This window comes from Diadema antillarum, unplaced genomic scaffold (genome assembly GCF_040938485.1).
Source record: "Diadema antillarum isolate AM-2024a unplaced genomic scaffold, OU_Dant_1.0 seq00000190_RagTag, whole genome shotgun sequence".
Classification (NCBI taxonomy): domain Eukaryota; kingdom Metazoa; phylum Echinodermata; class Echinoidea; order Diadematoida; family Diadematidae; genus Diadema; species Diadema antillarum.
Genome location: NW_027271254.1, coordinates 42,686 through 155,951, shown reverse-complemented (window position 1 = coordinate 155,951; position 113,266 = coordinate 42,686). Strand labels below are relative to the sequence as shown.

The 113,266-nt window shown below is 39.4% G+C and overlaps 2 protein-coding genes across 2 annotated transcripts; one reads left to right on the top strand and one right to left on the bottom strand.

Moving 5' to 3' along the window:
- Positions 1-4,733: 4,733 nt before the first annotated feature.
- Positions 4,734-104,365, bottom strand: LOC139728670 (cytoplasmic phosphatidylinositol transfer protein 1-like). Its single transcript, XM_071639606.1, has 10 exons — positions 104,158-104,365; positions 53,086-53,234; positions 49,839-49,936; positions 39,933-39,940; positions 26,947-27,018; positions 12,002-12,100; positions 10,007-10,066; positions 8,079-8,174; positions 6,313-6,376; positions 4,734-4,924 (listed from the first exon to the last, which is right to left on the bottom strand). The coding sequence occupies exons 1-10, from the start codon at positions 104,203-104,205 to the stop codon at positions 4,734-4,736; spliced, it is 885 nt and encodes a 294-aa protein (XP_071495707.1). The 5' UTR covers positions 104,206-104,365.
- Positions 104,366-107,390: 3,025 nt separating this feature from the next.
- LOC139728669 (autophagy protein 12-like) lies at positions 107,391-112,616 on the top strand. The gene is made up of 4 exons (XM_071639605.1): positions 107,391-107,512; positions 110,209-110,345; positions 111,428-111,490; positions 112,034-112,616. The coding sequence occupies exons 1-4, from the start codon at positions 107,398-107,400 to the stop codon at positions 112,091-112,093; spliced, it is 375 nt and encodes a 124-aa protein (XP_071495706.1). The 5' UTR covers positions 107,391-107,397; the 3' UTR covers positions 112,094-112,616.
- Positions 112,617-113,266: the final 650 nt, after the last annotated feature.

Below are 113,266 nucleotides of genomic sequence, written 5' to 3'. Positions count from 1 at the left end.
ACCCCCTCAAATATATATTACAACTGAATTCATGTCGTTGTTTTCAATGAAAAGTATGGAGGTGGAATAATGGACACAAGTCATTACTAAGTCATTGCTGTTTTTATTGTGCACATGGATCTCTTACTACGATGAGAGCACAAATGCTACACAACCATGCACGGCCCTTGAACTTGAAGACAACTTTGTTCCTCACACATTACAATTGGATATTTCAGGGAGGTGTCGATTAAGTCTATTTTCCTGCATTATTCCTACCACGTGGGGGCGCTCTAGCATGTTCAGTCATAGAGTCCCTCTACCTAGTCAGTGTTATTGATAACAAGCTGCCAGATTCATTGTATATGATCAATGTTTTTTGGTCCATGCTAGGTGCCTTTCACCAAGCAGTCTGAACTTGAACTCGATCCTTTCTCACAGCCACCAGAAGCAAACACCAATGCTCCACTCTGATTGGTCAATTTGAAATATCCACTGACCAATGATATATCCAATATCCACTGCTTGAGCATTTGGGGGGGGGGGGGGGTTTGCATCTTATTTTAAAATTTTTTAAATAGGGGTGTAACAAGTACATAAGAGTAAAGTGTCCAACAGTCATATTGACATTAGAGTGATATCATTTCTCAAAAAACTGTCAAAATTCAGACAAGTGTACATCTTTCCTAATTTCATTGGGGCGTGGGGGAGGGGGAGGGGAGACAACCTTTACTCGACATCACTGGCAAAATAGTTCAGTTTCAACATGATGGGGAAAAATGATTCTTTATGAATAAGTTGGCTTGACAAAAAACAACAAGCTGTTTTACAGAATGTGGCTATCTCTATTTTTCTTTTTTGATTAGTCATTCAACTGCAAAAAAAAAGGTGAAAGAATGAGAGCGAGTGTCTTGATTCAATTTCTCTTGACATCAATATCACAGCAAAGTCATGGTACATGTATCACTTTTGATGGATACGAGTATACAAGTATGAAGTTCCAGTTCCAAATAAAATATACACCATTTATCTATAAATACACATTACCTGACCTTCCGAGGTCCACTGTGTATGTTACAATATATGGAAAATGCGCTTGGCTGCAGATAGACTTTGTAAATGTGAGAATATTTATGTGCACTCCCTCCTTTGAACTGTAAAGTACTTACTACGATTGACTGCAAAGTACTATGCCTGAACTTGAAGTAGGCTATTTGTGTCATTGTATATTGTCAAAGTTTACAAAAGAATAGATACCAATCACATCATTTCTTTTTTTAATACCACATTCATTGATGAAATCAAATCTTCATCAATTCAAATCTAAGAGCGATGGCAATGAGTGAGGGAAAGGAGAATTGTTCTGCTATTGATCAACTCTTATTCAAATTTGATGCAGCAAAAACTCGAATAGTCCCCACGTTATTATTGGCAGCATGCAAAACAAATGTGACCTCGCCGCAACAAAAGGATCCAAAAGTCGCTGATGGCTGAGCCGAGAAAATTGAGTTTGAAGTCAGATCATCAAAATTGGTCAAAACCATCAAATTTCTGTTTTTGGCATAATTTTGTAGTCTAACGTTTTGTCTAATTATCATCTGCCGAAACTTTGAAGCTAAATGATCACAGGAAAGGCAAGAAATTTGCATTTTTCTGGGCCACGACTTTCCGACTTTCAACGGAACAGAAACGTGTCCGAAGATTTGGATTTAGCGTGTCAGATAGACTCCGCCCCTAGCAACGAGGAAGTGATCTTATTGGTCAGTGATTGGCATCCTGGTTACTGACAGGTCGTGCGTAGATCGCTGGCGCTAAACTTGAGTGAACATCGCGGACGTTGCTAGGACCATACGTTCTGTTGTCAAGAGGTGAAAACTGTCTTACCTCCCCTTGAACATGATTGCGTCGGAAGGAAAACTTTTCAGGCGGTTATCTCGAAATGCTGATTTCTTAGACCACTCGACATAATTTCATAAAATCATTGATATCTCCCCAACCGAGTACTTTTATGAGTCATGTTATATATGAATATAAAGCAGAAGATTAAGGGAATAATGTCATGTCATTTTCAGAAAATCAACCTCCCCCGACTTTCGGATCTTTTTGTCGTAGCAGGTCACAAATGTACAGTTATTATCACATAGTGCCAGGCTCTGTAAAATCATTAATCACATACCAAATGTAAATGGTTCTGTGACACACGCAAACATTTCAATTCAAAACTGTGAGGAAAAAAGAAAAGCAGGTAGCTATGTGTTTTCTTTAATACTCAATTTCATTTGAATTTCCTGCAGTAACATGTAAAAATATAAGCATGGAGCACAAATGAAATTCATATCAACATGTTGAAATAGATGAGGTGCAAATTTAAAATGCAATGTTATCTCTACACAGTGATGTGAAAATATTTTGGCCTTTGTTTAAAATGAGACAAATATAGACTTTCATCTTCATTATCATTCAAAACTCTATTATGGGTGTAATTCTGCGCCATATTCAAGCAGGCAACTGATGAATATGGTCAAGTGAAATAAAAAGAATGGTATAATTCTATTCTTTGTTGCCAGTTCAAGACAAATACATTACCTACCACTTTCAGGACACAGCTCCTGGCAAATGTAGTGATGTGTATAAAAGCAAACTGCAGGTACAATACATACAGCTCCTCAGACATGAGTATTGTTTGGATATTCTTTTTATATGAAATTCAAATATAAAAACAAGTAGATGTTTAAATCAACTAAATTTTAGGTAACCATGCTAATTGATTTAACTTAATATATTTGTTTGAAATTCAACTCCTACTGGCATTTTATTGAAATATAATGATCAAACTGGTGATGAAACATTCTTGAGGGGAAAGTGAATAAATGAGAGAGAATAATGACTGTTTTACCTAGTAATAAAATAATTTTCTACTTTGCTCTCTCCTACAACGTACAAGCTCCTCTTTCTTTCCTATCTCCCTTCCCCCTCCCTCCATCAAACATATATTCACACACACATACATGAACTCTGTTTCTCTCACACACACACATACACACGCACACACACTACACACACACACACAGACACACATAAATGTACACAAATCTTTCCCTTTGCAGATACAGAATTTCATATTGCTTTGCGAAGAATGCAACAGGTTGCAGACCGTAAATTGATACCATCAATAAATGAGAACGATAAATAGATTTATTTCGGAGACCCTGTCAATCTCGTTTCAATCATTCACCAAAGTCTGCCATCGCCTCGTGAGTGTATTGCCTCGACAGAGATGCAAACGTCCTTTCGAAATACTGTCACTCCTTTCCATGTCACCTTTGACCTCATTGCTTGCTCGCAGTGGTCCTCATTTACGAACTTTCGCGAGTTTCAGCAGAATCTCTTGCAGCTGAGGAGGTATTCTGCCAATTAATTACTGTAAACTGTCAACTACACTGCACAACTCAAACCACCATCACGTTTTGGTAATTTAGCAGTGATGTGAATTCACAGAATTCTCCCAGATTCACCAGTCATCAAAACTTGCTCCAGCACAAGGAGTAAAAGAACAACTATTCTCGTGTGAATGTCAGGACGTTGCCGTCGGTCAAATCCTTTGGTGGCTGTAATGAAATCATCACTGGCAGCACACACTTCTATCTTTTTCCCTGTTGACAACTTCCAACGTTCCAGCTTTCTAGAGCTAATTTTTTAGTCTTGCATGCACCTTGGACCACCAATAGGCATGCCAAAAGCGTCAAAGATTTTGACTTATATTTCTTTTCTTTAACTCCTCAAATACACACAATGATTAAAACTATTTGCAGCACATTTTGTAAGTTTAATTCCTCTGCTGCTCTATATATCATTTGGAACAACTATTAAAAAAAAGAAGAAAATAAATAATCATCTTTCAGCATTATACAGACATTAAGTGCAACTAAAATTTGTACATTAGAACACTTTAAAACCATTAAGTACACATGACACATATATATACTTCCCAAGGATTGTACAGGTAAATATCTTTTTTAAAGGATGGTTTGTACAAATGTCGCCTAGAAGTCAGCAAAGAAATGGAATACTTACATAAGCTGTTATCAAAATAAATGCAACAATGTAGCAAAATTCTCTGTCTTTTTATATAAATGGACATTATCCCTCCAAAACAATTCATATGAACACGGTTGAAATGTACCAGTTGTCTACTATTTTGCTTGTGAAAAACCACAGGGACTTGATTTAGAGGACTGGAATTTGAAACTGGTCAATACAATGTCCAATGTTGGGTTCGAGCAAGTTTTCATTGCATTATAACAACTGCAAATTTACACCATAAAGACCAAGACAGTTGACTGGATTACTGCTCAATAGCTACGTTGGAACATAATGTCCATCCCAACCATCATGGTACAGTGACAATATCAGCGGCTTTCTCTCAGGATTTAAGCACTGGAAAGATTTGAGACCTAAAAATCACTACTGAATGATTATCCCCCCCCCCCCCCCTTGATGATAATGGCAATAGAAATCCTACTCTACAATGTCGCAGTACACGGGACCAAAACTACACCCCTAGTGCACTGCACTGGGGTGTATGCAATCATGCACTGGATGCTCCTCCACTATGACGAATGAAAGATTGGGTGTGGTGGTCTGATGCTTTCTCTAATGGAGGAAATTTGCCCCGTGGCTCGCTCATCATTTATCGTTCGTGTGACAGAGACCAAGCAGCGTCCCCTCGACGTTCCGCCGACGATCCACCTTCATCATGACCCGCCCTTGGCCAGGTCACTCTGGTCTTCCACAGCGTCGGCAAATTCGTCGTCGTCCGCCGCGTCGGAGGCGGAGTCACGGCTCGGGGTGCGGCTCGGGGCGGGGCGCATGCCCTGGTTCACCTTGCGGTTCGTCTCGGCCTGCAAGCGCTCCTCGTATTTCCGCACGTCATCCTCCGTCATGTCTGCAACACAACGGAAATGGAAATATTCCACATGGGAAAGATGATGAAAGTGACAATATGGTTCCCATCAACATCAATCATTAATATCATACCAACATCACGTTGTACGTACTGGCATCATAATCATCATCAACATCATCACGAAAACCAGTGTCACTGCTATTGCTATTATTGCAGAATTATCATTTGTAAAAGTAAATGCACTAGAAGAAGTAAAAACTTGTTACTTATCGAGACACATGCATTCATTTGTGGTGCATGGCATGAAAATTTGACCCAAAACTGAATTTTGGTTTGTGACATCATTTGATAGTGTTTTGAAAGCTCTTTCATATCATGTAATCATATTTTTTCTTGTGATTCTGTGAGGACACAAGCCTTACGCCCTTCTGCCGGGCAGGCATCAATGTCCAAATGTGGTACAAATGAATAACTATTCACACCTACCTTTGCTGTTACTAAACCCACATACTGTAATATGTGTTCTGATGACAACCTTTAAGTATGTTCATGCTTATACTAAGATAATACTAATGTAATCCACTGACAAGAATTGAAATATGAATATGAATATAAACATGAATATGGCAGTCTGTTGGAAAACTTGGTTCTCTAATGTAGTTTATAGTGTACATGTACATTGTATATCCTGACTAGAGGGTCTATAGGTGACCCACTACAACAAAAGGATCCTAAAGTCGCTGACGGCCGAGCCGAGAAAATCGAGTTTGAAGTCGCATCATCAAAATTGGTCAAAACAATCGGATTTCTGTTTTTGGCACATTTTTGTAGTCTAATGTTTTGTCCATCATCTGCTGAATTTTGAAGCTAAATGATCAAAGAAAAGGCAAGAAATTAGCGTTTTTCTGGGCCATGATTTTCTGACTTTCAATGTAAGAGAAACATGTCCGAAGATTTGGATTAAGCGCCGCAGCTAGACTCCGCCCCTAGCAACGAGGGAGTGATCTTATTGGTCAGTGCATGGCATCCTGATTACCGATTGGTCGTGCGTAGACCGCTGGCGCTAAGCTTGACTGAACATGGCGGAGGTCGCTAGGAGCGTGCCTTCTATTGTCAAGCGGTGAAAATTGTCTCGCCTCCCCTTGACCATGACAGCGTTGGAAGGACAACTTTGAAGGCGTTTTTCTCAAAACTCTGATTTCCTAAACCACTTGACATGCGCTGATAAAATCATCGATATCCCCGCAACCGAGTACTTTTATGAGTTGTGTTATGTATGAAATTAAAGTAGAAGAGTACGGGAATAATATCATGCCATTTTCAGAAAATTGTCCTCCCCCGATTTGCGGATCCTTTTGTTGTAGCGGGTCACATAGAGTCACACATCTTGACAAGTGAATACAGCCAAAGGAGGTTTTGATGCTCACCTATCCATTCGTCGATCCAGGCAAAGGCCTGTCTGTGACCGAGCAGCAGAATGTCCTGTATGGCCTGCAATTTTACAAGATAGACAGAGAGAGAGAAAGGGATATATTTCGATAGATAGATATATATGCAGATATATATATATATATAATCATGTACATAGAGAGAGAAAGAGATATATTTATATATATATATATATATATATATATATATATATATATAATATAATCATGTACATAGAGAGAGATAGAGAGAGATAAAGAGAAAGATATATAGAAAGGGAGGGAGAGAAAGAGAGATAAAGAGAAAGATATATAGAGAGAAAGAGAGAAAGACAAACAGACAGACAGAAATGGAGACAGACAGACAGACCAACAGACAAGAGAGAGAAAGAGTGAATGTGTTGCAGTGCGAAATAGAGGAGGAAGTAAAAGACACAGACAGACATTCAGACGGGGGGGGGGGGGGGGGGGGGGGGGTGGGAGAGAAAAAGAGGACGAGAGATAAACATGGAATGATGCGTTTATTCTGACAGGCAGCCAATGATAACTGTTTTTCTAATCAAGCCAAATTAGCTGACTGACATACAAACAGACAGCGCAAACAGACAAACACAAATCTGCCAGCCAGATATTGGAAAACATCTGTCACGATAGCGGTATCACAAGTGCCAATTCAACGATGCTGACTACCGTACTCCAAGTGCCAGACTGATGGATGAGAAACCTAAAAATAACCCCTGATCCTTCATCATCTGATTTTGGAAACAGGAGGAGAGGTTTTGTTCAAGCATGAGAAGTACATTCTATCACTGTGTAGAATACTCCCCCACTATCCACCCCCGTCCTCCACCATCTCTCCTTTTGCTGTCTGTGCAATTATTCACTCGCACTGATTAAGCTGCCACTGCTGCAAACACACACACACACACTGAAAAAATTCTAATTCTTCTGCCATCACGCCTCCATATAACTTGGAGCGTTCTTGGATTCTGGGATTGAACGCTTCTCGGAAGTCATCTTCTAGTCGGGGGCCTGTCGTTCATCAAATTCCCTCCCTCCCCCACCCCTCAAGACATAAACATAGCATCGTTTTCATTAGGAACATGATCAGAGTGTTTATACCGGAGGCAGTGACAAAGATGGCATCATCACCTCCTCCTCCTCCACTTCCTCCTGCTCCAGAGGGGGGTAAAATCGCCCCTCTCTTTAATCTCCCCAAGAAGGTGTTCTACTACTGATCTTAACATCAATGCTCTAAGGGTTGTGTGGGCACACAGGAAGAGAAAATGTGGGTGTTTGATCAGGACTAACCTCTCACACCCTCAGGTTATTATTGTATTTGGGGATTGTCACAAATTCACATTATCATCTTGCCTGCCATGAGGTCAAAATTTTACAAATATTCCATGCCCTTCCATACTTACACAATGCATGCCACTTTTTTCAGTGAATAAACATATAGTACAGTACAATATATATTCCAGCTGGATTTTTGTGCCAAAATTGAATTCATTGACTAACCTTGTCAATATAAAGGTGCTGATTCCAAAAATTTAGGGTACCACTTTTCCCAAGCACATCTTCAGCTGCCAATTTGAATTTTAAAATGGCTACCATTAACAAATAGTTTTTGTACTTAAATCTTGACTTGATATTCTGAACTATTCATAAATTCTGCAGAAAGAGACAGACAGACAGATGCACAGACAGACCGACACACAAACAGACAGACAGATAGAAATAAGAGAGGATGAAAGGACACCCACCTTGTGTGCAAAGTTCTCCACCCTGGTCTGTAGGCCCCAGAGCTCAAACTTGACCCGTACTAGCTTGTAGGAACACATGATGGGATCGCTTGTTTCCTGCATGCGACAAACCAAAGGAGAAAATATACATACTATGTATCTCATTCTGATTTGGAAAAAGAGAAGATTGAGAAAGAAAGATAGGCAGATGGACAGAGAAAGAGGGAAGAACGAGAGAGAGAGAGAGAGTTTACGGATTTACTACTCAGAAATCCTTTCAATCCACAAACTTCCTCGAAACACTCCAGTTCCTATCAACAAACTCTCTACTGCCATTGCATGAACTCACAACAAAAGGTGAACGACCAACTACAATGCATCACTGTGTTCATGCGGGATTTACAAAGAGAAAAATTGTGAAAATATTTGTCCAGTGGTAATGAGAATGATTTAGGGAAATCTTCAGACAGTGCAAATCAAAGCATTTTTGATCAAATATCTCCCTTTTGGGGCAGGAGGACAAGCTATACAGGGTGTTCAGACTCAACAAATTTATACCAAGATAGCACAGCTTTAACAAGATGGTATAGCTATATGACAAATTTATACATCTAAATGCTAATGAAAAAAACGTATAATGCAACGATGGTCAGATCACCGTTTAAACTAGAAGTCAATAATGAATCACCATTCCGTGTACCTCTGAACGTATGGCGACCATAAAATGCTATATCTGGGCAGGGCTTAATGTGAGCATGCATGAAAGGTGAAGGCCATGCAGGGGCTAGCAGCAATGTCATGACCACAAAAACATGCGCAGTGGGAAACTGCACATCTATACCACATTTTCCAAATGGTCGAGATTATGCCCCTGAATGGTCTGTCAGCTACATGATAACTATTTATATGTTGTTTCTTCATCGAATTTTGGTGTTAACTGGTTTGTGTCTGAACAGGATGATAGACACAGAGCCAGGTACCTACTATCACTAAAGGGAAACGGACAAAGGATTCATGAGGGCGCTGCTGCATGGACCCACACTCGTGCATTTGCCATGTTCCACACGTCTGTATAAAAACCACATCCACAACTTTTAGAAAGAAAGGGCTGTATCTAAATTAATACATTCTTGTCAATCAGTAGCAATAAAAACAACTTGACGCGAGAAAGCATTTATTTGAATAAATATGCAGTATCCGCTGCTGTCAAGAATTAGAACCAGCACTGGTTGTCAGGCAAAAGGTTAGTGGTCTGGTGGATACAATGCCTATCTTGTAAACAGAAGATCGTTGATTCAAGTCCAACTCCAGCATGTATGCCTATGAATTTTTATCATGGATACTGCTAGAACACCGACTAATCAATACTCATTGACATCCATGAAGGGCAATTTGTCCATCAGTTGTACAATAGAAAGCGTTGTAGACTTGTAGAGTTAAAGACATGACCTTTTTTTTCTGCACAAACCAATGAGAAAGCTGTGAGTTGATGACATCATTGTCATCATATACACATTTTGTAGATATTTGTAGTAGTGACCAACATCACTCTTTAATTCACACATGGAAAATTTCACGACTTCATGGATTCTTTATCTTATGTCTGATTTTTATGAAATGTTGACCATTCCATTAATATGATATTACTCTATCTTATCGAAGTCAATTCGAATCTTGATTGAAATCACATTTCAAAACACTGCCAAAGTGTTCCCCTGCATCACTCTCATTAGGATTAAATCTTAACCCGTTGAGGACGGACTGATTTTGCTACAACACACATTTCCCATAGACACCTGCCAAGGTATATTCAGGACTCATCCTCAATGGGTTAACTGCCGGACACCTGTTACAGGAAGGAAAGGTTGTTAACAGGTTGTCAACCATGCTGCCAACCTGGGTCAGCATGAGAGAAAATTCAAACAGAGAAACTTTTTGAGATGACTCACCCTCCAGTTTTTCTGCAGATGACCTCTACTCGTCTTTCTTGACTTGAATTTCCTTGGATCCTACAGGAAAGGAAATGACATTAAAGGCATAGTTTTACCATTTGCAGATGAATGTGAGTTAGGGATAGAAACAACCAATGTAAAAATCTGAACCAGTATAATTGATGTTAAGTATTGTTGAATATACAGAATGGGAACAATAGTTACGATAAAAATGTCTCCAGACTAAGCCATCTACAGTTATGGTTTAATGAGAAAAATAGTGATATTTCCTTATATTTTAGGCTTTATTGCGAAAATTTTACACGGTAGGATGTTTTGCGACACCACTAACCTACACATATGCAACAAAAGTGATACCTTGAACATTTTTTTAAATCACTGCTCCCAAAGGTAAACAGGACCACCACTTGCACAATGCAGAACAAGACGATCAATGTCCTACCAGCGTTTCACTGCTAGTGCTCCTTTAAACCCTTTCTGTGTCAGGGAGTTTGGACAGTGTGTACAATGTTGTGTGGTTTTCTGTGTCAAATGACACTGAAAGCATACAAAGAGTTAAAGTCACAAACCAAACAAATGTATCTCATTTTGTTTCTAATAAGCCATGACTTGCTTTTCATTCATTTCATCGTTTCTCAAAATTTGTTGGCAGATGATTTATCTCTGATTCTTGCATGAGAACATCGCTTCAATAAACTCAAAAGAAATACAGTTTGTATTTGATGGACTAATCCGGCAATTAACTCACTACTGCTCTGGGATAATTTATGACCATTCACTGCTGGTCTCATATACATATAGGTATTAAAACTGCATAAACGTGATAAATATTGTTCATTTAGGAGGGCGGTAGAGCTTTGATGTTGTTACATTGTGTCTTTTCACAAAGTTCCTGCTTGATGAGGAAATTCGAGAGATGTTTTGAATTGTCTACTACAAATAAGCACAACACACTACACTGCTCATAACAAGTTCGCCTTTTTTTTTGAATGACAGGATAAAGCATTTAACACCCTGATGCATTATCATCAAGGAGGACATTAACATGGAGACTCAAAAAGTAAGAGTTGTGGTTAAATCCTCATGCTGCAGTGTAACATACACACATCACGTGCATGCACAGATACACACATCAGCAAACACTAGATATTGCCACCATCAATTGTCGAGACACCACCACCAATAATTACCGAGCTAGAATGTAACATAGTCATTATAGTCGTCAGCTGATCTCATCAGCAAAGTGTCACCATGCATCACTCGGCGTTACCATGGCGTTATCGCTCATCCAGACAGACACCTACTATGTATTCCAATCAAGTCAAAACGTTGAAGAACCCTCTGTCATCAAGAGCCCTCCTCCACCCCCTCGGTTGCATCTCTGCATGCATCACTCTATGTTACCGTGACGACTGAAGCATCCGATCCCCCGGCTGCTCTGGTTTGGCCCGCATTAATCTTCCTCCAGTGTTTTGACGGCAATTATGACCGTGAGAGGTGTAATCTCTCGTTTACGCAAAAAAAGAAGACTACACTGTGAAGCCATTAAGCATCATTTAACCCAATTTCCATTCCCAAATGGCTATTAAAGGCACTTGTGTGCACTAGTTCTCGTCTAGAATGAGTGCCTGGGCGGGGAGAACGGTCCATTTGCTGTAATTCATCGAACAGGTTACTTTGTGACTGAAGAAAATCTGCAATATTTCATGTCAAAACATTCAATACAGCACAGCATCTCCCCCCCCCCCCCCCCCAAAAAAAAAAAAAAAAAAGACATTTGCTCTAAACACTTCATATGACACCTCTCAACACAGGAATGTGATGTTGAAAATTTGATTGGGAGGGTTACAGCACCTATGAAGTGACTTTCTATTGTGCTCTTGATCTTGAGTTTTCATTTTATCAAAAGATAGTGCAGGATTATTTTGTTTCATACAGCTGTCTGCAGCTAAAATTGCCAGTTAAGTCACGTTTCTATGTTCGCAGACTCACCTCATTCTCTTTGTAGTATTTGTCTGGAACGTTGTCGTATGCGATGTCCACGTGCACAACTTCTCTCTCCCTGAGCTCCGATTCTGAAAGACGTAGGCACTGTTTCAACAGAGACAGAACGCGACAAGAAAAGTGGTGAAGTTAGCGCCATGCTGAACATAGACCTCATTTCCTAATCATGTAATCTGGTAAATGTAGGGGACCTACATGGAATTTTTACGAGCACACTTAACTGTCAGAACAATTTAGAGTGCAGACGCTCCAACTTTGAACACAGAAGCAGTCATCGATGTTTTTGTGTTGAGTTCATTCGATGTCAACCAATGACATTAGTGACCATAAATGTGTGATACAGAGGCCACCACTTAATCAGGAAGGGATAAAAACAAATTCTTATTTCATTTAAGCAGGCCTTCTGCTGAGCACTTTTTGGTACTGACCCATGCAAACCGACCCACATGAAACGCAGTATGTGGGCATTATACTGAACGATGCATGGTCATCATACCAATTGTTAAAAGTCTCACAGTTTGGGCAAATGCGTCACTGGCACAAACCTTTGTTCATTTGTTTTGGCATAATAATCCGCTTCAGTGATTCTTACGAATATCAAGTCACAACGCCTGAGATCCTGCCAAATCCAAGAATAGGCAGTCCTGTTCAGATAAACAACTTGTACAATGCTAAACTAGACAGAATACACAGTTTTAAAAAAATGTTTGTTGGTGTTAATTTTTCACTTTCACTCTCTCTCTCTCTCTCTCTCTCTCTCTCTCTCTCTCTCTCTCTGTAACAAACACAATTGGTGCAATAAACAGAATTTGTCTAGATTTGGCTAGATAATCTAGAAGAGAACTGAAATGCCTGTAAATTTCCTTTCTCTGAATTTAGTGATCATTTCTAGACATTAAGAAGGGGAAATGGAAACTTTTTAGCCATTTCTGTTTGTCCAAAATAAACAAGGTTCTTGTTTCAATTTGGCAGTGAAAATACATAACTACTTCTTTTTTTGTAACACATCTCAGCTCAGCTACAATATCATAAATGCAGAATTCAACCACTGTCAAAACTTGTTTCATGCATCTTTTCTGAGTTGTTGTTCTATTTTTGGTCAGTTCTTCACAATTTTTTTTTTTTTTTTTGCCTCAGGCTTTTAGCAACTTGATTGTAAGCGTAAGGCATATTTTCTGACTCACAAATAACAAAAAATGTGCCAGTTTTCCCCCGTTATTTTCAATGACGACCACCTAGTCTCAAACATTTTAACCTTTATGATTCCTGTAGCATCTTGCATCATGCAACTAACAAAAAAATAATTCGACCTCAAAGAGCATCAACGACTTCACGAGGAAGCACCACCCACAGCCAGCCGCGAAAAACAGAAACCCGATTAATGATAAGCACGTATTTGAAAATGGTTGACCCACAAATGATTTCGGTGACATCTATTTCCAGATACCACCCACACCAGTCTACAAAAACTTCTTATTGCTTCCAGCTTCCTACATCCAACATCCCTGAAAATGATGCCCGTCAGGGCGATATGTTATTACTGGTTTATTGTTTTCTTGTGTGACCCACGCCTTCCAAGCCCTGCTTTTCAGTAATCCACTCTGGCTATAGGGATTATTTACTTTTTGTCATCAACGCCATGTGAGTATTGTTTTCTCATGATGTAGCCATTTGTACATCCAGTACCCATATTATACTTAGACTTGTGTTGCTCTCAAATTGTTTAACAATATGAATTGACAAAAATGCACTTTGTATCATTTATTACCTTCTGTTCGATGGATATGAAGTACTGTATACATCGAATATTTTGCGAGGTTTTTATTTTCGTGAATTTCACGAGTCAGCTGCTATTCGTGAAATTAAAACCACACAAAAATATTGACTCTGTTCCCGATGTGGATGTGACGTACGCTAGTACATTTCTCTGTTTTGTACAGGACTCCACAATCGCGAATTTAACCTCTTGCGAATGGTCGGGAATTCCCGATCCGCGAAAATTTAGACTCACGAAATATATGGCGTATACAGTATTGAATTGTAATGAATAGAATTGAATTGAATCATCAAGCCAACACAACAAAGACTAACCCATTGACTGTTATTCATTCAGCTTCGCTATAGCAGAGTCAATCACAACATCCTAGGCTGGTCTTGATGTTAGTTGATAAAACTAAAATGAACAACATTCGGACTAACAAACCTACTTCCTTCTTGGACTAACAAATCTTACTTCACATTTGCTTTGGACTAACAAACCTTTGGAATGAAAAACTGAATTTCATTTTTGGATTATCTTTTGAATAAAGAACCTATTTTTCTTTTTCAATTTTCATACTAACGAACCTTCAGAATAACAAACCTTATTGCATTCTTAAAGACTACTGAACCTTTGGAATAGCGGACCTTTGGAGTAAAAGGTAAAAAACTGTTCTATTAATGTCATGATAGGTGGTAAGGGGCAATGATCAATGAAATAAATGACAACAATGGATTATTTTTTGAATAAAGAACCTATTTTTCTTTTTCCATTTTCAAACTAATGAACCTTAAGAATGATAAACCTTATTCCATTCTTAAAGATCACTGAACCTCTGGAATAGCGAACCTTTGGAGTAAAAAAACTTGTCATTGTATTGATGACACCATATTAGCATCACAAAAGGTGGGTGAGGGGCAATAATGATCAATGAAATAAATGACAACAATGGAAGCATGATAGGAGAGCAAGGAAGACGTATAAATGGCTATGGAAAGGGAAGTACAGTGAGAAAAGTCAGGCCACTTCACTCCGCTGCTTCTTGGATTTCAGATGGTCACAGAGTACTGCTTCTTAAAATATTTACAAGGCAGATTCATATTGGGACAGCACGTCCGTAAATCAAAACATCTGCAGCCGGAGATGGGCAAGACATCTGTGTTGGGCTGCTGCGACACCTCTTAAGTAATCATGGGCGTTCCAGACATCTCGTCAGAACCCCTACCCCCCCCCCCCCCCAAAAAAAAGGTGTACACTTCGCACTCTTCTCTCTTCGACCCCCCCCCCCCCCAACATCTATCTGTCGGCCCACTGATTGATGAGCAAGCACTGCCCCCCCCCATGTCTTACGAGGAAGTTTGACCCACACTTGACTCAAATGTAAACATTGGTCCTAATTGGGTCAAGTTACTAGGGGGACCTTCCAACCTTCATAGCGTTACACATCCTGGGAATAACTTTAGATGGTATTAATTTGTAGGTCATTTGCCTACGTCAATCTGCGACACAGAAATAAGAGTGATGAAGTTTACATGGTATCAAGCTGGGGTACTTGAGTGGAGTGCACTTTAGCATGCCCTACCCTTCCCTCTCTCTCTATCTGTAATCACATTAGTACAAATAAATGAATACATAAATATGAAAGGAATAAATACTTATACACACACGAGATGTACTGTACGAGCTGAAATTTTCGCGTACAGATATTTTCGCGAATTGCTACTTGCAGGACATTTTCGCGTGTTGTAGATTTCGCGGTTGCGAGGGTCTAACTGAACTTAGTTATTTGCGCGTTGTTATTTTCGCGGTTCAAAGGCGATTTGCGAAATTCGTGAAAATAAAACCACCGCGAAAATTTCAGCTTGTACAATATATGGACACACACGCATTCACTGACATTTTTTTTTACATTGTTTGAAATTTTTACAGATCGTTTCCTCAAAATTCTACCGCACCGCGAAAATTTCAGCTTGTACAATATATGGACACACACGCATTCACTGACATTTTTTTTTACATTGTTTGAAATTTTTACAGATCGTTTCCTCAAAATTCTACACAACAGCTGTATCAGACACTCCACGGCCTGCCAATCACAAGAAGCAACTCTCGATACACCTCTCTTGTAGCTCGGTAATATGATGAAGTGAATACAAATGTGGAGATTACGGAGTGTACATTAGCTCCAAATCTTCATTCAGGTTCAGACGTCAAACTCAAACTATTCAAACTGCAAATTACACACACCAAGAACTGATCGAAACGGAGTAAGAATACACCATCAAGCCATGATCACCACACACGATATGAAAACATGTTTTGGGTATATATAACAAATGACTCTTGCTTGCTTTCTGACTTTAAAAATCGGGTCAGCTTGCAACATAATTATTTCCATAATATGTGATAATGTATGCTTTCTTCTAAAGATCTGAAAACTGGCAGATGGCACTCACACCACAGCTGCATCTCAAATCTTAACCCATTGAAGGCGAGCTGAGTTTGCTATGATATGCATTTCCCAGATCCCCCTTTTCAGACGCATGCCAATACCAAAACTCGATAACGAAAGGACGTATAAAGAATCATCGTATAGCCGACAGACTGTTCAGACACTGATTTGACCATTCTGGTATTTGAGCGTCGTACAGATGTGCAGTTTTTCACTGCGCATGCTATTATAGTCATGAGTGACAGCTGTGGGGTCTCCTATCGCGCGCGGTCCCAATAAGCACCGCCCTGTTATACCGTTCTATGGTCGCCATATGTTCAGACGCACAAGGAATGCTGATTCGTTATCGAGTTCTAGTTCGAAACGATGCTCTCACCATCGTTTCACTATACGTCGTTTCGTTATACGTCGTTTCGTTAGTCAGCGTTCAGACGTATAAATTCATCGTATAGCAATACCGTTTTGGTATAGCTGTACCATTCTAGTATAAATTTTTTGCGTCTGAATGCCCTGTCTGACTCTTGCCCCAGTAAAATTGGGGTGGGAGGGGGGGGGGTTAGCCTGCAAGGGGATTCTCACCCCAGCTGGGATGTCGTCTTTGGAGACCTCAAGAAGAGTCCATTACTCCCTGGTGCGAGATTAAGTCTGCATGATTGATGATAGATACGTCTGTTATCAGATCGGCAGTCACAATTTGACCCAGCACTGGACACACAAACTGGGTTTTCTTTCTCCACCAGCGCTTATCTCAGCCTTTTTCCCTTTCATAGATTGTAGTTCCTCTTCTAACCAAGCAAGGCAGTATCATATGACTTCAGTTTTCTAAAGTCCCTACACTCTTTCTCCCTCCCCCCCCCCCCCACCCCTTCCTTGATGAGCACTATCTCTGGTCAACTCGTATTTTATCAACAAGACGTGTGGTGCAGAAGCTTTCAGTAAAGTACTGTAAGACCAGAGAGGTTCGTGTACATTTTAATATTGCAAATTTCACGACAGCCAAAAACTTTGCAAAATCAACATGCACCCAAAGCTTCTTGTCTACATTATTCACACTGATGCAAGTGGCAATTCACAAAAATTTCCTGCCACGAAAAAGGCCATCGACTTCAATTTGCTAAAAATTTCATGCCGCAAAGAAAGGCCATTGGCTCCAATTGGCAAAAATTTCATACCGCAAAAACATCTTGCTTCAGAGTAGATAATGCCATATGCACATTGTATAGCCCTTTCAGATTTGCAAAAGGACTTGCTTCTAAACATGTTCAGCATTGTGCATACCATGCTTAGCAAGTTATGACTGTGCACCTGAAAACAGACAGAAACCATGTCTTTCCAAAGCACATTGCTCCAAATCATGTTCAACCAAACATGGTCCAGCAGTGGTTTTATAATCCAGTTTTTGGTCGAATCTTGGCACCCATTCTGAAATCTTAATGCTTCATCTTTTAAAACAGCATCTGATGAGGCGAGCATAGCTTGACCTCTGTTTACTTTTGCCAACAAAGTATGGGTTTAATTCTTCAGATACGTATGTATGGTGCGTATACAACATGTATGCATTTACCCGCATGCATTGTTTAATGAGAGCTATACATGTTTTATTGCCGGGCTGTGAAGTTTGTGGTGACACAGCTGGTGCATCTAGACTACTATTTGCAGTCTGCGGTAGTTGAGGGTCTTGTTTCACTGTCTCAATACTCTACAACTCCAAAGACACTTCAAAATGTATTTGAGAAGCATGACAGTAAACAAGAAATTATTCCAGTCTAAAAGCAAACACAGAATCAACTGCTCTTCTTTCTTTTCTTTTTTTCAGCTGCACTGCAAAGAATAAAATTTGACTCTGTTAATAAGTCATTTCATCCAGCAGTGCCTTTAGGATATTTTTAAAGGATGGTATAGTTTTGGTTGAGATGGGGATTCAGATTTTAACCTTTTGCGAGATAATTAAAAACCACTTATATGAAATATTAAAGAGTTTACAATTCAAAGAAGAATTAAAAGTTTATTTGATGAAAATCGGTTTTTATTTGGCTGAGATATCCATAAACAAAGCAAAACAAAGAGGTCCCAAGGTGGATCCACGTTTAATTAGGTCCTCTTTATTTTTGGATATCTCAGCCATTTCAAACCCAACTGTCATCAAACAAACTTTAAATATCTCTTAAAAGTGTATGCTCTTTAATATCTCATATAAATGGTTTCTAATTATCTCAAAAAAACTTTAAACCTGAATCCCATCTCAACCAAAACTATACCATTCCTTTAAAGCAATGCTCACCCAAAATGGAGACTAAGAGTGTGCTCTCAATCTACAGTAGATGGTAACTCATTAAAGCTGTAACATAGTTCCCGTAGCCTGCAGAAATGTCGATTTTCACTCCAAAATGTGCATGTATGCATAAGAAATGTGCTGACAAATGCTGTAATAACACATTTTCAGTTGGGTAATGACGAAAATGCGAAATATAAGCCAAAAAGCTTCGTTGGAAGTCTATAATCTCACAATTTACCTGATCAAAGTTGCTACATAATTTATCATAATCGATTATCGGTGATCAACTGATCGGGCCACAGTGATCTCCTGTGCTGAGAGTGAATCGCATGCAGCTTGATGGAGAATATGATTGTGAGGGGACAATCAGTCATCATGTATCATTCTATACAGTCCCACAATGCTGAATGGGGAGGGGTATTCTGGAATAAAAGTCATGTAATACAATCAAAATTATTTTACATTTTCTATCTCAAAATACTCCAAAACGACTCATCATCCTGGCAAATCACATCAGTCAGGTAAGTGTCTTGGTAGACCCTTTTGATGTATTGCAAGCAAATTCCAAATGGTGAAAGATAAATTTCTAAGCATTTCTGAGAACTATATTTTAGCTTGAAAGCACATACTACATGTAGTACTTTATCAATAGTATTCATACTTTCATACACAGAAGCTTGTTTGATACAGACAATGATCACTCTCACAACCTTGAGTAACTGTACTATCAGTATAGCTTCAACCCTGTACTATCTAGCATGGAACTTCTCTTGTATTCACCCATAGATCTAAAACAGATTGCAGCCCACATTTCCTACCCTCTAATTAAAAGCAAACAAAGCACACACATATACACAAACGAACGATACATACAAACATATATACACAAAAACACATACAAAAACAAACATGTTTGTCTTTGTCAAAGAAGAGAGAGGGGGGAAAAAAGGTGATCAGGTCATAATGCCTTGTGAAAGTGAAAATGTCTTATCATTAAAGTTGGCAATTTATGGGACTGCATTAACTAGCGGAAATGACTATTACGCACTGCATAATATATCATCACAACTTTGGGCAAGGTAGAATCATATAAATATAAGAAAGAGAAAGAAAGAGAAAGAGACTAAGACAGATAGATAAATAGATAGATAGATAGATAGATAGATAGATAGATAGATAGATAGATAAATAGAAAGACAGATAGATAGATAGATAGATAGATAGAAAGACAGATAGATAGATAGATAGATAGATAGATAGATAGATAGATAGAGAAAGATAATGATTAGTGTAAGTGCATCCTAACACATACTGCATGGTTTTTCAATAGAGAAAGATGACAGAATATTTCTAAAGTCAGAAATAGATATCAACTTCTGCCTCAGACATAATCTACATCTTGAAAGCCATCAGACATGTCGGTGATGCAGGGGAAGAAAATGGTGGGGGGGGGGGGGGGGGGGGACAGGAGAAGGAAAACCGACCAATGGGAACCGGCATGGATCTGGAGGCATTAGCGGCGCCTTTGCAGAGCAGACTACTGTGTATCAACGAGTGAGAGGCAAACAGTGCCTCTCAAATTGGAGAGGAGAGAAAATTGAATTAGAGAAACGAGATGGAGATGGATGCTGTTTTATCGGGATGAACTGCGCTCGAGGCCGGGCATTGATCCACCCACAGGGCTTTCCCTACCCCCACCCCACCCCCCTTGGGTTTGATGCACCGCCATTTCGGGTACCACGCCATGTTTGTCAGCAAAGTGGCGCTGCGACTGCGGACAAAATATCTGGGATTTGGGGGGGGGGGGGGGGGTAAAAATGGGATACTGTGATCTAACATTTATCTCCTGGAGTACAAAATCAAAGACTGGCCTCCTCCAAATGGTTTTGGATGATGGAGCCACTTGTATCTATTTGGGGTGATGCGATTCCTCGACTGATCTACCAACTTGACTCTTTACTGAAGGGTCATTCATGTTCTCCTACGGCTCAGATAAAACTGGGCATGGAATAAGAATAAAGACTTAGATGAAGCATCAACATTAAGATACATCTGTCATATATGACATGCCCTTCCTTCAGATTTTATGGCATCTATAAAACTGTCCCTCTTGTAATTGATGCTTTAATTTACAGACGCAAACTCAGAACCAAGCTACACACTCAACAAACACACACACAGAGATTCACACAGTACACACACACATACACAAATACTGCTTTTATACTGTAAATCTAATCATCAACAGCCTAGAATCTTTTATACCACAGGAAGTATGATTTCACATAACATTTCCTCTGTGGTGAACATTTCCTCTGTGGTGAAGGTCTACTCAATATGATGTCTTGCCCAAGTCAACTGAATCCTTTTTCTGTCTCTGCATATTACCCATTAGCTCAGAATAACAAAAGAACTCTTTAACAATGATGTACATAGGCACTGGTCGGACGGTCCCTGACCAGTAAAAATCACTGTCGCACCAGTAACTTTTTCAGGAATGGACAAGTAAAAACTGTTAAAACTGGGTACCTACTGGTCTGACAGACAGGTTGGAACAGTAGAAAAAAATGGGTTAGTGTGCAGCTCTGTCTTCAACCTTGGAAATGACAGATAGATGGGGTAATCTTTCATATCATAATGGGAATAAACAAGCCATGAAGTATCAAACTTTTCTCCTCTTTCCCTCTCATCACATCAACTCCTAGCACTGTTACATAACAGAGTAGATTACTTCCTAGCACAAGTATTTTGGTTAAAAAAAAAATGAAATAATGATAACCTCCTTGAGAAGTACAACAGACTTTTAGCACTCAGCACTTGACCCTCAGAATCTTACATGGTGAGACTTTCAAAGCCTTTTGATGGGTCCTGGGTACACCTTTGGGAGAAACTTTTAAGCAGCAATCAACCCTCAGGTTAAAGGTAATGGTAAAATGGCATTCTAACTTTCACCTTCACTACATGGAAAACTTCTAAAAGATGTTGGGATTTTTTTTCAAACAAAGCTGCCACTCTCTAGGGAAATCAATGATATTTTCCCGCCATCAATCTTCTTCAAACATGGGTGGTGTTTTGGGGCGATCAGAGGAACACCTATGTTAGCGTGATTTCCACATAAACTTCGTTGTTACCTTCCGTGGCCCATTTTTATCTGAACATCAATGTAAGCAATACTGCAATGTATGCCGTCTAATGGGAAACGGTCCAGTGAGAAGCTCATCGCCTTTCCCCTCTGGGGAAGGGGCTGCTTGATGCACTGGCCCTGATGTCACGTCATTCCACACACAGCTGGACCCGTCCTCGCAATATTTGTCAGCAAACCCTCCGAGCAGTTTACCGTCGGAGGCGTCCATCCGTGTGAGATGAATTGCCGCATCAACAAAAAAAGGCTGTCGTCGCCTCTGTCTAACATGTTACTCAAGGTTCTCTAGTGACTAAACAATCCCTGGACATAAATCTACAGGACAGGGCTGTTTGTAGTATTTCGAAAATATGAAGAAGGAAGAGAATGTAAGATGCAGCACATACAAACGATGTAAGCAAGATAAAGGGGGTAAATGAAAGGTGAAATACATCATGTGACCTTCTTCTCCCAAAGATTCAGGCTGAATAGAGATAGACAATATAATCAAAGGAAAGATATGTATATGTATCTTGTAATTCATATAAATACATTAGAGAGAGATTCATAAACATTCAACACAGACATTACCAGAGGAACGCTATTTAAACAAGGGAAAGAAATGAATGAGTGAATAAAACAAATCCTATCCTATCCTCCAAACTGTCTTGAAGTTTTAACCTAACACTGTCAGGAGAAAAACTGAGAAATCCCACTTTTGCTGTCGTCAATGATACTACCACTTTGTTGTCAATGATTACACCTGACTCTTGTTTTGATTTTCAAACTTCAAAATGGTTTTGGGAGATAACTGAGACCATAAAACCAAGTTCATGGTGCATTTTCACGACTGAGCCAAGGGACAAAACATTGCAAACACTCTGCCCATCAGTTTTAATTAGCGTGCTGTTTTTGGTTCGTCTGCCTTGTTTACTACCGCAGCATCTCTCATTTTGATGGAACGGTAAGCCTCGGGCACGATTGAGAAGTTTTTGACTCTTTAAGATTTCTTGAATCTTCCCTTCAAGTCCCACCTACCTCTCTAAGATCTAGGCCCCTAAACTGCGGTGAAACCGAGAAGCCAGGAGCAATTGAATCCACCCACTGTGCCCTCGTTCTTTTTCTCTCTCTCTTTTGTGAGAAGCGTATCAAAGGCAGTGCAAAGTCGCCGCAAAAGAGATCTGCTTTCCCCTATCTTTTTAGAAGTAATTTCAAGTTTTCTTCACAAACACAAAACATCTTGGTAAAACTTTTTTTGTTGATATTTGTATCTAACTGTAGGTGCGTTGTTAAGAAGTCATTTAAGGTTTTCTTCACAAACACAAAACATCTATCAGACACACTTTTGTTGATATTTGTATATCAAAGAATACCTAATTATAGGTGCATTATTAAGAAGTCATTTCAGGTGTTCTTCACAAACATCAAATATCGTAACAGACACTGTTTTGTTGCTACTTGTCTGTTTGATTGTTGGTGCATTTGTCGTGCCCTTTTGTCTGTCTTTTTGTTCTGCCAGGTGTTTGATCTTTTATACACTGTAAAAAGTGGACATTTTCTCCACAAATTATTTTCTGTGGTCTGTTGGATGAGATGAAGATGGCGAGTTTTCGATAGAGTGCCTTAACCAATATATGTACCATGTGAGTGAGGCAAAGACCTTGCCCTAAAGTGGCCAATGTATCCTCAAACTCACAGACCAGCCCTTCTCCTCATCGCTCATCCCCCCACTTCTTCAGTTTAAACGCAAAACGAGGTCGACAAAGCAACAACAAGCAATAATATCATAGATGCCCCTACAGTACAGGAAACCCCCTTGTCGTATACTCGTAGTTGCTCTTTCCTTTTCCATAAACATCGGCGTTCTGCTCGATTCCGAAATGTATAACTCTGTCGCCACTTGTCGCCATGTGAATAGGTCAACATGTTTCCCAGTTCACGTTGGAGTAATCAACTCTTATTGCTTCTGAGCGATTCTACAGTGCGTCCGGTCCATTCAGCCCAACTAACGAAGAGGTGGGACATTGGGAAATGTCAATGTCCATGTATTCATCACATGTCTGGGCACTTGTACTTTTTGGCTCGTTGATCGCACAAATAAAAAGATAATATAACCGGATACGTAGCTAAATATCAAACTCTAGCTGGCAACACATTACCTCCAACAATGCTGTCTACATGACTCTTTCACATACCTTAACAGGAAATGCAATTCCACACTATTTTCAAGTTGAATTAATACAATATGAGTAAAATCAGAGGGGTAAAGTTTTTACAAAAATCCCCACCCCCTTCCTCCCCCCCCCCCCCCCAAATTAGGAAGTTTTGCATGTTTTCACTGCATGGTGATAATGGTTGCAACCACATATGTAATAAAGATCAGATTACATCATTCACTCACATCTCTCCCTTTGTACTGTGTTACAAAATGTTATAATAATCATTCTTCTGTGATGATCGGTAACTCCGCAACCACAAACCCTTTCCTTCTTTTAAAAAAATAATAATAATAATAATAAAATAAAATACACACAAAAAAGTCCAGACAGCACAGCTAGGTTTTTGCCACAACACAAATATTTGATGTGAAGGATACAAGATTTTTTTTTCATTTCATGTGAAAAAAAGAAGGAAATCTAGTAGAGAGATGTTGGTAGGTCATGGGACACATGCATGGACATTACATCATTACTTCTACAATTTGCAATGTGCTTACTCCTCCACGAAAAATATGCAACACTTTTAAGATGCTATAACTTTCCTACTTTAGGTCGAATTTTGCTGAATACCTACAGCTACAGTTTTGTTTGTCAGATATAAATACTCTAAAAGCCAAAAGGCCTACTTGAACTTGGTATAGACTTTGAACCCACACACTAGTTTGCTCCTAAGATGCTTTTGAAATGCCACAACCCCCCCCCCCCAAAAAAAAAAAAAAAAAAAAAATGAGAGCTACACGTTACTTATGCAAACTTCAGTGATTTGGTAAGACTACATCAAATGTTGTGAAACAGAAATTTTCAAAATGCACAGATTTGTTTTCTAGTCTAAAAGACCACATGATAAAGAATAATAATAATGATAAATTGTGTTCATTTATGCAGACTGATCACATATATCTGCATTATGGGCAGTATTTTTGCAACTTGTTACACTTGCAAATTTCAGTCATTTCCAAAAATTGATGAAAATGGAAAACACACACACACACCACAAAAAATATATTATGTATACAATAACAAAGTTATTCTTTTATACGACATGTGTTGTACTGCTCTATCACTATAACAACAAAGAACTATTCCTGCCTGTTGTTTGTTCCCAAGTCTGTTGATCGCAGAATCCCAATTTTACTTGGAAACAAGGAGCATCAAAGTAGGTCGTTTTTCTCAGTTTCGCCCAAGGATACAGACCTCAACATTGATTTCCAGTTTAAGATGTCTACAAACATCTAACATGTCAAGAGAAATGAGGTTCTGCTTAGTGCATAGAATAACACCGAGCAATTTTGCTCTTGCACAAGAACTTGTTTGTAAACACTGCTGCTCAGAAACACGTCTCATGCTGAGACATTTCTGTAAGTCCAAATGGAAGCTTGAATCATGTTTCTCGAAAAATTAACTTCCCAAATCACCGTTGATTTGAATCATGATTGATTGATTGATTGATTGATTGATTGATTGATTGATTGATTGATTGATTGATTGGGTGATTGATTGATTGATTGATTGATTGATTGATTGATTGATTGATTGATTGATTGATTGATTGATTGATTGATTGATTGATTGGTTGGTTGAGTGATTGATTGATTGATTTGGCCAGTAGAGGTTCAGAGGACTGGTATTTTTTAACAGAGTTTTTCCTTGTCCTGAACGCTTGTAAGGAGCCTGAATCGTTCAAACTATAAAACAAGTTTGCCACTTCATAGAGTTTAGCTTGAACCTGCATTTATTGCCACCATTTGGCCTCAACATATGTGTATGAGTGCATATCCGCACATTTGTAAGTAAAAGAACAGTTGCATGTTTGATTGATGGCTCACAGAGTATGTGACACAGCTGGTGTGTGGAATGTTGTTTGCAGGTGGTGGTTGGCACGATAACTAATTTCACTCTCTGAACACTCCACAAAGCACATCAACCCTTAGTGCGCTTTATTCGCTGATCGGCTGGAGTACTTTCTTCACTGATTGGGGACTGAGTGCCAATAAAATAAGAGTTTATCTCGTTCCCCTTAGTCCCAATTATGTCATCGTCTTCCTGTCAGACTGAGACACATACTGAAGCCTATGACTTTACAATTACGTCAAGTTTAGAGGAAGTTTCCAGCTGATGTTGATGAAACAACTTGGCAAGTTACAGCTAGTACCTACCTGAGCACACACACACACACACACACACACACACACACAAATAAAAGAATAACAATCATGTTGCAGAATCGTGACTACAAATAAGTTCTGCTGCAGGCTACACCACCTTGCTGACTATGATAAACTTCTCAAGCAGAGATCTATCTTCTGAAGTAGAAAGTTGACAACTAGTCATACAGGGCAACTAAAATGTTGAAATAAAATCAGTTATTATCATAAAGATCTCGACACATGAAAAAAGTTTGTCGATGTGGATTCAAATTGATACATACCTTTTCAAACACACATCTACATCTATCTCTTTATCTAGTGTTCCAATCATATGACAAGGGCTGGTAAGTAATCATAACTCCATGATAGATACAATTCCTTGAGACACATATTTCATGAACTAGAGGATTCCAATTTTCATCAAGATGCAGTAAGCTACTCATTAACTATTAATACACCTCTCCATGGTTTACATGTTGAGAAATTGCATAACAATTGAAAAAGATGATACAAAGTTCTGAAATATTCTCTTGACAAAGTTTCAAATATATCATCATTACTATGATTACCCTTATAGTTATCATCATCATCAGTGTTATTATCACATTATCCTTACTACTATTGCTGATATTACTATGATGATGATGATCATCATCATCATCATTATCATCATCATCACCACCACCACCACCACCACCACCATCACAATCAATATAATTTTTTACTGTTATCATCACTGACTTGTGAACTGGTAGCTCCACTTTAAGTGGGTATATCTTTACAATTCAATATGACATCACTGTCCTATCAGCTTGCAGTTGAACTTTGTTTGCTGAACATATCTATATGAACTCATAGTTTGCATCAACCACTCTATTCTCTGGTAGAAAAAAAAAGTAATTATTGATACTAGAGATGTTTTAAATAAAAACAAGTTTGACTGTGTCAAGGGGTACTCACATTCTCTGTCGTCCCTGAGTTGTTCTCGTATCGCGTGTCGATGTGAATGGAAAACTTTGGTACAAAGGAACACTGCAGAAAGGGAAAAAAATCAGACAGAAGAAAAAAGACGTCCTTGATTAGCAAACTGTTGCACATACTCTCTTGCACATACATGTATTCTTCTTCAATAATGGTAAAAGATAGGGAGGCAACATTACAATAAGGGCTTTTTGATTCAGGACAAGAATATGGACTGAGACATGATGACATCATTCAAACAAATTGTGCATCCTCCAAGTTTTCTGGCACATTCAGTACCAGAATTGAGAATGTTTGTATGAAGTATCTTTGTAAATCATCCCTGATCAAAGGAGGGATTACATAATCAGGTGTAAAAATCAGGTAGGGAAAGGGGTGGAGCCATGCATGCGTTCATGATGTTCACATCATGAATGTGCATTCTAAAAAATCGAAATGAGTTCTAACCACATGAATGTAATGAGTGGATCGCAGCCATTTGGCACTGCTCAAGCACAAGAACGGTATCCTCGTCCGCACAATCAAAAAGTCCCTGAGATCACAAGGCAAACAAAATTCAGGAGTTGTTGCTGATGACAGCTTTATCAAAGCTCAATGATATTAAACAGTTTGTGTTATTTCTTCACACTTCACATTTTGGAAAAAAAAAAATAACCTCCTGGATATATTTAACAGTTTCTGCTGATGAGCACAATGTAATTTTCATTTCTTCCATCTCTGGTTTGCCAAACAAACATCCACATCTATAGTTTAGGCAGAAAAGAACCTTTAAATCTCTGGATTGTCATGGTGATTAACAGATTAAAGCTACAGCACAATCTGTCAACAGAGAGGGAAAAGGTGAGAGACAGACAGACAGACAGACAGAGAGGGAGAGATGGTGTAAAGAAGAGAAGAAATTAGACATTATTCTGATTTCCTCACGTTGGACAATATTACTGCTGGGAAACACTCCCTGGCCAATGTTTGAACATATCTCAAGTGTCTGAATACACATGCATTTCAACGATTGACCAAAGAATGTCTTGATTGATTGGAAGTCGATGGAAACATATTATACCCAGAGTATACAGTGCATGTATGTTCCCATTTTCCTTTCCTAGAAAATCGAACAGTTTCACACTGTGTAAATTTTTTCTCTCTGCATACCGCACAAAAGAGGTCATAATTGTTTCCCTCAAAACAATAACATTTCAAAACATTCTTTTAATATATTCCTTCTGTATCATGGTATGGTACATGTGACACAATATTCCTGACTCCATAAATCATAACACCACTCTAGGAGTTCCTTCATCAGTTACCAGAATCTTCTTTCATTGTGCAATTTGATTTTAAGCTCTGTTTGATGAAAGTTTCTAGCATGTGATTTGTATTAATTAATGGTACTTTTTAGATATCCAGAAGATTACAATTACTTAAAGGTGCATAGTCCCGGTAGTGTAGAGGGCGCTGTTGATGATACTGCCGATCACTGTTAGCATTGACATGAAGATTACCGAAGTTGAGCTGTCATCAAGAGTAAAGTGCATAGGTGTTGCTAAGTAACATTGCCTTCGTTGTCTTCTCTGCGCATCGCGCAGTCTGTAGTAATGCCAGGGTGCGTGCATATGTGCTTGTTATTATGACATCACATAAGAAGTTTGCTGAAGCTGTCATCCCCCTCAGCCGAATCATGAGCCGAACTGTGATTGGACCATTGACTACAGTGAATCGGACTTCTTCAGACTCGGGGAAGTGGGCCACAGCGTAAGTGCTAAAGAGGAGTCGATAGCGTAGGTCTCTATAAGAAACTTGCGCCGTGCGCCCGTGTACGCATTTGACTAAACCACCGGGACCATGCACCTTTAAACTCTGCTTTTAAGTAAATCATCTTCCAATTCCTTACATCCCTGTGAGACGAAGTAAACACTCCTAAGCATAGATTAAGAAGCACACATGCAATCTAGCCTGAATACTTGTGTTTTGTGTTGACAAGAGTTGATATCCTACTTTTCAGAAGTGCCTGAAGGAGTGTTCCTTCTTCTATCCAAAATGAAGTTTAAAAGCATCAAATGCAATGAAAATGGTGTGTAAATTCCTTCCATCAGATGATTTGTGTTTTCTCCACTTTCCACACATAAGGAACAAGAAGGCATCCAGGAAAACTTTGCACAAACTCTTTGGAAACAGTGAGTAAATTCATCGCTACCTCAGAATAACTACAAATACTACTTTAAAGATAAGAAACTTGTTAGAAAGCTCTCTCAATAGAGCCATTCTCATTGCAAAAATTTTGAAATTTGGGTCGGGATCAGGATGGCAACCCGAAAAAAACATGTTATTTTGAGTGTGCCGAGAACAGCACTTGTCTCTCCCTCTCTCTCTATCCATCTACCTATCTATCTATCTATCTATCTATCTATAGATCTCTTTAATATTATCATTTTTATCTCCACAGGAAATTTGCTGTGCCTAGTTTTACTTTCTATGTCATCTTTGAATCTACAACACATTCATGATGTTCTGAACATAACAAGTAGTCATCAGTGTGCAATTGGCCAGACACATATTACCGTAACTCTTCATTTCATTACGGGCCAGCATCTGCCCAAGAGGTTTTAATATCCGTCAAGAAAATGTCTGCAGAAAAAAAGTGACCAACGGGACATGATTATCATTTACTGCAAAATGTTTAGTCTAAAAGGGTTGGGAACACTGTGTTGTTTATACCACATTAGGCCTGTATAACAGGCTCTGAAACAAGAAATTCTTGAATAGTTCAATACCTGCTTAGTGTGAATTTTAGCAGCTATGTTTCACCTATGATGTTCATCCCTGAACCCAGATATAGAAACAGGTAATTGTAGATGCTGGGATGATGCTGATGGCAGGGTCCTTGGTAAAAAGTGCTACCTATACAAAGGATACCATGGATGAATACAACCACAGTATCATCATCACATTGATAAAACATATACAAATGTTGAATTCTCTCTGCAGTTAAAAACTGCCATCATTCAAAACCACTGTTCTAAACTTTCCTTTTCAAATCACAAGGGACCGTGCACCCCCACCCCCCCCCCCCCCCCCTCCTCAACATTTTGAGCACAAAAATATCATCTCTTGCAGGCCAATCTTTCCATTACAGATGCAATCATTTCTGGGAAGATGTAAATTAACTTAGGGCGGGTCAACTTTCAGCTCAGGGGGGTTCACAAATGCAATAAGGCTAATGCAATCTTGGAAGAGGGTATAGGCCAAAAAATTTTGGATGTACTGTAGCACCCTTGCAAAGAGTCTTCTCCTCAACTTGGTAACTTGGTTACCATAGTAACTTGCTAGCATCTCCTTCCCCGCATCCTTGGAACATGTGTCCCTCTCAGAGTATGTCGTTTGAGATACATGTACCTCTCTTTCACATTATACTGAATAGTTGTATTCTCACACATCTGCCTGTATCGTGGTTATCCAATCAGTCCGACACAAACGCCAACAAGATTTTTCGCGCTTCCCTTCGATGATCTATGCCCTCGGGCCAGAAGCGTTCTATCTACGCACGACAAGCTAAAGACCATAAGCTGGGCCGGCTTAGCCCTGCAATCCCTATGTAATCTCTCATTTAGGTGCATTCTCTTCACTAGCTGCCCGCTATCATCAGTTGCTTTGGGTTCTGACTGCTCTTGCAATAAAAACCTATCCATACATCCATCTTTTTTCCCTTTTTTTTTGCATAGGTCACAGTCTGATGGCAAAAGATTAGTCTGTTTGATCTTTAAATGCATATCAAATCTAAGACCTAGCTCAAACTTCTCTTTAACCTTTGCAATGTCTATCTCAGTTGACCACAAGGGCATTTATCATTACTAGTTAACAATTTTGACAACTCTGCTTTTGTTTGACCAGCCACTTGTTAGGTAGTAGAAAGGTAAAAAGTAAAATGTCAGTATCCATGATTCACTTATCAAGACACAATGCTGGATGTCCCTGTGATCCCATGATGCATATTAACCTAATGCTCATCTATTCCATTGGGGTAATATTTGTGACTCCACAGGGTGGTAGCTAAGATTACGTACTGGAACCAGCCAACCAACACTTTCTTTCTCTTTGTTTATCATTACTTTTTTTTTTTTAAGAGCAGTATCATTAACTGCTAACAGTATGTGCTTTTTTACTTTTCCCCATACAAATTACTCAAATCAAAATTTTAGATGCTCACAATTTTTCCAGTTTGTGTACATTCAGTTTAATATGAAAATCAAACCAATTTGTTTCCAAACCTGGGGCAACATATATCGAACTAATACAGATTTGTCGCTCAGAGTAACAAGATTAAAAGTGGACCGTGAAATGCGCAAAAGAAGACCATCCTCACAAACTTGGCAGCAAAAAAAGCGCGATCTCATCCTCTTTATCTATCGCTCTACCAGGCCCTCCATCACGCCGGCATTCCCCAAAACAGACGTGATGGGAAGACAAGAGCCCTCGATTGGTAGCCCATACCCAGGCTAATCAGATTACCACAGGAAGCCACTGGTAATTAATTGCTTCGCCAGCTGAGAGAGCATGCATTTCGCATCGCGTCAAATTGTCGGGCTGCTCTGCCGCGGACAAAATGGGAGATAAATGAGCCACGTCATCGTCGTCACTGGAGTACGAAACGAATCAGTCATTTTAATGTCCATTACTTCAAACATTTATTGATATGATTTATTCGATCAATATATACTTCTACTTTTACACTGATATGCTCATAGTCAGTATCCGATACATGTCAATACATAGTATTAGTACACTGTACTCAGTGGTAGGTAGTACACCTGTGGTCTGTTCCATGAAGTCCTCACATATTGAATGTCAGGCCTCGAAATAGGATTTTGGAGGGGCAAGGCCATTTAGAAAAGGGCACTTTTTCCAAGAGGCCAGGGCACTTAAGTCAGTCAGAGGGGCACCAAGGCCACATTGGAAAGGGCATGTTTGGTGTTTATGAAAAAAGAAAGAAGAAAAACAAACCGAGAAAAACAAACACACACACACACACACACACAAAGTGCAACATACAACAAAAACCTCTTCCCTACAGCTGTAACACATTCCCGATCTCCGCGTTTCTATCAGGTGAAACAATTAACATTTTTAAAACAGGAATAAAACAACAGTACAGGTATTGATTGAAACTCGACACCCTTTCAGGCCAGCCAGGCCAGGCTGCCATGAAACTTCAAAGCACATTCGGACAGCTGGCTGGCAAAACCACAAGGCAAAGGAATTTGCGCGCGTGTAGATTGCTATGATTAGTCTGTGACAGACAGTTCATGACCTCCAAGAATGCGCCAGTACGTGCGATTTCTTATGTTGATTGGTTTCTCTCTCTCCACCCCTCCCCATTCCCCAGTCTGGCACACCTTGGCATCGTGGGATTTTTCTTTTTTCTTGGTGAACTTGGAGTTCACTCTTTACTACTCTATCTGTATGCGCTGCCACGTGCCTAGCTAGTACATACTCGCGGCCGCTGCGCTGCGGAGGCAGTCGGGACGGTAAAAGCCGGTCAGGCGTACATGTACGTACGTACACGTCGTCTCGTATCTCGGAAAGATACTTTGAGTTTGAATCAAGATAATCGGGACTCGAGTGAACTGAAGATATGATATTTGAGATCAGGAAAGTTGTTCAAGCTTATTAAAGAGACTTTGAGAAAGGCATATCATACGTCATAAATAATAACTTTCATTGTAAAAGGGCACCACGGCCCCAAGAAAAAGGGCACATTTTTTTTGGCCGTAACTTTGATAAAAAAACAAAAGGCATTGCGGCCAATGAGAGGGGCACCGACGGCCAAGGCCGTCGGTGGCCGTCGGTTAATTCGAGGCCTGGAATGTCTTAACATGAATCTCAGAATGACCAGTCACTCATATCTAGCTAAGAGAGACTTTCAAAGATAAGCAAAATTCATTTCATGAAGTCTGTCATAAGTGTGTTATATGAGCAAAAAGTCTCTCATAAAACTTTAATGAAACTGTCCCCCATACCATTTGCTATGGATGGCAGACTAAGAAGAGCTGTAATGTCGATTTGCTTGAAGATTGTTCATTTTTAAAACACATGCTGTTGGGCCAACATTTCCTGAATACATATAACTTCAAAATCTGAATGAGATTCTGATACCTAAACATGGTTCCATCAATGTATAGTAATAGGGTCTTATGCATTCAAAGGAACAGTTAATGGTGAAAAGCTATGACCTCCCACGTTAGTCCCTGGCTATGTGGGGTATTGCAAACTTGGTCTCTAATGTCAACACTTTTTAATGTGCACCATCTTCACTCGTCCTGGCATCTTCCTGACCTTTTCTCATCGACTTGGTCAAGATCACCCATGAAGATTGCTGCAACATCCTCTCGGGTATCTAGCTACTATCAACTTTACATCTCATTGGTAGATATCATCAATTCACTATTTGCATAGGTCCTTATTCACACTGACCGTTCAAGAACTGTTTTGAGAAAATTAACAAAATCTTACGGTTTCACAACTTCCCTACTTCTATCTGATTTTAATCAGTCATCACTCAACAATTTTTGCTAAGGTGCTTAAAATCTTACTCTTTCTTCACAGGCTCACTTTTAACTGACCACTTCTGGAAGTCCCCTTTAAAGGACAAGTCCACCTTCTATACATATATATATATGTTGATTGAGTGAATGCAGCAATATCAGTAGAACACATCAGTGAAAGTTTGAGGAAAATCCAACAATCCGTTCAAAAGTTATGAATTTTTAAAGTATCTGCACAATCACTGCTGGATGTGAAGACTACTACAGTGTGTGATGTCACATGTGTACAATGATATCAGGAAAATAAAGAGAGAATTTCACAAAACTGTACTTTTTGACTAAAGTACACATTTCTTGGACTTGTTACTGATGTATGTTAAGGATGATGTTATTCTCCTTGCCTTCTGAAAGAGAGAAGTTGAGTGTTCTTTTGTTATGCGAGAAAAGTGAAAATAAGTAGAATTTTCTTTATACTTTCTTTATACAGTTAAAATGTAAACATGTGACATCACAAGCTACAGTAGATTCTCATCCAGCCATGACTGAGCAGAAACTTTAAAAATTCATAACTTTTGAACGGATTGTCCTATTTTCGTCGAACTCTCACTGATGTGTTATTCTACTAATATTGCTGCATTCACTCAACCCACATGTCTATGAAGGTGAACTTGTCCTTTAAGCAGCTCTCACACACACACAGATGGGTGAGTGCACACGTTACAGGCATTGATGTATTTCCCCTGACGGCATTGGTATACTACGAGAGTAGCGGCACTAAAGTTCTTCACTATAAAACCCTAACACTTGCCGAATGTCATGCGTCTCCTATCATCAATTGACTCAGTGAACTGCACAGATTATCCCGAGAGTGACCGTCAATGGATTAGGATTATCTAATCCTCCTGATCCCTCCTGCATCACAGTAGGCTCTGCAGGCTCTGATCGCTGTATTATTATACTACAGTAGGTCTGATGAACTTCTGTGACATTCACTTTTGCGGTATTTTAGTATCTTATGGGGGGGGGATGAGTATGAACTAAAGTCCATAAATTACTTGACAAGTACAGGACTAACTCTTTTCCTAACATTAGCAACCAGTTTTGGGTAAAACACTTATGGTATTTAGAGACAAGGTTGTGACAGGGTTAACAATATCCATGAGTATAAGTTATAATTGGGGCTTGATCCCTAAACCATCCTTTACAGCACTCAAGCATGCAAACCACTGGACCATGACTCTCCCATGACGGGGAATGGGAACATGGTAGTGACACGATCAATGAAAAACACATCAATCAACTTTAAATGAGCTATTTCCAAGTCTCGCTGGACCAATAAAGGCGATGAAAGAAAATACCCTCTCCGAAAACTAATTTCACAACAGAGTGAGCTTTCGCATGTTTTAATACAATTGACGTTGATAAAATTGACACATATTAACGAGCTACCTTACAATGTCTCTTCGGTTCTGGCTTGGCTTGTGATATTCATGTCAGAAAACATACTCTAGGAAAAACGATCCCATAACTCACCAAGTGATCAATATGCAATTTGATATAACGCCTATAGAGATCCTCGTCACTTGATTGGTTGTTTGACATTGATCATTCGGTCCATTTCACTATGACGTCATCATCCGTGCAATTTTGGATCCATACGATTTGCTCCATTGCACGCTCATCGAGAGCCCGGCACACTACGCGTGTAAAACGCTTGCGTTTGCAGTGTGTGTATGTGACAGCGCGCTAGTTTAAAGCGCTCAGTGAGCACTCTCTCGATCTCAGATTCTCTCTTGTTTCTAAATTGATAAAACATCAAATGACAAGGATCTATTTTAGGCATTATACAAAACAAATAATAAATGTTTTTCATTCGTGCAATGGACAGAATATTTCATTCGGTGAAAGATGAAATGTTTGATCCATTCAACGAGGCTGTGCCTCGTTGAATGGATCATTTCATCTTTCACCTCATGAAATATTCTGTCCATCGCACTCATAAACATTCATTACTTGTATAACATACATTTATTTCGAACAGATAGACCAGTGCAATGCTATCCAAATGGATCAAACCTGGTCAACGACCAACATCAGCAGGGAGAAAGGCCAAGTAATTCCCTGTAAAGACATAATTGATATTTTCCAGCTACTTCATCATTATCTATGCTGAAAAAGCTTTTTAAGCATCAGCATTCAGCAGTCTGTCACTATGAATGCCAGAAAGTCTCAACTCCACATTAAATGATACAAAATACAAGAGAGGACAATGACACAATACATGGCCATGTGACAGCTAGAAGGACTTTTATATTTCCATCATCTCGATGGTATTAATGCCTTTCTAGCTCTGATCAAAGAGTTCTGGGAAGCATGAATCTACTACAGACAGTATGGATGTGATGTCACATGTTGTGCATTATCCATGTGCAATTGACCTTTTTCTGCATGCAGGCATGGTGATTTATCGGGTCAGAGTAGGAGCACAAACAATAGATTGTACATGCTATCCAATACCGTCACCTGCTTCTGACATTATATGACCTTCTAGCGGAGAAAAATGGGTCTGACATCCGATTGGTGGATAAGACAAATGGCACTCTGCTAAATTTACAACATGCACGGATGGATACCTCCTCCCCAAGCCATGTGCTGGTTGACCCATCATGAGACTTAAAAGACGCTTATTATTCCTTCATTAAACGGAGGAAATAGAACCACTTGCAATTTGACTTTCATTCCCACCCCCTCAAACTGTCTACCATCTCATTAGCATAGTAAATGATGATAACTGTAAAACCAGCGATGATAGTGATGGTGATGAGATATGTGGTGTATATTCTATTTTCATTTCCAAGGAAACCAAAACCTAAAGAGAAATGTGGATTGAGTGAAAGCAGTAACATTAGTAGAACACATCAGCAAAAGTTTGAGGAAAATCGGACAATCGATGCAAAAGTTATGAGTTTTTAAGGTTTTGGTGTTGGAACCGCTGTATGAGGGGACTACCACTACATTATGACGTATGTGTGGACAACAATATAAAGAAAATATAACGAGAATTCCACAAAAATTCATTTTTCATGAAAATTACACATTCCATCAACTTGATACTGACATATTTTAAGGGCAGCAATTATTCCCCCTGCTTTCTGAAAGCGGTTAGTCAAGTGCTCTTTCATTATGCTAGAAAAGTGAATTTTTGTGGAATTCCCTTTATATTTTCTTTATATTGTTGTCCACACATATGTCATGACCTCTAGTAGTCTCCTCATCCATTGGTCCCAACACCAAAACTTTAACAATTCATTACTTTTACATTGATTATCCAATTTTCCTCAAACTTTCACTAATGTGTTCTACTAATGTTGCTGCTTTCACTCAATCCACATTTCTCTTTGGGTTTTGGTTTCCTTTAAAAGTGCTCGGGCAAAAAGGAACACTGGAAGTCATTCAGGAGAAATCAGGGATACTGTACTTTAACCTTATCAGATCTTGGGCAATTTTGCTGAAGAAAAAAAAATCACCTTGTCAACCTCAAATTGGCATCTCTAAATTTTACTGCATATCAATCTATTGAAAAAGAATAAAAATGAAAGTGGTGAAGAAAATCTATTGAATCAGGCCCCCCCCCCCAAAAAAAAAAAAAGTTAGAAAGAATTTTTTTTTTAAAATACCAATTTGAGAGAATTTGAGAGAAATAGGGAATTTAAAAACATTCTAAAACATGTCATCAATTGAAGAATCAGTTATAGGCAGAGCAAATTGAGTTTGTGATTTTATTTCTGCACCTGAAACAAACTCCACCTTTTGATATGAAACACTAGTAATGAATGGCAAAAAAAGAAATGGTTATAGGAAGACACACAACATAAAACCCACAGGAATGTATTTCCTGAGACTGAACAGGTTAACAGCTCTGCAGCCAAAGAGACTTTTTCTGAACCTGTTTATGCCAGATACAATAGTGTAGCACATCGATTGGTTACAAGACATCACATGCGATGCCAACAACGTGGTTTGGCCCCCGTCAAGGCCAAACGGGGATACAATGCGTTGACATCTTGACTGATTGCAGCTCTTTTGTCAGCGAACAGATGGCCAGATTGATTCACCATACTCCGCGCGGTGCTACTTTTCGTGCACGAACACAGCTTTTTTTCCCCCCGATATACACCACCAACCACTTGTAGTTTGTAAGCAGGTGCATGGGGCTACCTCAATATCTCGCTAGTACTCTCTCAAGGGCTTTTTCTTTTTTGGGGATAGGTATTCAGAAAGAGAAAAAACACTGTCATTATTCAATTCTGAGGAAATAACTGTATCAGTACAAGCACCACCACCAATATGATTTTTTTTTTTTTGTCAGCTATATCCCCTGTTATCATCTTGCATTTTTGAAATGCCATTTTAGGAATAAAAATATAAGAATATGATAGTCATCTCCTGTTAAGCACTTCAAGTGAAGTCATTGCCTTTAAAATGTCAATTACAACAGAATGTACTTATGTTGACAAGGACATCATGCACTCATGGGATTATAGCGCAATACAGTAATTTCAGTGGCTATCCTACGAATGTTGGCTTTGGTGAGACTAATTACTCTTCCAGCATAGCATTTCCATGGTGACAGTTTCACATTGCCATGGCCATGGCATAATAATGTTGGCCATGGCATAATAGTGTTTTACTATTAAAACATTAAATAACATATCGGTTTATAGTGACCTCGTCTACAGCCACTCTGTCTATTTTCCTATTGGTCTATTTTCCAATTGGTCTACTGGCAAATCGTCTATTACCGATTCGTCTAATATCCATTTGGTCTACTGGAAAATCGTCTATTACCGATTCATCTAATATCCATTTGGTCTACAACTTGTTTTGTCTAGTACACATATTGTCTAATAGTCACTTTGCCCACCACCCGTACTGTCTAATACCCAACTCGTCTAAGGAGCATTTCGTCTACTGAGCAATTGATCTAATAGCCAAGTCGTCTATACTCACAATGTCTACTTGTCATGTCGTCTAATATCCATTTTGCCTACTGCCACTTTGTCTACTCCCACCTCGTCTGCAAGTCATCTCGCCTACATTCACTTTGTCTAGTTATCATATCGTCCAACCCTTAGTTCGTCTATACCCAACATGGTCTATACCCATCTGGTCTACACCCAACTGGTCTACACCCAACTGGTCTTCACCCAACTGGTCTACTCCCAACTGGTCTACACCCAACTGGTCTACACCCAACTGGTCTATACCCAATTGGTCTACTCCCAACTGGTCTACTCCCATCTGGCCTACTCCCAACTCGTCTATTCCCATCTGGTCTACTCCCATCTGGTCTACTCCCAACTCGTCTGCTCCCAACTCGTCTATACCCAATATTGGTCTACTCCCAACTGGTATACTCTCAACATTTTACCCAAATTGATCATTCCCATCTGGTCATGCTAATAATGGATATACCACTTTGTCTAGTGCCCAGTCCATCTCACTGTCATGAACTATTCATAATCCTGCCCTGGTATAAAAAGTAATAAAATTGTCATAATCAGAACAAAAAAATTAAACCAAATGGGGTACCAAGAGTGTTCAACCTATTAGACTTAAGTAAGGAGTTTGGAGTAGACAAAAAAACAACAACTATATAACTAGTAGACCAGTTGGGAGTAGACGAGTCGGGAGTAGACCAGTTGGGTGTAGACGAGTTGGGAGTAGACGAGTTGGGAGTAGACCAGTTGAGAGTAGACCAGTTGGGAGTAGACGAGTTGGGTGTAGACCAGTTGGGAGTAGACTAACTGGTTATCAGACTAATTGAGTATTAGACAAGGTGGATGTAGACCAATTGGCTATTAGACAAAATGAGCTGTAGACTATTTCATTCATAGACCTAATGATTAATAGACGAAATGGTCAATAGATATAATGGGTATGAGACGAAATGTGACTGAGACAAATTAGAGATTAGATTAAATGGTTGGTAGACGAAATGGCAATTAGACTAATTGGCATTTAGACAAAATGGTTGGTAGACGAGTTAGTAGTAGACGAAGCGAGTTTAGACGAGATGTCATTAGACTAGGTGAACAGTGGACAGCGTGGTTGTAGACGAGGTGCCAGTTTACCAACATATCACATTGTTTAATTTAATTCAAAAGGCGAAACCTACATTTTAGAGAGAGTGATCTTTTTTTCCTACAAATTGCAAAAGATTCAATGGACAAGCAATGAACAAGTTGAGTACTTACAGTTATAAACAATGGCATGTGATATTTCCACCTGAAAAAGCAAGCATGACCATTATGTAAAGTTGGCAATATAAGAACTGAATTTCTCTTCTTTAAAAACAATAGTTTTGATGACAATGTAGATTATCAGAACACATGATACCAGCAACTTTACTTACTGAGGTCTACTTACTGTGTATTCTGCCACCACAAACACAGATTTGAGTATGAGGGACCATAAAAGTCATCCAGTCAAAGGCAGTCCATGGAAACCGGAGCAAAGACATGGGAATACACAGAAAAAGAAAAGAAGAAGAATTACATTAAATTGAGATGAAATTGCTGTTATCTTAGGCACATCAGATTAACTTGACTATGTTGTCAACAATTTCATAAAGAGTACATTCATTTAATATTACAGAAACTTTCAAATGAATTACTGTTCAGAACACAAAATCATTTTCACAATTGCCCTTACCAGTATCATTTGATATTATGTTATGTCATCAATTAAAGCCCCTTGCTAACATTTGCAGATGAAAAAAAAACCAAACAAACAAAAAATATCTGCAGTGCTTCAAAATAGTTCTGACATGTGAGTTAGGGATAAAAATAACCAACATGAAAATGTTAAATCAGTATAATCAATGCTAAGTATTGTTAAATTCAAAAAAATTGAACAATAGTTTTTATTATACACTGTTCCTAGAATAAACCATCACCATGAGGGTTGACTGAGAAAATGAGTGATATCTCCTAATATTTGCAGCTTTATTGTGACATTTTTGTATGGTAGGATATTTTGTGATACCACTGAACCATACATATGCATCAAAATGTGACAATTCAAACATTTTTAAATTACTGCGCCCAATGTTATACAGTAGCTTTAAAGAGCAAACAGGCGTTAGGATCATAGATCATGCCAACTTCTTCTCTGGTTTGTAATGGGTGACTGGGTGGTGACAAGCACTGATGGAATCCATCTGTTCTCTCTCATAACATGTCCAATTCCTGGAAAACATCCACACTAAATGACTGCATTCATCTCACGGCCTCATCTTCATTCAGCCAACATCACACCGAGGCCATCATCCCAAGAATCTCATTCACTTTGTGCGCTCTCTCTCTGAATCACGAACAACCCCGAGTGTACCTGATACCTCAAGAGTTTGTTGACCCCCGGGTCCCCCCTATGAGCACTGCCAATGTGCCAACTTGACGTCATTGCTCATGGAGAGCCTGTCAGGCCGTATTACAGCCCTTCTACCAGAGCACAGGCAGCGACAAGGACTGGGGACAACAAACTGTGAGCATCTGCTACCAACAGGGGACCAAGAAATGTGTTAACTTTTTGAGCCAAACAAGGCCCAAGCAGGGCTGTACAAGCAGAGCCTACAATACATCTTCTCAAAATTGGACCACTCCAGGTCATAATAATGGCAAAGTTGTTGATGTATAAAAAGCTGTCAAGATGGAGATTGCTATGAATAATACCTCACAAAATTGTGGCACATAACACTCAATAACCTGAAATTGGAAACTAGGTATGCCACTTTATATTAGACATATCAGAAATGTGGGTTACAGAATGAAATTTTGTATTGCTTTCGTTTTGCTGATCCATCAATATGAAATTACTCGCTTCTCCTTTACAGACTTTTAGCTACATTTTGACTGTTCACCAAACAAAATGTTGATGCTAGCACATCTCAACTTTGCCCCTCCCCCCCTCCAAAAAAAAAAAAAGTAAATCAATACTAAGCAATACGATGCAATAGTACTCTATAGATGCTGCCATGCTTTGTAATAACATACAAATCTAGGACTTCTCATTTGTTCTTGGGAAGGAATTGGAAATTAACAAGCCATAAATGAAACTGTTAATAAATTTACTTATCTTCATGGTGAAAGGGGACCCAGTCGGAGATCCATCTCCAGCTTTATATCATGAGGAGAGTATCTGCTACAAATGATTGGCAATACCATAACCCAGAGTACCATCATAGGTCAGGTTACTGCACTGTGTAGTGCTACCTCTTTTCTCTTTTACATAGGGTTGTTACACACTGCTATTGCAGTGGCAAATAATAGTGATGGACAATAACCACCACAATACATCCCTGTTATGATGTGTTGATGTGATTACAGTATGGATAATGATATTGAATGGTTCATTTGTTTGTTTGTTTTTTCTAAATATGTTTTTATAATTTTGGATATACATTCAGGAAGAGGCCATTTTGATATACAAAATCAGCCCCGATTACTTATTTTTTATGAGGACTGATAACATATCCCATAGTGCATGAATCGGTACTGTTACTGTTGCCGCTAAGTACTGCTGCTAAGCTGCAGCCTACATGCATGCATTGCCTATATCCCTCTATAGCAGTCCAAGGCATTAGCGTAGAATAGGCTTTCTGTATTGCACAGCACTTAGAGAGAGAGAGAGAGGGAGAGAGAGAAAAAAAAAAGAATATTAGATCGTTGGATTAATTTGATGGATTAACATTTACTTGTTGTTCTGTCAGATTATTACCATAATAGAATTTCTTGTAAAAAGCACTAGGCCTATATAAAAAAATACTTTTACCAAATTTTTGGCAGCCCAGGGTCAAACACTAAAAAAAGAAAGAAGAATAATCAACAAAATGGTGAATTTTTAGTCCGTACATCAAAGTACAAAATGCCCCATCAAATACCAGCACTCGTCAAACCTGCGAAAGCCCACTCACTGGTTCAGTTACTGTAAAACGAGAAATGTTCGCGTGCATTTTAATTTCGCGAATTTCGCTAGCGCCAAGATTCGCGAAATTAAAATGCACGCGAAATTTCTTATCTGCACTATATACATTGAACGCAAGAGGCAATTCGCGAAAATTTCTTGCCACGAAAAAGGCCGTCGGCTCCAATTCGCGAAAATTTCGTGCCGCGAATATATCATGTTTTACAGTAATCCAGACCATCCCGGCCCCTTCCCCGCCCCCACACCCTCCCTCTACACGCCTCTACCTCTCCCCCTCCCTCTCCTCCTCTTCACAATCTTGTCAACAGTTATTTGATCAATACACAATTTCCCACACTTTCCCTTCTACCTCTCTCTCTCTCTCTTTTTCTCTCTTTTATTTCACAGCAAGCTAGAGAATATTCTCTCCTTGCCTGCTCCTAAACAGTCCCCCATCAAGAATGTGATTTATTACGGGTAACACAGACAGAGAAAAGAAGCATATTCAGCCCTGTTGCGAGCACTGGCTGCCAAATAAATCAGCATCATTAGGTTACTTTGGTGATGGAGGAATCTAACAAGGGCAAAATTACTGCCCTCCCCTCCCTTCCCTCCCCTAACACAAAATCACAGTTCTCATTTCCACGGACAAGTGCTCTTCAAAATCTTTGAATGTTCAGCCAGATTGGGTACCCCCATGAACTGCGGGTAGAAGTCAAGAGGTAACCATGCCAACAGTGCTTTGGCCTGGATGCGAGCTGGCTACGCAGTGCATACCTCATTAGAGACCCCACTTGATACATACCGTCTCCCGTCAAGCAGTGCATAGCACATCTATTCAGACATTTACATGCTCTAAGGTTGGTTTCTAGATCGCAATTTAAAGCAACAAGTATAAACCCCAGTGGGGGATTTGTCTCAGCTAGTGTCGAATGGGGTGGGATCCCAAGATGGCCCGAAAAATGACTTTGATGTATCACCCCTGACAGGCGAATTTGGGAGCAGGAAGCTGAAAATTATCCAGGCACAGGAGTCAATTTGGTCAAACTTACACACATTCTAACACAACATTCCCGAAAACATTGCTGCATCTTTAAAGGTACCCCTAAAACTTTCCCAACATGCAATTGAATACTTGCTGAACATCTGCAGCTCTTGAAGCTGTGAAAGGCTTAAACTCTACCCCTGTAGGTATAGCATTTCATTGAAAAGGCTGGCAAGGGAACATGAAATTTGGAAACACAAAAACATGGTCCTGACTATTCATAGCACATGATTATAGTAACTTTTAAGGAGCTAGAAATTATCTCAAATACCATGTCTCTGTATGTAAAGTACTTTCCCTCTACCCTTTCATATGTCTGCAGACTTGGCTACTGTAAAGCGAGAAATATTTGTGGCATGAAATTTTCGCAAATTTGAGCCAACTAGAGCCGACTGGAGCTGACTGGAACCAAATTCTTCATGTTTTTATTGTTTTTAATGACTGGTTCAGGCCAAAAGCCTGCAATTTGCATGACTCACTTTTGCTATGAATATTCTTCTATTATTCAACTCAACATTCAGCTCAAGTAGGCAATAAACACAATTATTAATCCACAAACAATAGCCTTTGTGCAAGCATTACTAACCAGAGACATTCCCAGCATGAAACCTTCATGAATTGTAGCCAATGGCCTTTAATTTAAGCTGTGTGAAACTTTCTGGAAATCACCACTGGCATTCAATGCAATCTGTAAACAAACATGTTTGTGTGCATTTTAAATCTTTCATGAATCTTGGCTCCTCACAGAATTGTCATGCACATAAAAATGTCTGGTTTTACAATATTTATCCATTTCTCCATGTCAGGTGGTATGCCTAGAATGAAAAAAAAAAATCAGAGCAAAGAATTTAGTCCCACATTTCTAGTCACATGCTCTCATGACAACTTCCCAAACTATTGTAAAACGAGGAATTTTCGCGTGCACTTTAATTTCACGAATTTCGCGAGCGCCAAGATTTGCGAAATTAAAATGCACGCGAAAGTCCTTGTTTACACTATATGCATTGAACGCCAGTGGCACTTCGCGAAAATTTCATGCCACGAAAAAGGCTGTCGGTTCCAATTCGCGAAAAATTCATGCCGCGAATATATCATGTTTTACAGTATATCATGCTAAACACGAAGAGGTCAATGCACTATTCTTTTTATCCTCACAGAATCTCCCCAGTCATTTTCTTTAAGAATCTATGATACAGAACACAGGACATCTTGAACAACCCCAAAAGTTGTATAACTATGATGGTATGCCTCTAGTTCCGCAATAAGTTCATATCAGGGCACATGGAGCATTATGAAAATTAATGTGAGTTATTTCTATTTTTCATGCATTTAATATGGTGCATGCCATCCAATCAAACAGTCATCATCAAATATAATGTTATATGATTGAAGTGGCCAAATTAATGATTTGGACATCTAGTTTCTTTGCAATTTCCATTTGCTTTCAAAAGAAGAAAAACTAGAGTATGATAATCCCTAAGTAGGCATCATGCCAATTTCACAATACTCCTAGTATGCATGCAATAATAATTGCATTTCAAAGGAAAAATTCACTCTCTTGGTATTTAGGAAACATATGGTTGGTTTAATGATGAACTTCTCATCATCTCCCAAGTAAGTTCTGGTTAAAAGACTCTAATTTGAAATCATTCTTGTCACAGTGATTTACTCTGCCAGAGTTCTGGCTCTAAGGGTAACACTACATACCTTCATAAAGAGCTGGGAAGAAGAACTACCTTCTATGTAATTTTCATACATCATTCATTATTGCTTGCAGCCATTTTTTTTTTTTCATCCCACAGAGAGACAAGACAGTGTTGATTGTCAAACGACGCTTGGAGGTACAGATTTCCATGTCTGCAACGTCTCCAATCCCACGATAGCTTCCCCAACATTCCTGCTCTGCATGCCTCGTGTAGAGTACCTTGAATAATTCACCCCCAGTGCCCTGTGGGCAGTCAACATGTGACTGAGACAAGATGATATTGAGAGGAGCCCTTGGCCCCATTCACATGCTGAGACAGGATGACATGGGGAGAGAGAGAAGCCCCCTTGGCCCCATTCACATGATGTCAAATTCTGTCCTCTATCACATCATCAGTAGTACGGCATCTCAACCCAAGCTGCGCTTCATTGGCGATTGGAGAGCACATTGGGAGTCCTTTCATCGCTGATTGACGCAGATGTCCAGAAATGACCAATGAATAGAGATTATAAAGATTATCTGATCCCCTTAATCCCCATTGTGTCACCATGGGCCTTCCTGCTGGACTGAGATACATGTACATTGCTCCTCCTGGGTGAGGGTGGCAACTTTATAACTACATATCTGGTTATGTTTAGATGGATGTAATGAATGCTGGTGCAAAATTTTGGCAAATAATATTTATGCTATACGAAGTACCGAGGGAAATGTAAAAGGTTTTTAAAGGTAGTGACTCTGTCACGTGAACCCCCGCGGATTCTAGAAATGTTATGTTTATAGAAGATGACTGTGGTTCAGGTACAGCAAACCTTACCTTTTTTTATGGCTCAAACTACATTGTAAAAGTATGACATAAATGAGATTAAAGGTGAAAGCTAATTTACAGTAACAAGGTCTTAACACCCATAAAGAGATGTCAACATTGCATCATATAGTATATTGAATATTTTCCTTGAAGACATGAAAATCAATCAACCCTAAAATTGCTTTCAGAGCAGAATTAAGAGAATATGTGGTTGATTCTGTGCATTAATCTTGGGAGAGAAGTAGAAGGTTTTGAGTGTGTTTGGTTTTTTTCCCTATATGTCGTCACCTTATTTCCTATAAATCACACAACTGATGGTTGAATCAAATGTAGGTGTTTCACTGTAAGAAGGCAAGTATCATGACTGCCTCAGAATAGGTAGGGAAAAAAAATCTGGTGCAACAAAATATGTGAAAGTCTTGCAGCATTTGAAGAGTTTTATCGCAAAATGATATAAGTGCCATTTATAAACATTTTAAAGTAATGCTAGGAGTCCACTGGGCCGGCGCCAGTTCGCGCCAGTTCGCGCCAGTTCGCGCCAATGCAATTTGCTGTGGCGCCTAGTGGCGCCAATAAGGTGCTTAGTGGAATGCAGTGGCTCAAACTGCCTCCCAACTGGCGCGCGGTGGCCCGTAACGGCGGCAAAAATTGAGTTTGGCGGCAAGAAAATTTCAAAATGTTTGAAATCTTCGTCGCGCCACTTTCAGCGCGAAGTGTCCACCAAGTGGCACCAAATGTCGCAAACAATCCGCCTATTTGAATCCACTGGAATGTTATGGCGCACGCCACGTTGCGCCAATGAGATTTTGCGCCACGTGGCGCCACTTGGCGCTACAAAGGCGAATAGTCCGCGCCAAAGCGCTCCAAATCAACAGTGGCGCAAGCCAAACGGCCCCTGATTGGTGACTATTTCGCGCCAAATACCACTTGGTTTCCGCCAAATACCACTTGGTTTCCGCCATTCGGCGCCACTTGCCGCCTATGGAAGCATGACTGCATCGCAGGACTTTCTCACACAACTTTCAGTATTCGACTCGACAACACCTCTGTAGACGCAGTTTTTCCTTCACAATTTCTACAAGATTTCACATAATTTTCAAAGGAGATGCCCCCAAAACGCAACAAAGGCAGTAGCAAGGGGAAGAATGACAAACTTGAGCAGTCCAAGAAGAAGGAACCCCAACCCAAGAAGCTCAAATTGAGCTCCAGGCCCCCTGCAAGCAGCAAAGATGACGAAGAGGATGAAGATTTTCGCGTGGTGGCGCTGGCTCAAGCTGATAGAGGCTCCGCTCCAAGACCTGCTACCCCTGTCCAAGATGTTGCTCCAGACCTTCCACCCCAGTTCACTGTTGTTGTAGATCTGGGCATCAGATTGATGGCCAACCCCACCCACATCGATCCACACGAACTGGTACTTTGAATCTACGGGAGCCATTAGGACAACCGAGAAGAACTGCTTGTAGTTGAAGTAAAGGCTGCCTGAGTTCTTGGGCTTCTGAATACGGATGTGCTTTCCATCCAAGGCTCCCAGACAGCGAGGAAGATTCCATCTGACTTCAAAGTCACCTGCAACCTCAAGCCAGCCTTCATTGGTTGTGGGGAGGGAGATGACTTCTGCAGCATACTCATCCATAGCTATCGCTCTGGCTACGTCAGGGACAAACTTCTGGATGGTTTCCTTGCCCACTCGGAAGTTGTAACCCAGCTCGGCATAGGTGGCCCCAGTGGCGAGATGGCGCAGGAAGACGCACAACTTGAGACCAGGGGGAGTGGCCTTCCTGACGTGGGTGTCCTTCTTCTGCAGATGGAGTGTAAGCCTGATCAACAGCTCATCAAACATCTCTGGGGACAACCTGGTGTACGTGTAGTTCTTGAACTTCCTCTTGTCATTCTCCCTCAGCTCATTCATGAGGGTATGGTACTGTCCACGTTCGGCCCTCAGCTGAGGGTGGAGCATGAGTCTAAACCACCACTTGTGTTTCCTTTTCTTCTAATGAGGCTCTTCTTTTTCAGGATTGGCCACCATAAGTTGATAGGCAGTGGCCACCTCAACATCTCTCATGATCTTCTGATGGAGCAGCATCATCACTCCAACATTATCAAAAGCCTCGGACACATCGAAATTGTAAATAATAGTAGAGAATTTGTTCATACAGCAGCTGAGGAGGTTCTGAACCAGGTAGTCGATGGCCGATATTTATATAGTCGGCAGGTAGCGCAAAGTGGCGGCAAGTAGCGCAAAGTGGCGGCAAGTTTAAACCGATTTTGCGACCGTTTGGCACAAACTAATCACTAAGTGGCGCAATGTAGCCGTCCATCGGCGCAAATGGCGCTAACATGGTGAAATTTGGAATCAAATGGCCGTGTAATGGCGCGAACTGGCGCACCATTTTGAAGCAAGGCAGGAGGCATTTGGCGCACGCCATATGACACCCAGTTTATTCCACTTGGCGACATACATTCCGAGCGAACATTAATTCGGCGCCACAGCGAGCCACTACGCGCCAATCACATAATCCTTGGCGCGAACTGGCACCAACTGGCGCCGGCCCAGTGGACTCCTAGCATAAGTTCATCATCAAATAAAGCAAAATAAAGCCTTTTCAGTGAAACCTCACTCATAACATGCATTCTGTAACAAGGCATATTTTTTGAAGTTATGATTTTAAAAAATCTCATATTTTCAACTTATTTTCTTTGTTTGTTAGCAGGTTTGATGGCAAATATCTCAACATAACAAGAATGGAGTTTGCTTTAATATTTTCCAGTGAAACTCGTCATATGTATTTTCACCAGTTCTTTGTGCAAATGAGCAGTGCTAGCTCTCTAAAACACACAGGATGCATTATCTCCAAGAAAGAGAGGCTAATACAGAATGGGGTACTGCACTCTCCAACCACTGCAAGAAGTGCGTTCACATCTGGCATAGATTGTGCCCTTGAGTGCTACTCAGAGAGTCCCAATGTTTCGCCAGATGTCTCAAACCCTGAGATAGTCACTGCCCCCCTGACAACACATCTTGCCTAATGCGTACAGGAATTATTTTGTCTAAAAAAACAACAACAACAAGACAGCCATAACAAGAAAAAGAACAAAATAACAATTAAACAGAAGTTTTAATCTTGCTGAAAGCATTTCTTGTGTTGGTATTATCAGAGAATGCATGGAAGATATGAATTCATGACAAAATTGGAAAAATGTACAGAATGAAACTTACTGTTCGTGATCAGATAATATTCAACAAATTCTGTTTTAGTTTAATAGAAAGTCCTGCTGCATCTACTTCCAATACCCCTCAAGTCCATGTATAACATCTTTAAGAAGTAAAGTGTGTGTAGGTAGAATGGTGCTCATGATTTTTACTTGAAAGTAAGCTGGAAATCCACACTGAGGATAAATTTGTGTAGGAGTCGACAAAATGACACTCCAGAAAATCATATGTGACCCGCTACAACAAAAGGATCCTAAAGTCTCTGACGGGCGAGCCAATCATGGCCCAGAAAAATGCTATTTTCAGGCCTTTCCTTTGATCATTTAGCTTCGAAATTTCGGCAGATGATAGAAGATACATTAGTCTACAAAATTATGTTAAAAACAGAAATCCAAACGTTTTGACAGATTTTGGTGATCTGACTTCAAACTCGATTTTCTCGGCTCACCCATCAGCGACTTTAGGATCCTTTTGTTGTAGCGGGTCACATATTAAATGCAGATTTAATTCTTTTGGGGTAAAATTTCTGTGGGTTAGATACTAGCATTGCTAAGCATGCAGAGGAGATGTAGCCCCACTGATACCAGTTTTAATCGGATTCTTACCGGTCATCGTGTGAGGGTAGTAGTTCCAGGCCTTCTCCGTGATGTAGAAGTAGCTGCACAGCCTGGAGACGGACTTCTGAATCCATGCCGGTAATCGACTGCAAAATGTGAAGGGCACATAAAAGTGATTCCGATTAATCTCGCATGTGGGACGAGTTCAACGGCTTCGAAATATATTGGCAGACCTGAGGGGAAGAGGCAGCTCTAGGACAAAGGGACATTCACCCTACAGACGGACATTTACCCTTCAAGAGTCCAGTCCATTGGATGTAATCTTAAAAGTACATTAACTGTTCTACAACTGCAAGCTCAAAGGGCCACGGACAGAGACTAGAAATCGGTTGCCACTGGAAATGACATAATTTAAATGTTATTCTGGGTCAAAAGGACTTAGAAGGAACTGAAATTCCCTTTTTGTCTGTAGTGACTTGTGGCCTAAATTTGTGCCTACAAGTAAATAATTGTATGATTTTCCTTCTTTAAATTTCTTCACGTATTACAAGGGAAACCATCACCTCATGGAAGTCTTTAGATACAGCTACAAATTGTGGAAGGCTTAATGAACTACTGTATTTCTCAGACAATGTATAAAATGGCTTTACTGTCTGTAATATCTCTCACATAGTATAAAAACTCAACATACTTTGTATTCCTTGCAACAGTCAAATTGAGGACCGCAACAGATTCCATCGCCACATGAATATCAAAGGCTATTTTTGTCCAGGTATCTACTTCAGTAATGTTATTGAGCCACATTAAGTTTGCTTTTGTTGTATCTATCCAGTTACAAATACCTTGTGATACTTTAAACAAGGATTATCCAGATTTTGCCAAGGAGGTGTGCATACAAATGTAGCTGATCTTAAAATTTAAAACCAACGGTGAAAATATACAAAGTACATTCTGAGACAGCACACTAAAAATGTATCATTTAGGGCTGTCAGGATGTCCAAAATTAGCTTGGCTCAACATTGTTACTGTTTGGTTTTGTTTCTGTTGTTTGAATGTGGCAAAACATCACAACCAGCTTTGCAACTGACGGGTGGTGTTCACTTAGTCAGCATGCATATCCTGCCGACAACATGAATCCTGAAGCACATTCTCAGACATGAAAACAAACCATGTTCATCTTCATAAGAAATTAAACAGACTTGAGTGCATACACCACTTCTCCAAATATAAGCGTCATTCTCGCAAAGACTATTTATGGCAACATTGCAGACAAAAAAAAAAAAACAGTCACGGCAGTTTGCACCTACCATTCCTTCCTCGTACTATCTTTCTTGTTTCTAGTCCATTACAGTTGGCTACAGACTGTTCATTTTGAAATACTGTAAACGTGGAAATTTTCGCGGTACATTAATTTTCGCGGATTTCGCGCTACGTTCGGCTAGCGCGAATTCAAAAACGCGCGAATATATCTTCGCAATTTTCTATGCACATTTTGAACGGCCTGGTGCACTTCGTCGATGATACTGCTACGTAGTACAGACATGTTTACGCATATAGCAGTATCAACGCACGCACCGCACGCACCGAGCCCACAGCCGATTGGTGTGCTACATCCCCGCGACTACAGTACTAGTCCTACAGAACATGTATCGAGTAAAATACATGTACTACGTAGTTGAGCGCTTGTACTCGCACTCGCGCCACTCGCTACGTCGCTTATCGTACGCTGGCATCGCTGGATGAAGACAGCAACTGTGTATTAACCCGCTGCCGAGCGCGAATTTAAGAACCCGCGAATATGTTTTCGAGCCGCTCAGCACGAAAAATTAATCGCGCGAAAATATTGACGTTTACAGTAATAACTTTTATTTTCATGTTCTGCTAACCCATATGATGTACTTTGGGAGAATTTGCAACATCTCTGATAACATTGATCAGTGGTGGATCCGAGGGGGGGGGGATGCACTGGGAGCGTGCCCCCTCTTTATTTGTTGTTGAAACAAAAGAAATAAAAAGAAAAAAATGAGATGAAACCCTGAAGTAGCACCAGAAATATTGTTGTTCCCCCCCCCCCCTTTACGGAATTCCTGGATCCGCCCCTGTTGATTACTTTAGTTTGTACATGTAACTAACATGCCATCAACTTTGGACTGCTCATCTTGGAAAAGAAGAATGAGTACATCAATGCTCTATTAAAGAACTGTATAATGCAATGTGGTTTCTGATTATAAACCTGCTCCCATCCCCACCCCACCCCAATACTGATATAAAACTTGTACTCTAATCATGTATAGGTACTGTACATGCAGCATATTTAGGTTATTCACAGAAGAAAACAATGCTTTGGTAAGTATCTATACCCAAAGGAATTATTTCATATTAGCGACATCCAATAATCCAGAAAGATTCCAGATGAAATTACATTTTGGGGGAAGCACAAGGTATGTGTATGTAGCAAGCAAGGCAAGGCAAGGCAAGAATATAATTTGAAGCACTCTCATCTTGAGGTTCTACTTCCTGTAACATGAATTATTCAGCAATGTTTATCTTGCCTTCACGACAATTTGGAGAGGCCCCGAGATAGAAGACGGGAAGAACGGAGAGAGGATGTGTTGCTCCTAACAGATCAGAGGACTATTTGGGATACCACGATCCTGGCAGAATGAGTAACTACCCCATCGAAAGATTCACACTACATTTAGCGACATCGACACATGTGACGAAAGATTCACACTACATTTAGCCACATCGACACACGTGAGGGGAATCAGACAGTATATATACATAAGGATAGCTACCACCATCTCAAGCCAAGCACGTCATGTGTCATGGCTTACATTTCGCTCACGTCATACTTCTCACCTTATCTTATATCACGGATTTCCAACATTTTAGGCATTTTTTCGTTTCATGACTCTACCTACTCCAGATGTACAATGGAGATTTCTAAGTGATAAATTTGTGTTCACTATCTTTCAAAAGATTTTAGTATTAAAGATCTTCCTCTCTCCTCATCCCTACCCCCCCCCCCCCCCCCCATACGTACAACAAAATATGAAGAAAACTGGGAAGAGTTATACAAAAGCTTGCCTGTCCACAAAGTCAGAATGGTGTCTGAAAAAAAATGTCTGAAAAATATGCTGCAATGATAGGCGAGAAAGGTGCCTAAGCTCTGACAGACACGCCCGCACACGAGGGAAGAGCTCCGGTTACCGACCAACATAATTTCTTTCACTCTCTCCTTCCCCGTGACAACACGGAGCTCCGATCCTCGGGACCGGAATATGCCACTCACTTTGACAGGTAGACCCGCTTCTCGGTGAATCTGCCCTTGCCGTGGACGGGGTCGACGCACTCTACATTCTGGATGACTTCCACGCCTTCCCCCTTCTGCGACTGCTCATCACTGTGCTTGGCGATCATGTACAGCTGCCCTATGTGGTACTGCAAAAAAAGAGAAAGGAGAAAGAGTATGATTGTTAGTCTTAGGAAAGACAAGTTTGGTTGTGCGAACTTCAAACGAATTAACTTTGTTCACTTGAAAGAGCTATGATGGATTGATTGCAAATCGAGAAGAAACTGCTCATTTCAAGCAGCTTTTGCTGCCATCCAGTTACTGTAAAACACAATATTTTTGCGGAATGAAATTTTCGCGAGTTGCCTCTAACGTTCAATGCATATAGTGTAGACAAGAACTTTCGCATGCATTCTATTTTCGCGAATCTTGGCGCTCACAAAATTCGCGAAATTAAGATGCACACAAACATTCCTCGTTTTACAGTATTTCTGCAGACCACACACGCTTGATGGTATCGTTTGCCGATCTAGAGAAAATGAATTTTGCAAGTCAGCCAACATTCTGCCAGATTTGGCATTGACAGAGAGAAAATACGGTCATTACAGGGTTGCTCGTGAATAGCTTGAAACCTGTGCTAACACAGATATGACTATATAGGACAATGTATTTTGAGCACCCTATGGTTAATAGATTACCTGAAGTATGATACAGGCATCAAAGCCATTGATATGAGAAAACTTTGTGGTCTGAGAGCAAGTTTTTCTGTCTACATCCTGCGGTGCAACCCTTGAACGCTACAATTTCATCATTCTCTAAAGTGAAATGCATTTTTTAAATATCATATCGTCATATTTGGTTCATTTTCATGTTGACGTGACTGTGCTACAAGATGAAAATTGATAAATAAATAAATAGGTGAATTGCAAAGGGTAATATAATGCCCTTTTGCAGACTCATGTGAACTAGACATTCATAGCTGAGGCTGGTATCCCAAAACTAGTTTTTGAGGGGCTTAAACTGCTATTTACGGCAAACAACAATAAGCTGTCGCGCACATCGCGAGACTGATGCCTGCAAGTGTCGCCACATTAAACGTTGTGAAAACAAAGAGGAGATGGGTGATGATGACGCGATAACCGACGCCCGAGCTAAGCTCCCCATGATGAAATGACAACACAAACATTGCTCCCCTCCAGCGCACATGCCGACAGGCCCGAGTGGAATCGAGCCTGTGCACAGGATCCCTCTCAGTTCTCCATCCACAGCGATATAACAAAACAGAAGATACCATCACACACGTCTGCAGTGATTGATGCCTTCACACAGCCCACCAAAGGATCTCGCACTGCTATAAACACCCCAAGAACTACAGGCTGAAGTTGCAGTGAGGTCCTGTTGCCTTTCTGTACTCACACATAGTGTACAGTATTCACCAACAAAATGACAAAAGTTTAAAAACTCCAGCTATGGCATTCTACTTCACCAATATGTCTTTATCGACTCAAATTACAAAACTATTGGAAAAGGGCGGGATATCTTGACTAGCTCTTCTTTAGTTTTATTATTGATGCACATTTTGTAGTACAGTGGACTCGACAAGTTAGAAGCAATAAGCACTTAAAGACAAAAGTTGCACAGGAAATTTACATACTCCATAAATTCTGTATGTACGCCACATATCATTTCTCGGTTTCGATATATTTCATTGGCATGAGTTTTTAAAGTAAGAACAAGTGAATAAAAATATTCCTTAGCCCAGTGATTCCCTTCAAGCCCTATTCACATTGCATGCAGTCATCCCTTGTTCACCCCTTGCTCTTCCAACTGAGGACCAAGAAGAAAAGTTAGACAACCATACAGAGTGAAGGAAGGAAGCGTGTCATGGTTGTTTGGCCGATACACAAGCCAGCAAAGTGGAGGAAAGGTTAGTGACATGCCAGACTAATTGGACGGAATACATAGTAAAACACTGATCATTTTCCACCTCCTCCAGTCGGCATCTCCTCCATGGCCCAACAGACGACAAGCCAGTTAAGGGTGTGAGGGTCTGGATATTATCCAGAGAAGACATTTGCCACTTGAGTACTCCCACGAACATGAAACACTTCGGATCACACGTTGGCGGTGATTAATGCTGCGTGAACACTGCTAGAGGCCTGTAATGACTTCCACACTGGGGCAATGAACACCTCTCCCTGTACATACACTAGACTAAGTATAATTTGCCATTAGCGGTATTCCAACTCTAACCTGGAAGATCAAGCGTGGGCCTTTTTTTTTTCCTTCCTCTTCTCCTCTGTACTTTTGCTTCTTCACAAAGTGTTGAAATAAAACCAGTGAACACTATATATTCTACACTTGTCCTTTCTGATGAAATGTCATTAACAGAATTATCATGCTCTTTTTTCCTATGAAAATTCAAGAATGCAGAACTGACATGAAACAAACACAATAGAAGTGAACATCCTTTACATAGTAACCATGTCTTGTAGGCAAGCAGAGTTTGAAGACTGTTTTACCAGATAAAACATACAAAATCATGTATAGGAGGAAAAAATCATGACATTGGTGAGTTTCACTCCTTCCTTGAGTACACACAGTTATATGCATGCCAGGTTTTGTGATCTCTTTAATATTCAACAGAAAAAGGGGAATTCTACCTGTTTCCTACATACATTGTACTCGTCACTGTCAGTCAGGCCTATTAAGTCCTCACAGCCAGGTTAATGGAAGATATGTCATTAACTTGACTATAAAAACTGGCAGGCATCCATATATGGATTCATCACTTCCCTTGTTTTGCATCAAGATGGGAAGATCGAATCCCTCATCTTCTTAAAGCAGAACCTCCCACGTAAATTCAGTTTCATTTTAGGGGGAAATCTTTGTTCTGTTCATCCTTCCCAAAACCATTATCATACCTGTTCTGTCTAAAATATACTGTGTCCAGCTGATCCCGATTTTCTACATAGTCTCTTGACAAGGCCTCCTGACTGAGGCTTGGAAAAGAGACTCATGGCTGGTGGAAACAGGGGGGGGGGGCCTCTGGCCCTTTTGTTTTTTCACCATACAAAGGAATACATAAGGTGTCACCACTTTCGGCCCCTCACTTCTTTTACCCTGGAAGTGCATTAAAGTGGCACTAGTTTTTTTTTTTTTTTTTTTTGCTTGTCAGCTGAAGAAACCCGGAAGTGTAAGAGAAAGAAGAGACCCAGAAGTGGAAGGAGAAAGATGAGCTGAAGACCTTTTTTTTTTGCTTGTTAGCTTATGAAACCCGGAAGTACCCCCCCACTTCCGAAAACATGGCGCTGGCAGTGAGACTAACTGCAAGGGATCGAACAGGTGAACGTGAGACCGAGTGGCGCAGCCAGGAGGCCTTTTGGAACCTGGCATGAATTTCTAATCTTGACTAAATATTGTTTTTTGTTGATTTTGCTACCAAAAAAGGTAGCAGCTTAGTATCAGCGACCGCATTGCTCGCAATGATGTCGTATCTAGTGAATATGCATGTTGGCAGCTAACTCATCCCAACACTCCGTAATCCAGCCTGCGCTGTCTGCGTTGACACATGATTCATTAGCATACCAACTGCGGATATAATTGACTCATGAATAAAATGAATACAGTGGACTCCCGTTCTAACGAAATCCTTGGGACCGGCAGTTTCCTTTCGTTATATATCAAAATTTCGTTATAACCGAACAAACAAACAATAAAAATACGTAGAGTGGACAATGTTGTGACCTGAATTTTTACTCCGTTGTAACCAGAATTTTGTTATATTTGTGATCATTTTAACAGGAGTGCACTGTAATTTATGCTCGCGTAAATGTACGTCCCAAAACAGCAGGGGGAAAAAAGCTGGTTTGAAAAGGCCTCCTGGCTGCGTCACTCGGTCTTGCATTCACTCTTTTCCCCGCAATGCTTGGTGTGGTGAAGTTAGTCTCATTCCTCTGCCACGAGGCCTTGTAAGAAGGCTAGATATTCCACGGGCAGAGCATGGTATTACACACTTTTTTACTCCATACACTTGTCATATTTTATTCCTTGGGAGACATATTCATCGGCAATGCGTGGCTACCTTGCTTGTCATGCGATATTCCGCAAGTGGCTACAACAAGTTCTGGATTCATAACAACCTCGGGCTAATGATCGATATCACGTTCCCCTGCCTTGATATCTGATCTAATCATTCCCTCTCCATCTCTTTCCTTCCTACACCATGCGGAATGGACCGGGCAGGCGAAGATAAAAGCCTAAATAATGAGCACTTACAAGTGTACACCCCTACAGAAGATGTCGTACGCCCACACATCCATAAGTCCAATCATGAGTGTCTTTTTTCGTTTTCTTTTTTGGTTGTCTTCTTGTGCTGTTCCAGATTCCAGTACCGGTACCTGGTAACTATACCTATCTTGCAGAAGATTGTAGGTTTAAATTGCTGTCAACAGGACATGGCAAGCCAATATTTAAGGCAAAGTACCAGGCCATAGCTTCTTTTTTAAGAATCAATTTCAATTCAATTCAATTTATTCACTTAGTGAAATCACATTAAAAAATTCACAGAGGCGTGTAAATTAGTCAAAGGAGAAAATCATGCAAAAGCCTGCATGGGGTTTGAAAATGGAGATTTCTTCTACAATATAGTTTAAAATCACAGTTTTCAGGAATGGATGAAGTTGGAATGTCAAACAAGTTTACTTCACTGTCAAAATCTCTGAGCTGTAACAATTTTCTGGTGCCCAGACAAAGCTCCTCTTTCCAGCACATCTCTCCAATTACTGATCCTCCCTAGTCCCACACAAAGCAATAAATGTCTCTGAAAGCCCACAGTATGCGCTTTCCTGATGTTGAAACCTGCACTATCCTTATGCAGTATACATTTCTCCACATCTTTGCAGAGCTCAAAAGGGCCACTGTGGTGTAGAACCCATCATTTGCTGCAGCATGTATAGCAACACTCACGCAAACCTTTTTTTGAGAACATGAAATTAAATCAAGAAGAACTACATGTATTTGCGACTTAGCAATACACTATCATTAAACAATGGCCACCGTAAATGAGGATTGTTCATCTAGTACTGGCACTGAACCGACGGTTCCTGACCAGTTAAAATCACTGTCGGACCAGTAATTTTTTTCAGGAACGAACCATGCAGTAACAAATGGAGAAACTGGGTACCTACACTAGTCCGACATACGTGTCGGACCAGTAGAAAAAATGGGTTAGTGTGTAGCCCTGTATTATTAGTCTGTCGCGGAGAATGAGTTGCTATAGGTATGTTACATGGCATACATATGTACATCCCATCATGTGAAACATCACACACTTTGGGTAACAAACAAGTTATTTTCGCTTATTTTCTCTGGAGTCAAGTTCTGGCCTCCAGGAAATGAGTTTGGCTCCAGTTTCAAGATATTGTGCCGCAGCTGCTATCGTCGTCGGCAATTTTCATGGGGGAAAACAGCGATCACTCTACATTGGTAGTATCAGAGTGGGCTGATCCGTAAGTTTGCAGACGGTCACGCGATACGAGCTACGCAAATCCAAAACATTCGAAAACAAGCTCAGCGAGTTGAAACCTAAGATGCGTGACCGTAATACACGCACAAACACATGTATGTGCCAGCACACATTTAAAGGCATTATACACCATTTGCAGATGAGACAAAAACCCAGCTTCACTGTTTGAAAATAGCTCTAAAATGTGAGTTCGGGATAGAAATAACCAATGTAAAAATTTTAGTCATTATAATCAGTGTTAAGTATTGCTGAATATACATACAAAATGTGAACAATAGTTATAATAGAATTGTTTCTAGACTAAACTGTCTAGTTATGGTTTAGTGAGAAAAGTAGTGATATCTCCTTACATTTTAGGCTTAATTGCAAAATTTTTATATGACGGGATGTTTTGTGATACAACTGACCGACACATACGAATGTATGTGCATCAAATGTAATAACTCAAACATTTTTTTAAATCACTGCTCCCAAAAGTAAACAGGACCTTTAAAGAACAAGGATGAAGTTATGAAGGATCATCTTCCAGAACAGAGACTTAGAATTTCAACAACAAAAAAGAATATTATGACAACATGGGAAAATAAACACAAACAACATTTTGTGGGGAAAATAATTACAGATAAAATTTTGTGGCTTGATAGTTTGGATATAAATTTTCCTAAAATCTGCTAAATCAATGCAGACTTTCATGATAAATTGATATTGAATATGAGAAATGAGAAAGAGGGAATATAGGAGGAAAGGGGGAAAAGAAAAGAAGTTGGAAAAGATGGAAGAGGAGAGAGAAAGAGGGGAAAGAAGAAGAAAGAGAAGGGAAAAGAAGGAGAAAGTTAGCAGGGAAGAAGGAGAATGGAATGATAGAATAGACGGGCAAAGAAAGAGGGGAAAAAGGAACAAGAAGAGACAGATGGAAGAGAATACTGTAAAAGTGGTTTCTTTTGCGGTGGTTTTATTTTCGCGCTTTTCGCGCTTTGAGGTTGAACCGCGAATTTAACATCACGCGAAAATGTTTTGAACTCGTCGCTTATTACAACGCTATCATTACCCACCGCGAATTTAAACACACGCGAAAAAGTAGGCACCGATGGAAACCGCGAAGGTTTCTGTACGCGAAAGAAACCACTTTTACAGTAGGAAAGAGAGAGAGGAAAGAAAGAAAATAGCATGATGGAAGAAAAGGGATGAGAAGGGATAGATGGAAGATAAGGGAAAGGACAGAGGGGAAGTAGGATAGAATGACAGAAGAAAAGGGAAAAGTGGTTGAGAAGGGAAAGGAGGAAGAAAGGAGTAAGATGGAAAAGATGGAAGAGACAGCGAGGGGAGGGAAAAAGAAAGAAGAATGGAATGATAGAAGATAGGTTGAGGGGAAAGAAGTAGAGGGGGAAGAGTAGAGGGAACTTGGAAGAGAAAATGGGGAGAAAAAGGACAGGGAAGAAGTACGGACGGGGAAGGGACAGTGGACGAGATTTGTCCATCAAGTGGGAGAAACAGGGACAATAAAAACCATGAAATGATCTTTGACGTTGGCCGCAGAAAGTGCACAAGGAGTTTCAAAATACATAGTGTACATCACAATGGAGGAAAGGTCTACTGAACCAGAACAGTACAGAATCTTTTTTTTTTTTGGGGGGGGGGGCAGGGCTTCCAGAGTTTCCTAGTATAGTATAGGTATGGAGAGCTCTCAGCTCAGTGTAAAGCATTTATGTGGGTCAGGTAAGTGGTTACCCTAAGTCAAAATAATTTGCCGCATATGAACCTCCCATCATGATCACTGGCTGGCTTCTTGAAATCTGTTTTTTTATACTTGTTGTAGGCAACCTGCTTAATTTCACTCGATGTCAGTGGCATTTGAAATGGTGGTCCTATGAGGAATCCTTAGGAAGACCTATGCATGCTCCCGTTTGAGGCGTTGAAAAGGCCAGACAGTAGAAGGTGGATGGGGGGGGGGGGGGGGGGAAGGGGGTGGTGGTGCAAGGACACACACATACACACAATTTTCTCATGTGTGTTCAACGAAAAACTGGTGACATTTTGGAATGTTATCCAAACGTTGATGTTCGGTTCACGATCCATATCTCACTCCCAAACTGGGACAACAAGAAGGCCCCTCTAGTGGGCTAGTCATGTGCTTCATCGTATAACCAGGGAGGTGAGATATTCACCTCTGGGAGGTGTGAGAGAGACCCACATCTTATTTCCACACATTTGCAATTCATTCTTTGCCTTGCTCTTGCCTCACTTCCAGTCTTATGTAGGCCTACAGTTGTATACTGGTCTACACGCTAGCTTTTTCTCTGCTCACATCTGACATATCACAGCATTACACAGTATGTGCATATGAATCCTATTTCAGAGCACTGTAACTTATGGCAGCCATAACTGGGGGGCTTCCAAAGAAGAACAAAAACACTTTCAATGGGTTATGCAATGAGCTAGGTGCATTGCTCTGTCAGGACATAAATTATCTTTTGTTAGGCATACTTGAAGCATGCAGTTAGAAATTACCATAAAAACAATACCCAAACCGAATTAGTTTATCTAATATTATACCATCACAACATTTCACAGTGTGTGCATATAGTCAGTGCAGCTGAGGAAGAAACCATAAGAATGTGGATAAAACAGCAACAACAAAACAACAGCAGTAGTAATGATATGATAAGTTTTGATTACTGAGACATGCTCTTTTCAATCTAATCTGTGTGACATCTGAATTAGTGCAATACCTGCGTACGCAATATATTTTGCGGTGTTTTTATTTTTACGCGTAGACCAATCTTCTCAAAATTGATATCTTGCAAAAAAATATTGCCTCCCCACAGGTGGTAAACTGCTAACTTTTCTCTTTTATACAGTAAAGTGACAAAACTTTTTTCTCATTCAATCAATATGGATCCTCTAGCTGGATTTTAACCATTCTCAAAATTGATGTCCAAGTCCCTAATCCCCATACGATGTTCTCACGAAATATATCTAGGGTAAACAGTATGTGACATTAATTATAACTTTTCAATTCTTTGCACGTGTACATGCACAGTAACGCAGAGAAAAACATCACGCACATTTCATGAGTGTTTGTGCGTACAAAATGCATTCACATCTTACAAGGAAGCATAATTTGTACAATGGATTATCCTGGCCTAGATATAGAAGAGCCACCCCGGGGCTCTGTACCAACTGCAAGCCGGCTATTGTTCATCTGACACACTTTCAAAATTAAAACTTCGGTGACAGACGGGGAAAATTGTGTATCAGTTTTCTTTTCATTTTTGGTACATCCATATTGTTTGGTTTGTTGCTATAATGTTGTTCAAACAGCAAGCTTTTTGTGCATGGAAAGAATCCTTGTCATCTATATACTATAATGATACCAATGATCTTTGAATTTTGATACCTCTAGACAACAGTGCATATCAACAGGAGGTGGACGGACCTTTGACACTAATACGAACATTAAAAATATTAAAAAAAAACTGATAATGAAACAATCATGATATTGCGTGTGTATAGATACAAATGTCTGAATCTGCTTGATTGTTGTTTGCAAAGTTGGAATAAGCCATTCAATCCAGGGTCTATTAACATCTATGGTGATTTTTTTTTTTTTTTTGCTTTGTTTTGTTTACAATTATCTCTCAGTAATAACAGAATAATTTTCAAAACTATCATAATGATGCTGGCGTGTTTTTGCCTCTTTGAAATGCATTTGAACATCATCATTGGTCAGTCGGTCAGGTTTGAATAATTCTACGATTTAGCCATGACAATGTTAAGTGGTGTCTTTAAGTGGAAGTCGTACCTCTCTTGTTAAATGCAAAGTTATGATGGCATCATAATGCCTGATATCAGGGAGCCATGAACAAAGTTACTATACCACCTGACACACACATGGTGATGAGCAATATATGGGAGCTTCATTAGGCCTACATTAAAATCTATAAAACAGTACCTTGAATAGACATGTGCACACATACACATGTTAACTCTACAACATGTGCTGTAATAGCTTTGCGTGGTACAAGAAAAAAAAAATATCCTGGCACATTGTCAAATATTGACTATTCATCATCGAAAATTCATTACACTAATGCCACCTCATACATACTGCAGACTGGGCCACTTAAAACATTGAAAGGGCAATCCTGCACACCGCTGGCAGATAGAAAGAGAGGGAGAAAGAAAGACGGACACATGGAATGAGACAAACTGACAGACAGACACAGTGAAGGAGACCATAAGCAGGGAGTCCATATCTCATACTGACATAGGTCTACTCCTATCTGCAAAGGGCGTGAATGGGTAGCCTTGAAAATCAATTACAACATCTTTCAGTTTGAGCCTCATCTATTTCAAGTGTTTTATGGCCAGGGTGTTATATCCCAGGGTGCATAATTTATCAACTCACTGAATTCCAGCCTACACTTGATATTTCAAACAACTTTCAGATGAATTCTGACAGATGATAAAACACGAAACTGTTTTGATTATGGGGTTAGAAACGTCTTTCTGAAATTCAAAAAAAAAAAATTGTAATCTCAAATGCATTTCTGCCAGAAAGCTATTTCTGTAGAGATGATAAACACAAAGTTATTCTGAAACGCATTTATAGCTCGGACCTACCCACACCAACTACATGATCTCTGCTCCTGCAGGTCAAAGGACACAATACAGCTACCTTCCTCTGCATTCGTGATAAGATGATGAATGCAACAACTCAAAAAACATGATCCAAAGGCCTTTTCAAACATGTTTTCATGGTAGGTATTGAAACATGTTTCAAGCACAGGAAAGATGATAAACGCAGCCCTCAAATCATGGGTTGAACATACCATAAAATGACAGCACAAGGCCAATTCTCAATGAAGAAGGACTACACTTAAGGGAGTCTCCCAAAAGTCTCCCATTGTATTTAAATAAACAAAGCTTTATGGTAGGAAAAGCTCAAAGAAACCGATATCCCATTAAAAAAAATGTATGTATCATGATCAAAAGGCTAAATACCGAAATGGGATATCGGATACTTCAGACACGTGTATGAAAGGATCCAAGCCAGCTTTGCTTTAGATATCTTTTCTTCCTTTTTTCAAACCAGAAAGCTGCAGAAAACTGTGTCATCTTTAAAACTTCACAAAAGACAATCACACACACAAAAAGAAAAAAGTGAAAAGGGATGTGATATCCACAACAGTTCCAATGATTTAACACATATTCCATGCTATACACCGTACCTAATGATATGTTCTTGCCACTAAGATACATCATAATTCCCCCATACAGTTGATGCATGGAAAACCCGGTTCCCATAAAAAAAAAAAAGAATTTAAGGCTTAAAACCCCAGTAGCGCGGGGAGAATGGGTTGATCTAATTGAATTGATTTTTAGTCACTGCCCGCCAATGTACGTACATTCAAAAACCCTGACTATACATGAAGAGTTTTATCACAGAACAAGCTAATTCCATTCTTGTTAAGTTGAGATATTTGTGATTAAAGCTACTAAAGAAAACAAACACATAGAATAATAAGAAAATAGAGGATATTTTTAACCATAACTTCTAGAATATCTCTTGTTATGTTAGAAGTGAGGTGTTACTGGAAAGGTTTTATTTCGCTCTATCTGATGATGGACTTAATACATTGTTGTACTTTGAAACGTTTGAAAATGGCACTTACATGTAGCCCATTTTGCAACAAAACTCTTCATATAGTGCAGGACTGCTACACAGCCTGACAGTGAATAAGTGCTTTGAAGCATAATATGCTCATCGGTACTGTTCGACTCAAGTTGAGATTCTTCAGCTGGGTGTGTACCTACTTTAATAGGCCAGTCCTCTCATCGGATGCTATGCTACAAGACCTTTAAATGCTATCCAATAAACTTCTATAGGTCTGCTCAATAATGAGCCAGAATTCAGCAATAAAAATCCTGATGACATTTGTCATATCCTCTTCACACTCTTGGCACAAAAATAAAGAAATACAAAGTTGTAACTCTAAAAATAATGGCACTGTAAAATGTATCAATAACATACACATGTACACTCCATTTATATTTCTCTTTCATAAAACTTAAAAGTCATCTGTCTCGGGGGAAGAAAACACTTTATTAATGTCATAGGACTTTGTAGCTACAGTACTTCCAGTAAACAAATCAACTTCTGGTGCTACTACTATAGATATGTTAAAGGAGAAAACTAACAGTGAACCAAACACTATCTTTAAGCATTAGTGATCATTGTTTTTCAGGTTTGTGAATTGATCATGTTCACAGAGTCAGCATGTATACCCTATATAGAAGTAGGTGTACTCCAGGTAATAATCAAGTGAAATCTGTACATTACTGTATAAGGCTTTTACAATCATGTGCTTTTTGTGACAGTCAGAAGTATATTCATACATACACCCACCATAGTGCTATCCAGCAATCATTCTCAGCAGCCTATCGAACTGAAATATCTTTCTAATGCCAAGCTCACAAGAAATTAATCTGAGAACACTCAGAAATCTCATTTACATCTAGAGAAGAGAGAATTTGCCTTTAGTTGGCAGTGTTAAGCTAGCCTCAATGGATAACATATTCAAACTTGTATCAATTTACAGCAGAGTTCGTGATGTCTGTGAAGACGAATAAAAGTTTGTTTGTTTTTTAATATGTTCATCACTTGGCAACATACAAAGAAACAAAATGTTTCTTTTCATTAACAGGAACCATTCATGCTGAGATAAGTGACATGCTGTACATAGTTAGATGCTAGCTTTCCAAACTCTCACAAAAGCTGATTTCCATAGCATGAAAAATAAAGGGTGTAAGCTCTTTAAGAAATGAACGCTGCCCCCAGCCACTGATGAGTAGACTGGCTGGTGGGGCGACACATTAATAGATCATCTCCTGGGTTATGCCAAATGATCGCACGAATGGGACGAAAGGTGTTTGTACAGTTGGCCAGGTGTGAGCCGCGAGATGTGAGGGGGGCGCGCCGTGACATGGGTGTTGACGCGAATGCGGGCGGAACAGACGGCGCGTGGGTAAACACGGTAATGGGGCACCGCAATAACAGGCATCCTTCATGAGCCGACGAAATGAAATGATGTGAGGAAAGTGAGCAGGTACTCGTTAAAGGCCAGATGACTGACAGACAAATAGACAGACAGACAGACAGATAGACGAGCGCAGTATGTAGATCAAGATATATGGGGTCACCACAAGCGTTGTGACCTTTTCAACATCACGATGTCCACTAATTACACCATCCACACACACCCTTGTGTTGCATCTAGCCGATGAAGTTGAACGTGTGAACACAACTTACAGTAACTGCACTGGCATCATGCTTAAAGATAATAAAAAGTTTTGGTAGCTCAAAAGTGTCCTTGAATTTCCTTGTCTTAGTTTGTGTTTCAGGTTAAAGTACCTTTCATATAACTAACACTGTGAGACTTACTCGCCCCAAAGTGCTCTCATGTCTTAGTAATCATGCAATTAACTGCGACCAGCAGCCCCATACGCATAGCGACCAGCAGTCCCATACGCATAGCGTAATCGGGCTTCGCATTGTAGCATTCAGGATCATGACAGATTTAGTATCGCAGGGTAACTGTCAACTTAAAATCCCATAAATTCTTCAATTTGAAGACTTACCAATTAAGTTGAAGTATTGAAAACAGGCTTCGGGCAATGTTTGGTTCTGCCTATAGTCCCTTTCTGTTTGAATTGATGACTGAATGTGACTCGGTCGACACGACCTTAGGAGAGCTACATACAGTACACTGAATACTACAGCCAGTGCATGCGAACACATCACATGCACACAAATTTCAAATCCATGAACGGATAAGATGTTTGTGTGCGCATGCGCTGGCCATGGTATCCAGTGTATGTAGCTCTCCCAAGGTCCTCTCGACCGAGTCACATTCAGTCATCAATTCGAACAGAAAGGGACTATTGGCAGAACCAAACGTTGTTCGAAGCCTGTTTTCAATACATGTACTTCAACTTAATAGGTAAGTCTTCAAATCGAAGAAATTTTTGGATTTTAAGTTGACATTTACCCGCGATACTAATTCTGTCATAATCCTGAATGCTACAATGCGAAGCCCCATTACGCTATGCGTATGGGGCTGCTGGTCGCAGTTAGCTATGCGTACAATGGGCTGCACGCTGCTGGTCGCAGTCAGTGGTTTCGTACAATATTTATCGACGCTGTACAGCGTCGGCTCTGGTACGAAACCATTATTGCATGATTACTAAGACATGAGAGCACTTTGGGGCGAGTAATTCTCACAGACAACGTACTTTAACCTGAAACACAAACCAAGACAAGGAAATTCAGGGAAGCTTTTGAGGTACCAAAACTTTTTATTATCTTTAACATTTCATGATTCAGTAACTCCTTGCAATCTTCTGTCGACAGAGAAACTTCGAAAACTAATCTCCACTCCTCAATTCTCCAAGATCCATCCAGATGTCAAACCCAAGGAACTGCCTGGTCAAAGTTTAAACCTGAAGTACAGGACACTTGATTAATTTGTTAAATCTATATAGGTTGGACATATTTGAAATTTTTTTTTTGGATGTTAGACTTGACCTTTGACATTCATCAGATCTGGCTTTTAAAAAAAAAAATTAAGTTGCTTCATCATGACAGACCCTGTGCCACAAACCTTCTTCTTTCTTAAAATATTGCTAGATAAGTGGTAATTGGCATTTGACCCAAACAAATTATAAGACTTTTATTTTGGCAATTGCAATTTTAGAATCTAATAAAACCACAGTGACAAGATCGCTCAAATGAACGTAAGTAATGTCTACTATTACACTTTATCAAAGATTGTTCTCATAACTGCAATACTGGTAGTTGATGTGAAGAAGACTTTATGAATCCCTCCCCTCCAGAAATATGTACCATTTTGTAATCACTCTTTGCACACAGAGATCTAAAAACAGTGAGAAAAAGCAAAATGAAAGAGCTCCAGAGAGATAAACATACCTATTGTACATGTAGGATACCCGTATACATTTGTATTTAAGAGCATAACTTCTGATTACATGGTTGTTGTCCTTTTTTAATCAAACTGAGTTGGCTTGTAAACATGTTTGTTCATCACATAATGAGCCTCTTAATGTTATCCTAGCTACATTGTACATCTTGGTAAAGCATTGACCATACACACATATGGCTCAATTGTAATGTACAATGTACATGCATGTGCATAAAATCCATTACAAAACTCACAGTATGACGATGATGATGATAATGAGCCAAGCTGTTAAAGACGAGCATTATTCAAAAAGAACAAATGACTGATTAGTCTGGGTATCTCATTTGAATGTCTGAAGCCAAGAGGCAACTACTAGTAACTCTCTCATGACAACTCTCCATACCATCAAAGTCCTTTCATAATGAAACCTCTCAACCGTGTATGCAAGAGCAGTGAAGCCTGCTTCACTGCCAATGATCGAAATTAAACTTAACTGTAGCGAAATTAACACACAACATTGCCTGGCAATTGAAAGTCTATGGTAATATATTGCATACTCCACCATCTGTACAGGAATGTGCACGAGTGCAGTAAAGGTGCTATGGGCAAGAAGAAAATATTTCTATTTTTATGGCGATAGGAGCATGTTTATTATCTCTTTATATCTGATAATAACTGATGAATATTAACAACAAATGTACATCAATGTTTATGAGTCAAGAAATACTGGCCAATATAAATGCTCAATAACTTGAGTAAAAATTAATCTCTGATGGAAATGTGCCAAAATGCAAATATGTTCTTGGTTTCTTGGCTTCTTGCATAATAGTCCTTCTTTCCATTATCCCCTGGTATCACTCACAACCAAAAATGTTTCAAACGATTTTACTACATACAAAGACTATTTCATTCTGCTCTTGGATGAACAGTTTGATCCTATACTAAAATAATTTTGCACCAACAGTTCAAAGTATGCCAAACTAGCAAACTCTTTCTTTGATTGCAAATTTCATCCCCCATTTTTCTGCATTTGCAGCTATCATAGAACATCAATTTCTTGCCTGTGGGCCTACACATCCCTCCAATATTCCCAGAAGAAAGTTATCAGCTTCTCTCTGGATGAAATGAGGTAGAGGCTCCTCACTCTATAGTATGTACTCTTCAAGATTATATTTCACAGCCAATATTTGGAGCAAATCGATACCCAACGAACCCACACCCTTCTCACTTTGCATGCCACTCCAATGCCACGCGTGCTGTGACAAATTCATCCAATTTTGCGTCGTAGTACTACAGTTACACGATGATCATAGTACCAAAGATGACCTGTAAAAGATGAGCCTTTTTGAAAATGGATAAATGCATTGTATAATAAATTTCAGTTTGTAGTTTGCAAGTTCTGTATTCTCATTATCAGAGCTAATAAAAGAGAGTTATTTTTTTCTATAACCATCAGATGCCAATGGACTTTGTGGAAGAGAAAGAATTATCAACATGAGTTATTGACATGTATTACTGTGACCTCCCCCATCCTCACACCTTCCACTTCCACAAAAAAAAAGTATCAAAATGGTTATATTTGTAAGCCTCTATAGAGATGAATCCATTCATATATGATAATGCTAGTCCCACATTAAGGCCATCATGTACAACAGAGAATTGGGTGCATCATGTTATCCCTTTAACAAAAGTTAAAGGGACATTCACCTTTTTTTTTTCATTTCCCAGTATCAAACTTGCACTTCCACTGCTCTTGTAGTTCTCATGACTAATTTCTCCTTGGACACTTCTTTCAACCATTGCCGGTTTGGAAAGAATGAGACAAAATCTTAATGTTTGATTTTTTGTTCCATTTCTTCTTCTTCTTCTGGTCAGGTCCAATGTTTCTGATGAGATGTTGTGGGTGAATTTACTACCAGTATAGATTCATCGCATCAAGAAAGTACCATCCTTCATGGATTGATAGTTCTGGAAGTCTTGTTGTCACTGTATTATCAAAACCCATCTTGTTTATTAAAGGTGTCCACAGTAGGACATAGAGGTTTGATTCAAAATCACACGTTGTGCTTTGTTTTATATTATGTGATTTTATACCAAAGGAGTGGGATATGAAAATAGGGTAGAGTCTTGAATACTGAAGGGCTTAACAGTACACCAAATATTCATTTTTGGATGAATGTGGCCCTGAAAAGGGCCTACCCACTCCCGATGTTTCGGCAAGCATGTTCTTGCCATTTTCAAGACCCATACCCTAGAAAGAATATGTGGTACACCGCTGTTACTGCCTTCTACCACTCAACATTCTACCACCATGGAAACTTTCAAAGATTTCATCGGAGTCTTGAAGCAAGCCTACAAGTCCGGTGGTGCCTGGGCATTTTCTTTAACCCCTTAAGTGCTTTGATTGCTGATTCACAGAGACCTCCATTTAATAGCATCATACACACTGTCCAAAGTCCCTGGCACAAAAAGGGTTAAACTACCAAAGCTAGTGATCACAGCGCTACACACCAGACTGAGTACAAATGTATGTCACAGAAGAATTCCTAATATCAGCTATGGAGGGTGTATCAGAGCAGAGGTGCTAGATGGTATTCTAAAAATAAATTTCTAATCAAATTGGACCTGGTATCTCCTCCTTGATTCCCGATGTGCTGAAGATTCCTCCGCCTCTCACTAGTCTTTAAGTCTCAGACCTTTCTCTACTCAGACCTTTCTCTACTGCTGGTTTCCTTCACCTGGCCCACAGTACAAGAGCACAAATCTTTCCAGTACCGTAAACCCAGTAAATGTTCATGCATGAAAATTTCATGAATTTTGACCAAGATGCGTGAACGTAAATATGCATGCAAAAGTATTATGTCCAAACAATGCATTGAATGCCGATGGCAAGTCGTGAAAGTTTTGTGCTGCAAAAATGGCTGTTAGCCCCAATTCGCAAAAGTTTCATGCCGCAAAGGGTTCTGGTGTTACAGTGTATTACAAGAAATTTCACTGCAGCAATTCGTGTCAAAATCGAAGTATGAGAACTATTAAAAAGTTTTTAACAGCTTTTGGCATTGAATGTAATGGACCATGTGACCTTTTTCCCTACATCATCAAATGACAAGATCATTGACATTTATATAAGATTCATGACTTAGTTTCATTACCCACATGTACATGCACACATGGTTTTGCAAAAGACTTTTCTGTGCATACAAAGACATGTGTACAAACACGCATACACACACAAAAAAAGATAATAATAAATAAATAAGTCTGGAAAAAAGGTATTCCTGCTGCTATAGTGCAAAATATGAGAGTAGATAATATTTCACGACAGGAGAACAAATAGACAAAACACACACACACACACACACACACACAAAAGAAACAAATATATTAAGTACACAGTCCTAATTCCTTAATACACATACACTGATAATGTGGGTACTTTTCAAGGTATACAGCCATTAATAAATCTTCCTGAGCTCTGGTTATTTTTATTTATTTCATTTTATTTATTTATTTATTTCTAATCTTTTTATTCTTTTTTTTTTTGCTTCAAGAACCAAGAATATTCAAAGAAGATACAAATCATCTGCAGGAAGAAAGCAATCATGCTCAAAATATGAATGCAAATTGCTTCGGTCTCTCTTTGGCAGACTACCGGTGGCAAAAATATCACCACACCGGGAGGAGGAAGGGGCATACCAGTGTCCCATCCGCATTAGTTGACCGGCTTTGGGGGCTTCCCGCAGCCACCACTGGACCCTTGTGGACGTCACAGCGAGAGGTGACATGGGACACGGACAGCCAATCAGCTGCTTCCACTCTGCTGACCTCATCGGTATCATCAACACCTACACCTAGGTACTTTGTACCTTTCAACCCATCAAGTGCAACAAAACACATTTCTGTGGTTGGTGTGCCATCTTCTTTATTTTCTAATACAATTTTTAGCACTCATCGCTGGAAATCTACAAGGTAGAAAAAAAAGCTTGTTCTGTAAATCTTTTATTATTCTGATTCTGTGCAGATCTGATATTAAATTCTACCAGTTTTACATTTCTTTTTCCAATATGAGATACACAGTAAAATTCAAAGTTGCCAATTTAATGACAAGAAAGAGGATTCTGCAGCAAAGTCATCTCATGTCTTCATGGGTTATTCAATTCTCATGAAGAATTATAACATAAAATTGGATGATTGACCATCTATCACTTCTCAAGTCTTTGCTAAGTATTTCTCTTTTGGCACAAGATACAGTACATTGTACTGTCACTTTAATACTGCAAGGGGAATAACACCCAAATACTAATACTGTAAAACACGATATATTCACGTCATGAAAATTTTGCGAATTGGAGCCGACGGCTTTTCTCGCAGCATGAAATTTTCGCAACTTTCCACTGGTATCCAATGCATATTGTGTAGGCAAGAACTTTCACGTGCATTTTCATTTAGTTGTCGCTTGCGAAATTCATGAAATTAAAATGCATGCGAACATTCCTCGTTTTACAGTAGGCCAATGTGATTTGGGTGAATGCAGCAACATTTAAGTAGATGTCACAAATGTACACACTAGTAGTTATGTACATGTATGATGTACTGTATGCATGGTTGTTTTAATGTGTATGTACACAGGTGGACCAGATTAATGGAGAACATTCTAGGTGGTATACAATGTAGCTATACAGTACATGCATGGAATAGGAAAAACATTATAGCTCACTCAGTCTAGAATGATTTCACCCATTTCCAGAATGTTCTGGGAAGTGCTAACATATTTGGCTGAGTGAGGCACTGTCCCTGTAGCCTAATGTGATTGGTAGTTATTCTTGGTAATGATGTTTTGTACATAGTTAGGCAGTGAGTCATCCAGGTTTCCTGGAACTTGGACTCGCTAGTAGGTTGGAGAGAGTTATAGAATGTGCTAGAAGGGGGTGAATGGATAGTATATAAGCCAGAGGAATTCTGCAGTAGGCAGAGTACCCAACACCTCTGCTCTGAGAGTTACGTCACTTCTGGCTCTGAAGCGACTTGTTATAGTCAGTCCTGTGTTACCTGCTGACCTGTTATGTTTGTGGAGATACTTGGCCTGGGAGACATTTTGCCTGCAGAGAATTAATGTGCCTTCATTGGACTCCATATTTTAATGTCAACGGACATTGCTACGGCAAAGCTGTGACGGGCTGGATTCCTAGCTGGACAATATAAAGTGAATCATCATTCAACGCATCGACTGGACGTGGTCGTTGGATTCTGCACATTTCGCTGGGAACATTATACGGTGGATCTATTGTGGACATATACCCTGGATTTATAACGCGGACTATTGTAACCTGTGCCTCTGGATTTACGTCGAAGGAATCATTCATCGGTGCATCACGGATCATTCATTTGTGCATCAAGCATCTTATTTGGACACTACCAGGAAACTGTAGGGATTTCGTGATTTAGTGAGTAAGTGATTCCATTACTGACTTATATTTGTTTCTAGTGATCATTATTGTACTGATGTGAAAACCGATTACGAGTCTGTACCCACAATATCACTGTTAATAAACCGCCTGAACATCAGTTGATTGTTTCTTTTGTGCGATCATTCTCGGAGTGATTTTGGTCGTAACAAAATTGGGGGCTTGTCCGGGAAGTGAATTTAAAGCCAAAATTTAGAATTTGGAACGTTCCGGAGCTTAGAATATTGGTACAGACATAATACCAGTTGAATTGATTGTTCAATTATATATTGTGTGTATTACAGTGTGACAATGTCAATCAGTACAATGGATGTTCAGGCATTTGTTCAGAGGACAGATTTGTCCCTCAAAGATTTGCAAAGGTTACGCAAATGTGATTTGACTGCTATTGCACAGCATTTAAATGTAGATGTTCCACAAGGTGCAAGAAAGGCAGAGATTCTTGACTTAGTAGCTGGTCACATGGAGCTCAAAGAAGAAATTGACACTCCAGATCAAGCTCAAATTTCTGATCAGACACGGCTTGAGCTTGCTAAATTGGAAATAAAGGAGAGAGAAAGAGCAAGGGAATTAGAACTGGAGAAAGAGAAGATGAGACTAGAACTGGAAATGAAGGAAAGGGAAAAACAAAGAGAAATGGAAATGAAGAAATTCGAAATGGAGCAGCAAATGAAATTGCGTGAGATGGAATTGACTCATGCACAGACTGTTGGAAATCGTGAAAGGGCTCCCTCTGAATTTGATTTGGCCAAGAACATTCGATTGGTGCCAAAGTTTGAAGAAAACAGAGTTGATGCATATTTTGTGTCATTTGAGAAGGTGGCTAACAGTTTGAACTGGCCACAGGAATTTTGGCCCTTGCTCCTTCAAAGTGTGTTTGTCGGCAAAGCAGCTGATGTGTACTCATCTCTCTCTGAAGAGCAATCACGTGACTATGCTACAGTCAAGAAAGCAGTGTTGAATGCTTATGAGTTGGTGCCAGAGGCGTACAGACACAAGTTCAGAAATTCGTACCGCAAACCAGGCCAGACACATGTTGAGTTTGCTCGTGAAAAAGAAATGACGTTTGATAGGTGGTACAGATCCCTGAAAGTGGATCAGGACTTTGATAACCTACGTGAGGTTGTTCTCTTGGAAGAATTCAAAAAGAGTGTTGCTTTCAGTGTGAGGTCACATTTGGATGATCACAAAGTGACAAATTTGCATAAAGCAGCCTTGATGGCTGATGAGTATGAGCTGACCCACAGAAATGACAACAGACCACCTTTCAGGAATTTCTCTGGAAATAAGAGAGACAAAAATCAGTCGAGCAATCCAAAGAATGCTGGTCCTGAAAAAGGCCCGAGTTCTGAAACTTCATCGGCACCAAAGCCTCAATCTGACAAAGGGTCCAGTACAAGTGCAAATGTCATCAAATGTTTTCACTGTAACAAGACAGGGCATGTAAAGTCACAGTGTTGGAAGTTGCAAAACAAAACAAAGAAGGACTTGGGATTTGTCATGTCAAAAAGTGTCCTACCCGAAAACAGTGTCCCGTTCAGTGAAACACAGGCCATTGAAAGTCAGTCTCCCAAATTCAAAGATAGGCTGAAGCAGGTGGATGAGAGCTATCGTAGCTTTTTGTTTGATGGTGAGGTGACCCCATGTACTTCTGGTGAGGCAGGTAAGCCAGTAGTCATCCTGCGGGATACGGGGGCCTCTCAGTCGTTGATGGTGGATGGTGGTATGACTTTTCCACCAGATAGTGCAGTGAATGCAAAAGTCTTGATTCAGACTGTTGATGGCAGTTATATGTCAGTGCCACTGTATAGAGTGGATTTGAAGTGTGACCTAGTTTCTGGTCCTGTGACTGTTGGAGTTGTTCCCGAGTTGCCCATGGCAGGCATTGATTTCCTGTTGGGGAATGACTTGGCTGGGGACAAGGTGGTTGCGTCTCCAGTTGTTTCGGAGAAACCAGTGGTGGTTGCTGAAACTGAGCAGTTGCAGGAGGAGTTTCCTGGGATTTTCCCAGATTGTGTTGTGACTAGGTCTCAGGCTCGTAGAGCTGTTCAAGATGATGCGGATTCCGTTGATGTGGAGGAGAATTCCGGTGTTTGGTTGGCAGAAACCTTTTTCAAGGATTTGAATGATGGGGTTGCTGTATTAGGCTCCGAGGCTAACAGTGATGGACTGTCTAGCAAGTCTTCCTTGGTTGAAGCACAGCAGGCAGACTCTGAGTTGAAAGGCTTGTCTCAGACGGCGTGTTCTGAGGCTGAGGCTGAAAAGGTCCCTGAGTGCTATTATGTCAAAGATGGCATTTTGATGAGGAAGTGGAGACCTCCCCATAGGCCAGCTGATGAGGATTGGACGGTGGTCCGTCAAGTTGTTGTCCCTCCTAGTTACCGCGGTGAGATCTTGAGGATTGCTCACGAGTTACCTGTTGGCGGCCATTTAGGCGTCAGAAAGACAAAGGATCGGATCATGAGGCATTTCTATTGGCCAGGGTTGAATGTGGATGTGGCTGAGTTTTGCAAGACTTGTCACACATGTCAGGTGGCTGGTAAACCGCAGCATTCAGTGAAGCCGGCGCCATTGATTCCGATACCTGCGTTTGAAGAACCATTCAGTCGGGTTCTAGTTGACTGTGTTGGACCTTTGCCTAGGACTAGGTCGGGTCATAAGTACCTCTTGACAATCATGGATATGTCTACACGGTTTCCAGAGGCTATCCCATTGCGAAATATCACCGCTAAGACTGTGGTAGATGCTCTAGTGCAGTTTTTCACTAGGTATGGGTTGCCCAAGGAAGTGCAGTCTGACCAAGGGTCAAATTTCATGTCAGGCATATTTCAAGAGGTGATGTATCGTTTGGGTGTGAAGCAGCTGAAGTCGTCAGCTTATCATCCCCAATCCCAAGGTGCGTTGGAGCGCTACCACCAGACCCTAAAGACAATGATTAGGGCATTCTGTGAGGAGTATCCCGAGGATTGGGATAAAGGCATCCCTTTCCTCCTGTTTGCAACGAGAGACTCCCCAAATGAGTCGACGGGTTTCAGCCCATTTGAGCTGGTGTACGGTCATGAAGTCAGGGGCCCACTGAAGCTCATCAAAGAGAAATTCATGACGGAGGATGATGAGGTCCACCTACTTGACTACGTGTCAAAATTTCGTGAAAGGCTTTCAAAGGCTTGTGAGGTAGCTAGGGAACACTTGAAAGTGTCACAAGACTCTATGAAGAGAAAGGCAGACAAAAATGCCAAAGCCCGAACTTTCAACCCAGGTGACAAAGTTCTTGTACTGCTGCCCATACAAGGTGAACCACTGAAAGCCAAGTTCAGTGGCCCATACTATGTCAAAAAGAAACTCAATGATGTGAACTATGTGATCAGTACGCCAGACAGACGAAAAGATCAGAGGGTGTGTCACATAAACATGCTGAAAGAGTACTATGAGAGAAAGGCTAGTCAGCCGGTAGGCGTAGCTCAGGTGGTAGTAGAAGAAGTAGATGAAGAGGGAGAAGCTCAAGATGAGAATGGAAGTGAGCCCTCTAGTGCCAGGCTGTCTAACTCAGAGATGTTAGGGAAAGTAGATGAGGCACTGAACTACCTACCTGAAAATCAGAGGAAAGATGTGACTAGTCTGTTACATGAGTACAAAGAACTGTGTAAAGACAAACCAGGCTGCACCCCTCTGGCTGTACATGATGTTGATGTAGGAGATGTTGACCCTATCAAGCAAAACCCTTACAGACTAAACCCAAGCAAACTGCAAAAAGTAAGGGAAGAGGTTCAATACATGCTAGACAATGACATAATAGAACCTAGTAAAAGCAGTTGGAGCTCCCCAATCGTCATGGTGCCCAAACCGGATGGGTCTCAAAGATTCTGTATAGATTACCGAAAGGTGAATGCCGTGACGAAAACAGATTCTTTCCCCATTCCCAGACTTGAAGACTGCATTGACAGGGTCGGCAATTCTGCATATGTCAGTAAAATAGACCTTCTAAAGGGATACTGGCAAGTGCCCTTGACCGACAAAGCCAGAGAGATTTCTGCCTTTGCTACACCAGATGGCTTGTTCCAATGCAAAGTAATGCCATTCGGCATGAAAAATGCTCCGGCCACCTTCCAACGGCTGACAAACCAAATCATTGCCGGACTTGACAACTGTGTAGTATACATTGATGACATCCTAGTGTACAGTGACACGTGGGAGGAGCACATTACACACTTGCGGCAACTTTTTGATCGACTCAAGGAGGCCGGATTGGTGATTAATCTGGCAAAGAGTGAATTTGCGAAGGCCAAAGTGGTGTATCTCGGGCATGTAGTCGGTCAGGGACAAGTATTGCCAAGAGAAGCCAAGGTAGAGGCTATACTAGGCTTTCCCATCCCCCAATCCAAGAAGGAGTTGCTCAGATTTCTGGGCATGGCTGGTTTCTACAGGAAATTTGTACCGAATTTCAGCACTGTAGTCACCCCCCTAACAAACCTGCTGAAGGGCAAGGCAAAGTACACCTGGACTGATGAGTGTCAAAGAGCCTTCGAGAAACTAAACGCAGTCCTTGCTAATGAGCCTGTTTTGGCAGCTCCTGACTTCGCAAAGCCATTCAAGGTGGCAATAGATGCTAGCGATGTAGGAGTGGGAGCGGTTTTGCTCCAAGAAGATGAAGAAGGCACTGAACGACCAGTTAGCTACTTCTCCAAAAAATTGAACACATACCAGAAGAAGTACTCCACAATTGAGAAGGAGGCTCTCAGTCTCATCCTTGCCCTCCAGCAATACGAAGTGTACTTGACAAATAGCAAAGGGGAGATCACGGTCTATACTGACCACAACCCCTTGGTCTTTTTAGACCCGTTCAAAATGAAGAACAACAGGTTGTTCAGATGGAGCATGATGACGCAGCCATATGCACTCAAAATCAAACATGTGGCAGGCAAAAACAATGTAATTGCCGACGCTCTGTCAAGAGTGTAACATGAAGGGAGTATCAAAGATGAAAAGTTTTCACCGCATATCATTTTCAGTGTATGTGTTTAGCATATTCATTAATGTGTGCAAAACAGTTCGATATGATTGTATAAGCTCTGAGAATCCAAGCAATATCATTGTAAATGGTATCCATGAAAAGAGAACGTGGAATGAATACAGCTATCCAAAAGACATGTGATAGTATGTGATTATTGTAGCTTGACTTGGATTTTACCTCACATTCACTATAAATAATAATGAGAAATTGTGAAGGTAAAAGAAACCCTTGCTACGGCAAGGCTTTCTTTTTCCCATGGGGGATGGTGTCACAAATGTACACACTAGTAGTTATGTACATGTATGATGTACTGTATGCATGGTTGTTTTAATGTGTATGTACACAGGTGGACCAGATTAATGGAGAACATTCTAGGTGGTATACAATGTAGCTATACAGTACATGCATGGAATAGGAAAAACATTATAGCTCACTCAGTCTAGAATGATTTCACCCATTTCCAGAATGTTCTGGGAAGTGCTAACATATTTGGCTGAGTGAGGCACTGTCCCTGTAGCCCAATGTGATTGGTAGTTATTCTTGGTAATGATGTTTTGTACATAGTTAGGCAGTGAGTCATCCAGGTTTCCTGGAACTTGGACTCGCTAGTAGGTTGGAGAGAGTTATAGAATGTGCTAGAAGGGGGTGAATGGATAGTATATAAGCCAGAGGAATTCTGCAGTAGGCAGAGTACCCAACACCTCTGCTCTGAGAGTTACGTCACTTCTGGCTCTGAAGCGACTTGTTATAGTCAGTCCTGTGTTACCTGCTGACCTGTTATGTTTGTGGAGATACTTGGCCTGGGAGACATTTTGCCTGCAGAGAATTAATGTGCCTTCATTGGACTCCATATTTTAATGTCAACGGACATTGCTACGGCAAAGCTGTGACGGGCTGGATTCCTAGCTGGACAATATAAAGTGAATCATCATTCAACGCATCGACTGGACGTGGTCGTTGGATTCTGCACATTTCGCTGGGAACATTATACGGTGGATCTATTGTGGACATATACCCTGGATTTATAACGCGGACTATTGTAACCTGTGCCTCTGGATTTACGTCGAAGGAATCATTCATCGGTGCATCACGGATCATTCATTTGTGCATCAAGCATCGTATTTGGACACTACCAGGAAACTGTAGGGATTTCGTGATTTAGTGAGTAAGTGATTCCATTACTGACTTATATTTGTTTCTAGTGATCATTATTGTACTGATGTGAAAACCGATTACGAGTCTGTACCCACAATATCACTGTTAATAAACCGCCTGAACATCAGTTGATTGTTTCTTTTGTGCGATCATTCTCGGAGTGATTTTGGTCGTAACATAGAATGTTTCGATACATCAGTGAAGTCCACGGAAAATCAACCCACCCAACTCTGGGTATCATATCCTTTTAATGTATATTTTGCTAGGTCTGTTGTTGTCGTTGTTGTTGTTGTTCTTGTTATTATTACTGTTGTTGCTGCTGCAAATTTGAAGGGGGACAGACCCAATTATGCAAATTTCATGCATGCCTTCTGGTTGCATGAGTTGACTGTTTGACTGCTGTAGGCTACACTATATTTCCCAACACTGAACCCCTATAATGAGCAAAGATGTACAGCACTGTTTGGAGATAACACATGATCCCACACAATCAAATCATATTTATGTTCATTTGTGAATGGAAAGTGAATGTGCATTGCATTACTTTTTTATTTTCTAAATACATCACTCTACAGTGTAGGGCAAGTCCAAGATAACGCGCACGTTACGTATGGGACATTCAGAGACTTTTATGACCTGAAAAATAGTGTTAATGGCCTTTCATCATATTGAACTTCATCATGGTGATTGATATCTAGGAGAAGTATAATCATGTAAAAAATTGAGAAAAATGACCTTGACAATTATATTCTAGAAGAGAAAATATGTGCCGTTACGTATGGGACCAGAAAAATTTTGTTTTTTTGAACATTTTTTTCAACCTCAAAACTCTCTGAAAGTATATCATTCTACAACTTGTAACTCACTGTGATGAAAGTCACAACACTCAAGATTATCACAGGTAAGTTTCACGTCATTAGGTAAAAAGCTCTAATTACAGGTTCTAATTAAAGACAGACATGACGCGTTACGTATGGGACAGTTACGTATGGGACGGTTTGTCCCCCATTCATTTAGTGTGTGAAGAACTATGTTTATGGGTATTTTGCATAATTATTGAAGTAAAATCAGTTGAAACTACTCAAATACTGATCCAGATTGTCAAGGAAACAATATTCCCCAAATATTCACCATTATAATCATATTCAATCATATTTTTATATATTTATGACCAACCTGGGTATGCATGCCCTTTGTCCCCCATTCGTTTAGTGTGTGGAGAACCATGTTTATGGGTATTTTGCAAAATAATTTTGCAAAATACCCATAAACAAATTTTTGCATAATTATTGAAGTGGAATCAGTTGAAATTACTCAAATACTGATCCAGATTGACAAGGGAACAATATTCCCCAGATATTTACCATCATAATCACATTTAATCATACAGTATTCTATATTTTTATGACCAACCTTAGTATGTATGCCCTATTTTTATCAGGATAGTTACTACTGAAAAATTGAATAGTTTAAAGTGTTTACTTCCTATGATGAAGGGCAGTTTGCCATTCAGTTTCAATAAAATTCAGCTTGATACAAGAAATATTAATTTTAATAAAGAAGCAATACCTGCTGCATGGAACCCCAGTGATCGAGTAGATATATGATGTCTGTCTAGCAGTCAGGTCATTGATTCGAGTCACACTTCAGTATGTATACCCATGAATTTTGTTGTGGCTACTATTGAAAACTGAATAAGGACAATTTGTGTGTCACTTGCAATAAATAAAAAATAATTTTACTTTATTTTTTTTAATATATATCACAACCATTTCAAATTGGAACTCCATACATAAACTTTGAATTCCTCTAGTCTTAAGATTGTATGCTCTTAAGTAATTCATATAATTGGTTTCCAATCATCTCATTAAATGTTGAAAACGGAATCCTCATTTCTACAAAAAACTATACCATCCCTTTAATGCTGATTTTTCATTGTGTATTTTGCCATTTTCCCCTCCCCCTTTCTGAAAATTGTTCAGTCAAGTACATGCATTGTTTCAAGTGTCTATAACTCAAAAAGTAGCTACAATGTTGAGATGCTTTCTTCAGGATGATTGACCATTTGTGTACTGAGAGACCTTCCCAGCTAGCTACATGCATTCACATGCAATATGTATGAGGATGTCCCATACGTAACGCATTTGTCCCATACGTAACATTATTTCAATGCCTAATAAAAAATGTTTCTTTTACTTTTTTTTCTTTTTTCTCTGGTATTTAATTTCTCTAAACAATAAATTAGAACTTTCCAAAAGGGCATTAAAATAACCTTAGCAATTTCAGAAAAAACCTAAAAAAATGACCTCATTTTGTTACGTATGGGACATCTCATGATAGGACACGAGCTAATTTGCATAATCATTTGCATAATCCCTAAATTTTCATACCAAGTTAAACTATGTGATGAACTTCTTATGTCCACATATAAATCAAATATCATTTGCTTTCCTTTGAATTAATATGAATTTTTATAAATGTCCCATACGTAACGCTGTGTTTCACATTTATGCAAATGAAGCCCTTGAAATTTGCATAGATTTACATAATATCATTTTTTCCTCCATGGAAATCAAAACTTCAACTCATAAGCTTCAAAATGATACCAAACATGTCAATATTGAGCGAAGATGAAATTTTGCCTTCTGAGGGGACCTTATCTTGGACTTGCCCAGTTTCAGAAACCTCTGCAGATTTTCCCTCCCTAGATAATAAAATGTTCATTAATCAAGCACACACTGCCATTCACCATTATGAAATGTCATGCTGTATTTTCCAAACAAAAATGCTAATTAAAAGTACTGTGAAAGTAGCGGCAAACCCATGATTATTACTCTTTGCAAGAGAGTGCCATCTGTTGCCTGTTGTCTAATACATCTGTCGCTATTAAAGGAGCTCTCATTTATAGGGTAGGGGTGTGTATGATTCTTTGCTGATGTCATCACTCCTTTATAATACTTGCCAAGTAATAGGTCAGTAGGTCTATGTAATCTTGGTAGACGTGAATAGAGATTATGCAAACATAAATGTAGGTCAAGGTGAAACATGTTTCCCTCTAGATAGAGTCATGCATAGGTACATTGTACACTAGCTGAGCAATCCTGCTGGCACTCAGGGAGGTGGAAAACTTTTCTTGCACCTTCCTGGTATTTCAAACACATAATTTCACTTAGCTGTAATATAAAATGATGCCTAGAATTTCAAACTAAAATTCCCACAGTATCCATATTTGGATGTACAGTTATCAAATGCTCAAAAATCTTACAAAGACCTACAGTAGATTGAGCAACAGCAGTATACAAACATATTCTTCCTGGTTTTGGAAGCTCTTAAGGGAGCACTTCTCATGGGGTCTTATCATATCCATCTGTGTCAACATTCATAATTATTAAAAACACGAAACTACACTCAAAAGGAAGCCTTCTGAGAAACTCTCTCACTGGGGAAGACTTCGCCACAACTGCTGTGACTCATGTGATTCTAAAGACCAAGAAATGGCTTGCGCTCTCTTAAAAGAGACGACTCCACAGCGACGTGGAAGACGTGTCCCAACAAGATGACAGCTCATTCGCCCGGAAGTCTGAGCGATGTCTCCGCAAAATCTCAAGCAAGTCGCCAGTGCGTCTCCACAAAGTTCTTGGAGACCTCACTGACAAAATTAGTCTCCACAACTTGGTCATGACTACTATAAAGGAGACATCACAGAGACATCTTTGTGATGACTCTGCGACCAACAGGACTCAAATCACCACCAGGCCACCTCCTGGTCTCCAATCCAATGAGATACCCACTTTAGGGGAACATCACAAAATATGGCTACTTTTTCCAGCGTGCAGGTATCTTTCAAGAACTCCATAAAATTCTCTGTGATCACAGAGCACTATCCAAACTCACATGGTGTGGTCAAACACATTATTTCAAAAAGGCCACGAAATTTTACTGCATATTAAAACAAACATAAAATATGAAAGAAACAGGTCCTCATTAACAACAGACATTGCATCGTAACTAAAACCAATGCTAAACATTCAGCAGTGTCATAAAACAAGAAATCTTTGTGGCACCATGCACTCTGAAGCTCAGTCAACTTTTAAAATAATCATTATGAGATAATGGACTCCAAAGTGCAAGCTATGGACACGCACAATATACATATATATCATTCTTAAAACAGAAGAGATAAAAGTTGTATTATGCTCAAAGATCAAGCACTTCACAACAGACATTATTACAGTGCACAGTGTTTGAATGGTGATATGTGTTGGTATGTGTAAGGCTTTGTAATTGTTACAGAAGTATGAATGGGCCCAAGTCAAGGGCATTTCAATGATGAATTCATAGCACCCCTCAACAACAGTGACTCCACTTTGTGGTTCTTCTCATACAAACAGCTATAGGTTGTAATACAAGTGCTAACTATCAAAGATGATTCAATTCAATTCAATATTCAATTCAATAGTTTATTAATTTCCATCATCACAAAGAAAAGAAAAGAAAAAGTTGACATAATCCAAAGTGATACAATTTTTTTTCATTTCTCTTACACTCATCTGATAAAGGATTTTTTCAATACAATATAAAGTACATGTATATACACATGAATGATGTCGTAAAAAAGAAACAATGCACTTTGCCATGGCAACAAAAATAGTAAATAATCACAATGATGGAAAACAGTGTTCCACTAAAAAATAGTAAATAATCACAATGATGGAAAACAGTGTTCCACTAAAAAATAGTAAATAATCACAATGATGGAAAACAGTGTTCCACTAAAAAATAGTAAATAATCACAATGATGGAAAACAGTGTTCCACTAAAAAATAGTAAATAATCACAATGATGGAAAACAGTGTTCTACTAAAAAATAGTAAATAATCACAATGATGGAAAACAGTGTTCCACTAAAAAATAGTAAATAATCACAATGATGGAAAACAGTGTTCCACTAAAGAATAGTAAATAATCACAATGATGGAAAACAGTGTTCCACTAAAAAATAGTAAATAATCACAATGATGGAAAACAGTGTTCCACTAAAGAATAGTAAATAATCACAATGATGGAAAACAGTGTTCCACTAAAAAATAGTAAATAATCACAATGATGGAAAACAGTGTTCCACTAAAAAAAAATGATTACTTTACTTTACTGATGAATATTAGACGGTACATTCACACACAGAAAGGTACATAGTGCCATGATAATGGCCATTTACACACAGCAAAGAAAAAAATAAAAAATCACAACATCTCGAAGAAATTAGTGACATCATAATTTAAGTTGCTAGGCAACCTGAAACATGACTAGAAAAACTGCACTCATTTGTGTGATGTTCCAAACTTTACATACAGTTTGACATCAAGATTTAGTATAGTATGAAAGCAAGGCAAGCCCTGAACTTGCTAATATACAGTCATATGACTTTGCCTCTATATTCCATGCAGACATGCATAAAATGTGCACCTAGCTGGCCAGGTTATAGTCACACTCATGGAGAAAACTGACAAATCAATCATGCATTATGGTTAAAAAAAAACCCTCGAAACTTCTCAAGAGGCATAATATCGTGATTTTTTTGGCGCAGTATGAGTGGACAGATCAAGCATTGCAATCCCTTTAATACAATGCTGCAATATTTTCTTGATGAGAATGGGCTTTAACAAAGTGCTGCACCATTATACTGAGCTACAAGACCCACTGGACCTTGTCCGACGTACCAGCTGTGCATTTCAGAGGCAAGTGGTTACGCGTAATTAGCAGCACAGTGAAGCCGACACATCATCATCAATTTCTCTCTGTCCAGCTTGCCGCTGGAAGAATTTTCTCCTCTTCTTTATTACACTGTCAAGAAAAAAAAAATCCCACTACCATGGTGTCAAATTAATGAAAAACCAATGCATATTTGCACACCATTCAATCTCTCATACCCACGCTCCATTTAAAAGCATAAATTACAAGTGGTGTTCAATACAGTTAACCATGTTTTGGGGGATTTATTTTTTTCTGTAGAACTAGAAGTTATCAACTTGTCTGCATTGAGTTATCAACTCTTAAATTTCACTGCATATCTCACTTCTGGAGAAAGATTATTGGAACCTATTAATACATGAAATCTATACAAAATCACAGAGAAATTTACACCAAAGAAATACTAATCTGACACAGAAAAACAGAGAAACTTTAATATTTTAAACTGTGTTGCCAAGTAAAGAATCAGCAATAAATTCAGCAAGTAAGACTAAAGAGGATTTTGAAAATTCTGAAGTCAAAATTAACAACTATACTCACAATAAAGGGTCAAATTGAAAGAGATTTTTTTTTATTGTCATAGAATGATAACCTTCATAGAGCACGAAGAATGGTAAAACAAAAAATAATCATAACGAGATATAGCACTAAACCACAAACAAGAGACCTGCGGGTCTAGCGCTCACCTGAGTATCGCAAGTTCACCTTTCACGCAGTCACTAATCTAAATTATTCACAGCTCTACCAAAATTTGACCAGGCATTCTCAAGTAGAAGATGAAAATGTACAATAAGGGCCCAATTTTTTTAAGATTCCTTAATTTGGGGGGATTGGGGGCCCCCTGGGGCCCTCTGGGTGGGGCATGGTGCCCATTTTGATAAATTGAGATCCTGACCCCCTAGGGATGCTACCTGCCAAGTTTGACAAAAATCCATCATGAGGTTTTCAGGAAGAAGATGAAAATGTACAATTCAGGCCCCCATTTGGACGCTTCCAACCACCACCCCCCCCCCCCCCCCCTACCCAAGAGGGGCACCCCTGGATCTCCTATGAACAAACTTGAAACTACAGTCATTAATGTACTCACTCATAGTATTATCTCAGCTCTATATATAACTTCTGATTCTAGAGAAGATTTATAAAGATTCCTTCATTTGGGGGATTTGGGACCCCTGGGGGCCCCCTGGGTGGGGCATGGTGCCCATTTTAACAAATTGAGATCCTAACCCCCTAGGGATGCTACCTGCCAAGTTTGGTGAAAATAGGTCATGGGGTTCTCAAGAAGAAGATAAAAATGTACAATTTAGGCCCCATTAGGACCCCTCCTCACCCCCTCCCTCCCCTGGGTCCCAAGGGGGGCACCCCTGATTCTGCCATGAACAAACTTGAAACTACAGTCATCAATGTACTAACTCATAGTATTAACTTAGCTCTATCACTTCTGGTTCTAGAGAAGAAGATTTTTGCGGATATTCCTTAATTTTGGGGGGTTTGGGCCCCCTGGGGGCCCCCTGGGTGGGGCATGGTGCCCATTTTCACAAATTGATTTCCTAACCCCCTAGGGATGCTACCTGCCAAGTTTGGTGAAAATGGGTCATGGGGTTCTCAAGAAGACGATGAAAATGTACAATTTAGGCCCCATTAGAACCCTTCCCCACCCCCCTCCCCTGGGTCCCAAGGGGGGCACCCCTGATTCTGCCATGAACAAACTTGAAACTACAGTCATCAATGTACTAACTCATAGTATTAACTTAGCTCTATCACTTCTGGTTCTAGAGAAGAAGATTTTTACAGATTCCTTAATTTTGGGGGGTTTGGGCCCCCCTGGGGGCCCCCTGGGTGGGGCATGGTGCCCATTTTAACAAATTGAGTTCCTAACCCCCTAGGGATGCTACCTGCCAAGTTTGATGAAAATCGGTCTTGGGGTTTTCAAGAAGAAGATGAAAATGTAAAAAGTTTACGCACGACGCACGACGGACGACGGACGACGGACGACGGACGACGGACGACGGACGACGGACGACGCACGACGCACGACGCACGACGCACGACGCACGACGGACGCCGGACGAAGGGCGATCGCAATAGCTCACTTGAGCCTTTGGCTCAGGTGAGCTAAAAAACCTAATAATGAATGGTAAAAATTATTGTGATAAAGAAAATGCGGCATCCAGTGGTTTCTGTGCATATATTTTTCCACTCAGTCCTGCCCTCCAAAATCATGAATTGAACTACTCGCGAAATAGTCGCAAAGTCCCAATTTGCGAAAAATTAGACTTAATATATGGCAAAAACATTATTTCACTGACATCTCTATTCAGAGCTACTGTAAATGCCAATATTTTCGTTCGATTAATTCTTCACACTGAGAGGCTCAAAAACATATTCACCAGTTCTTGAATTTGCGCTGTGCAATTGTCAACCCATTCAGAATGTGCACATGAAATTGTGACGATATTTTCTCGGGTTTTAGAATTCACACTAGCCAAAAGTAGTGCAAAATACGCAAATATTAATGTACCTCGAAAAATTTCTGCATTTACGGTATTATACAATATACAAATGAACTGGAGCTGTTCACACACAGCAAGGATGTGGCACAAGAGATATGTTCTTCCTCTTGCCTGTAATCTGCATGGATACTGGTATTTGGGTAATAAGCTGCTAGATCTATAAGTGCCCATTCCTTTCACTTGCCCAACAATAGGAAAGTTTAAGTTGCCCTGGACAAGCACGCAACTGGGTTTACAGGGCACTGTCAGATGATGAATGAAATTGGTCCTTGGATTTGTACAGTGTTCTCTGTTTAATTAAAGCAGACTTGCTCAGTCAGAGTAAATTGGACAAATTAAGTAGAATGGGGGTGAGGTCAAATTGACTGCTTATTACTACACATTTGTACACGCATGCGTAATTAAGGCACATAGAACAGAAGGTGCTGAACGTGTTTCCCTCGGACCAGGGAGGTAGGCCCACCTCCCTGCTCGGACACAGATAGTGAGAGAAAACAGAGTCTGCTCCAACACAGGTCTCCCACTGATCTACACATGGTACACTTTCACTAGATGTCATCTTTTTTCAAAATGAAATCATTATTAGAATACCCTGTATCCTTGCAATCAGATCACTGCAGTGTGTTTAGAGCTTTATAGCAAAAATGACTTCGCTGTGGGTAAGGTTAGTATACTGTAGTTTGTGAATTATAGCCCTGAAACATGATTTTTATATCATATTTTTGCACAAACACAGAGTATTTTGACACTGCAGCCAATGACACTGTTACTGTAAAATCATGTAAAGCTTTCTCAAACTCTGTAACTTTCTGTGATATTCTAATCTATCTTCAACTTAAGTGAACCTTGTCTCTGTCTATATGCTTGCGTTTTGATACACTGTACATGAAATTAGTTTACTGTTGCAATTCAGGTGGTTGTATGGCAAAAGGGGCAATAATGAAATGAGCTCACTGAATATGTACAAGTGTACTGTATTTATGAGAGTCACTTCAAAGTACTGGTAGACATCAGAATCCCCTTTACTGCACCAGCCTGCTGTATTATGTGACCACACATACATCAGACCCTTATATGATTATATGGATGTGACACACATACATGTATACAATTGCTAGTATCTGTATGTATTGTACAATGTACCAGGGCATAATTTTGACTTTCCTTCCTGTATCCTTGGCACTAAGATTATTCCTCACCTTGAGTGAACTCTACAGCAATGGTCTGTACTCTACCATGCCATGGACCCTTTTTGTGTTTTATCACACAGGAATTGATGGATGAGTCTGGACCCCACTGTTTATTGTCAAGTTCTGTCACAGGACTATTTCAGGCTCCCTGCAGGTACCTATCATTACAGTGCTTTTTATCCCTCTTCTGCAGGCATTTGCTGGCATGGGAATGGCTGTGGTTCACAGCAGGAATGTGAAAACTTTGTGCTGTCCAGGGCAAAATTTAGAACATATCTGATCAAAATTACAGTATTATTATCTTGTGGGGCTTAATACACCTCCATCTTCATCATAGAATATCTTTGGAGCAGGGCTGCTATGTATGCAGGAAAAACTGCTTTGAGTTTTAAAAGTACTGTAAAACATGATATATTCGCGGCATGAATTTTTCGCGAATTGGAACCAACAGCCTTTTACGTGGCATGAAATTTTCGCGAAGTGCCACTGGCGTTCAATGCATATAGTGTAAACAAGGACTTTCGCATGCATTTTAATTTCGCGAATCTTGGCGCTCGCGAAATTCGCGAAATTAAAGTGCACGCGAAAATTCCTCGTTTTACAGTATTATTAACCATTAGGGGCAGTGATTTACAAATGTTTGAGTTATCACATATGATGCATACAGTGTAGGTCAGTTGTATCACAAAGCATCCTACCATAATATATCAATTTTGCAATAAAGCCAAAAATATATTACAGGAGATATCACTATTTTTCTCAATAAACCATAATTGTACATGGTCTATTCTAGAAACAGTTTTATTATAACTAATGTTCTCATTATACATGAATAACAATACTTACAACATTGATTATAGTGATTAACAGTTTTATATTGGTTGTTTCTAAATCCCTAACTCACATTTTAGAACTATTTTGAAGCACTATAGCTGGGTGTTTGTTTCATCTGCAAATGTTAAATAATGCATGTAAAGCAAATGCTGCAACAATCTCTGCCCAAGCAGTGAATAGTTGAAGCATTGATCCTCAGAGAGTATAGTACAGTATGACATAAGAAAGTTATGACTATCTGAAGGGCAGAAGGTCAACCAAGATGGCATCCTATGGGACTTTGATACAGTGTAATCTCTCTCCAGGGACCACTCTCTCCAATTTCTGTCACTACACTACACCAGGTACATGATGTATGACAACCTCGCCTCTGGGTGCAACAGGGTTAACCTTGCTGTCCAGGTCTCATCACTTCCGTCCATTCTTTAAAGGGTGTGTACAGTTCTGGTTGAGGTGAGGATTTAGCTTTTAACGTTATGCGAGATATTCAGAAACCACTCTATGAGATGCCAAAGAGCATGGAATTCCAAGGGGTATCAAAAGTTTATTTGATGAAAATCGGTTTTGAAATGGATGAGATATCCAAAAACAAGGTGAAACAAAGAGATCCTAATAAAAGGCATGGCCTGTTGCTTTTTATTATTATCACTTTTTTGGATATCTCAGCCATTTGAAAACCAATTTTCATCAAATAAATGTTAAATCCTTCTTAAAATTACATGCTCTTTCATATTTCATAAAAGGTTTCTCATTATCTCACTTAGGAATGTTCAAAACATGAATCCCTACCTCAACCAGTCCCTTTAACCCTTGTTTGCCTACGCAGGAATAAAATTTGTCTTCCCATTTTCTTTAACTACTAAGAATACGATCATGACAGTATTATACATTTGTATCTACAACATCTATGGTCACATCGTCATCCTTTGAGAAAGAGGATGCCAAGTCTACTTGCACTCATAAATTCCTGAAAATCATTGCTTTTCTCTTCTGTTGAATTTTTTTTCTTTTTTTCTTTTCATGGGGAGGTTTCATACTTGTTGTTATGTAGCAAATGAGCAGTATGATGCAAAAGAAATGGTCACATGATTAAAAAATGACTTTTCTCAAGTAATGGCAGGCAGTGATAAAGACGCAATACCGAATTCAAACTTTCACTTCTTGTTGACAATTGCTCTATTTTGATTGTCCCTTTTGTAATACCGATTTCCTATTTTTAACCCATTCCTTACAAGAACCTGGTATACCATGTTCCTAAAGTACAGTTTTGTACTACTACACACGCCATCTTTTTCACTGTCTTTCATAATCCAAGCATCTTCTACATTATATCTTTATGATATAAAGCTTCTGCTGCAGAACGCAATCAAGGGCCATGGATCAAAGCCACGTTGGGTTTTCACAATACATCATCATCCTTAACCATGATATATCGTACATTTCATTTCAGAAATTAAATTGAACCTTCAAAAATCAAGGATGTAAACCCCTACTAACAGTGTATGCTCCAGCACCAGAGATTGCGAGTGTTCCAAACATTTGGTGTGTGATATCATTACATTCAATAGTGCAAAAGACACATCTTTTGTAGATTTTGGAAACAAAATCTAGATTAAAGAGGCACATGTACATATCCATGTGCCATATTTTGTGTCATGTTCTATATGCTAAGTGCTACAATATGTACATTTCTTTCATAGGTGTTATGAAGGTTTTGTTTTGCATTGCTTATTCAAATGAATGACTGTTAAAACATATAAACATAAAAAAGGAGTATACATGCTCCCTAATGACTTCATGTACAAAAATGCAATCTTTCATTACATGATCATTTTAGACGGAGACATGCACAATCATTCCTGAACTCACAATCATGAAAATTAATCAAAAACCTAACACTATAAACATCATAACGCCGCCTCTATTTCCTGGATATTGCTTCTCCCTTCCTGCAAACTTGCTACGTATACAGTAATCTATCCTGCTAATTGCGATATCAAAGTTTCCATTTCTATTCAAAATAAAAAGAGATGCCACAGACGTCCCAACTGTTTATTCCTAAACTTACAGTCGTGTGAATAAGTCAGAAACCCAGCACTATAAAACTCCATGATGCTGCCTCTATTTCAGGGCTACTACTTCCTGCATGCTCTAAACTTACGACACACAGTAAGGTATTAGTACTTTGAATCGAGATCCTGTTCTATAGAGTTTCCATTTCTATTTGTAAAGAAAATTCAAGTACACTGTATGTAAAGAATGAGTTCACTTTGTTGCATGTCCCTGTGAGTGTGACTCTTTTCCCAGAAATGCATGTCTACATTCTTATTCAAAGCTTTACCTACAATGTAGCTCTATTAAAAGGTTTTCATGGTTTTTGTTGGTACTTGTAGCACAAAGCAATTAGTAGGATAGATGTTGAAATCTTTGAATGTAATCACTTTTCACAAGCTGCAGGAAAGCTCCATTTGTGCAACACTCCTACAGAGCTTTTAAAGAGGTGGTGCAGTTTTGGTTGAGATGGGGATTCAGATTCTAACTTCTTGCAAGTTAATTAAAAACCACTTTCGAAATATTAAAAGGCATACACTGTACAAGTTTAAGAGGAATTCAAAGCATATTTGATGGAAGTTGGTCTTGAAATGGTTGGGATATCTAAAGACAAAGAGGTCCTAATAAAACCTGGGACCCATTTTTTTATGATTTTTTACTTAAAGGGAAGATAAACCCGAAGAACAATGTGGATTGAGTGAAAGCAGCAACATTATTAGAACACATCAGTGAAAGTTTGAAGAAAATCGGACAATCGATGCAAAAGCTATGAATTTTTAAAGTTTTGATGTTGGAACCGCTGGATGAGGAGACTACTGGAGGTTATGACGTATGAGTGGACAACAATACCAAGAAAATATAAAGAAAATACTACAAAAAATCAATTTTTCATGAAAATTACAATTCCATCAACTTGATATTGACATATGTTAAGGGTAGCAATTATTCCCCCTGCTTTCTGAAAGCGGTTGGTCCACTGCTCTTTCATAATTCTAGAAAAGTGAATTTTTGTTGAATTTCCTTTATATTTTCTTTGTATTGTTGTCCACTCATACGTCATATCCTCTAGTAGTCTCCTCATCCAGCGGTTCCAACACCAAAACTTTAAAAATTCATAACTTTTGCATCGATTGTCCGATTTTCCTCAAACTTTCACTGTTGTGTTCTACTAATGTTGCTGCTTTCACTCAATCCACATTGCTCTTTGGGTTTACCTTCCCTTTAATAGTACTAGGACTCTTTCTGTTACATTCTTATTTGATATCTCAGCTATTTCAAAAGCAATCTTCATCACAGGAATTTTGAATACCTCTTTAATAGAATTGTATGCTCTTTAATATTTCATAAGTGGTTTCTCATTTTCTTGCACAAAGTTGAGATCTGAATCGTCACCTCAACCAAAAGTGCACCATCCCTTTAAGGTCCATACCAGTTTCTGGATTGTTCTTCTTGCATCCATTGTCTCACTGTCTCATTATCTGTGAACAATGCCAATGTTACTGGGAAGGCTGAATAGGCAATATATCAGATCAAGCATGGTTAGTGACATTTCTACAAGCACGCAGTGCATACAAGCTGTGACTAAAATGTTACTCTGGTAGCCGGAAAAAGAAAGAAAAGGAAAAAAAAAAGATGACGAAAGGGGAAGATAAGGAAGAGGAAGATGATAAAACGTAAAAAACGTGAGAAATGGCTTTTTGCCAAGCCTGCACATCCTGATGTTCTGATCTCTACCGATTTAAAACAAAATATACATGTTACCAGACATACAACAGTGCAGCAACTCACTGCCTTCCTTAAAAGGGAATAAAACTTATGGGTTGAGTGAATGTAGCAATATTATTAGAGCATCAAGAGCATGTACGTGGGTGTTTAATTGTGTCTAATAGAGAGTTGTATGAAACCCACATATCTGTACATCTGGATTGAGTGAATGCAGCGATATTTGTAGAACATCGGCAAAATTCTAAAGTATGCGGGTGCATAATTCCATGCATATACCGTCGCTGGGGAGACAAGATCTATCACAAGTTTTGGTGAAAATGACTTTTTTAAATTAATGATCAGATAACCAGCTACACCAGTGATGTCTTGTCCAAGTCCAGCTCTGTCTTTATACAGTACCCCAAGAGTGAAGCCACCATGTGGCATGTCAAAGGGAAAACAACCCAATTTGATATAGTGCTTGTTACCATGTTTTCGTTTTTGTTTCTTCTCTCCTGAATACTTGTACAAGAACATTTTTGAGATATGAGGTCTTGTCAACCCGAGACGATATACAATGTAATGTAATGCTCCTGGACATGAGGCACTGTTCAAAAGCAAGAAGTCAATCTGGAGCGTGAGGGAAAAAAAAAAACGAAAAATGCCCCTCCTTCATAATATCCCAATGGTGTTAGCAACAGTGACGATGATGGTTTACAAGTGTACGTATATATTTGTTGACCAGGAGACAGTTAATGATTCAAGCGACTCAAATGCATGTGCAGCGTAGGATGGAAAGGATGGTGTCGATATGTAGCTGATCAAACATAAACCACGGCCAATGCAATCTGAATCATAAATTCATTTACTTTTATACAATACTCAAGGTTAACCTTGCCTAGCACTTAGAGTAATATGAAATATTTTATGGATCAGCACTAAACTGAGCTTTCAGCGCAAATTCATGATCTGTGTTTATTCAACTGTAAAGATACATAAATGTCATCGTACCAACTGCTTTCACACTGCAGAATTGCTCTCTCACTTCAAGGCAGATCTTCCTTTGAAACGAGCACGTCACTAGCTGGCTGTAAGATGATAAAGTACAGATCTGAGCACCTGATAAAGTGAGAGACTCATGCACTTTTGAGCCCTTCTTTACCTCTGAAACTCCAAGAACATCTCTTGTAGAAGCTTCTTTAATGTCAGTGACTGTGGTCATTTAATTTTTGTCAGGGTAAATAATTGTGTGGAAATCGTAATTGTATACTGCGCCATTAAACGAGGAAAAAGAGTTGAGTGATTTGCAGGCACACGACTTGTCCTAAATATACCTTGTAATCTCAAATAAAGCTTACGCCCACATCACTCTAGTTTAATTCACTGTAGGCCTACAAGTAGTTTCCTTCTCTTATTTCTTCTCTCCTACTTGAATTCTTCAAGGTATATGAATCTATTTCATTATATGGCAAACACGCCATGCTTTTCCAGCACGCCTGATTCAATTTCACAGGGGTTTAATACGTTTTACTCTGTAGGCGAGGACAAAACGCACATATCCCACTTCTTAGAGCAAACTTTTTCCTCATTTACAATCAACTCTAATATAAAACGGGTTCCACTGCCAACAATGAGGTGTACGGTTCTGCTCTGTAATCAAATAAAGCTGGGGCTAGCAATGATTAAATTCTAGGCACTCCAGACGAGCACGCTCCCTGTATAATTTTTTGTTTTCCATCCAAAAACTGCATCCTCAACAACTAAGCTCACTGCGACAGCTGGAATATATTGCAATTAAAATTACCTTCAGTAAAATAATATACGCGGAAAAAGGGGTACACAGTCAAAGTTTTCAATCGCATGCACAGTGACAGCATTCTACGACACATGACTTGGGTTCCAAACATACAGTGTGTACACTGTTCTCTTGACTATTAAAGTCTGCACTCCAATCTCATTCATCCACACTTTTTCTTTTCTACAAAAAATGGTTGTAAAAGTTGATATTTGAAACAAGATGCAAAACAATAATTCTTGTCTGTGGACAAAAACAACAGAATTACTAAAACTTTGCAAAAACCAGTCCATCTCAATTTTTTTTCAAACCGTCACACTAATTTTGCTTTGAGTATTGACAGCAAGTAAATTAAAAAACAAAAACAAAAACATCATTTACACAAATATCTGTTTCATCTCCTAGATTACACTCTCTACACTCATGCAGAGTGAGAGTACCCAGGCCAGGTCGTCTTCAACAAGAATTATATTGCAAAGTGCACATCTGCAGGGAGTTGAGAATTCAGAATCTCAAGAAAAACAAAAATTGTTTAATAAAGTGCAATGGCGTGAAAGCATTTTCATGCAGCTGATGTGCTGTGTACATTTATGCAATGAAGATGGAAGATGATGACCAGGGCCCCATTTCATAAAGAGTTTATTTGATGACAACTCTTTGCTGGAATGACAATTGTCATGGTGACTACAAGAATACAGCTTCCTGATTGGCTGTTTGCTGTGGGAAGTTGTCATTCCAGCAAGAGTAGTCATCCTAACATCTTTTATGAAATGGGGCCCAGAAGACAAGTGGCGAGTGCTTGTCCAAGTCAACCTGTTTAGGCTGAGGGTTCATCCAGATCTACGGATCATCAACGACAGAGGTCAACTCATCAAGGACACACCATCAAACCAAGGATTGTTTTCTGGGTCTCATTTCGTAAGTAGGTTTGCAATTATAAGGATATGTGTTCATCGGAGTTGGTTTGTTTGTCTGTTTGCAAAATAACTCAAAAAGTTGTGAACGGATTTGAATGAAACTCGCAGGAAAAGTTGGTAAGGATACAAGAAACACATGACTATTAAAATTTTGATAGTGATCCAAGAATTTTTATGGATTTTTGAAGGATTTTTAATCTTTTGGCAGATAGGGTGAATGAACTTGGGAGTTCAAGCTGCGCGTAATTAAAAGGCTTCTATACTTGGAAATTGGGCGATTTTCAGCATGCGTGTATAAAGAGTGGAAAAGAGCTGCTTGGCGGAGGTCTGCACTATACTAGTGTTTTTCTAGTTGTAAGCTGCAACACAGACCCACGAATAGTGTAGTGCACTTGGTCAATGAATGCTAACTCATAGTAAACACACAGACAAAATGTTTCATGACCACACAAAAATTCAGCATAAGGACATAGTGCAGGCTTCACAAACTTGAGTAACATCTGGCTCTGCAACAAATTTTCCTCGGACCATATTGGGGGCTTTGTGATTGTATTCAAATTCAATTTATGACACATGGTGGGCAATTCCGCAGTTACAAATGTAGGTGGACACGACATGGATAAAAGAAATGTGCCTCTTTATCTTACTCTTTAATCTAGGTATCAACTAATGCCATGGATGTTCACCAATCATTAAGGTCTTTCAAATTCAGTAGATTTTATCTTTCATATTGATTGATTTCGCGAGATCTAAAACCATCATTTAAAATGTACATGTGGGACTGGGGATGCTGAAATTCACTTAAATGCAAATTACAGTGGGTTCCTTTGAAATTTTTTCCTCAAAGTTTTGCTAAAGGTATATACATTTAAATACTCCAGAAGTCATGTGACATTTTGTCAATTACAAAAGGGTGAAATGACCTGCGGAATTACTCCGGACAAATGTAACGTTACTAACCGTAACGTTACTAACCATGCTTTTGGGGGTCTAGCTAAGAAATTATTGGTCGAACTGCTAAAAAACATTGTGTGAACATTTGTCATGATGCAATAATTGAAATTAATGCAACACTTGAATTTTTGCACACTTTTTGTTACAAGACATTGATTTTTTTGTCATGTCCTTTTTTCGTAACGTTACTAACCAGTCCTTTAAGTTGCCATAGCAATGCTATTATTTCTTGGATTGTATTCATCCTTATCTGTATCATAAACCTGGGAATGATGAACATGTTTTTGACATAATTTTGGCTTGAAATGAATAAATGGTAATTTAGTAGTAAAAACAAATATCTAAATTTGTTCAAATGTAACGTTACTAACCGCGGAATTGCCCATCATGTGAAAACAAACATTTCCCATAACAATTGGAAGAAGATGCCAAATCTTGTTTTTGATAGTGACTAAGCACTGGGAACCAGAAAGACTCAGGCTTGAAACAGAAAAAAAAAAAACACAAAAACAAGCAAATAATTAGAAAAACACTCTAATAGGCCTCACCTCCCTGCTGACAGCACAGACCTCTAAACTTATATTACAGGCCTACAGCTTATTTCCACCACTGATGTTGTTTTCCATAGAGATCAGTGATTTTGACTCATACCTGAGAAGCACGCTGAAAATCGCCCAATTTTCCAATATAGAATCATTTTGTATAATAAATATGTATCATCAGCTTCCAGCTGCGCGGCGCCTCGCCTGAGCAGAGCACGCACTTTAGTGCGCACATGCAAACCTACTGTACGTGCAGCTTGAACTGCCAAGTTCATTGACCCTACCTGCCAAAAGATTTTTTAAAATCCTTCAAAAATCCAGAAAAATTCCTGGATCACTACCAAAATTTAATCATCTGTTCCTCGTGTCATCAACCTTTCTTGTAAGTTTCAGCCAAATCCATTCACAACTTTTTGAGTTATTTTGCACACAGACAAACAAACAAACTTTGAGCAAAAGAACAAACGAACCAATGCAGCTGAAAACATTTAACCTCCTTCCTTGGTGAAGGTTTACACAAGATATAAAGCAGGTGAAGGAATAACAACTTTATTCAGGTCACCTATAGAAACAGTCAATGAATTTCGACACAATGCAATCACCTGCCCCCCCCCCCCCCCCCCATCCCATACAATAACATTCATGTGCCCGATTGTAATCATGTATTCTAATCTTTGATGTTAAAAAGAAAGTGGCTGAGCCGGCATTTTCAAAGGTGAATTGACTTTAGTTTTGAGGCCATGATTTCTTCGCCCCAGTATTCCCCGCAAAGGTTTCGATTTGAGCCCCTGGGCAGCTCTTGACCCAAATTCACCACAAAAGATTCTAATCTGCGAGGCGAAGAGATAATGCGACAGGACTCACGTTCACCTGATCACGAAAGCTTCACCTCAGGGACACCGCCGTAGACAGAACTTAACCAAATTTGGACAACTAAAGACTTGAACATCCCAGAGGGATAATGTGCTCTGTGTAGACAGAAGTTAGGCACACATGAATATACAGATATTCAAAAGCAATTATTTTTCCATTAGCACTAGTTCCCTACCCATTCAAAGTCTAATCATTGCCACAGGGTGTCTGCCACTAGAAGCAACTGAGGCCACTCGAAACATTCCCTAAACTATTTTCATGTTCAACTTCATAAGCTTGGTTCTAGCACTTCATAAACTTCAATTAAAAATGATTGAAATTACATGTTTCCCCCACAACTTTGGTGCCCGTTAGTACAGACCTTTATGCCAAACTGAGGTTAACTTCACAACTTTTTGTATCACTCCTGCCATGCATGACTTGAAATCAATGGGAAACACATCATCAAACATACAGATCTATGCTTAGCTTTTTAGTGAAAATGGGTTACCTCACGGGGATGGTTTGGGACCACCATGTGACCACATCAATAACTTTCATAATTAACAACCAAATGCTATTAAGATTAATCATCTAACAGATACATTTGTAAGCAGACAACATAGTAGCAATATGAACAATGTTCAAACTTTTATAATTCTAGAACTTAATTTTTTAAGATTTGGTAGTTACTGTCTGGTGAAAAGGCTGGCGTATGGACAAATTTTAATAAGAGATTTGATTTCCTGTTATCCTCCCCCCCCCCCCCCCAACTAATTCTTCTGTTTATCTCTTCTATTAAGGGTTAAAACTTACAATGGATTTGACAGGCAATAAGATGAAAATTAATGTACTGTAAAACGAGGAATTTTCGCATCCATTTTAATTTCGCGAATTTCGCGAGCGCCGAAATTCACAAAATTAAAATGCACGCGAAAGTTTTTGTCTACACTACATGCATTGAACGCCAGTGGCAATTCGCGAAAATTTCATGCTGCGAAAAAGGCTGTCGGCTCCAATTCGCGAAAATTTCATGCCGCGAATATATCATGTTTTACAGTATTTCACTGCCGCTTGCAACCATCACCCCCACCCCGTCACCCTCTTATTCTAAACCTTGGTCCCTTCAGTGGCCAAAGTAGGTCATCCTATGACCCAACAATGAATAACTTCACCCACTGATCTGCTTGTGCGGATAGCAGTGAGGATAGAAGGAGAGAGAAGTTTCTGTTCCTAGCTCAGGTGAGCTACTGTATGTAGTAACTTATGGGGTCACAAACAACCTCTCTCAGAATCTAAGTTTATCTCCAGGATTACTTTACTAGATCATGTCACTCTCTCTACCTCCACCTCCCTCAATACTTCGGAGAAGACACATAATTTCTCCCAAATGCTCTTTCTCTAGGAAAACAAAGAAGACTATTACACTATACAGCAGACAATTAGTGCCATTCTTAAGGCAATCAAAATACCACGTTTTTTGCATTTTGATCAAGAATGCTACCCAAATTTTGACATTTTTACAGCGAGAACAGAAATCACACATTTTTTGTGTGGAAACATTTGGGTTGTGATCCAAATCGCACAAATTAGTGCGATTTTTTTTTTTCAAAGACGCTAAATTCATAGTTGTGCAGTGAGAATGGTGATGGCAAAAATGTTCAAGATTTTATACCCCACAATGCCCCAAGTGTTGCACCTTGCCTTTTCAACCAGCTGTGGTGCATGCAGTATTGAATTGGCATTGAGACGTAGATGCAGTAGGCATACCATACAAGTACATACACCAGTCAGTTCTTTGCAAATAATCGCGACTCACGAAGTTTCACATTCTTTTACAGTGACATTCTTTTACAGTGAGAACGCTGAACCCAAGAGATGCAACCCTGTTTACGACCAAAATTTTGAAATAATTTTCGTATGAGATTGGCACTAATCTGCACAAAATTTATGGATCACGTTCATCTTCTGACTCGTAACTGTATTCGTCAGAAATGTTCCCCTGCTTTAAACTTTCACGAATTTTGCGAGAAGCCGAGATTTACGAAAGTAAAACGTGTGCATATTAAAGTTTTTGTCTACACAATGCACTGAATGCAAGTGGAATTTCATTAAGTTCCATGCCACAAAAAAGGCCGTCGGCTTTTGTAATAATTCGCTACAGTTTCAGGCCGTGAATGTTTCTGGTTTTGCACTTCTTTTCCGCAAGGTTGCTGATCTCCTACAATGTATTCATAACAACACGGGACACCGCGAGCTTCTGTTCTCAGACACTGCACTTTCACTTAGTCACTTCCTAGCTGCGTCTTTGAGCCGAGAGGCAAGCCCACATTTGTTCATAGGATGCAGGAAGTCCATGTCTGGTCTACCACATGTGGAACTCCGCATCGAAACTTCAGAGCTCTCTCTCACCTCCTCTTTGGCAAGCCCCTTTTGACACCCATGGAATCTGATTTGCATTGACAGATAAACTCTTTAAAGGATGGCACTCGTAAGGTCTGCATCCAAATGCACACCAACTCTTTCAGTCGCATTCATGAGCAACATTATGCATGTGCACTACATCTTATTGCCAATAGGATTCTAGGCTATGGTGCTGAGAGGGGAAAGCATTTACAGTAACTGTAAAGGAATGTTTTCTCTGAACTCTCTCTACTTTGTCTTCTGTTGACGTGTACATAAAGAGAGGATCAATATGGAAACTGTCAACAACACTAAACAGTATCTCATATTGTATGATTATCCAGGGGCGGATCCAGGAATTCTGTAAAGGGGGGCGTGACTAATATTTCTAGTGACACTTCCGGGTTTCATTTCATTGTTTTTCTTTTTATTTCTTTTGTTTTTTACGAAAATTAAAGAGGGGCGTGCGCCGGTTGCACCCCCCTCTGGATCTGCCACGGTTATCATCATGGTTTGATACTTCAGTCGTCCATCTAAGGGCTTAAAATTTACATAATGAATCATTGGAATTCAGGCTACACGTTGTATACCAAGACACTTGTCTGGCTGACATGATTTGCCAGGATATAAAGTTGTTTTGGAGCATTTTGAGATCGACAGTATGAAATAATGATATTTCAAAACCTGACTTATATTCCTGAAGGGCCCTTCCCATTCATTAGTAGGAATGTAGAGCACTCTAGAATGTGATGATCAAATTGTGCCCTCACAAATCAAATCACCTGCAGCTAGCAAGCTGCATAAAATTCACTCTAGCATGATGGATACTGGTATGGCCCAAAATAATGTAAATCGATGTAATCAAACAAAATAACATCTACAGGAGCAGTACCCGTGATCAAGTACAATGCTCGAGATTGCAATATTTTTGGCATACTTTGTGGGTATCATTTGCATTTTTGTCATAACCCAACAGAAATTGTATTATTACAGTATACTTTACACAATACAGTTTGTAGACCTACATTTGTATACTAGAGCAAATACCAACAGTTTCTGCAGTCAAATGGAAACTACAGTTGTACATTTTACCTTCAATATCTTGCTCACCAGAAGTAATACTATGCTAACAATGCAACCTTGAAACCTGCCTACCAAGGGTTTGATATCAATTTCTTGACAAGTCTATACCTCATGTACACTGTACATACATGTAGCAAATATGCTGTTGACATTGTGATACTTTAGCTATGCTGGTATGAACACCAAGGCTTGATATGAAAGATTGCCGTGGTACCTCTGGATTCCTTGTGTACAGCAGACAGTCTGTAAGTACACTACATTTGTAGTACCGGTATTTCTTTACATCAATTGAGTTCCCTGATGTCTCAAACTATAAATTATAAATGCATCTAACAGATCTATAGATAGAATTACATCTGACAACGGTTATCTTCACAATTGTAGCTGTCTAATGCTTGTGTACGATGCTCTTTTAAAGGGGCTGTACAGTACTGGTTGAGGTGGGGATTCATGTTTTTTACATTCCTAAGTGAGATAATGAGAAACCTCTTATGAAATATGAAAGAGCATGTAATTTTAAGAAGGATTCAAAGTTTATTTGATGAAAATTGTTTTTCAAATGGCTGAGATATCCACAAAAGTGATAATAATAAAAGACTACATGCCACAACTTTATTAGGATCTCTTTGTTTCACCTTTATATTTTTGGATATCTCAGCCACTTCAAAACCGATTTTCATCGAATAAACTTTTGATACGGTACCCCTTAGAATTGCATGCTCTTTCACATCTCATAGAGTGGTTTCTGAATATTTCGCAAAACGTTAAAAGCTAAATCCTCAACTCAACCAGAACTGTACAATCCTTTAAGTAACTAATGTGAAAATTTACATACGATATCACCATGCCTAGTCTATAATACTTCCAAAATAAAAAAAAAAAAAACATTCATACTTGAATGTCAGAATGGTTGCGTATGGTTGACGTGATGAAGATGTCGAAAATTATGAACGAGAAAAAGCGTATTTGACAAAATAGAAGATGTGCATTGTATCAAACACATATAGGGCTGCAGTGCAGGCCTTTAAACCTGGGGTGGTTGGGCACGTTACCAGCCCTATAACGGCCCCACTCCCCCAAACATATGCACACACAAACACTTTACGGTGTACTAAACTATTTTTCTTGCAATAAATGTTCTGTCACACATTCTCAACTTAAAGGTAGACCTAAAAGGTAGTCAAGCTTTAATAGTCATTTTCTATGAAGAATCATAATACTGAATAGAATTAATACCTTGAAACAAATACTGTAAAAGTGGACATTTTTGCAGTGTGGAAATTTTTGCTCATTTCGCGCAACCAGAAGCTAGTAAGTAGCAAAACTAATTTTATGCAAATATTTCTGCACACCATAATTTCCAGTAACGCTAGATCAGTCTAGATCTAGATGATGTTGTGATCCTGTGGAATTAAAAACACGGAAAACTCATCTTACCTGGCCGAGTACAAAAAAAAAAAAAAAAAATTACTCAAGCGAAAATATCACAGCAAATTCATACATATCATGCATGATTTATCTAGACTGACCTAGGCTATGAATGATTCTACAATAGTGTACATTAGTGTATAAATCAATATCCAAGGCAAGGCATTCAGATTCCAACTAGTGACGTAGTAGTCTACATGTAATGATGTAGACAGGCTCTAGAAATCTAGGCCCCGTCTTATAAAGACTTCAAATCAATCACAAGTCCCCAAATCAATCGCAACTTGCATTGCAGCTCACAAGAAACTTGTGATTGATTTCTATCACAAGTCTTTATAAGATAGGCCCTAGAATGTTTTTAGTCCCTATCAATAATAATGTTTTACAATGATTATGTATTAAAAGCCTACTAGTACCAGTAGCCTTGAATATAAAAGTATTATAAACTTACTCATCTGTTTAACATTACATTGTTGCAGTCGAGTCGTTTAGTCTCGTTGTCAGATTACATAACCAACATAAAATTAAAATGTTGTAAATGTATTATTATTTGATCTAACGTTAGATACCTATCCAGATTTCTGTCATCTGGAATGCCGATTACAGCCAACTCATCTTTAAAAGTCGACGTTCATGAAGACATCAACTGATTCAAGGACAAAGGCATATTTTCTGTAACTTCGCTGCGCTGCCACGCCATGCAATGATGCATATTGAAAGCAAATTTGCAATCACACATACACAACGCACGTCCGCACGAGCAACACCGATAGTCAAGGGAATCGCCGCCGCCAAGTTCGGCGAGAGTTGATGGTAAAAAGTCAGTGGCACCAGGCACAAGTCGGTGAGTTGTAAAGTCATGTTAACTATCATTCCCGCCAGAAAGGGTTTCATACGACCTTAAAAAAAACTTACCTCCTCAACGCTGAGAGGCATGCACACACGGTATTCCTTTATAAGCATTGTTTATCTAATGTCCTTGAATTCACAAACAACTTCTAACGTAAGTAAACAATCCAAGGTCACCCCAGTCCTCATTCACTTTTCCGCTTGGCAAGCTTCGGTGAAGTTCAGCACCACTGTGTGTATAATGTACGACCGTGTAAATCCATGCATACGTAGAGACTCGGATCGCGGCTCAACCCATGCTATGCATATACTCGTACTCGTAATAAACACGATGCAATCCGATCCGAGCTCCGCGGCCGCGCGCACATGTGATACCGAAGACTTGTATTGTACTCGCTTGCGTGCACATTGAGGGTCCGTACACAAATACAATTATGTGTACTTCGAGTGACGCACGGGCCTGGCGCGCGCCTGCGATCTCGATGTTGTCCAGTGGTGGTGTGGATGTTGCGTAATACTTGTGTTTACAAACTGTACGAACCATATCCTCTTACATTTTCTCATGTTTATATAATAGTTGGGAAGGTGTATTTCTTGCTCATTCTGTTTTCAACATTTTTGGTCTGTTTCTTTGCTTGTTTCCTCAGTTAGTCATTCGTTGTTGTTTTGGGGGAGGTGACTGGGTGTCACATTTTTTTTTTTTATTTCTTGTAGTTGAGATATCCATCTATATCAATGTTACTAACCATTTTTGCATATTATGGTATGGGAGTATCAAACAGAAAGAGATTTAACTCACTTTACTTCAGGCAGTTCAGAATATTATATACACGATGCAGGATTCCATATAACATGTAACATAAAGTTTTTAATGCTGCGAGAAAATTCCCTTTTGCTGACAGCCTGAGGAAAAATAATATTCTAAAAATATTTTACAATCATTTATATCGGAGACAATTATTGTACTTGTCAGAATAAGAAAAGAAAAGATTTCTTTCCATAATTTTGCATATAATGATCTGAGTGTATTTTTGTTTGTTTGTGTGTGTTTGTGTGTGTATATATATGTGTGTGTGGGCGTGTGTTTGTGTGTGTGCATGTTAAAGCCAAAACATAGTTCTGGTATGCCAGCAAAATTGTCAAATTTCGCTCCAAAATGTACACGTATGCCTAAGAAATGAGTGGTATAATGCTGACTACTGTAATAACAATATATTCGTTGGGTAATAACGAAAATGTGAAACATTAACCAAAACTGTTCACATCTCAGAACTTACCCGATCGGGGTCAGGCTAACTTGGACTCGGGTACAACTCGGCCTCACTTTGATGGCGGGGCCGAGTTGTCCCTCTGGATTTTACAGTGTTGTACTATGGAAGCGCTTCGCGTTCTGGCTGGTCGCAGTTATGGACCGAGTTAATACAACGCGCGCATGAAAGAATCTCTGGCGCGCCCATACAAATGAACGTGCGCCTATGTGTAGAATAATGGCGATTACGAACTGCGTATAAATTGTCTGAAATAGGGCCGAGTTGTCTCTGAGACCAAGTTAACCTGGTTCCTTCTGGAGTAAAAGTAGGTAAACCGACTTTTATTTTTTATCTCAAAATACTCCGAAACAATTCATCATCCCGGCAAATCGCATTAGCCAGGTAAGTTTCTTGGTAGACTCTTTCGATGTATTGCAAGCAAATATGAAATGAAGCCAGACAGGTTCTCAGACCCTTACCAAAACTATGTTTTCACTGTAAGATAATAATTGTGCATGTGTATCATCACATGTGTGTAAAATTTGCCTGGCAGGTTGATATATGCCCAGAAATTGAGCATGCCACTCTTTTTCTGTTCTGTTCGTGGATGCAATATATAATGCATCCTTAACAGATTAGAAGGAGAAGGAGACGGGGGGGGGGGGACCAGGGGAGGGAGAGAGGGGAGAGAGAGAGGGGGGAGGGAGGGAGCGACAAGCCTTTCACACATAGTCCTGATAAAACGATGTCAACTTGTCAAAAAAGGGGAGAAGAGGGAAATGAACATTATAGCTATTTAACAGACTCTTTGTTTGTGCATCTCTGCATAATAATATGTGCCTTGTGTGCATTACTGAAGTGTCATACAGCCTGGATACTTCTTGCAGTCTCATCAAACTGTAAACATGTGTCCCATTTGTCATAATTTTATGGGTCAAGTATTTCTATCTTTGAACTGTATCTTTAACACTTCATGATAGACTGTATTCTGAACATTCCTGATCTTACGCAATACAACTGTATTACATTCAAGTTGGTATAATTTGTAGTAAGACTTCAATTGAATCAAACTGAAATTTATTTTCACTCATCATGACTAAGGATAAACATAAAAGTGTGCAGAAAAAAAAGTCACATGCATGAAGGGCCTACATTTATATATAAATATTTACACAGATCATATGGGTGCAATTTATGTATATGTAAAGAGACTTTGACATAGAGAAAAGGCTCTCAACAGATCACAATAAGAAGGGTCAAATAAATCATTTCTTTTTTAAGGCAAAACCTATGCTCAAGTATCTTTAACATGTAATATCCTATGTAATGTAGGCCTACGTAGTGCAAATGGCTGGCCGGAACGGTTTTACCACACCTTAATTGATTAAATGATTAATCAATCAATTAATTTGATTATTCATTTATCTATCTCCTCATGAATTTATCCATTATTAAATGTATCTATTCATCTATTCATTCATCTATCTATCTAGATATTTATGTGTTTATCATTATTAATCTATCAATCAGTTTAATTATCTATTCATTCATTCATTCATTCATTCATCTATCTATCTAGTTATCTATGTGTTTATCATTATCAATCTATCAATCAGTTTATTTATCTCTTCATTCATTCATTCATTCATTCATTCATTTAATTATTCATTCATTCATTTTTTTCTTCTCTGTATGAGGGTTGTTGTTCTTGTTGTGGACCTTATGTTTACTTCATTGTATAGGTGATGTTCTTGCTTTCGTCCAGCAATCTTATCTCCTTCCCTTTTTTTTGGGGGGGGGGGTGTTTTGTTGTCTATTGGTATGTTTTGCGTTTTTACCTTTGCAGCAGCTATTTGAGCAATTAGTTCATGATGTGAGTAGGCCACAGCGAAGTTGATCGATTACTCATATATTCGGTGGCTGAAGCTTGTATAATACTCAGTAAATGCACATAATACTGAATCGATCGTATCAAATTCGCATTTCATCGGGACTAGCGACTGCGTGTGTTTTCACTGCAAATTACTAGTAGTGGGCTACTAGTAATTTAGCCACTATGGCAGGTGCTGAAGCTTCATCTGGTGTTGGGGAAGAACCCATGAGTGTTGGGGTATCCAGTGATGCGGCTACCAAACCTCTAAAAGAAGGGGAAGTTGTGAAGAAGGCAAAAAGTAAGTCGTTGGTAGGGCGTTTAGTGGCGTTAGTCAATACGTAGTCCTATATGCTTACATTTGTGTATGTAAAATGTCAATGGAAATTGAAAACCGAAAGTCGCATTTTTTTTTTTCTTCTGCCGGTGAAGTACAACTTTTAAACATCCGTGTTAAAGAGTGCCGAAGCACGCAAGTTCGTTCTAGTCTCTGAACGTGATTGTTCATGTGATGAATTCCATAAATCGTTACATAATTACATCGGACAAAGTGCCTAACGCCGCCCTGAACCAGTCCGGGAAACCCGCTCATGAGGACCGCCCCCGCGTACGAGGACTGTCCCTCCTCATGAGGACCTCCCCCCGCCTCATGAGGCCCCCCGGGGAACGCCTCATGAGGCCCCCCATTCACTTCTTATTCATCTCACATCTGACGTATAAATTGTCGCAACTTTGCACGGTGATTTTTTGTTACACACACATGTCCACTATCCATGATGAAAAGAAGAAAAAATCCTGTCTGGTTTTTTTTTCAAAAATCGAGTTTTAATCAACCGATGCAGAGCGCCAATCAAAACACGGGCGCCAGCGCGTTCGCACAATGCAAGACTGCCGCACCGAGCGGCCTGATCCGACTAAATATTTTCGATGCTTTTTTCTGCGGCTCTCACCTCTCCGCGCACGAATCAGCCTCGTGAAGCTGAAGTCTGACATCTTTTTACACAAATTCGTAACGAGAAAAATTAAATCAGTACTAACCTGATCTTGTCCATATATTCCAAATTACTATTCCACACTAATAGAGTAGGTGGGTAGATGACATACTCCAGTTTGTTAGCAAAATAATCACTTTGTAGGTATGACGAGTTCACTTTCTTCGTCAATTCCGCCCACGATTCCGCCGCCCGCTTACCGTTTGGGCGCTTTCTCTGGAATCATCCCGCGACGCGACGTACGTCGCATCACATCACGCATCCAGCACATACCAGTCTGGTATGTGCTGGCGCCTGTGTTTTGATGGGCGCTCTGCATCGGTTGATTAAAACTCGATTTTTGAAGAAACAAAACGGACAGGATTTTTTCTTCTTTTCATCATGGATAGTGGACATGTGTGTGTAACAAAAAATCACCGTGCAAAGTTGCGACAATTTATACGTCAGATGTGAGATGAATAAGAAGTGAATGGGGGGCCTCATGAGGCGTTCCCGGGGGGCCTCATGAGGCGGGGGGGAGGTCCTCATGAGGAGGGACAGTCCTCGTACGCGGGGGCGGTCCTCATGAGCGGGTTTCCCGGACTGAAACGCTAAGAGTTAAGACAAGTAAACCAGCTGAGATAAAGGAAAGATCACTTGTTATTCCAATGAGATTGGCAATGTGCACATGAGCTAACTCCGAACTGGCTTTGAATTATATTATGCCATTAATTATGGCATATATTATGGCATTAATTAATAATATTAATCATAATTGAATTATATTATGGCAATTATTTAAGTCCACTTAAAGCAAATTTTGAGGGATATTGTCTTGATTTTCTACTTGAGTGTAAACGGGGCAGGGCAAATGTTATTCAAAAATAATTGCTCACACCTCAAGAATCTTCTTTCTCCTTTTCTTCTTCTTCATCATCTTCTTCTTCTCTTCTTCTTCTTCTTCATTTTATTCTTCATGAATCTTCGATAAAAGAAAACTTGATCAAGATTGGACCACCATCGTTAAACCATAGTGCTGATGAATGAGGAATGTCTAGAAGATGTTTAAGTTGTCCTTTTCTTAGAACACCTGAAAATAGCCATATTATTCAATTGATTTAGATTTTTTTTTAATTGATGCTTCTCATTTCTACTCTCTTTATTTATACATGAAGTGACCCATTTTTTTTTTTTTTTTTTACTGAATTATGTATCTCTCCCACTAATGGGAAAGTGTTAAAGACCCTAATTGCTATGAAATATCTTGAAGAGCAAAAAGCATGAAGATTACTGTTTTCAGAAAATGTGGTATTCCTTGCAAATTAAGCCTTGCAAAGATCACTCATTCAAGACAAATTGGGTGCAGTGCCCATCGGAAGACCCATGGATTAAACACAACCGTAACTTTGACTCTTTGTGAATACATGTCAGATTTCTTTTTGCAATATTTATTTGTCTTTTGCATTTTTTGTGTCTGCTGAAATTCTAGTTGCACATAACTCCCTCCCTCTTTCTCTCTATCCATAGATCTGTCGCTCTTTTCATATGTGACCGCCCAGCTCAAAACCCACAAAATGTCCCAGATTTAGGATTCTGTGTAAAGAACATTTACCTGGGAGAGTAATCTTTTCCCTAAATACTGTCAAAATATGGCAGCTTAAAACAAAACCAAAATTGAGATATTAGCAGTTTTTCATTTATACCATGCTTTTTGGGACAGGTGCTACTTCACTGAAAAATGTATACTTCTGCATGGCATGCCTGAACTAGTCACCCTAATCTTTGAATCCTTTTTTATCCCTTTTCTATGAAAATGCACCTCCTAACTCTCTCCCACTTCAATCACTTTTTCAATGGGCTAGGATGGTTCAATTTTAAAAAGTTTTAAAGCTTAAAGCTTATATTGTTATAAATGCTTTTTATGCAGCAAAATGGAAATTCATTTAAGCCTACTTTTTATGGGTTTTGAGCTGGACGGTCTTTGATATGATGGGAGTATTTTCCTCATTTTGTGTTTATTTTGCAGTTGACATTCTGTTGAAGGCAACAGGCAGCGCACCAATCATGAAGAAAAAGAAGTGGGCCATCGACCCAAGCAAAAAGGTCGCATGGGTGATTGATTTTGTGCACAAATATCTCAAGTGTGATTCATCGCAGTCTCTGGTGAGTTCTGTTCTGAATTTTCATACATCAAAGACCCAGAACTAGAAATCTTAAATCTGTTTCTCTCCCCCCCCCCCTCTCTCTCTCTCTCTCTTCCTCTCTCTTCCTCTCTCAGAGGGATTGGAAAACATTACTAGAAAGGGATTACTTTGTTGTGATGTGTTGTACCAAAATTATATTGTGAAATATATCAGGACTGTGAACATTCTTCAAAAGAGTAGATCAGTATTTTTGATACATTGTATGGCTTGCTGGTAAGAAATGAAAGTTTGAAATTGTGTCATAGAAGCACTTTCCTTTGTCCTAGAATAGTGCCATATATAATTGTTAGATATACCTCACCCAAACAATGGCAAGTAATGGAAATGTATGATCTTCAACATACATACCATATAATCAGATTAACAGTTTGTGGGGTTTTGTTGTTCGATGATTGGTGTTTTGAATGTGTGAGAGTGAGGGTTGATTTTCACAATGCTGCCCCAAATTGTCCTATTGTGCCCCTTTTCCAGGCAAAGTACTTGATTGTTAATATGCCTTAGTCCATGTGTTTTACTGTGAGAGGGGTTTGTGGTGTTACAATGAGTATACAGAATCACAAAGAGTATATGCAAATGCAAGCGTACAATAATAGTGTAGGAAGGCTGAGGCAAGTACTGTAAAAGTGGAAATTTTTTGCACATTTTGCACAAACAGAAAATAGCGTGAAAATAGAAGCACATGAATATTTTTGCCTGTTATAATATCATGTACCACTGATTGAATAATGTCTTGATTCCACTAGATTAAAAACATGCAAAATTCATTTTACTCGGCCAAGCGCCAAAAAAAAATCTCGAACGTAAATATCCACTTTTACACTGATAGCAAAAAAGGGAAAAACCTCTGCAAGATCAGCACTGCATGCATTAAATAAGGATGATTGACTTGTAGAGAACCATGTATGTGTGTGAATATGATTGTTACAGTTGGTTATATATTCAAGTTTTTTTCTGTTATGCTTGTTACAATTTTTTTAGGCTCTCCCATGTATCATATGCTGATGAATGTGGAATTACCATTTTTTTCCGTTTTCCTCGCAGTTTCTGTATGTGAATCAAGCATTTGCTCCATCCCCAGACCAAGAACTTAGGAATTTATATGAGGTAAGTTTTCCCTTGCCATGAATGATTAGCAAAAGAAGTTGTCTTTCAATGTTTTGGCACAGTTGCTGCAACAAGCTAATCTCTTGTTATTCAATTTATTTATTGTGGGTGAAAAAAAAAATAGTGCATGCTGCTTCCAAGTTTCTGTGAGGGCTTCAAAACAGACATCCAATCTAAATCAAATGGTTATGAAGGGCTATCACATCAAGTGAATTGTTTTGGTTTTCTTTTTGACATTTACTCTTCAGAATAGATCATTTTACTCTTCTCAATCACTTACAAATCCATCAAGATTTGAAGGGTCAAATTTCATGGTAAACTCATGTCTTTGCTCGATTATACATATTGGGGAATGAGATTTTAGGCTTTTTTTGTCTTTCATGTGTATTTGTAGGTAACTTCCATGTGCAAAGAGATGAAAGTTTAAAGTGAGAAAAAGGAATGCATACATTGTAAGGCTGGATGAAGGTGTCTGTTGAAAAGAATAAAAGGCGGTCTAATAATTGGGTCTCTCTATTTGTGCTGGTTCTCTCTTCTCTGCAGTGCTTTGGCAGTGATGGCAAGCTTATACTCCACTACTGCACCAGCGAGGCGTGGGGATGATGATACGGATTTAGGCCAGGGACATGTGGCACACGGAAATGCCATGGGCGCTTATAATAGCGAGCACTTTCCGTGATAAGAGGACTTCATCTCATATTAATAATATTAACAGTGAAATGAACGGATAGGAGTCTTGCCAACACGAATAGATGGAGAATTGTATTTATGGATTTTTTGTGGGTTTGTTTGGGTTTTTTCTTCTTCTTTTCTTTTTGTGGGTAATGTTGATTTATGATTGTTGGAGCTTGAGTCAACAAAGCAAACGTGGAAGGCAAATGGATAGAAGAAGAGAGACGGATCAAGACAAATTCAGTGCAGGCAAAGAGGCACCAATTCCTGCAGTGACCCGTGACTGAAAGGAGCTATGGAAAGCTGCAACAGGTCATTCTTGTGTGGAAAAAAAAAAATTCTGTCTCTCTCTTTCTCTCTTCTTGTTGACCTTTGGCAGATTGAATTAATGGCAGCAACCAGACGACTGTACCTGGTCTATTGGACACCCTTTTGTGTCTGGCCATTTATTCTATTGAATGGATTATATGATGCCCTAAGTTTGCTCTCAAGAAACTTTTTTGTCTAAAAATGTGATTCATCTCAAGAATAATGTCATGTTTAACTTAACTCTTTCAACTTGATTGACCAATCACTTGTCTCATTAACACATTGTAAAAATGTCTACCATTCCAAGTATGATATCCTCAACTACTCACAATATCCTCACTTTTCCTTTAAATACTTTGTGGGGTCAGGGACTTATGTTGCAAATCTGTAAACCAAAGGTATAGTAAGAAAATAATATCTACAAACATACAGAGGACCTTGCATTTCCAAAGTTAATCTGTTCCCAATCAGGTTCGTTATACATGTACCCCCATACACTATACACAGGAATCGCTAGGTTTGCGTAGGCTGGGAGGTGCTGCCTCGAGCAGAGCACACACTATACCGCTTGTATGCAAACCGCAAATATGCGCAGCTTGAACTCCCAAGTTAATTGACCCTATCTGCCAAAAGATAAAAAATCCTTCAAAAATTCATAACAACTCTCGGATCACTACCAAAATTTAATAATCCATTCCTTGTGTCATTATCCACTCTTCCCGTAAGTTTCATTCAAATTCATTAACAACTTTTTGAGTTATTTCGCAAACAGACAAACAAACAACCAATGGGGAC

What these genes read in the sequence shown, in the direction of transcription:
- LOC139728670 (XM_071639606.1), bottom strand. Translation starts at nt 104,205, where the DNA reads ATGCTTATAAAGGAATACCGTGTGTGCATGCCTCTCAGCGTTGAGGAG. An exon ending in TGCCTCTCAGCGTTGAGGAG is followed by an intron (nt 53,235 to 104,157) that starts GTAAGTTTTTTT and finishes CTTTTTTTGCAG; the next exon opens with TACCACATAGGGCAGCTGTA. An exon ending in TGGAGAACTTTGCACACAAG is followed by an intron (nt 6,377 to 8,078) that starts GTGGGTGTCCTT and finishes GTAAAATTGCAG; the next exon opens with GCCATACAGGACATTCTGCT.
- LOC139728669 (XM_071639605.1), top strand. Translation starts at nt 107,398, where the DNA reads ATGGCAGGTGCTGAAGCTTCATCTGGTGTTGGGGAAGAACCCATGAGT. An exon ending in AGTTGTGAAGAAGGCAAAAA is followed by an intron (nt 107,513 to 110,208) that starts GTAAGTCGTTGG and finishes TTTATTTTGCAG; the next exon opens with TTGACATTCTGTTGAAGGCA. An exon ending in AACTTAGGAATTTATATGAG is followed by an intron (nt 111,491 to 112,033) that starts GTAAGTTTTCCC and finishes TCTTCTCTGCAG; the next exon opens with TGCTTTGGCAGTGATGGCAA.